The sequence below is a fragment of the Lathyrus oleraceus genome, chromosome 5 (assembly GCF_024323335.1).
Source record: "Lathyrus oleraceus cultivar Zhongwan6 chromosome 5, CAAS_Psat_ZW6_1.0, whole genome shotgun sequence".
In the NCBI taxonomy this organism is placed as follows: domain Eukaryota; kingdom Viridiplantae; phylum Streptophyta; class Magnoliopsida; order Fabales; family Fabaceae; genus Lathyrus; species Lathyrus oleraceus.
Window position 1 is genome coordinate 430,331,852 of NC_066583.1, and position 144,179 is coordinate 430,476,030.

The window sequence follows — 144,179 nt, forward strand, 5'->3', positions numbered from 1 at the left end:
TGCGCCGGTATCACTCATCCCCACCACCACGAACCTCTTCATCTTCCGCCACCGTCAAATCCACTGCGGATTCCATAAAGCTCCCTTTGCCGTTGCGTTTCACCGATAACTCAAAACCGCCTCCGATTTCAACTCGCCGTGGAACAACATCCTCAAACTTGTAAAACTCAAAATCTACTCCTAACTGTAGCCGGCGAAAATACCATCACCGTAAACACCTTAAATCGCTCCTTTGCCCCCGTTTCATCGTCGGACCGCCATATACCCTCCGATCTGCAATTTCTCCGACCTCCCTTTACAAAGATTCATTCACAGATACACACGACAACCTCCGCGTTACGTTGACTTTTGTTCGTGCATTAGTCGGTCTGAGGTCAACAAGTTCAAATCTGGAGTCGGTAAATTTTCGATCTTAAGTTCAATTGCGTTAAAGTTGTGGAATATAAATTTCAATTAAATTGGACTGTGATTGTTTTATCATGTTTTAGCCGGTACTCTGTAGATAATTTGTAAATAGTCATAATATTAGTTTGCTTAGATTTATTTTAGTTTAATGGAGTTTGATTTAGTGTGGTTATTCATTTTATATGCTTTAACATGCAGATAATTATGAGTTTCTAGTGTTTATGTTATGATCATTGCATTCTGTTGTGAAAATTGGATTAAATATGTGGACCGACTCTCCGTAAAATATTTACAACACATACTTTTTATGCATGTTTGATTTGTTTGACTCTAATATTCAATGTCTAGTGAAACCTATTAATGATTACATAATTGGGACTTTATATGTTTGAATTGATTTCTATTGTTTTGACTGATAATGATAATGATAACTCTTATTAAAGTATTGTACGTTCCGATATCATTGAGTTATGAGATATGATATATAATGTTGTTGTGGGTATTATGAATTGAAATTTTGCAGCTCACTTCGTATGATGTTGTTGTGAATATTATGAATAAATAGTATATAATAATTATGTGGTTTGCTCATACATCATTTTAGCTTTTTAATTAGCATATCATAGTTTATGAGAACTTTATATTTTGTTCAACAGTTTAATAAGGACTCCATCCGGCTTTTAGTTGGCTTCTGAGTCTCTCCGTATTTAGTAAATAATTTTATACTGTTGTAAATAATGCAGAGTTGCTTTTCTGCAATAAAATCAAAGTTTTATTCTCGGATTCGACAATTTCATGTCGTTATGCCACCAAAGTCTCAATAAATTAATAGAATATTTTACCGTGTTATGATATTACGAATGACATTAATCGTGTTGTCATTTCGTACAAATCGGTTTTGAGCACATATTCCATTAAAAAATCGACAATGGTCACTTATATTCTTTAATTATAATTGAAATTAATTATTAAACTTTGACTAGTTAAGTTGTTTTGGATTTATTAATTTTAATTAACTTAGTTATTTGATTTAATTTAATAATTAATTTTAATTAGTTTAATTAATCAATTTAACCAAATTTTAATCGATTAATTTTGTCAATTATGCATTGATCGGTTTCTTCCACTAGTACTTCACATCATTTCAAAACCATTTCATCATTGAGTCAAAACTATTTTAAAACCACCAAAATCACACAATTCTTGATTTAATATCAAGCCCACTCTCAAAACAAACCCTTTGTAAGTCGATCGCTTTTAAAGCATCGCCATCAACCTCACATAGCTTACTCTTGGGCTTTCTTACAATGAGACCTATTCGATTTTTATTGAGTAGAAGAACAATACACTAAAATAAAATTCACTTCATTCAAAACACAAATTTAAAACCTCGATCCAATGTCGAGTATTTTCATTCAAAATTAAAATTAATGTACCCAATCACAATCAAATATCATTTCATTTGGGAAATAAAAAGGGAGATGGTTTTGAGTTTTCAACTCCTCTCCTCGATTATTTGAATACGAGTTCTCTTACTCGGTTAGTCAAATAGTCGTTATTTCTATCCACCTAAGTATGATCAAATCAAAACACTTTCATAATAACGAAATGAAAAAGGAGGACTTTGAGTTTTCAACTTCTCTCCTCAATTGGTTGAATACGAGTTCTCTTACTCGGTCAGTCGAACAATTGTCATTTTTACAAACATACAACTTAATCAAATCATTTCCATAACAAACTGTACGAAAAGGGAGATGGTCTTGAGTTTTCAATTCCTCTTCTCAAATGTTTGGATATGAGTTGTTTTACTCAGTCATTCGAGCACTTGTCGTTTATTCTAAAAATACATCGACCATACATAAACTTATTTTTATAATCACTTAGATGAAAGAAAAAGTGGTCTAGAGTTTTCTATTCCTTTTCCCGATTATTAGGATACGAGTTGTCTTACTCGGTTATCCGAATATTCGTCATCCATTCAAAATACATTAATCATCATGAAAATCCTTTTACAATTAAGGATGAAAAAGAAAGCGGTCTAGAGTCTTCTATTCCCTTTTCCCGATTATTAGGATACGAGTTGTCTTACTCGACTATCCGAGTAATCCTCATCCAACCAAAATATCTCAACACACCAGATTTATCTGTCCTCGCCCTCGTGCGATCGAAACCAGTTAAACAAAACATACAACATATTAATCTAACTTGTCACCCCCGTGTGACTGAAACTCTTTTAAAAAAGAACACTATTTAATCCTTTCTAATGCGCACAACAAACTAGCGCTTAAGCCTCCGCCGAGAGTAGACAAGCCAACGTTTAGCCTTTAGGATACGATCTAAACAGTTTGTTCATTAAAAAACACCAACCAACCGTAGTTCCCCGAACTACGAATGCTCTGATTTCCTTATTATACCATAAGGATACGTAGGCAGGAGATTGTTGTATCTTCGCGAGCACACTAATAAAAAACCTCCCCTTTCTCCTTTCTGAGGTTCTCATCCATTTCTATTTTAATAATTTTATAACTTAAAGATAACAAACAAACATAAATTAACACTAGAAACACACATTAGAACTAAAAGGTTCCCGTTGAGTACAACGGACGTAAGGGGTGCTAATACCTTCCCCTTACGTAATCCACTCCCGAACCCGAATATGGTTGCGACGACCATTTTTCTATTATTCATAAGGTTTTATCGATATTTTCCTATCCCTTTATTGGGATAAATAAAGTTCGGTGGCGACTCTGTTCGAACATTAATTTTTTTTTTCGCGACCATCGCGAGGAATCGTATTTTTCGAGATGCGACAGATGGCGACTCTGCTGGGGAAAGCTCCAAGCAAAAGAGAGTGAAGCCTAATTTAGTTCAGTTTCTGTATTGTGTGTTAATCTTGTTTGTTTGATTATTATTTTTGTTCTGTTATTATTATTCTGTCATAATTTGACTATGTCTTATTTAGGGCTCTCTGTTAGGGGTGCTTTGTGAGATAGGCTCTCCACCCGAGTCTGAGAAAAACCATAAGATTAAGTTGGTGGTTGCGTAGTGGGCGCCCACAAGGAGTCTTCCTTGTTGGGAAGATACGAAGACCCCGCCTAGAGGAGATTCTCTTGAGATATTATTGTCTGACGAGTTTTCATCACGACGATAGTATTCTCAAGTTGGATCAATGACTCTAGGGACCTTTTAACCCATTATATCCGGCGGTTATGTAGTATTAACCTACAAAGTTTCAGACTCGTTGGGTTAATACGAAAGCCCCAATCAGATGAGATCCCTTGGACGTATTACTATCTTACAGTAATATTTCCAACCTCGATCTATGACTCTGAGAACCTTGTTAGAACCCTGGACTCGAGAGTCGTGTAGTAAAATCCTCATGGAGTTTTCCTTGTTTGGATAATACAAAGACCTCACCTAGACGAGATCTTCTTAAGGATATTATTGTCCGACGAGTCTTCGTCACGGCAGTGACGTCCTCAAGAAATATCCATGACTCTAGGAACCTACCAACTGTAGAGCCTACCCATGGGGTTCCATTATTCAGAGATACCCGTCATTCACCCGTTATTCTGATCCATCTGAGAACGCTTTGAACCTGTGATCCTAAACATGTCACTACATTCATACACATATCATTGCATTTGCATTCATCATAATACATTTTATATCATTTTTCACCAAAAATAAATACAAAAAAAAAACTCATCCATCCTTCGTCCATAACCTACAGTTGATTTCCCGATACTCATATCAGACTTGAAGTAGCTCTTGAAAGATCATGGATCCGTTGGAGAAAAGTCATATCGCATCGAGAGGAGATGTGGACTCGATGAAAAAATCAGCTAGACCAACTTGTGGAAGCTATGATAGTTCTAGCAAAGAAGGAAGACAACATTCAGTAGACTGCAGTTGTTGAGAATGTTATGCTAGCTACAGTTAATGGTCTTACCCAACCTCAGCTTGTGCAAACCCCAGTTGATAACTCTACTATACTCTACTGTTCAGACAGAAAGACATCCTCAACACTGGCAATCATTGGACTAATTTGTTTTTATTTTTTGCATTTGTAGTTTCTTTGTTGTTAAAAGCTGCTTGTATTTAAACGTTGTTGCTTTTAATGGTAATATTGATGAAGTAATGATGCATGTTTTGAATTAATCATCTCGCATTCGCTCATTTTTCTTCTCTTATATCAAAAACAAAAAAAATACATCATTGTTTCTCCCATTCACTTTTCTTTATCATAACTTTTGTTTTAGCAAAGATTTGAGGGAGGATGACGAAAACAAGTTACCTATAATTGTTGACTGTATGCTTTCGGATAAAATCCTGCTGATGATGTACAGGCATTGTTTCAAATCCCCAAACACTGGAGAGATAAGGAGTTAATCCCTAGTCAACCACTTCGAGCCTAAAAGGAGGAGTTTCTTTCGGATCTAAAAAACCTTACATTAAACCTGGGGAAGGGTAGTGTTCAGTTAATCTAACTACACATTCGGATTACAAGACGAAATATCCTGTTTGAGGATCAACCACATGATATTCTTCGCACACATCCTGAAGTGTCGAAGGAACCTTGCAAAATCCAAAAGTTATATTGGTTGTTCTCCGAATGACCACTGACTTGGCAGTCACAAATTTTCAAAAAAAAAAAGAATCAAAGAAAAGCCTGCTAAGTCGATACCCCAAAAGGAGACTTAGGCAAAAACCGGGGCAATCCCGATGGACTAAAACTTCAAAAAGCGGTCCATGCAAAAGTTAGTGATCGCTCGACTGTGTGAGTCGAGAATGGGATACAAACTGCAAGTGCACAGTTCTATCGCGTAGTTTTAAAAGATATCAATCCCACAGGGACTTATGAATCGATATACCGTTATCTAAGGTTACTACGTAAATCTAAGGTGAAAATGTTTGATTGTTTGGGGAAAAACTAAGAGCTAAACTAATATCTAGATTAAATATTAATAAAACGGATATCGGTATGTAGTTCGTCAAAACTAGGGAATCGAGTCTTTGTCGGTTTCTTGGTTTTAAAATGAATCGTTTCGGTTAACTTTATTGGTTAAAGGTTTTATCTCAAACTCTCGCTCTGTTGAATAAACCATGATCTTATATTAATGTAGCTGTCACTTATAATTAAGTCAAAAACCATATTTTGAAAACAATAAAGTTGCAGAAACTCCTTTTAAGAAAATACTGACCGTTTTAAACACCCTTATCTCAAACTCTCGCTCTGTTGACTTAGGTTATATAATCAAATCCAAATGCTTAACTCTCGTCCTCACATTCAATCTTTAAAAATACTTTTTGGAAAAGGTCAGAATTTAATTAACTCTAAAACTTGCTCTCGCCCTGATCTAGAATTAATGCCTAACTTACACTGTCCAGTTAAAATCTCAAACTCTCGCTCTATTGATTTTAACTTCTTTATGTCTTTTACTTTTGTAAAAAATCTTGTTATTAAACCTGTAAGTTGAGACCGTAAAAAGATTGATTTTGATTTTAAGTTTAGATAGACCGACTCAGTCTTGATCCCTTATTCTGCTTACTTTACATACTGATACCTAGGCGAATTAGCCAGACATGCTAAATAAACAAGAATACATATCATGCATAAACAGACTCATTCCAGGCAGATAATATAGATAAATAATAAAACAAAATATTAAATAATGATTAAAGAACCTGAATGCGTAATACAATAGTCTTGAACACTCCACCACAAGCCGGTAGGATTTGTTCTTGGATTCTTCAATTAAACAGTAAATTAAATCAAGGAAATAAAACTGGAATATAACGTAAGGTTAAATCCGGTATAAAGTTGCACAATAGTTTCCGGTGTAGAAACTATTATGCAAAAAATATCTAAAAGCTAAAACGGGAAAGGTAAATTTGCAAGGGAAAAAGAATGTAAAGCTTGCAAAAGAAATAAATAAAATAAAGAATGCTGGAAAAGAAAAATAAGCAAAAGCTAAAACAGAAGGTTTGAAAAGCTTCGGCAGAGTAGACGGCAAAAGAGGGGAGAGGAAGCGGAACCCTTTTAGGTTTCTAATGCAGCTATTTATAGTAGTGCTTCTAACTGCTTTTTTTGTTTCCCACGAGTCTTTAGCATGGCTAAATACACGGCGTGGGCATAGGACACGAACTCTCTCAACGTCTCTTCAATTCTTCTGAGGGCGTGACTTGCGCCAAAAAGCTAGTGGAATGGTGTGACGCTCGTCACACCATGTGTGACGCTCGTCACAGGGGTGCTTTTAGTGTGACGCTCGTCACAACCCTTGTGACGCCCGTCACAGGCACAGCGTGCGCTTTCTTTGGGCTGGGCTTGGTCTTTGATATTTGTTTCCTTTTTACTCCTTTCTACACCTCCTTTTCTTCCCTTTTTCACTTTTGCTTCAAAATGGATACCTGACATAAATAGCAAGGAAATACTGCATAATATCTGATAAAATGAGATAAACTAAAGTAAATGATAATATAATCTAATTGAATTAAGTCTTAAAATGTGATATAATTTCGTGTTATCAAACTCCCCCATACTTAAATCTTTGCTTGTCCTCAAGCAAAATTCAGTATAGAACTTGTTAAAAGTTTTAGCCAGATGAAATTTCAAAGCACACATCAATTCGTACTAGGTTGCAAATGGATTTTTGTTTAGGAGGACTTGAGTTTAATCTTGACATCAACAACTACCGTTACAACTTAGATAACCCTACCTTATGCAAATCAGTTCAAGTACCCTATGATAGCTATCATGGTTCCTTTAGTCTTATTTTACCCGTTTTCATTCTAGCGAAATCACATTAAGCCCTTTATCTTTTCGCGCACATAGTGGAGTAACCGGTTAGTGATTATGATCCGCTTTTAGCTAGAAGTTCTGGTACATAAGTCGGATAACTTCATTATTCAGTCCATTGCAAATTGCGGGGGATCGAACCGTAGTCCGCCCTACCAAGTTCAGTACCAGATTCCTACTGAACCAACTCATAATGGATCTTTCGTATTGTGCTTTTGCATGATCTGCAACCTTTAGATTAAATGATCTGGTAAGGATCACCTAATTTAATTAGTGCATTTCTTGATATATTTATATATCTTATGTTACTTTGGGAGTCATTCACTTATATTCATCGGTTCTCCACGTAGTTTGCTATTAAGATGGTGCTGACTTCTCGTATAAACTACTCGGGGGTTACTCTAAAGCTAAAAGTTCGAGGGATTTGTATAATAGATACTTATCTTGATCTAACATGGTGAGGTTCTCAGAGCGTTGTTATGGTAATGATTTTTTTGTCTTGATTTCACTCAAGTTTTATAAAGTAAGCAACCTTTATACTTATTGGGTGTGTTAAAAATTTATTTATTTATTTATTTATTTATTTATTTATTTATTTATTTATTTATTTATTTTTTTATTTTTTTTTTTAATAAGAAAGGGAAATAACAATGAAAGGGAAGGTAACATACTTGAAAAATGGAAATAGGAAGAATATTGTTTCCCCCCCATACTTAAATTAAACATTGTCCCCAATGTTTTAAGGAAATGAAATACAAGATGGAAAGGAAAAAGAAACTACAACTAAGGTTGTCTTCCGCCTCTGGTTCTTGGACTTGGTGATCTCTGACGTAAGTCTAAGTTGTCGAACCTGCTGAACAACTCAGTAAACCGCTGGTCGGTTATGGCATTCCTAGCGTCGTGTTGCTGTTGCATTTGATGCATCATCTGCAGCATCTCGACATTCTGTGCCTGCATTCCATCGATAGCATCCATAATGTCGTCGTTGGTTGCAGGCCTTCTTCGTCGACGATGTTGGGAGGATGGGCCAGTTGCATTACCGGAAGGGTTGAGCGGGACTGAATGTTGTGTAGGAGGATGATCACCTTGCTCCATTGCTTCAAACTCGTCTGTGGGCGGGTTTGTTTGTGAAGGCTCGGTGGCTTCGGGAGCGTTTAGATCATAGAGGTGGCGGTCGGGGTTTGTGACATCAGTTAGGGCGATATTTGGTAGAACAACGCTTGGGACTGCCTGGTTGTTCACCATAAGATAATATCCTCCGCCTACTCTGTTCTTAATCAGGCGGCTGGATCGACAGTAGCTGATATCCATAGATAGGGGAGGTAGAGATTCTAAAGTTTGGAGTTTATCCCCTAGGTTTAGGCCAAGTGCTATGGTGGTGATTAATCCACCAATTATAAAAGGTTGCCGGCCTCTAGCACATAAGGTGCGGATATGATGAAATAGAAAGGAGGCGGCGTTTACCTTAGTATCCGGTTCGAAGACGCATTGGAGGAAAAATAGCTCCTTTGAGTTGACCTTGCTGTTGTTTGGTCTTCCAAAAACTGTGTTTTGCAAGATGCGGATAAAGTACCGGATAGTTGGGTTATGTATATGGGAAAGAAGGAGCTCTTCCCAGTTGTAGGCATCTATACCGGAAATTTTCTTGAAAAGGTCGAAAACGTCAACTGTGTTCCAGTTTGAGTTTGGAGGGATTCTGGGGTGTACCTGACCTTCTATGGGAAATTGTAACATGGTACTCAATTGGTTTTGGGTTAAGGAGTACTCGGTGTTGAACATACGGAAGGTTGCGGTACCGGTTAGAAATTCGTCTTCACCGGCGGGAGTGGTGTAGTCGTATGAACTTAAGAATTCTAAGGTTAGGGATGGGTAGGTGGGTTGATTATGAGTGCAAAGGAAGGTTAAGTCGGCTAGGCGGAGCATCCATTCGATACCTTGGAGTAGGCCTAATTGTTGTAAACAAGGTAAATCGGGGTACCTGGTGGAAACGACGCCTCGCTGTTGGAAACGCTCGAATTGCTCCCTCTGATAATTGTCATCTCCGGATCGGAAGATGATATTTCCGAAATTTTGATTTCCCGCCATTGTGATGAATTTTGAAGGAGTGATTTGGAGTGGAAAAGAATTGTATATTTGATATGAGAGAATTGTTTGTGGTGAATGAAGGAGGTTTTGGTAGGTATTTATAGGAGAAGGATTGGAAGATAGAAAGAAAAAGTGGTTGAAGAGTAATTAAGTGTGGTTAAATGAAAAGTGAATGGGGAAAGTAAAAAGGTAAGGGGTGTAACGTTCGTCTCCAACGGCTCCCTAACGTTCACATGTCTGAGGGGCGTTACGCTCGTCACAAGGGTGTGACGTTCGTAACAGGAGTTATGCGTGCCGTTCGTCATGGAGTGTGTGACGCTCGTCACACAGTTCTTTTTGGCAGGGCATTCAGCAGCGCTTCACATAATTAATCTGGAGATGAATTTATTTTGATTATTTTGTTTTATTTGGTTTTTAGATTGTTCTATTTAATTTAGCTAATTAATTTGTGTTGCATGCTATTCTATTTCACATAATAATAATTCATTCTGAGTAACAGTAGAACAGTAGAGAACATAGCCATTGCATAAATTAAATAAAAGCTTTAATAAAATTAACATAATGTAATACAGGAAGGGAAAACAATGAAATGAAAGGAAAATAAATGCGAACATGAATTCAAATAACATTAATGAAAAATCTAGCCTAAAACTAAATAACTTAGAAAGAAATAACTAAATTCCATCTATCTTCGGATCTCTGGCCGGAGGAGCAAAAGAGTTAACACGATGCCGCAACATACGTAACTGACTTGCCGTGCTGCTCATGTATTCTAGGACTTCATGCCTCAAGTTGTGGAAATCTTCCCTGAGGGCGTGATGCTCTGACATCAAGGCTTCAATGACGGTTTTAATATCTGTTCCTGGCATATGATGTCGGAGATCAGGCATGGCTGATTCTTCGGTCAGGACAGGCTGAGGAGGAGGATCAATATCATAGTAGCCGGAAGGTGTCTGAGGGTCAGATTCAACATGAGAGATATGGTCAACATAGTGCTCATAGTCATCACAAATCTCATAGTCCTGGATGGATTCAGTGGATCTAGCAGGAGTAGGGGTTTCGTTCAGGTTGTAAAGCCAGTTACTGCTGTTATGAACGCTAGTCCTAGGATCGGGCATGGTGAATAAGCAAAGAACCTGGTTATCAATCATAAGCTCAAACTCATCAGACCCTAGGTTTGCTATAAACATAGTGTTGAAGAGGAAAGGTATACTCATAGTAGTAATGCCGCAAAAAGGGTTAAGGTCAAGCATAGGCTGGCGTAATCCAATAGCATTACCTATCATGGTTATCAAACCGCCTATTCTAATGGGTGCTCGCTCATCCTGGATAAGGTGGTCCAAATTAGCTAACATAAAAGTAGCACCGTTTACTGGACGGTTCTGGGAAGCACAAAATATGATGAAGAGTTCATCACGTGAAACTGAAGTATTATTTGGCTTCTTCCCAAATAAAGTGTGGGTCAGGATCTTATGGAAATAGCGAAAAGCCGGGTTGTGTATGTTTCCAGAGAGAAACTCATGTTCTTCGGGCTCATCATTTCCAGTCAGCTTACCCCAAAAGTGTTCAAGCTCTCTATATTCAAAAAGTTCTTCCTGGCTTACAGTGAATGTATCAAGGGAGGTAGGAAAACCCAAAAGGTTGGTAAAGTCTCTAATATTAAATTGGTACTCCATGTTGAACATTCTGAACTGAATAAAACCTCTGCTAATTCCTTTTCCACGGCTAGGTAGATAGATTAATGAACTAAGGAATTCTAGTGTGAGCCTCCGGTAGGTGGTGAAATGTCTTAGGATAGGGGATGTCTCCCATCCTATCTGATTCAGCAGATACAGGACACTCTGTCTCAATCCAAGGGCAGTCATCGCCCAATCATCAGCATAAAGACTAGGTAGCATCTCCCTAGTGGCTAGTTCTTCAAACTTTTGTTTCTGAGCCATTCCTCTGAACTTGATACCCATACGATCAATATGTCCCATCTGGTTAGTGCTAGCTAGAGAAAAAGAAGACATGAGTTTAAGTCAGGATTTGGCCAAATGCCGAAAGAAAGAAAAATTATTATTATTATATTTTTTTATATTTTTGAATAAATAAAGAATGAATACTAAACAAAAAATTAAAAAAATAATTAAGAGAAAAATAGGGAAATGATAATAATAGAATAATAAAATAACAAATTAATTTGTGGGTTGTCTCCCACTAAGCGCTTTGTTTAAATGTCGCAAGCTCGACAAAGAAACTGTCAAATATAATCTATAGGTCCTGGGGGCGTTTCGTCTAAGTGTAGAATTTGCGAATCCTCGTTGGTTTCCGCATAGTGATAATGTTTCAGACGTTGCCCGTTTACGGTGAACGGTTCTGTAGATTGTCCTTTTATTTCTACCGCTCCACTGGGAAAGATTTTAGTGATATGAAAAGGTCCTGACCATCTGGATCGCAGTTTTCCCGGGAATAACTTTAGTCTAGAGTTAAATAAAAGTACTGCGTCGCCTTGCTTGAAGATTTTCCTTGATATACGCTTGTCATGCCATTGTTTTGTTCTTTCTTTATAGATTTTGGCATTTTCATAGGCGTCTCTTCTGAGTTCCTCTAATTCGTTTATGTCAAGGATTCTCTTTTCACCGGCGGCTTTATAATTCAAATTTAAATTTCTAATAGCCCAATAGGCTTTATGTTCTAATTCTACCGGGAGGTGACAGGATTTTCCATAAATGAGCTTAAATGGGGTCGTCCCTATGGGGGTTTTATAAGCAGTTCGGTATGCCCACAAAGCTTCTGGTAATTTCGATGACCAATCTTTCCTTGAAGTGGCTACCGTTTTTTCTAATATTTGCTTTATTTCTCTGTTAGATACTTCCACTTGTCCACTGGTTTGAGGGTGGTAAGGTGTTGCTATCCTATGTCTCACTCCATATTTAAGTAGTAGTTTTTCGAGTACCTTGGATATAAAGTGTGATCCACCATCACTGACTACTATTCTTGGGATGCCAAATCTCGGAAATATTATATTTTTAAAGAGTCTAGTTACTACTCGGGTGTCATTTGTTGGAGAAGCTATAGCTTCGATCCACTTTGATACGTAGTCAACTGCCACAAGTATGTATTTGTTACCGAAAGAGGATGGGAAAGGTCCCATGAAGTCTATCCCCCACACGTCGAAAATCTCTACTTCCAAAATACCTTTTTGTGGCATCTAGTCACGTCTAGATATGTTTCTCGTGCGTTGACATCTGTCACACTCCTTAATAGCCGCATGTACGTCCTTCCATATAGTTGGCCAATAAAAGCCAGCTTGTAGGATTTTAGAGCAGGTCTTGGATGTACTTGTGTGTCCACCATAAGGAGCGGAGTGACAGTGTTGGATTATATTTTCTACCTCTTCTTCGGGTATACATCGACGGAAAATACCATCGGGGCCTCTTTTGAAAAGTAAGGGATCATCCCAGTAATAGTGTTTTATGTCGTGGAAGAATCGTTTCTTCTGCTGGTAAGATAAAGTAGGTGGAACTATTCCGGCAGCTAAATAATTGACTAGATCAGCGTACCATGGTGTGACAGATATAGCTAAGGTGGTTTCTACTTGCATGTCGGAGTTGTTCTCTTCCAAAGTAGCTATGAGTTTGTCATACGAGAAATCATCATTAATGGATGTTCTTTCCGGTTCAAGGTTCTCAAGTCTAGAGAGGTGGTCTGCTACTACGTTTTCAGTTCCTTTCTTGTCCTTGATTTCTAAGTCGAATTCTTGTAGTAACAAGATCCATCTTAGGAGTCTAGGTTTAGCATCTTTTTTTGTTAAAAGGTACCTGATAGCAGCGTGATCGGTGTAAACTATTATTTTGGCTCCTACCAAGTAAGAACGAAATTTATCTAGCGCAAATACCACTGCTAGGAGTTCTTTCTCGGTTGTGGCATAATTCATCTGTGCTTCATCCAGGGTTCTGCTAGCGTAATATATAACGTGAAGCTTTTTATCCTTTCTTTGTCCTAGAACAACACCTACAACATAATCACTGGCATCGCACATTATTTCGAATGGTTCATTCCAGTCTGGTGTCTGCATAATGGGTGCTGAGATCAATGCTTGTTTAAGAGTTTGAAATGCTTTTAAACAGTTATCGTCGAATATGAATTCAGCATCTTTCATCAACAGTCCGGTTAAGGGTTTAGTTATCTTAGAGAAGTCTTTGATGAATCGTCGGTAAAAATCGGCGTGTCCTAAAAAGCTTCGTACTTCTCTCACGGTTCTTGGGGGTTGAAGATTTTCGATTACCTCTATTTTGGCTTTGTCTACTTCAATTCCTCTGTTCGAGATGATGTGTCCTAAAACAATTCCTTCTTGTACCATAAAGTGGCACTTTTCCCAATTAAGTACTAAGTTTACTTTTACACATCGCTCAAGAACTCTTTCCAGGTTTTCAAGGCATTCTTCGAAACTTTGTCCGTATACAGAAAAGTCATCCATAAATACTTCCATGATGTTTTCGAGAAAGTCGGCGAATATTGCCATCATGCATCTTTGAAAAGTTGCAGGGGCATTACATAGACCAAACGGCATTCGTCTATAAGCGAAGGTACCAAAAGGGCATGTGAATGTTGTCTTTTCTTGGTCATCAGGGTGAATTGGTATTTGAAAGAAGCCTGAATAACCGTCTAGATAACAGAAATGTGAATGTTTAGCTAATCGTTCTAACATTTGGTCAATGAATGGTAAAGGGAAATGATCTTTTCGGGTTGCTTTGTTTAGTTTCCTATAATCAATGCACATTCTCCATCCCGATTCGATTCGTTTAGTTATAGTTTCTCCTTTTTCGTTTTCAATAACGGTTATGCCTCCTTTCTTTGGTACAACGTGTACAGGACTAACCCATTTGCTATCAGATATAGGATATATAATACCTGCTTCTAATAACTTGGTTATTTCTTTCTTTACTACCTCACTTAGGATCGGATTTAGTCTTCTCTGGTGTTCCCTAGAGGTTTTACAGTCTTCTTCTAACATGATGCGGTGCATACAAATAGAAGGGCTTATTCCTTTAAGATCGGTTATGTGGTATCCTAGTGCGGTTGGGTATTTTCTTAAGATATGTAGGAGTTTTTCTGTTTCGAGTCTTCCTAGATCGGCATTAACTATCACAGGTCGTTCAAGTTCTAAGTCTAGGAATTCATATCTCAGATTTTTGGGAAGTGTTTTCAAATCAGGGGTTGGTTTGTTAAGACACTGCGTAGGATCCGGTGTTATTGCTAGGCATTGTTTAGATTTGTCCTCTAAAAGATAGTCTGATGATTTGTCTTCTCCTGACTCTGCTTCTTTTATGCATTCATCGATGATATCCATGAAGTAACATGTATCTTCTATTGCAGGTGCTTTCAAGAATTGGGAAAGAATGAATTCAATTTTCTCTTCACCTACTTCGAAGGTGAGTCGTCCTCGTTTTACGTCTATGATTGCACCGGCAGTTGCTAAGAATGGTCTTCCTAGTATAATAGGTGTAGTATCATCTTCTCTAATGTCCATAATTGTGAAGTCAGTGGGAATGTAAAACTGACCTATGCGTACGGGAACGTTTTCAAGGATTCCTACAGGATATATGATGGAACGATCTGCTAATTGCATAGACATTTTGGTCGATCTTAATTCTCCCATTTCCAGTTTCTTACATATGGATAAAGGCATAACGCTAATTCCGGCTCCTAAATCGCATAAGGCTTTGTCGATGACAAATTTTCCTATGTGACAGGGTATAGAGAAACTACCCGGATCCTTGAGTTTAGGGGGCATGTTTTGGATTATAGCGCTACATTCGGCAGGGAGTGTAACGGTTTCGCTATCCTCAAGTTTCCTCTTATTAGAAAGAATTTCTTTTAAGAATTTAGCATATGAGGGCATCTGCGTAATAGCTTCGGTAAACGGAATTGTAACGTTTAATTGCTTAAGGAGATCAACAAATTTTCTAAATTGGCCTACATCTTTGGTTTTAACAAGCCTTTGAGGGTAAGGTATAGGTGGTTTGTAAGGTGGTGGAGGTACATAAGGTTCCTTCTTTTCTAGGGTTTCCTTATTACTCTCTTCCTTTTCCTTAGGTTCACTTTCCTCAGTTGATTTCTTAGGGTTTTGGTTTTCTATCCTTGGGTCAGACGGTCCTTCCACTTCCGTTCCACTTCTTAATATAATTGCATGAGCTTGGCTTCTCGGATTAGGTTGGGGCTGTCCAGGGAATGTACCAGTTGGTGCAGCAGTAGGTGCTTGTTGTTGAGCTACTTGAGATATTTGCGTTTCCAGCATTTTGTTATGGGTAGCCAAGGCATCTACTTTGCTTGCTAGTTGTTTAAGTTGTTCGCCAGTGTGTATGTTCTGGTTTAAGAAATCTTTATTGGTTTGTTGTTGGGAAGCTATAAAGTTTTCCATCATGATTTCCAAGTTGGATTTTCTAGGGGTATTTTTGTTAGGATTCTGTTTCTGATATCCCGGAGGTATAGATGGGGCTTGATTTGGAGACTGTCCAGGTGCGTATAAAGCATTATTACTCTTATATGAAAAGTTTGGATGGTTCTTCCAATTTGGGTTATAGGTATTCGAATAGGGGCTTCCTTGAGCATAGTTTACTTGCTCTGCTTGGATTCCAGTCAAGAGTTGACATTCCGCAGGAGTGTGGCCTTGGATTCCACAGACCTCGCAATTCTGAGTTATAGCAACCACGGCGGCCGGAGGTGATACATTTAAACTTTCAATTTTCTGGACCAAAGCCTCCACTTTTGCATTGACGTGATCAAGGTTACTTATCTCGTACATGCCAGTTTTCGGTTGAGGTTTTTCCACCGTTGTTCGTTCGGTTCCCCACTGATAGTGGTTTTGGGCCATGCTCTCGATAAGCTGGTAAGCATCAGCATAGGGTTTGTTCATTAGTGCACCACCTGCAGCGGCGTCTATTGTTAACCTTGTATTGTATAAGAGACCATTATAAAATGTGTGAATTACTAACCAGTCTTCCAAACCATGGTGTGGGCAAAGTCTCATCATGTCTTTGTATCTTTCCCATGCTTCGAAAAGAGATTCGTTGTCTTTCTGTTTAAATCCGTTTATCTGGGCTCTTAACATAGCTGTTTTGCTTGGCGGAAAATATCGGGCAAGAAAAACTTTCTTCAACTCGTTCCATGTGGTGACTGAGTTGGAAGGAAGTGATTGAAGCCATCTTCTAGCGCTATCTCTTAATGAGAAAGGAAAAAGACGAAGTCGAATTGCCTCTGAAGTGACACCATTAGCTTTAACAGTATCAGCGTATTGGACAAATACGGATAAATGAAGGTTTGGATCTTCGGTAAGATTTCCAGAGAATTGGTTCTGTTGCACAGCCTGCAACAGCGAAGGTTTAAGTTCAAAGTTGTTTGCTTCGATTGCGGGCGGAGCAATACTTGAATGCGGTTCATCTTGCGATGGAGCGGCGTAATCTCTAAGAGCACGAGCTGGTTCTGCCATCTCGGGTATCGAAGGAAAAATGTTTTTGAAATCAGGAAGGTCTACAGGAGGGAGATTGTTTTCAGCACGATATTCCCGAATTCGTCGTAAGACTCGGAGATATAGTTCGATATCGTTGATTCGTAAATAGAGCGGTTCGCCTTGTGAGCGAGTGCGTGGCATACAAATCAACGAAAGAAAGAAAATAGAAGAAAAAGAAACCTTAGTCTCTACAGCGTAACGGAAGAGTTACGATATCGATTGAATAAAAGTCCCCGGCAACGGCGCCAAAAACTTGATCGCTCGACTGTGTGAGTCGAGAATGGGATACAAACTGCAAGTGCACAGTTCTATCGCGTAGTTTTAAAAGATATCGATCCCACAGGGACTTATGAATCGATATACCGTTATCTAAGGTTACTACGTAAATCTAAGGTGAAAATGTTTGATTGTTTGGGGAAAAACTAAGAGCTAAACTAATATCTAGATTAAATATTAATAAAACGGATATCGGTATGTAGTTCGTCAAAACTAGGGAATCGAGTCTTTGTCGGTTTCTTGGTTTTAAAATGAATCGTTTCGGTTAACTTTATTGGTTAAAGGTTTTATCTCAAACTCTCGCTCTGTTGAATAAACCATGATCTTATATTAATGTAGCTGTCACTTATAATTAAGTCAAAAACCATATTTTGAAAACAATAAAGTTGCAGAAACTCCTTTTAAGAAAATACTGACCGTTTTAAACACCCTTATCTCAAACTCTCGCTCTGTTGACTTAGGTTATATAATCAAATCCAAATGCTTAACTCTCGTCCTCACATTCAATCTTTAAAAATACTTTTTGGAAAAGGTCAGAATTTAATTAACTCTAAAACTTGCTCTCGCCCTGATCTAGAATTAATGCCTAACTTACACTGTCCAGTTAAAATCTCAAACTCTCGCTCTATTGATTTTAACTTCTTTATGTCTTTTACTTTTGTAAAAAATCTTGTTATTAAACCTGTAAGTTGAGACCGTAAAAAGATTGATTTTGATTTTAAGTTTAGATAGACCGACTCAGTCTTGATCCCTTATTCTGCTTACTTTACATACTGATACCTAGGCGAATTAGCCAGACATGCTAAATAAACAAGAATACATATCATGCATAAACAGACTCATTCCAGGCAGATAATATAGATAAATAATAAAACAAAATATTAAATAATGATTAAAGAACCTGAATGCGTAATACAATAGTCTTGAACACTCCACCACAAGCCGGTAGGATTTGTTCTTGGATTCTTCAATTAAACAGTAAATTAAATCAAGGAAATAAAACTGGAATATAACGTAAGGTTAAATCCGGTATAAAGTTGCACAATAGTTTCCGGTGTAGAAACTATTATGCAAAAAATATCTAAAAGCTAAAACGGGAAAGGTAAATTTGCAAGGGAAAAAGAATGTAAAGCTTGCAAAAGAAATAAATAAAATAAACAATGCTGGAAAAGAAAAATAAGCAAAAGCTAAAACAGAAGGTTTGAAAAGCTTCGGCAGAGTAGACGGCAAAAGAGGGGAGAGGAAGCGGAACCCTTTTAGGTTTCTAATGCAGCTATTTATAGTAGTGCTTCTAACTGCTTTTTTTGTTTCCCACGAGTCTTCAGCATGGCTAAATACACGGCGTGGGCATAGGACACGAACTCTCTCAACGTCTCTTCAATTCTTCTGAGGGCGTGACTTGCGCCAAAAAGCTAGTGGAATGGTGTGACGCTCGTCACACCATGTGTGACGCTCGTCACAACCCTTGTGACGCCCGTCACAGGCACAGCGTGCGCTTTCTTTGGGCTGGGCTTGGTCTTTGATATTTGTTTCCTTTTTACTCCTTTCTACACCTCCTTTTCTTCCCTTTTTCACTTTTGCTTCAAAATGGATACCTGACATAAATAGCAAGGAAATACTGCATAATATCTGATAAAATGAGATAAACTAAAGTAAATGATAATATAATCTAATTGAATTAAGTCTTAAAATGTGATATAATTTCGTGTTATCAGTTAGGGATCAAAACAAAAATCAAAGGAGGTCACAAAAACCTTCAACAAAATAAAAACAAGATTTAGTGACCACCATATCCAAATCAAAAGGTCACCAACATCCATAAAAAGAAAAATAAGTGACTATCATTTCAAAAAGATCTTACACTGCTGAAGTCTCGTAAGAGTAAGTGTGTGTCGAATTAATTGAACGTAGGATTGGAGATCATCATGAAGAAGGGGTGGGTTAAAATAAACTTTGAGCCTTACATCCTTTGTTTCAAAAACCATGAACCAAGCCACGTTACAACCCTTAAAAGACCTAATTGAGGTAGGGTTATTTTCGAAAGCATATTACAGCAAAGTTGCGTAAACTGACTCCTAAAGATTTGCTAATATTCAACATCAATGTCATTATTCCCGCTGTATCTTTCACACTTTAAATCGCTAAATCAGCATTACATTTGGACTCTTGGTCCACTCGTCACACACTATCACATCATTTCAATTATAATTCTTTTCAAAACCTGCATGAGTATCGCATTAAAATTACCATTTCTGAATAAACAATTTTAACTGCAAGTCAGTACTTGACGTCAGGGAAATTTCAACAAAGAGCAATCAGAGAAGCTTGACCATTTATCAGAATCAAGACTACCTCCGGACCTATGAATATGGGGCATGCCACCTAAGCATCAGTTGATCATAGGAAGATTACTCCAAGAATTTGTCAGTCTTAAACAATCTCCAAACATCTGTTAATCAGGGGCAAGTCATTTCAAGAATCATTTGAACCAGAGTAAGTCATCTCAGAATTCTATTAACTGGGGAAGATCATCTAGAGGTTCTGGTGGCCAGGGGCAAACCCCTTCAATGTTCAGTTAGGGTGAGTTAGATCGCTTCAACGCTCATACCGGGGCAAGCTACCTCAAGAGCACAAAAAAGTCAACCACTCTAAGAGACGGTTAACCAAGGATAAATCTTTTCATGGATCAAAATTCTAAGGCAATCCATCTCCAAATTATGGTACAATTGCTTTCAAAATCCTTTTGAGGTAAACATTTTGCATAGACCCATCACATTGGGGCAAGATGAGCCATACATGAGCGAATCCTCTCCATGTTTTCAAGAAGTTCAAGCAAAAGCTTTTTTGCAAGTCCGCAAACGCAGAGTTCAAGATGAGTGTCGGGGAATCATGCTATCATCCCATAAAACAGTCATCTGGCAGACAAAAGCCTTTCTGCAAAAAAAAAAAACTTATCTTCCAATACCCACGCAGGGGCATTTTGAAAACCTGCAAATCATTACATAAATCATCATCATGCATTAGTCATGTCGCTTTGCTCTAGCATAAAGCCATGCATATCATATCATTTATCAGGCATAACCCCCCATAACATGAACCTGGCATTAAAAAGCCTTGAAACACAAAATCTGACACCAAAGCCCCTCCTTCTAGCGCCATTTCAAAGTCCAGTTCTCATCTAGAAATTTATTCAAAGTCCAGTTCCCATCTAACAACCTTTTTCAAAAGCCCAGTTCCCGTCTGGCAATTTATTTCAAAACCCAGTTCCTGTCTGGCAATTTATTTCAAAGCCCAGTTCCCGTCTGGAAATTCATTTCAAAGCCCAGTTCCCGTCTGGAAATTTATTTCCAAAGTCCAGTTCTCGTCTGGCGATTTATTTCCAAAGTCCAGTTCTCGTCTGGCGAACTATATCAAAAATCAGTTCTTGCATGACAAATCATTTGCCAAATACCAGTTCTCGTCTAGTAAATTATCTCTTAATACAAGTTCTCTTTTGGTAGGTCACCTACTTCAATACCAGTTCTCGTTTGGTAGTCAATTATTTTCACCAGTTCTCGTCTGGTAGCCTACTTTAAATATTAGTTCCTGTCTGACAAACAAAAACAAATTTAGTCTCGTCTGACATTTCAATTATTTTCACCAATTCGCGTCTGGTAACATATCCTTCAAGTGTTGTCCTCATCTGGAAGTTCAGTCTCCTTCACCAGTTCTCATCTGGCAGTTCCCATATAAAGTCCAACCTCATTGGCAATCAAGAATAAAACCCTACAAAAGCATCAAATTACCCAGTTGCATTCCCACATGCATCACATGCATCATTTCCTGCATAATTTCCTGCCAAACAGGAAGATTCATCGAAACCAGTCATATCAATCATCAACATACTCATGCATAACACTCCCACAAAAGGGGAATTTCAACAAAATAAAAATCATTTGCATTACTACATGCACAACCAAATACCCCCAGCAGTTGCATACTTGCATGCATCTCATGCACCATCCCCTGCATGGTATTCCCACCTAAAGTGGGACATCATACAAAAATCAAAAGTAAAATGTCAGGACCTAAGGTCATTCATGTATACCTTGGACATCCCTCATTTCCAAATGAAGTTATTACCCTACATATGCTCGCGGGATCATTTCTCAGCAAATCATTTTTTAAACTTTATGATTAATAATGATATTCCCAGCATTTTTCTTTACAGTCATTGCTCCCCAAGCAGAGGTTACCCTAAAAAGTCTCTTATGAGCTTTTCCCCTGCAGAGCATTCCTAATAGATCTCCCTCCAAAGGAGTCTTTTCAAAAATTCCCCCAACAGATGAATATTCGAGATACTGCTTCATTTATCTGAAGAATCTCATTTATCTGTTCGAGATACTGCTTCATTTATTTGGAGAGTCTCGTTTATCAGTTTGAGGCGCTGCTTCATCAATATGAAGAGTCTCATTTTATTCGAGATACTGCTTCATTTATCTGAAGAGTCTCATTTCAAATTTTTTAGAGATACTGCTCTAACTATCCTCGGAAAGTCTTAGATTCAATTAAGGTATTTTTCCCTTGCTGGAATATCTTAATTCTATCATATAAGATGCTGTTTCGACTTGATACAGAGAATCTCATTTTTACTGTTTGAGATGCTGCTTCATCAATATGAAGAGTCTCATTTCAGGTATTTTTTGAGATACTGCTCTAAGTATCCTCGGAGAGTCTTAGGTTCAATTAAAGTATTTTTCCCTTGCTGGAATATTTTAATTCTATCATATAAGATGCTGCTTCGACTCGATACAGAGAATCTCATTTTTACTGTTTGAGATACTGCTTCATCAATATGAAGAGTCTCATTTCAAATTTCTTTTAGAGATACTGCTCAAATATCATCGGAGAATCTTAGATTCAATTAAGGTATTTTTCCCTTGCTGGAATATCCTAATTCTATCATATAAGATGCTGCTTCGACTCGATACAAAGAATCTCACTTTTACTTTTTGAGATGCTGCTTCATCAATATGAAGAGTCTCATTTCATATTTTTTAGAGGTACTGCTCTAAGTATCCTCGGAGAGTCTTAGATTCAATTAAGGTATCTTTCCCTTGTTGGAATATCTTAATTCTATCATATAAGATGCTGCTTCGACTCGATACAAAGAATCCCACTTTTACTGTTTGAGATGCTGCTTCATCAATATGAAGAGTCTCATTTCAGATTTTTTAGAGGTACTGCTCTAAGTATCCTCGGAGAGTCTTAGATTCAATTAAGGTATCTTTCCCTTGTTGGAATATCTTAATTCTATCATATAAGATGCTGCTTCGACTCGATACAGAGAATCTCACTTTTACTGTTTGAGATGCTGCTTCATCAATATGAAGAGTCTCATTTCAGATTTTTTAGAGGTACTGCTCTAAGTATCCTCGGAGAGTCTTAGATTCAATTAAGGTATCATTCCCTTGTTCGGAATATCTTAATTCTATCATATAAGATGCTGCTTCGACTTGATACAGAGAATCTCATTTTTACTGTTTGAGATACTGCTTCATCAATATAAAGAGTCTCATTTCAAATTTCTTTTAGAGATACTGCTCTAATATCATCGAAGAATCTTAGATTCAATTAAGGTATTTTTCCCTTGCTGGAATATCCTAATTCTATCATATAAGATGCTGCTTCGACTTGATACAGAGAATCTCATTTTTTACTGTTTGAGATACTGCTTCATCAATATGAAGAGTCTCATTTCAAATTTCTTTTAGAGATACTGCTCTAATATCATCGGAGAATCTTAGATTCAATTAAGGTATTTTTCCCTTGCTGGAATATCTTAATTCTATCATATAAGATGTTATTTCGACCCGATACAGAGAAACTCACTTTTACTGTTTGAGATACTGCTTCATCAATATGAAGAGTCTCATTTCAGATTGTTTTAGAGATACTGCTCTAATATCCTCGGAGAGTCTTAGATTCAATTAAGGTATCTTTCCCTTGCTGGAACATCTTAATTCTATCATATAAGATGCTGCTTCGACTCGATACAGAGAATCTCACTTTTACTGTTGAGATGCTGCTTCATCAATATGAAGAGTCTCATGCCAGACCTTTTAGAGATACTGCTCTAGCATCCTGGAAAAGTCTTGAGATTTAGTTGAGGTATTATTCCATTACCGGAATATCTCGATTATGACATCCAAGATACTATTCTGACGATTCCCAGAGAGTCTCGACTGTTTCATTTTATCTTTTTGGTAATTTTTCTTACTGTATGTCTCACTGCTTTTTTTTTTTTTTTTTTCATTTCTTCCTTGCATTTCAAAGGACAAAATTTGGGTCTTTTCGTATTCAATTACCTTCCACTATGAATGTATGAAGACTGTTGTCATTCTTACCTTCTAGTTCAAGTTAATTAAATAGGGGCAACTGTCATACCCCAATTTTGTCCGGCCATATTTAAATTTTCGTAAATCTGATTTCATTTTTAATTTCCATCATATGCACAGCATGACATGTATTTCATCATGAATAAAACCAAAAATATCGTTCAGAATAAATTTATTGAAAATACAGACAAATTGGTTAAATCGTTTCTCAAGAACATGCACAAAACAGCGGGTAAAAAGTTTCAAAATTAAAATTACAGACACTAGTATTATTAATCTACCGTTCATGTAGTTTAACCTGGTGTCCTCGTTGTAATTTTCAGAAGCTGTTTCAGTTGCGTTTTGACCCGCCTGAGCCTTTTAACCGGTGCAAACTTATTTCAGAATTTGAAGAAACGTTGTATTTTTCCAATAAGTATATTTTGTGCTGATCATTTTAGTGTGTCTGATTTAATTTTTTGAGCAAATTTTCGTCCAACTTCTATTTATAATCGGTCCTTTTATTTCTTTGATCTAGTATCCAAATTAGAGACTGTTTTATTATTATTATTACTTAAATAAAATTATTGTTTAGGAATTTTTAATAAATATTTTTTAAATAATATATAATAAAAATTATTAATAAAAAGGAAAAGAAAAATGAGATTAGAATACTTCACATTATCTCTCTCCCTCACGTTTGCTCTTAACCACATCCACACTCTACCTCACCTTTCCACGTTACCCCTCTCTCTCTGTACATTAAAAAGAAAAACAAAAAGAACAAGGCACACACAGATTCACACGTCCTCTCTTCTTTCCCACCCAATCTCTCCTCCTTAACCAAAAGCTACCTATTCTTTGAAAATCTCACAAACAAAAATACAAAGAAAACAGACCTTAAAAACCAAACACCATCCTCTCTCCATCCGCCACCAATTCCGGCGAAAAGCTTGCTCAAACCCTCTCCGTGTTCCGGCGACCACCGACCAAACTCCATCCATTGCCGGTGAAATCGTCCGCCGCCGCGACACACATACCTCCGTCGCCGCCGACTCGTCGATTGCGCCGGTATCACTCATCCCCACCACCACGAACCTCTTCATCTTCCGCCACCGTCAAATCCACTGCGGATTCCATAAAGCTCCCTTTGCCGTTGCGTTTCGCCGATAACTCAAAACCGCCTCCGATTTCAACTCGCCGTGGAACAACATCCTCAAACTTGTAAAACTCAAAATCTACTCCTAACTGTAGCCGGCGAAAATACCATCACCGTAAACACCTTAAATCTCTCCTTTGCCCCCGTTTCATCGTCGGACCGCCATATACCCTCCGATCTGCAATTTCTTCGACCTCCCTTTACAAAGATTCATTCACAGATACACACGACAACCTCCGCGTTACGTTGACTTTTGTTCGTGCATTAGTCGGTCTGAGGTCAACAAGTTCAAATCTGGAGTCGGTAAATTTTCGATCTTAAGTTCAATTGCGTTAAAGTTGTGGAATATAAATTTCAATTAAATTGGACTGTGATTGTTTTATCATGTTTTAGCCAGTACTCTATAGATAATTTGTAAATAGTCATAATATTAGTTTGCTTAGATTTATTTTAGTTTAATGGAGTTTGATTTAGTGTGGTTATTCATTTTATATGCTTTAACATGCAGATAATTATGAGTTTCTAGTGTTTATGTTATGATCATTGCATTCTGTTGTGAAAATTGGATTAAATATGTGGACCGACTCTCCGTAAAATATTTACAACACATACTTTTTATGCATGTTTGATTTGTTTGACTCTAATATTCAATGTCTAGTGAAACCTATTAATGATTACATAATTGGGACTTTATGTAGATATATATGGATCTAGTGTTCCTTAGTTTTATATGTTTGAATTGGTTTCTATTGTTTTGACTGATAATGATAATGATAACTCTTATTAAAGTATTGTACGTTCCGATATCATTGAGTTATGAGATATGATATATAATGTTGTTGTGGGTATTATGAATTGAAATTTTGCAGCTCACTTCGTATGATGTTGTTGTGAATATTATGAATAAATAGTATATAATAATTATGTGGTTTGCTCATACATCATTTTAGCTTTTTAATTAGCATATCATAGTTTATGAGAACTTTATATTTTGTTCAACAGTTTAATAAGGACTCCATCCGGCTTTTAGTTGGCTTCAGAGTCTCTCCGCATTTAGTAAATAATTTTATACTGTTGTAAATAATGCAGAGTTGCTTTTCTGCAATAAAATCAAAGTTTTATTCTCGGATTCGACAATTTCATGTCGTTATGCCACCAAAGTCTCAATAAATTAATAGAATATTTCACCGTGTTATGATATTACGAATGACATTAATCGTGTTGTCATTTCGTACAAACCGGTTTTGAGCATATATTCCATTAAAAAATCGACAATGGTCACTTATATTCTTTAATTATAATTGAAATTAATTATTAAACTTTGACTAGTTAAGTTGTTTTGGATTTATTAATTTTAATTAACTTAGTTATTTGATTTAATTCAATAATTTTGATAATTAATTTTAATTAGTTTAATTAATCAATTTAACCAAATTTTAATCGATTAATTTTGTCAATTATGCATTGATCGGTTTCTTCCACTAGTACTTCACATCATTTCAAAACCATTTCATCATTGAGTCAAAACTATTTTAAAACCACCAAAATCACACAATTCTTGATTTAATATCAAGCCCACTCTCAAAACAAACCCTTTGTAAGTCGATCGCTTTTAAAGCATCGCCATCAACCTCACATAGCTTACTCTTGGGCTTTCTTACAATGAGACCTATTCGATTTTTATTGAGTAGAAGAACAATACACTAAAATAAAATTCACTTCATTCAAAACACAAATTTAAAACCTCGATCCAATGTCGAGTATTTTCATTCAAAATTAAAATTAATGTACCCAATCACAATCAAATATCATTTCGTTTGGGAAATAAAAAGGGAGATGGTTTTGAGTTTTCAACTCCTCTCCTCGATTATTTGAATACGAGTTCTCTTACTCGGTTAGTCAAATAGTCGTTATTTCTATCCACCTAAGTATGATCAAATCAAAACACTTTCATAATAACGAAATGAAAAAGGAGGACTTTGAGTTTTCAACTTCTCTCCTCAATTGGTTGAATACGAGTTCTCTTACTCGGTTAGTCGAACAATTGTCATTTTTACAAACATACAACTTAATCAAATCATTTCCATAACAAACTGTACGAAAAGGGAGATGGTCTTGAGTTTTCAATTCCTCTTCTCAAATGCTTGGATATGAGTTGTTTTACTCAGTCATTCGAGCACTTGTCGTTTATTCTAAAAATACATCGACCATACATAAACTTATTTTTATAATCACTTAGATGAAAGAAAAAGTGGTCTAGAGTTTTCTATTCCTTTTTCCGATTATTAGGATACGAGTTGTCTTACTCGGTTATCCGAATATTCGTCATCCATTCAAAATACATTAATCATCATGAAAATCCTTTTACAATTAAGGATGAAAAAGAAAGCGGTCTAGAGTCTTCTATTCCCTTTTCCCGATTATTAGGATACGAGTTGTCTTACTCGACTATCCGAGTAATCCTCATCCAACCAAAATATCTCAACACACCAGATTTATCTGTCCTCGCCCTCGTGCGATCGAAACCAGTTAAACAAAACATACAACATATTAATCTAACTTGTCACCCCCGTGTGACTGAAACTCTTTTAAAAAAGAACACTATTTAATCCTTTCTAATGCGCACAACAAACTAGCGCTTAAGCCTCCGCCGAGAGTAGACAAGCCAACGTTTAGCCTTTAGGATACGATCTAAACAGTTTGTTCATTAAAAAACACCAACCAACCGTAGTTCCCCGAACTACGAATGCTCTGATTTCCTTATTATACCATAAGGATACGTAGGCAGGAGATTGTTGTATCTTCGCGAGCACACTAATAAAAAACCTCCCCTTTCTCCTTTCTGAGGTTCTCATCCATTTCTATTTTAATAATTTTATAACTTAAAGATAACAAACAAACATAAATTAACACTAGAAACACACATTAGAACTAAAAGGTTCCCGTTGAGTACAACGGACGTAAGGGGTGCTAATACCTTCCCCTTACGTAATCCACTCCCGAACCCGAATATGGTTGCGACGACCATTTTTCTATTATTCATAAGGTTTTATCGATATTTCCCTATCCCTTTATTGGGATAAATAAAGTTCGGTGGCGACTCTGTTCGAACATTAATTTTTTTTTCGCGACCATCGCGAGGAATCTTATTTTTTGAGATGCGACACATCCTTGTTTGACATTTCCCACAGGCTTGGCTTTCATTACTCTTGAGGGTTCTTCTAGCAGTTGTACTTATCTTCATCCCTTCCTTTTTGTCATAGGTACATTTGAGGAATGATCCAATTTAGAGATCCACATGTAACAATTGTCTTTGGTCCCGATTCCTTTCATAATCACTTCACTATCTTTGTTAGAAATTAGGCATTCAGTTTTGGTGAAGTTGACATTCAGACCCTGATCACATAGTTGACTGATGCTTATTAGATTTGCAGTCAAGCCCTTGACAAGTAGAACCTTGTCAAGTTCAGGAATTCCAGGACAATCAAGCTTGCCTATCCCCTTTATTTCGCCCTTTGTTCCATCACCAAAAGTTACATGGCTTATGATATGAGGGTGAAGATCAGTTATCAGGTCTACGTTTCCAGTCATGTGTCTAGAACATCCACTATCAAGATACCACTCTTCTTTGGCTAAGATTCCAAAGGGAATGTGAGCTATTAGACTTGCAATCTTTGTCTTAGGAACCCATTACTTTTTGTTGACAGTCTTGTGATGCTTGGACCTTGATTGGTATTGAGACTGAACAGGGCCAGGATAACCATATAGCTTATAGCAGAAGGGCTTCAGGTGGCCAAATTTTCCACAGTATTGGCATTTCCATCTTTGATGTTTCCATTTCTGCTGTTGTGACATCTGAGGTGACATCTCAGGTTTGCTTTTAACATGGCTGCCCTTAGGTTTGGATTTTGGTTTGCAACCATTGTAACTGATATCAGCCTTGGATTTTTTATATCCTATTCCAGATTTGTCTCCTGTGATTAATTCAGTTTGGAGAATCTTGTCTAGGGAGTCAGGTCCATCATTTAACATCCTTAGATACTTGGTCATCTCTTCTAGTTTTGAGTTTAAGAACAAAGCTTCTGTTTTTAACTTGGAGATGGTTTCCACATGTTCAGCCTTTTCTTTCTCAAGCTGTACTATCTTCTGGCTTTCAACTTGTTGACTTTCATCTAGCTTGACCTTCAGAGCCACTGCTTCTGTTTTTAATTTGGAGATGGTTTCCAAATGTTCTACCTTCTCTTTCTCTAGTTGAGTTATCCCCTTCTTCTGGTTTTCCACCTATTTACACAGCTCTACACTTTTGTGGCACAACTTTCTGTAGGTAGAGCCCAACTCTTCAAGGGTTACTTCTTCATCACTTGAGTCTCCATCAGAACCCCATTTTCCTGTCAGTGCAATCACCAGATTTGCAACCTCCTCTGTATCACTCTCATCAGACCAAGTGGCAGCAAGACTCATCTTCTGCTTCTTGAGATATGTTCCATATTCAGTTCTAATGTGACCATACCCATCACATTCATAGCACTTTACTTCTTTTCCTTCTTTGGGCTTTTCATCTGACCTTGCTCTTCTTTCATTGCTGATGTCAGATGTGATGTTCTTGACATTTGCCTTGGATCTTACATCCATCTTTTTTAACAATCTGTTGAACTGTCTTCCCAGCATTGCAACTTCATTGGTCAAATCTTCATCAACACCCTGACTATTTTCCTCTTCTGTGTTTGATATGAAGGCAATGCTTTTGGTTTTCCTCTCAGAACCATCATTTAATCCCATCTCAAATGTTTGGAGGGAACCAATTAGCTCATCAACCCTCATGTTGGAAATGTCTTGAGATTCTTCTATGGCAGTCACCTTCATAGCAAATCTCTTAGGGAGTGACCTGAGTATTTTTCTTACCAGTTTTTCATCTGTCATCTTTTCTCCCAGGGCTCCTGAGGCATTAGCAATTTCAAGAATACTCATGTGAAATTCATGAATGTTTTCATCTTCTTTCATCCTTAAATTTTCAAACTTGGAGGTGAGCAGCTGAAGTCTGGATATTTTTACCCTAGAGGCGCCTTCATGAGTGGTCTTGAGAATGTCCCAAGCATCTTTGGCTACTTCACAATTATTTACCAACCTGAAAATATTCTTGTCTACCCCATTGAATATTACATTCAATGCTTTAGAATTTCCAAGGGCTAGATCATCCTCCTCCTTGGACCATTGTTCTTCAGGCTTTTTGTCAGTTGTGGCTGCTCCTTCCTTAGTAATTACTGGATGAACCTATCCTGTTAACACAACCTTCCAAGCCTTATTATCCAGAGATTTTAAGAAGGCTACCATTTGAGGTTTCCAATAGTCATAGTTAGATCCATCCAAAATTGGTGGCCTGTGAACAGATCCTCCATCTCTCTCCATTGTACCAGAAAGTATTGCCCCTAGATCTCACCCAGAACCAGAGCAGGATGCCTGCTCTGATACCAATTGAAATTCTGGTATCCGATATGAGATGTCGAAGGTAATGTCACGACACTAATATCTGAGTAATGCAAACAAAATAAAGATAGAGAATAGTAATGCAAGATACACAAGCAATTGTTAACCCAGTTTGGTCCAACTCACCTACATCTGGGGGCTACCAAGCCAGGAAGGAAATTCACTAAAATAGAATCAGTTCAAAGACTCTCCGTACACTTCAATAAGTTACAGTCTTTCTCACCTAATCTCTATCCGTGCAATTTCTACCTAAGCACTCTTAGATATGAGAACCGACTCACTTCCCTACAATCACACCTGTGATCTTAAACAACAATCCCTTGAGAAAAGAAAACACTTTTCAATAACATACTCTTGATTTTACTTCACAGTTTCAATCAAGAAGACACACTCTTGATCTTGCTTCACAACTTTGATCAAGAAGACACACACTTGATCTTGCTTCACAACTTTGATCAAGTAGACACACACTCTTACTTAACAACTTTAGAGTGACAAATTACAACCACAAATCAGTCCAATTCAATCATCAAAAGATGACTTGAATGGCTTACAAGTCTTACGATTAAACAGACACAAACCCTAGCTCTCTCTCTATATTTCGCTCAGTATTGGTTGTGTTGTAAATCAGGTTTTCTAAGTCCCTTTTTATAGAAGTTTTCAGCTGGGCTTAGACATCTTGAAAACCCTAAATCTATTTTCCAATCAAATCTTTTTATAACAGCTGGTTAGATCTCCTTGGAAAATAAGTAAATCAGGTTGTAATCCATGATTGAATGCGCCAGCTAATCAGATCTTCAATCATACATAGATTGCCATTAATTGTGCAATCACAAAACACCATACATTCACACTGAATATTCTGTGTACAGGATGTCATGACACCAGGTCTGACATCCTGGAAAAATCCTGCATAATCCAATAATTCCTTTTATGACTTCCAGCAGGTACAACCATATCAGATGCCATAGCCTTGTGTATGACATCTTGAAACAATCCTGCAGGAGCATGTCTTTCATTTAAGCTCTAGCAGGTACATCTAATATCAGAAGCCATGGCATTGTATGTGGCATTCTAAAACAATCCTGCATGAACATGTTCTTGAACTCCAGCAGGTACATAGGATATCTCATGTTAAGACATCACACATAACATCTTGTGAACACTCTTTGTTTTACCAAAATTGCTGCCAACACTTAGAATCAACATTAGAGAAGTGAATTGTGACCAAATATTATGCAGATGGATAATTATTTATTTATTTATTTATGTTTTTTGTGATTACCATTTTCAGAAAAGCAAAAAGTAAAAATAAAACATCATAGATGTGGATGAATAGAATTACATTTTATTGATGATAATTTGAAAAATGCCCAACAATGTTCACTTCTCCCTTAGGCATAGGAGAAGGATTTTTCTTAAAATAATGAAAAAAGCAAATTACTTAGAACGATGGATAATGACATGAACATCAACAGCAACCCAATTGTTGCAAGTCTTGCCATGCGTCACAAAATTGGCGCAATCTTCATCTTCATCAGCTTCAATCACAACAGCTGAGTGTTGTTCATTACCATGGATGGACCCTCCACTACAGAAACTTGGTTGCATTTCTTCAGCTTTGACATTGAACGACCCTCGGTGGAATCCCAATCCGGCTCTGTTCTTGTTCTTGCAAACTTCTACCATACAACCCCACTGATCTGTACTGCCTGCCTTAATAGCTTTCTGAGCATCTTTGAAAGAAGACATGGGTGCCCCAGTTTTCTTTACCTCAGCAATAGATAAGGTTTGGAATGGAGTTCCAACCTCCTCCTCAGCTTCATTGTATGAAAAAGACGACAAATGGCTCACCAAGAGCGCTTTCTCTCCACCAACAATGACAAGCTTGCCATTCTTCACAAATTTCAATTTCTGGTGCAGAGTAGCTGTTACAGCTCCAGCTTCATGGATCCATGGCCTTCCCAACAAACAACTATAGACCGGGTGGATATCCATTACTTGAAAAGTAATTTGAAAATCACTCGGACCTATCTTCACTAGAAGGTCCACTTAACCAATGACAGTTTTGCGAGAACCATCAAACGCTTTGACGATCACGCCACTATACCTCATCGAGGCGCCTTGACAGGATAATCTAGACATAGTTGATTTCGGGAGTACATTCAGAGAAGAACTGGTATCAACTAGCATATTTGACAATGCATCCTCCTTGCAGTTCATCGATATATGCAGTGCCAGATTATGATTTCTGCCTTCCTCAGGAAGCTCTTCATCATAAAAACTCAGATTGTTACAAGAAGTAATGTTAGCCATAATATGGTCAAATTGATCCACAGTTACATCATGTTCAACGTAGGCTTGCTCCAATAATCTCTGCAATGCTTCTCTGTGCGCTTCAGAATTCATCAACAGAGACAACACTGAAATCTTCGAAAGAGTTTGGAGCAGCTGCTCCACCATATTAAATTCACTTTTCTTGATTAATCTCAGTACCTCATCATCATCATTAGTCTTCAGTTTGCTGGATTCACCAATCTGGCACACTGGAGCACTAACTGGGTTCACTGCAGGCACATCAACCTTCTTACCAACCGACACATCTTCTATCACTCCTTTCGGGAAAACGGGACCGAAAACACGACCTCTATGAGTCACCTTTGCAATATCTGCAATATTCACAATAGAATTGGTTGTAGGCAACGGAACCTCTTGACCATTCTCCACCATGGTAGCATTATACTGATATAGAATAACTTTATCAGATGCATATGGGACGGGGCCCGCTAACCGTATCACTAATGGCGATACCGATTTGTTGACGCTATTACTAATGCCGCTATCAAACTGAATCACTACCGCTCCAGGGTCTTAAATACTGGAACAATCACATTGACATCGTCACCCAAGTGATCTGAATTATACCCTCATCCACCAACCTTTGAATATCTCTCTTGACGATGACGTACCCTCGAGGGTTTACACTACAAATTGCATAACCATCATGGTCATGCTCGCACTCACTAACTAGGCAATGTCCTTATGCATCGTTACCAAGGACCTTATGATAAAGCGGATGTTATAGACCTTGAATTCTCCAGGACAACCATCTACCATATTGACAGAGGAATTACCATGAGCGGGAAACATATTGACTTTTACATTCGGCGCACCATCCTCAAAGGACACCATCCCACTCTTCACAAGCTTCTGTACCTCATACTTCAATGGGTAACAGTTCTCGATATCATGGCCGGGAGCTCCTTGATGAAAGGCACAACAGAGTTCAGGCTTATACCACCACGGAAGTGGTTCTGGAATTTGAGGCGGATTTCTTGGCTGGAGTAGGTTATTGAGAACCAAAGACGGGTAGAGCTCGACATATGACATAAGAATAGGGTCAAAAGAGACCTTATTCCTCTCGAAGTTTTGTTGTTGATTATTGTTGTTGTTGTTGTTGTTGTAGTTGTTGGTTCTTTGTTGCGGCTGCTGTTGACGTTGTTGTTGTACTGGTACTGATTGATTGTTAGAAAATATTGGAATAATTGATGAAACTTGATGTTGATGTTGACGCAGTTGCAAATTTCTTTTGATATGAGGCCTCCTCTGCCTCCCTACTGATATTGCATTGGTTTCCCCTTCCTTCTTCTTGGCAAAACCACTTCCATACTTTCTACTTGATGACACCTCTTCTTTAGACAAACGTCTCTCTCAGACTCCTTCCTCTAACCTCATCCCCATGTTTACCATTTTTCTAAAGTCACTGGGAGCGCTAACAATCATTCGTTCGTAATAAAACAAACTCATGGTCTTTAGGAAAATCTTCGTCATCTCCTTGTCTTCCAACGGAGGATTAATCTAAGTGGAAAGCTCTCTCCACCTTTGGGCATACTCTTTAAATGTCTCTTTGTCCTTCTGAGACATAGACCTCAACTGGTCTCTATCAGGCGCCATGTCCACATTATACTTATACTGCTTCACAAAAGCTTCACCCAAATCATTGAACGTGCGAATACTTGCACTGTCTAGCCCCATGTACCATCTCAAAGCGGCACCAATCAGACTATCTTGGAAGTAGTGAACCAATAACTGATCATTATCAGTTTGAGTTGACATTTTTATGGCATAAATGACAAGGTGGCTAAGTGGACAAGTATTTCCCTTTTACTTTTCAAAGTCAGGGACTTTAAACTTCATCGGGATCTTAACATTTGGTGCCAAGCAGAGTTCAACAACACTCTTACCGAATAGATCTTTTCCTCTCAACATTTTAAACTCCTTGCACAGCTCAAGGAACTGATCCTTCATCTCATCCATCTTCTCATAAGTATTAGGGCCCTCAGACGGCTCAGAATGGTAGGTGGTGTCCTCAACACGAGGTAGAGTATGAACAACTGGAGGCGGCATAAACATGACTGGGCTAGATGCCGCCATAGAAGCAAAGGTGGGTGCAAACCCTTCAGGCATAAAATTTGGTGGCCTTCCCCACGGGAATCCAACAGGCATAGTCGGACCAGATTGAGTAGCAGCAACAGGAATAGTTGACGTAACAACCTCTGAGATAATAGTCCTCTGAGGAGGAGGAGGAGTTGTAGAAGTTGGAGAGGATTGGTTCTGAGCAGCTAGAATAGACTCCATCATAACAATCTCATCTTTTAGTTCTCGGTTCTCTTGCTCTAAGTGCTCCACGATTCTCGGTTGATTGGCGCGAGTGTTGTATCGATGAGTCAGCTTGGCTGAGGCAAAAAAGAATAACCGATAAGAGATCTGGCGAAAGAAAACCTGTTATGCAAATGATGCATGACATGCAATGCTTTGTTTATTTTTATTTTCAAGGAACATACTGTTTTATTTGCAAATATATAATAACAATAGTAACAATTTTATTGACCATAAAATCTCTTTTATTCATATAATTTGGAAGGATTACACTGAGTACAATTTGAGAAACCAAAATACAAACACAAGAGAAGAGGAAACTAATCATCCTAAGGATCCCCTAACAACGGTGTTAGATGATTTGGCTGCAGACGCGTACTTCCTTCGGATGCTTCGGATCTCGGACTTAAAAGATGTCTTCATCTGAGCCTTCTCGAGGACAAGCTGATCAACAATCTTTTTCCAAGCGCCGAAAGACTGAGGCATACTAGAGGAAGATGGACCCTCTGGCTCTCTCTGTCTTTTCACTGCTCGGTCTTCAAGAAGTTCAATAAGTGCATCCTTATCTTTTGACTCAAGCTGCAACTCCTCATGCTTTCGGCTCAAAGCATGGAACCGCTCTTCCCACATATCCTTCTCTTGCTTCATCTTGGCGAGTACGTCTTACAACTCCTCTACATCTTGGTTAGGGAGAGTTAATGGCTCAACCACAACCATAAACATAGGTCTCTCACAAGCATATGGCATCTTCAATTCCAAAGCTCTCTTCTTCACCCAAGTAGTGTAAACTTCCAAAGTTACACAGTTGCGCGGACCAAGCTCAGATCTTCCTTTCCTATGCACGTTATACCAAACATGTATCATCTCTTGCTTCAAATGTTGGGGATCTTTACCCTCTTGATAGAAAAGACCTTCTAACTGAGTGTTATTAGGTTTGTCTCTCAAGGGGAACCCAAGTTGATGACGAGCCAAAACGGGGTTGTAGTTGATTCCTCCTTGTGTACCAATAAGGGGCACATTAGAGAATTCACCACAACTATCAATAATATCCAAGCTACTCAATGCGGAGTCATACTAAACTATATCATCATTAGTGAGGGACATAAGTCTCTGAGACCACCGTAGACATTGCTTGTTCTCCATAAAAGTAGGCGTCTGAGGCAAGTGCAAAATAAACCACTTGTACAGAAGAGGAACACAACACACAATAGTTCCACCACCTTTAGAATTCCTCATATGCAAAGAGAAGTATATATCACCTAACAGAGTAGGTACATGATTCCCAATCAAGAAAATTCTAATGGCGTTAACATCAACAAAACCGTCAATGTTAGGGAATAAAGCCAAACCATATATGAGCAATACAAAGATAGCTTCAAAAGCATCCACACTACTGGCTTGAGCAAAGGCAATAGCTTTCCCTATGAGAAATTCAAAAGTCAACCCAAATATTCCTCCTTTCTTCACCCAATGAGCCTCATTCTCAGACTTCTTCAGATGAAGAGCTTCAACTATAATATGATATATGGGAACCTCCTCCAATCCACTAAAAGACACCTTGTCAGAAACAGGTATTCCCAAGAGATGGGCATACTCCTCTAATGTAGGCATAAGCTGATAATCGGGAAAAGTGAAGCAACGATAGAGTGGGTCATAAAACTAGACCAATACACTCAAGAGTCCTCCAACTACATCAGCAGATAACACATACAAAAGCTTCCCATCACGTTGCTTGAAGTCTAAGGGATCTAATACAAAAGATGACTTCCTTAGCTCTTTCAAGTCGGGACATCTGAAACTATACTTCTTAGTGTTCCTTCATCCACAATCCATGGTCTGAATTTTTTCGCAAATAAAACCTCGTTTCCTTGAAGTTATTTTTTGTGTGATGAATGTTGTGATGCACATGGATGCACGAATGCAACAATCACAAATAAGGGATCACACATAAGGGAAACAAACAAAGGTCAAGGGATGAATTGAGTCATTGTCAAGATCAATCATCCATTTTGGTGGATTATGGTTTTCACCTTACAACATCCAAGTTCCATTGATATTGATAAGACTTGATTGAATCAACCAAGAATCAAGGGTTTGTTGTGAGTCACGAGCATGGAGTCAGGTTAAGAACCATCCCAAAGGAGTGTACTAAGGATAAAAACCTGTAGATCATGTTCTAAAAAGTTCCCAGAGTCTTAATTTCATCTATCAAATATTACAGGTTAGGATGACTGACTCATAAACCCATAATATTCTCAAGAGAAACTCGTTTGAGTGTAGTATCACTTAACAACCGTTATCAAGTCTACACTTGAACAATCTCTGCACTACGTCCTAAATAGGACAAGTTGGGTTAAATGTTCTATGGTCCTTAGCTTCTCAGACCCCAAATCAAAGAAAGTAATGCCTAACCACAAATAACTTGTGTGACATCAATAACTCTAAAAGGGTCTCCACTAAGCAGATGGGTCTCAAGCCAACTTGTTAAGCACTACTCCACACAAGTCAGACATGACTATACCATCCTCCTATCTTAATTGCACTCAAGTTCGGGTTAGAACTTATCTCACCACTCAGAGATCACCAAGCATAACTAGCAGATTATATCACACATACAAATATACAAACATCAAATATACAATTATTTACACATAAAAAGTAGGCTAAACCCACCAATGACTACTCCCCAGCAGAGTCGCCACTTTATTTTTGTAGCGGTAAATTCATGACCATCAAGCTATGGATAAGTTTAAACTCAAATAATACCAGAGTCGCCACCGCGCTTTTATTGTTTCCAAAGGAAAAGGGAAAAGTACGAACAAAACCCAAAGATAAGAAGTTTTCAAATCAAAACTAATAAAATACCATAGATTACAGGTAAGGGGGTTGGTTACACAAAGGGAAGGTGTTAGCACCCAAAGTGTCCTAGGTACCCCTAAGGAGCCCTTTTTTAGGTGTGTATGTGTTTTTGGTATAAAAGACGTTTGCAATAAATAGAGTGTGGGGATGAGAAGTGAATTTATTAATTATATTTTTGTATTTGACAAGACCTTGGGACTTGTGCCTATGTACCAATATAAAAATGAGGGATCAAAACCTTGTAGTTCGTGGTATCAATTTCAAAATGAGTGGATTGCTTTTAATAAAAAATTAAGTTTAAAAGAGGCACAAAGGGCCTAAAAGTTTGAATGAGTGTTAGTTCTTTTTGTCTTTTGAAATTTTAAGTCAATATGATTAGATTTATTTACATGTTTGATTTAAGAAAAGAGTTTAAAAATTCATTGACATAAGGCCAAAGTTTCTATTTTGAAATAAAGTCTAAGTTTAGAAATCACAAGCAAAGAATATTTTTAAAAGGGGGAGAGATTTTGAAATTTAAGAGAATGAGAGGAGATGAAGAGACTAATCCTAAGCAAAAATTTAAAAGTTAAGAGTTGAAAAGATCTGACCAATGGGATGCAATCCAATAGACAAGAATGTCATAGAAACCCATTTTTCCTTTGGACTTTCAAGCAATATCAATAAGCAAGTAGTAATATGAAGAGAAATGCATCAAATAAAGATATCCACATCCAAGCAAACAACTTCAATGTCTTTTTCTTAATCTTCCTATGTATCAGATGAAATACTCCTTGATTCGCTCAAAATAAGGCATTAGATACAGGTTCAAAGTAACATTTGCATCAAGACCGTGTAGCAGATGAATTCATGTGGAACCCAATACTTGCATCAGATGGAAGCTCAAATCATAATAACTTGGTCTCAGAAATGTTGGCATTGGCCAAGTCCTTTTGCATAGGGAATGTTGCCTAATTCTAAGTCCAAAAGCTCAGATCAAATCCAATAGTCCACACAAACATTTTTTTAGGGTTTTTGTTGTTTATTAAGTATTTTAAGGTCCTAAGACCACAAACACAAACAAAATATACAAACAAATATATACAATCACAATATATGGCTCAAGTGAGCAAAGTGAAAATGACATAAACATAAACAAGTTAAATGATATGTAAATGGCAAATGAAATGGTAAATGACTTGAATTTAAATTGCATAAAGTAAATGACTTGAAAATAAAAGCAAGATTAATAGAAGTTAGTCAAATGTTAGTGGTGTTTTACTTTTCAATTGTTTAAGTCATTCTTTGGAGAACACTCAATCCTTTATTCACAAGCATGAATCCTTGAACCAAGACATCTTCCAAAGGAAGGAAAAAATGCCAAGTTTCCATACAATACCATGAAAGGGGGGAGACTTACAATCTCACTTACTAGAATGTTATGCCTTTGGGTCAAAATTTAGCGCTATGTTAAGCAATCGTAATTGGACTTATGTAGAAGTCACAACTAACTGAGGCTGAGCAATAGAAATTTTGGTGTTAATGCATGTTAGAGATATGGTATGATGAATCATACTCCTAAAACATACCACACTCAAAAAGAAAATGATCAAATGATGGACCTAATCTCATCCATACTTGTATTGGTTCATCTAACACAAAGCTATTGATGAACCAATTAGCCTTAGGATATTGAGACTTCATTGGTCAATGAAAGGGATGGGATAAAATGTGATTGAAGATGAAGAGTGAGGGGAGATGAGAGAAACACAAATTGGTCATGGGAGGAATTTTATCAAATTAAAATCATTCATTCATTTTGGGAGATGAAATGTACATTTCATCAATCCCCTAAATCCAATGATTTTAATCTAACAAAAGTCAAATCAACCTTGACCAAGGCCCAAACACATAGTCAAACTTCACAAGTCAATAAAAATGGCTCAACATAATTTCTACACAAGTAATCAATTAAAAATCAAATTAAAATGCATTTAAATTAGATTATGTTTGATCAAAAACCTAAAATCTCTTCAAAACACCAAGTAAATGGCCAAGAGAATGATCCTAGGTCAAACAAGTTCAAAAAACCTTAGACAAAAAAATTCATAATTTTTGAAAAGTCAAAAGTATTTTTGAACAATTAAAAATATGCACAAAAACAATTAAATCATGAAAAATATCAAATTTAATCCAAAAAATAATTTTAATTCATAAAATGAAAGAGGAAAATATTTGATTTTTTTTGGAGAAAGTCCTATACTTTTTGGATTAAAAATGAAATTAATATGAATTAATCAAAATAAAAGGATTAAATGGAAAATCAGAAAAATAAAAAAAACAAGGGCCATCTGATCTCCCTCATTAATTGATGTGGCAGATCAGATGGCAAGGAGCGCGCATTCCATATATACACGAGTCAACTACGTTGCAGGCATGATAATCACAATGGACGCGTGAGATTAGAACCTAAGACTCAGATCAGATGGTCCTAGACAAGCCAGCACACCACCAGAGCCCTAGCTCCGGTCATCTTCTCCGGTGAGCACCACCGGTCTGGTCCAAGCTCAACTCAATGGAAAATGAAGATTGAATACACTATTTTGAAGCAAAAATGCTCAGGAGCACGAATCTGGCCTCAATTTTCTCCAATTCCAAGTATATAAAAAGATACAAGGATTTGAATTTTGAGGACCATGAACTGAGTTTCTTCAATTTTACCTCAAAGCAACTCAATCTTCTTGCCTATATTGATAGGACTCCAGGCAACTAAAAATCAACAAGAATGGTGAAGAATTGAGGGAGAATCGAAGATATGAAAAATCTAAAAATTCACCTTCAATGGAGCTCCAGATTGGCACGATCTTGCTTTCAATTATGTCTGGCCTTGCTTCATATGCTTGCTGGAAGTGATTAGGATCAATGAAAGGTATGGATTCTTGGAGTTTCAATCTCAAAATAGTTGAAGATTTGAAACTTGATTTTCAAAGAAAATCTTCAAGCTTATCCTTCAATGGTGAATGTTTGGGGTTGCAGGTTCAAAGCTTGGGCATGAGATCCTCAATTCTGAGCAATGAGGGTCTTATTTATAGGCCATGAGATTGATTTCCACACACTTCCAATTTTGGCAAAATTTGAAAATTCTCTTTGCATGCTTGCATGGGGGTGTGATAGGCCCATCAAGTGATGCAATTAGGTCCATAATTGAATGTGAATCATGCTGAAACCATGTTACAAAGCCATGCAATTGTGTATGAAAAGTGGAAGTGGAAATTATCCAAATGGTTCTTCAATTTGCACCCATGCGCAAGTCCTTCATTCTTTGGCCAAATGATAATCTTGGACTTTTTGGAAAGGTGAGATCAAAGGGAACAACTTTCATGTTGAACATTTTTTCATTTGAAGCTTGGATCATGATGAATTTTGATGTGGAAGTTTGGGAAATCAAACATATTTAAAAAAATTCTAAGTCCCAAGTCAAATATTCACTTCTTCCATCTTGAATTACCTTTTTTATGGACCTCAAATGAGAAACGTTCCTTCATAAAAGTTGTAGCTCTTTCAAACCTCTTAAATATGGTCAAAAATATCATCTCATTTGGATTTGGAATGAAGGAGTTATGCATTTTAGAAGTTGAGGAAAATCACTTGTTCAATGGTATTGACCCAAAATGACCTATAATCTTTCCTCTTGGCACATGCATTTTCAAGTTGAATTTGAACTTCCTCCAAACATCAAAGTTTAAGTATACATCTCGAATTCAATCATGGAGTTTAAATGGAGTTCATATCATGAACAATGAGCAAGTTATGATCTTGGGAAGTTGACCTCCAAACTAATGTTAAGACAAAATGACCTATAATCTTTCACCATAAAAAATGACTTTCCAAGAAAACTTAGCTCTTGACTCCAACATTAAAGTTTTTTGGAGTGCCATTTTTAGTAACTTTTCTCTTGGAATCATTTTCATATGACAAAAATTGTAGGAGATAGGGTCTAGGGAACCCCAGTTTTGACCAGTTGACTTTCTCTGGTCAACCACCATGAACCATCTTGCTAGTTTGACATTATCTTGATCTTTGGGACTCATGAAGGATCATATATGTGTAATATTAAGTAATGTGAAGTATCCCTTGAAATATTTGATCAATGTTTGAAGAAACTTGTTGAAGAAGTCACACAAGATACCCATATGAATTAGGGTTTCCAAGGCAAACAAACTCCAAACTCTTGATGATTTCTTGATCAAAATGATACGTGAAGATCATGGGGGTCCATATATGATTCTTAGAGCTAATGTGAACCATTTCTTGATTGCACTCCTTCCATTGAGGGTCTTAAATCCTAGATATGAGCTTGATGGAGCATAGGTGAGCATGCACACTACCTACAAAAGCAACAAATTATACATTGACATATTTTTGGTATTTTGGTTAGTAAATAATAAAAAATGAAGTATGATACAATCAAATGTGCTTGGTGATCTCTCCCAATGCAAACCTAATGAATGAGGGGTAAGGAGGATGCCAAGGTGTGATCCCAATGCCAATGCATATGATGAGATAACATGAGGGATCTTAGGGTCAAAATTGGGGTCTTACACTTTCTTCCTGTCATGTGTCGTGAGCATCCAGAGTCCAGGTACCATGATTGGTGTTTTAACTCTGCTGCATAGGATATCTGCAACATATACTATTTTATCTTTTGGTACCCATAATCTTTTGGGTCCTGTATGATTAGTTCTCCCAAAGTTTCTGATAACTTTGTGTTTTCTTGCATTATTGAATTTTTTGTGTTTTTCATATGTGTAATGATAAGAAAAAAGAGATTTAGGTTTGTCTTCTTCAAAAGGTTTTAAATCATCTTCATCAGAGTCATATCCAATTCCTCTTTCAAGTCCATTATTCAGAAATTTCTGAAAAGCTTTTTCATATTTGTATATGATGGTTTCATAAGTGGTGGAGATTTAGAAAGAGTTTCTTCATGTTTTAAACAATTTTTAGTTGAAAATTCATTTTCCTTTTCAAGAATAAAGTTGTTTTTTTTAAGTTCAGAAACTTCTTTCTCAAGCTTATCACACTCTTCAACAGTTTCTTCATGAACCCTTTTTAGGATCTTGAATTTTTGTCGAAACTTATGATAAGAGCTTAGAGATTCTGATAATCAGGCTTCCAGATTAGAGCGAGAAAAGTCAGAGAATACCTCTTCAGAGTCATATTCCTTTTCGGACGAGTTTCCAGATGTGGTAGCCATAAATGCGACATTTACCTGTTCCTCTTTAGAATCAGATTCTGAAGCGTCAAATTCAGAGTCATCCCATGTTGCCATGAGTCCATTCTTCTTAGCTTTGAAGGAGTTTTTCTTGAATCCTTATTTTCTAGAGCTGTCTTTCTTGAGCTTTAGACATTCATTTCTGTAGTGTCCAAGTTCTTTGCATTCATAGCAGGTTACCTCTTTGTTGGGTCTGCCTCTGAAGGTTGACTTCGGATGATCTCCCCTCTGTCTGGGTCTTCTGAAGTTATTGTTTCTTTTTCTCCAAAGTTGTTTGATTCTTCTGGATAGAAGAGATAACTCTTCTTCATCATCAGAATCTTCCTTTTCAGAGTCATCGTCGTCTTCTTCATCTTGAAAGGCTTTGTTCCTTTTTGGATTTCTTCTTTCTGATATGGACTTTAAAGCCATTGATTTGCTTTTCTTTTGAGGTTCATCTTCCTCTAGCTCTATCTCATGACTCCTGAGGGAGCTGATGAGTTCTTCAAGGCTTATGTTATTCAGATCCTTGAATAACTTTAAAGCAGTAATCATAGGTCTCCACCTATTTGGAAGACTTATGATTATCTTTTTGACATGATCTTTTGTTGTGTATCCTTTGTCCAGAACCTTGAGTCCTGCAACTAAAGTTTGGAATCTAGAAAACATTACCTCAACAACTTCATCATCTTCCATTCTGAAGGTTTCATATTTTTGGATTAAGGCCAGAGCCTTAGTCTCTTTGACTTGATTATTGCCTTCGTGAGTCATCTTTAAGGAATAAAAAATTTCTTTACCTGTTTCCCTGTTGGTGATCTTTTCGTACTCATTGTAAGATATAACATTTAACATAATAGTTCTGGATTTATGGTGATTCTTGAAATCACGCTTTTGATCATCACTCATTATGCTTCTTGGTATAACAATACTAAGGGAAGAGATGGGTGGTTCATAGCCATTTGTAACAATGTCCCATAGATCAGCATCGTAGCCTAAGAAGAAGCTTTCAATTCTGTCTTTCAAGTAATCCAATTTTTCTCCATCAAAAACTGGAGGTTTAACGTTGTAGCAATCTCTTTCGTTTGTGTTAGCCATGATGTTTTTCTCACATTGGATCTCTCTACACTATTAAGTGTTTGATTCGAAAATTAATAACAGAGCCTAAGCTTTGATACCAATTGAAGGTATAGAAAAACAAGAAAGGGGGGTTTAAATTGTTTTCACTGAAAATAAAAACTTTTAGCAAAGCCACACACACAAAGGTAATAATAAACAACACATAAGTTTATCCTGGTTCGCTTGAAAACCAAAGCTACTCCAGTCCACCCGGCCAAGGTGATTTAACCTTCAATAAGGACTTAATCCAATAATCTAGAAGGATTACATCAAACATCTAAGAATTCAACAATCTCTTAGTCCTCTCAAGTCTACAGACTTCACAAGTCACTTGAGGAATTACAACAACTATTGAGAATTACAAGAGTGTGTTTGATGCTTCTAGATAAGCAAGATAAACACAATTACAAACAAATGATCAATGATCACATTATGAGCAACAACTCGTGTGTGATAACTGAATTATACAATGACAAGAATTTTGTATATGATTCAATGTGTATAGTAGAATTCTTGTGTGATCACTTTGTATCTTGGTATGATGATAGTGAGGCCTTTTTATAGTGCTTGGAGATGATACCGTTGGAGAGAATGTTGATGGTGATATCTGCCCAATAATGGGACTTCATGACATTAATTTTCTTGTCCTTTCCATAGCAGTCTTGGAGTGTATTCAATATTATCCATATAGATATTCATACCATACTAATAATACTTCTTTATTAAGTTTCTGATTTTGATTGGTCAGATAATCTGTTGGGCGTGAATCAGAGTGAGCGGAAATCAGAGTCTTTTCGTAGATCTTGTATTCTTCAGATAGTTGTTTTGTTGAGCCTTCTTCAGATAGTTCTTTGACTGATCTTCAGATAGAGTATCTTCAGAGTCTATAAATGTACATTCTTTGGAGTCTTTGGATTTTACAGTCTTCATAATCTTCAGATTCTGTATGTGATTCTCTTGAACATGCTTGTGTTCAACATCAGATATGATTCATTCATTTCTTGATTAGCTGTTATGGACTTTGCTTGATGTTAGATATTGTTTTATCGGATTCAATTTACCTTAGAGTCCTACACACTTAGAAAATTTATTAGGGTGTCAAATTGTTTCATTCTTTCTTATCATCAAAACTTAGACATAAACTGCAGAACCAAAATCTTGTTCTAACATTGTGGCGGATTATTTTGCAGGCCTAGGAGCCAATTCTCGCTCATAAAATGAAGGCTACTCATGCTAATTTGACTGTAATGTATTGGAGGAACTTGGTCATGAAGAATTGGTGGATGAATATGGATGTTAATGCTTAGGAACTTAGATTAGAACTTAGGTCTCATGTGTTAGTTTAGGTTAATTTGGATGGTTCATTTGTAATGTGATGCATTGCCATGGATTCATGTTAATGAAATTGGATTGTGAATGTAAAAAATGACCCCTTTGGTATGTATTGTTATGTATTTATGAATGAAGAGTATGAATGGCACATGTTCATGAATGAATGTTGAATGAAATTTGTAAAGTGAGAAACTTTTATGGAAAGTATATGATAGAAGTTTTTCATGTATTGAATGATTATTGCAAAACATGTTTGAAAATTACATTTGAATGCAATGTACCAAAGAATGGAAAAAAGATGAATTTGAATATTTTGCTAAACAAGAATGTGAATTGAAACCAATGAAAATGATCAATGATGTAACGATCAAATGGATCTTTGAATGGATGATTAACTTTGGTCAACTTGTTTGATCAAAAATTTAATAGTTGACAAAAGTCAACTGTGGATCTTGAATTAGGGTTTTCATGTGTAATGCAAAAAAAATATGATTCATATGGACCAATAACTAATATTTAAACCAATGGAACCAATACTTGAATGAAATCAGTCATCCCTGACCATATGCACATATGGATGCTTGAGCCAAGATTTAAACCAAATGAAATATCCACCATGTAATCATGTGAGCAATGGATGATGCATGGTATGATAGTTAGACATCACTTCCCTGTAGGGTTTCCAATAACACAAGATGAAAAGTCAAGCCACAAGGCACACTAGGATCACATCCTCCTTAATTAGGGTTTCAATGAGGCATGCCCTTCAACTAAGGCCTTTGAATGAATCAAGATACTTCACAGACAAATCTTCCACGTGTGAACCCCCAATCAGGGTTTTGATAGCCAACACAAGGCCCAAAGAACATCTATATGGCCCCATAACCATATAATCAAGAAACTAGGGTTTGCATGCCCTAGGGGGTGTCATGATGAAGTCTCCTTGAATCCATACTTCAAAGATTAGGCAATTAGCGCTTCACATCCCCTATTCTCAGATGAATAGTCAACATGCCTTTGAGAGTTTGACACACATCCAAACTCTAGCTTGCAATCTAAGAGATTTAAATCTATAGTGATCAACTTATTGGATGAATGATGTATATGAATGAGATATGAATGTATATAGATGATTCCTAAGTCAAGGATTGAATGAAAAGATGAAAAGGATAGGGCAAATTTTGGGGTACGAAAAAAACTATGGCTATTGGAAAGCTTTTATGCGTAGCCATATCAACTCGATTGATAAGGGTGTATAGGACGTCATCACCAATGGTCCTAATCAAATTACAATGACCAATAGTAAAGGTGTCGTTGTACCAAATTCGGAAGCACAATGGAATGATAATGAGAGGAAATTATGGTCACATGATTGGAAACCACAACATATTCTTATATCTGCACCTGGTGTTGATGATTATTATCGTGTTTCCAATTGTGAAACTGCCAAAGCTATGTGGGATACATTAGAAGTTACCCATGAGGGAACTGATGAAGTCAAACTATCTAGGATCAATACCTTAACTCAAGAGTTTGAATTATTTCGCATGAAGCATGGTGAAACCATTGCCAACATGTAAAAGAGGTTCACACATCTTATAAATCGTTTGAATGCTCTAGGTAGGCCTATTTCCAATGATATTGCTACTAATAAAGTTTTGAGGTGTCTTAATAAGGAATTGCAACCTATGGTCACAACAATTAAAGAAGCGAATGATCTTAGAACACTTGATCTCACAACTTTATTTGGAAAGCTATAAGAACATGAGCAAGAACTCACTTGCTTGGAAAAACATGAGAAAAACCATGAGAAAAAGATAAAGAAGGAGAAAGGTAAGGACAAGAGGGTAGAAAAGAATTATATTGCTCTAAAGGCTTCAAATTCAAATTCCTCAACAAATGAGCAAAGTAACTGTGAAATAAGTGATGACGAGAATTACAATGATGAAGAAATGGGGTTATTTGTCAAAAGGTACCATAGGTACATAAGGAAAAATGGAGTCAAGCACTCAGACAAGAACCTAATAAACTTTAGAAGGCTATCAAACTCCTCAAAGGAAGATGAGAATAAGAAGGGTAAACATAGAGGTTTATGCTAAAATTGTGGAAAAGTAGGTTATTATAGGCCGGATTGTCCATTGATCAAGAAATACAAAGAGAAAGGCCATCACAAGAAATCTAAAAAGTCTAGAAGAGCCTATATTTATTGGGAGAGTGAAAGTGATTCTTCAAGGGGTGAAAGCTCAAGTTCAAGTCATGAATTGGCCAAGCTTTAGTTCATGACTAAAAAAAATAAGAAAAAGAATGTAAGTCATTCTAAACTTGAACCTATTAATGAATTGTCTTATTCCCAATTACACAAGGCTTTTGAAAATCTACATAAAGAAGCCGCAAACACTTTTAAAAAGTTAGCTTCAAACAAAATAATCTTTTCACATTTAGAAGCTAAAGTGTTAGAAACCAAAAAGAATATGGAAGATCTTAAGAAATCTATGGTAGATATTCAAAAAGATAAGAGTGAGGATGAAGAACCTTCTTGGTTCGGTTGTGTAACTTGTCACATATGAAAAGAGGAGGTAAATACTCTTAAAGCTAAATTGGACAAGGCATTACAACCAAATGTTACATTTTCTATAGATCCATTAAAGTTTAAACGGTCTTTGAACCCTTCATATAAAAAGTATAAATATGTTCAAAAGAATTTAAATAGCAAAAGTACATCTCATCACAACTTATCTTATAACTATTGTTGTAAGAAAGGTTATACTATTGAAAATGAAAGTTTAGGAGACTCTTTATTCCTAAAGGTATTTTTCAATGGTTGCCCAAATGCAACCTTGATTTCGCTCACTCTCAAGGACCCAATGAAAATTTGGTACCTATTACTCTTGTTTGATTCTATAAGTGTCATGGCTCTATGGAGAAAATGTGGTTTCTCGATAGTGGATGCTCAAGACATATGACAGGTGACATATCTCTATTCATTGACTTTGTACCAAAGAATAAGGGTTTTATTACCTATGGAGACAACAACAAGGGAGAAATACTTGGAAAAGTTAGTGTAGGTAATCCTCGTCTACTACTATCTCCGATGTTATGTTAGTTGAAAGTCTTAAACATAATCTTCTTAGCATTAGTCAACTATGTGATAATGGATTTAAAGTAACTTTTACAAATACTTGTTGCATGTTTGAACATAATTAAAAGAAATAATATATGTTTAATGGCTCGAGGGTTAATAACTTCTATATGCTTAACTTAGATGACGTATCCTCGACAGGAACTAAGCGTCTAGTGACCATGAGTGAAGACTCTTGGTTATGGCATAGACGCCTAGCACATGTCAACTTTGATTTACTAAACAAAGTGATTTCAAAAGATTTAGTAATCAGTCTACCAAAAATAAAGTTTTCAAAAGACCATCTTTGCGATGCATGCCAAATGGGTATGCAAATAAGAGTCTCATTTAAACCGAAAAACATTGTTTCAAGTTCGAGACCTCTTGAGCTTCTCCATATGGATCTCTTTGGTCCCTCAAGGACTAAAATCATAGGTGGTAATTACTATGTTTTTTTTATAGTATACGATTATTCAATATGTTTTGGGGTCATATTTTTTCATAGTAAAGATGAGACTTTTTCAGCTTTCACATAATTTGCAAGGTTATCCCAAAATAAGATGAATTTAAAAATAATTGTTATCCGAAGCTATCATGGAGGTGTATTTGAAAACCACCTCTTTGATAATTACTATGATAAACATGAAATTAAGCATAGTTTTTCCGCTCCAAGAAATGCACAACAAAATGGTGTTGTGGTACACAAAAATCGTGTTTTATAGGAGTTGGCTAGAACTATGCTCAATAAGGGTAATTTACCTAAGTGTTTCTGGGCCGATGCCATTAGCACGACTTGTTATATCTTAAATAGGATACTAATACATCCTATTTTAGACAAAAGTCCTATGAGGTGTGTACGAGGATGCAAAAATCCTTAAAGAGGAGTTTTCGAAAATTGAGAAACAAAGTAAATGGCAATGAGAAATTTGTTGGATTTTCCACTGATTACAACATTGGTTGTTATTCATTGTAGCACTGAGCTCTAACACTATGATTTGGTTGACGATGATTGGATTGATCTGATACTGTCCGAGGTCAAGCTTATGGTGAGATAGGCTCAAAAGATATAGTCAAATGCCTTTATCCCTAACTTTTGAATGAATTTTTTTATTTTTTTATCCACCAGGATACCCATTTTTGCCTACGTCTCCCTTTCAGGTTTTCAACTTAGCGGACTTGTATATTTTTTGTTTTATCCCTAACTTTTGTGTGCATATTTCTTTTTTTTTGGGTCCACCGGGATAGCCATATTTGCCTAGATTGGTTCCTGCAAATGTCAATCTATCGGGCTTTGTATTCATCATTTTTTTCTAGGCATAATATTTTTTAACTGTATCTAAATTCACCGACATCGAAAAGTCATCCCCATCCATTGTGGTGAGAATGAGAGCCCCTTCTGAGAAGGCCTTTTTGACAATGAAGGGTCCTTCATAGTTGGGAGTCCACTTGTCTCGAGGATCCGAGTGAATAAGAGAGTATCTCTTAAGCACGCGTTCACCTTCTTGGTACATGCAAGGGAGTACCTTCTTATCAAAAGCTATCTTGAGGTGTCTTTGGTACATTTGACCATGGTAGAAGGCCGCCAAACGCTTCTCTTCAACGAGGTTAAATTGATCATATATGGATTGTACCCATTCAGCTTGATCGAGATCTTCTTCCATGATGACTCTTAGAGAGATAATTTCAACTTCAATAGGAAAAATAACCTCCATTCCATATACAAGCGAATAAGGAGTTACCCCGATAGAAGTGTGCACTGAAGTTCTATAGTCATGCAAAGAAAAATGAATCATCTCATGCCAATCCTTATACGTCCTGCAAATCTTCTGGTTAATTCTCTTGATATTCTTGTTAGCTGCTTCGATGACGCCATTCATCTTAAGCCAATATGGTGAAGAGTTGTGATGCTCGATCTTGAATTCTTGGCATAACTCACTCATCATTTTATTGTTGAGGTTACTGGGATTGTCAGTAATAATCTTGCTAGGAACACTGTAGCGACATATTATTTCTTTCTTTATGAATCGTGTAACCACTTCTCTTGTAACATTCACATACGAAGAAACTTAAACCCACTTTGTGAAGTAGTCAATGACAACAAGGATGAAATGATGACCATTAGAAGCTTTCGGTTCGATCATACCAATCATGTCAATATACCACATGGAGAAAGGCCAAGGAGAAGTCAGAATATTCAATGGAGTCGGAGGAACATGGATCTTGTCACCAAATATCTGATATTTATGACATCTCTTGAAGAAGTTGTAACAATCGACCTCCATGGTTGTTCAATAATAACCAGCCCGAAAGATATTCTTAGATATGGCGGGCCCTTTAGCATGTACACCTTCACAACCCTCGTGGATTGAATTTATGACCGTACTTGCTTCGTGTGTATCCACGCATCAGAGCAACACGAAATATAAATTCATCTTGTATAGCACATCCCCTTTCAGGAAGAACTTAGCACAAAATATTTTTAAAGCCTTTTTATCAGTCATGGATGCCTTCTCGGGATACTCTTGTTTTTCCAAATATCTATTAATGTCATAAAACCAAGACTTATCGTCAGATTCGGCCTCCATTGCTAGACAATGCGCTGGTTCACCCAAGTGATCAATATGGATGGCAGGTGCTTCATTCTTCCACTTGACTTTAAACATGGTTGCCATAGTAGCTAGAGCATTAGTTAAATAATTCTCTTCCCTTGGGATATAATGAAAAGTGATTTCATTAAAACATGGAGTCCGTTTCACCACGTGTTCTCTGTACAAAACCAACTTCTTACCCCGAGTTTCCCAGTCTCCTCGAACTTGACTGATCACCAAAGTATAGTTCCAATACACTTCAAGAATCTTGATTCTTAAGTCAATAGCTAATTCAGTATCATAGATGCATGCCTCATATTCTGCCATGTTGTTGGTGCAGTCAAAGCATAATCTAGAGGTGAATGAAATGTGAAAACTAGTCGGAGATGTGATGATTTCTCCTATCCCATGACCTTTTGCATTAGAGGCACCATCGAACATGAGCGTCCACCGCGATCCTGGTTCTGGTCCTTCGGCAGGGCCTGAGATATTGCAATCTCGAATGAACATGATGTCCTCATCAGGAAAGTCAAACTTCTTTGGTTGATGAGCTTCCATGGGTTGATGGGAAAGGTAGTCAGACAAGACGCTCCCTTGGATAGCTTTCTGTGTTACATATTGGATGTCGTACTCGGTTAACAACATTTTCCACTGGGAAATTCTTCCACTGACAACAGGCTTTTTAAAAATGTACTTTATTGGATCCATTTTGGATATCAACAAAGTGGTATGGAAAATCATATACTATCTTAGGCGTCGAGCTACCTAAGCTAAAGCACAACAAATCTTATCCAATAGTGAGTATCTGGTCTCGTACTCAGGGAACTTCTTGCTTAAGTAATAGATTGCATGCTCTTTTTGACATGTGGCATCATGTTGACCCAATACACAGCCCATTGATTCATCTAACACGGTGAGATACATGATTAGTGGCCTACCAGGAACCGGTGGTTTCAAGATCGGTGGTTCTTGCAAGTACTGTTTTATCTTATCCAATGCCTCTTGACAATCATTGTTCCATATCATCACTTGATTCTTTCTTAACAACTTGAAAATTGGTTCACAGGTAGCCGTCAAATGAGAGATGGACCTTGAAATGTAGTTCAGTCATCCAAGGAAACCCTCAGACCTCTTGGGAGATGGCATGTCTTGAATTGCTCTGACTTTATCAGGATTAACCTCAATATCTTTCTGACTCACGATGAACCCCAACAGCTTGCCGATTCGGACCCCAAAGGTGCACTTTGTAGGATTCAACCTTAGCTTGAATTTTCGGAGTCTGGAAAATAGCTTTCTCAAGTGGTCTAAGTGACCGTCTTTAATATTAGATTTGGAAATCATATCGTCTACATAAACTTCAATCTCTTTGTGGATAATGTCGTGAAAGAGAGTCATCATAGCATGTGAAGCTAGCGGAAATATACCTGAACGTATCGCATGCTCGAACATACAACAAAGTCGCCATCAAACTTTATTTATCCCCAGAGGGAAGGGAAAACATCGATAAAACCCGGGGGAAAGAGATATACTGGGTAAGAAAGTCGGTTATGCAAGGGGAAGGTATTAGCACGCCAAACATCCATGGTACTCCATGGGAAACGTTTTGATTGTTCTTGCTCGAATATGTGTTATCTAAAGATTACTCGCAAAAGAATAGGAAAAGGAAAGAAAATAGATAAAGTGCTCGGTAAGGATTGGGGCCCTCATGCCTACATATCCTCATAGTGCAATGAGAAATTCAGAGCTCCGTAGTTCAGAGAACTAATGGCAGGAGATGAAAAGAAGGGTGATCAAAGGTATGGTTTGAACCAAAGGATAATATGCTTTGAACTCCAACAAGGGGTGAAAATGTGAACCCAAGAGTAAAACTGGTATGAACCAACACGTGAGGGCCTACAACATCGTGTTGGAATAACCGAAAAGAAGGGTTTCCTAAATGCGGCTGCAAAGTAAGTAAGGAGATGTTTGTCTAAGCTACAAGGTCTGACAAGACAAATAAAACAGCTCTTGGTTCACAAGAAGGGATACAAGATGGAGCACAAAGGTATAGTGTATTTGGCTCAAAGAATAGGTATATCACATGAAGTGAATGAAGGTGGAGTATGGATGTATCGTGGAAATGAATGGAGTGAAGTGACCAAAGCCACAGAATAGAGTATTTGGTGATAAGTGACTGAAGAGGTATAGTTTGAAATCGAAAGTCAAAGTATCTTGGAATCCATATGAGAAATAGAATTTGTACCATAGAGGGAAACAACGTTAACCAATACGTGGACTAGCGGACCGCCACTGTAGGGTTTTAGCTAAAAAAAGAAGGAATTAAATGTCCGATTGCATAGCACGAACAACCCTTGGTGCAGAAGCGAACTATTCATTAGGCGTCCTAAAAGGGTATATATGGAATTCCAAAGAAAGTGTATCTCGATGTCAAAGAGACAAGTATGTCACTGGGTCAACGATTTATGATTGAAGATAGATAATGGATAGTGAAAGATATGAATGATGCCCTAAGGCGAAGGAGGAATAATTAGAAGTGTGCTCGCCAAGGATTCGCATCGTCGTGCCTACGTATTCTCATTCTGCAATGAGAAAATCAGAGAAATCGTAGTTCAGAACTACGAAAAGAGAGAAAGGGAGATATACAGTGATGAAGATTATAACTTGCACCAACAGAATGGTATCGAGGGAGCTCACGAAGATAACTGGCTTCGAACTCAAGAGTTAAACTGGTATGAATCAACACGTGAGGGCCTACAACATCATGTTGGAACAACCGAAAAAAGAATGAATTAAGTGTTCGACTGCATAGTGCGAACAACTCTTAATTCACAAGGCAACCTTTTCATTAAGCATCCTAAAAGGATGAGTATGAGACCCACAAGAGAGTATTGTTGGATGCAAGGGAGAATGTATCACTTGCTGGGGAACAAACAGTTTGAGATCAGAGAGAAGAAGTATCTCGAATCCATGAAGGGATAAACTTTAAACTGAAGAGTAAAGGTAAACCTACAAGTGAGGGGCCCAAGGCATCATATCACTGTAGTGGAATAGCCAAAAACAAAGGAATTAAGTGTTTGTTACATAGTACAAACAACTCTTGGTTCACAAAGATGGACTGTTCATTAAGCGTCCTAAAAGGATGTGAATGGAATCCAAGGAACAATGATATTTTATCTCAAAAGGATGGTATTGATTGAATGAATGAAGAATGATTGATTAATAAATAAGGTAGCTCGCGAAGAAACTAGGTTCTCCCGCCTACGTATCCTCAATTGCAAATGAGGAAATCAGAGCTTTCGTAGTTCAGCCCACTGGGCTGAAAAGAAATTGATAGGAGGCAAGAGGAAATGGATGATTGAGAATTGAATAGAATGGAGAGAGACTTGATAGTTACTGGATGATGAGAATCACACTAACTTTCAAGTGGAGAGAGAAGAGTCTTTGTAGTTGTTTCTTGAATTGGAAGATGAAGACCTTATCAATCGTTAGGTTCGAATTGCACTAAAGTCTATGAATGAAGGTGAATACGATAAGCTCTGGGTCATACGTCCCATACCCAAAGATACTCAGAATGGGGGTAGGAATACTCCAGTCCCACTCCTTCTCCATTACTTAAGGCTCGTATCGTACAACTTGATTCATGATTGATAAGTTGTTGATTGTAGTCTTTGCTTTTGTTGCATTTGATTTTGTGGTGAGAGACTTGTCAATTTTATGATTAGAATCGTGCTAAAGTCCATGAATAGAGGTGAATACGATGAGCGTTGGGTCATAAGCCCCATGCCCAAAGATACTCAGAATGGGGGTAGGAATACTCCAGTCCCACTCTTTCTCTATTGCTTAAGGCTCGTGCCACACTCTTCTAACTTTGAGTTAACAAGTGTTGAAGACACCACCTTTGATGTGCTTGAGAGTTGAAGATGCCACCTTTGATGTGCTTGAATAATCCGCTGCTTGATATAACTGAGGATGCCTTGATTGAAGATCTTGACTTGAGGCCTTGAGCTCCACAGCGTGAAAGAAAAGTCCTACTAAGTGACCAAGGGTCTTTTGGTCACTCAATTAAACTAGGGGATTATACAAGTTCAAAGGATTTAATTAATCAAAATTGCTTTTGATTAATTTAATCGGGGGTTTGGTTTTAGTTTTGAAGGGAACTAATTTTTGGATCTAATTGAAGTTAGTAATTGTTAGAACTAACCTAAGGGATAATGCATTAGAAGTTGGTTGAATATTCTAAGTTAGATTAGAAATCCTAAGGGAGCATGTCAAAATATTGATTAAAATCATGATTAAAATTCTATGTTAAGTCCTACAAATGATTGCATTCTAATCCTAAGGGGAGCATACAATTGTCAACACAAAATACCAAAATTAGGCCCATAAGGGCAAAATGGTCATTTATAAAATATATTAAATTCTAAACATGGCTCAAAATTGATTAAACCCTAAAGATGAATTCTAATCCTAATTTTGAAAATGGGATGATTCTAACTCTTATCAAACCTAATTGTTTCTAATTAGAAAATTCTAACTAAAACCCTAATTAAAATCCTAATTAAAAGTCCTAATCACTTCTAATGAAAATTCTAATATCCTAAAATCAAGATTTAATTCCTAATTATCAATTATCAACCTAATTAATCTAATATGGACCTAATTAATCTAATTACAAATTGTAAAAGCAAATTAAGAAAAATAAAAGAATGAAATTAAATGGGAGGTGTAAACTAGGAAATGGGGTGTAAACTGAGTTCAGGGTAATGGGCTGCCAGTTGAGCCCATCAATGATTTTTTTGTCCATCAAGAGAATTCAACAACAACAAAACAGGGGGTGCACTAGTGAAAAAGGGAATGGGTCATCTGGGCCCAAACAAAATCCAAACGCTAAACACAGGGGGTGGGACTAATGGGCTTGACAAAGCCCAATATTCACCTTCTCACTAAACCTGGGGGTGTATCAGTAATGACTAGTGGGTAGAGAGTAAATTGCCATGGGCCTTGCTGACTAAGCCCAAACACTCATCTCTGTTGACTTGTCCAAGTCAAGAGAGTCAAATTATCCTTCATGCGCGCGCAACCTAGCCAAACTATCTCACCGTCTCTCCTCCTTGGTCCATCGCACTGGCGGCCGTCGCCGGTGCCGGTGTCATCTTTCACCTAATCAGCACCACCAATTCAAGCCTAATAACATGCTAGATACGCTTATGGTAATTGTAAGACCCCAATTTTGTCCCTAAGATCCCTCATGGCATCATATCATATCATTGCATTGCCTCAAGGATCATTGGACACCTTGCTTCCTTCCCTGTTGGTGGGTTATCTTTTGAGAGTGATTCTTGATCACCAAGCATTCCTTGCATTTATATGTCATTGCTTTTCTTTTAATTACTAACCAAAAGTACAAAAATATGTCATTTAACCTTTGTCTTGCAGATGAAGCAATAACAGGTCAAAACACATCAAAGGCATTCATTGAGCAATAAATGGTGGTTGTTCTTGAGATTTAGGCCCCATGATCATTCACAAGAGTTCATATGAGTTATGATGACATTTTGAAGCAAAACCCCAAGTGGTAGAGGCTTGAATCTCATCAGAACACTTCCAAGTCATTTGAAGACCTAGAAGGTCAACTGCAAAGTCAACTGCGGATTTGGAGGTGGGAAGTGATTGGAAATACTTCATTCATGTTCAAACAAGTCTCAATTGACATTTCAAACACTCACATTGAAGAATTTGAGGTCCAGTCAAAAATTTCCCAAAATAGAAAGTGACCCATAATTTGAACTTTCCAAAAATGGAAGGGTTTTGGACCAACTTCAACTCAATCTTACATCATCAAAATGAAATTTTGTTGAACATGAAAGTTGTAAATCTTTCTCTCCCATTTCCAAAATGTCCAAGATCATGGATTTATGATGTGTGGTTGAGGAGATATGATCAAATCATTGCCAAGTATGCATGGGACTTCAAATGACCATATCTTTTGATTCAAAGCTCCAAAATGAGTGGTTCTTTTTGCAATATTCTCCTTTTGACCTCTAATTTCAAAATCATGCATCACATTACATGAATTATCATCACATAATCGCTTGTTAATCCATGCCTTTTTTGGAGGGAAATTGCAAAATTCAAAAATGGTTCATTGTATGGACTTTTTACCATTGCCATTGAGTTTAAAAAATGATTTTTAGTAAAAATGATGAAGCAATTGGTACTGTTCACGTGTAAATGCTACATGCACCATGCATTTTCAAAAATTTGCAAAACACCTTATTTCACTTAACCAAATTAATTATGGATTAGCAAGTTGATTAAGAAGGCATATAAATACCTAAACCCTAACAGAATTGAGGAGGTTAATCATTTTTCACATTTCTAGATCAAAAACTCTCTCTCACTTCAAATTTTTCTCTCATTCATAATTCAATTTTTTTTCAAATATCATTGCATTTTAACTTCATATTCTTGTTCCTGAGCTTGGATTTAGTATAGATCAATTGCTGTTTTGTTGAATTCGTGTAAGAATGGTGCATAGCAAGCTCATGAAGTTGAAAATGGAAAGTCAAGATTAAGCTAGATCTACACGTGTGCAAGCTTCCTTTTCTTCACCAAACATCATTTGTGGATTTGGATACTTACAAGCCGTGGATCGTGCAAAATCAAGAACTCCTCTTCAAGAGGTTCAGTTTTCGAATCTCTTAATTCTCAAATTCATGTATATATTCTAGTAGATCTTGTTCTCCTGGTGATTCTGATCTAAAAATCGTGTGAAATGATGCACTATAACATGAGATATGTGTGTTTAAAGTTTTACATCCAAAATGTTTCTCATTGATTCTCTTAGATCTTGATGATTTGTGCTTAAATGATTGTTGATCTTCGCTCTCCATTGCAAGAGCTTCATGTTGATGTATTTGTTTTTGAGTTCTGAAAAATTCTGGAAAAAAATGTTGAAGCTCGTGCACTGTTCATCTTCTTCTTCATGAAGAAGATGAAGATCTTCAGCCATGCGTCGACCATTCAGCAATGTTGCGTCGACCGCTCGACAGTTTTGCGTCGACCGTAGCTGGCCTTGCGTCGACTCCTGGTTCTGTTAGGGTTTTGTGAACTGGCGTCGTTTCATGTGCTGGTGCGCTCAATTTGAATTTGTACAGGGTTCGATCCCTGCTGAGCGCTGATTTTCAAAATGCTTTCATATTTTCATCTTTTCCCTCCACTTTGCCATGCTTTGATTTTAATTTTTCTTCCAACTTAGAAAAATCATAATAAATTGAAAAATCATCCAATTTCATTCCAATTTTTCGCAAAATGTTCCTTGAGATGTCTAGTTTTTTATAATCATGAGTTTGCAAATTGTGCACAGCTAGATTTTATTTGGTGCTAGGTTGATTGATCATATGTCTAATTGTGACCTTGCATTGCTTATCTCATTGTGAAATGCTTGTTTTTATACCAATGAATGTAAAATTTTGCATGCTGATTCTAGACACATTGCTGGACATTTTGGTTTTGGTTTGATATTTTTCTCAATTACCATTTCTGTTTTATGCTTGTGTTAACTTGGTGTGACAATTTGTGTCACACCTTTGATTGTCCAATTTGTGCAATTCAATTTCCATGCCAAATGATCTCTGATTCTTCTGATAGTTTGTATGTTGATCATGTTGGATGTCTTGAATGTTCATGATTTTTTCCAGATTTATTTGAATCATTTCTGTTTTGATTTGAATTTTTCATTCATGATGATCACATATGAGCTTTGAAATTGCCTTGAACTTCTTTTGATCATGAAATGCATTTGATGATTGATTTTGATGTGAGCCTTTTTAGGATATGTCAATATGTGTTTGAAGTTGCGATGTGTTGAATTTCAGCTCCTGTTTTGAATTATTTCTCCATCTTTGACCCTAGGCTTTGACCTAGTGGTTTGTTGCTTACATGTGAGTTTTGATTTCAGGTTTGAGCATCCAAGTTCCATGATTGATGATGCTTCATCATGTGAATATTGATATTTGCTTTTGATCACTAACATTGTGTGTCTTGTAGGTTGATGCTAACTCATTTGAGTTTGCCTTATGGCTTACACATTTTGTACATTGGGATTGTCTGTTGCTTATTGACTGTTCTCTGTTTGTCTGAGCATTGTACTGATTTGTTTAGTGTTTCCACAGGTACCTAAGTTGCTTTAAGTTCATTTGAACTTTGCTTTTGCTTGGTTGCTTAACCACTTAGGTATAATCCCTAATCTTCATGTAGTCTGGAAGACCTACTGTTATTGGTAGGCACTTGTCTGAAGCCCTCCTTAAGAGGCAATGTTTGTGGTTGTTTAATTTTGTGCCAAGCAGGTAAAGTCCTCTTATGAGGCAATTGGCAGATAAAAGAGATGCGTAATCCATCTCCTACTACTCAGTGTGTCATTCACCTTGCTCACACCATGTGTTGATGCATTGTGAATAAGAACCCAAGATCTTATAGAGTCAATCATTTGTGGAGAAGAGTTCCTACTTTCTGAACTCCCACACTTTCTATTGTTTAAAGCTCTCCCTGACCAGGGATAAGAGCTATGAGGCACACCCCTCATCTCCTTTTCATCTGCTTCACCCTAACTCTCAATGTTAGGGTGAAGAGCTCAAAACACCCCATGCCAGTTGGTTGTAAAGCCTAACCTTGCTTGAGCCTAATTGATTGTGTATAGTGTGTGCTAATTGACTTGTATGTTTGCTTACTTGATTCATCTGTGCATATTTGCTTGAGTGTGCCTTGGTGCGTGTATCTTCATTACTTGTATATCATTTCATAAACATTGTTCATCACTTTGTAACATTTTGTTTTGTCCATGGGGGAGTCAAGCATAAGTCCATTGATTGGAAGTTGGTTCCTGTGATATTGTAGGAGACTCGTATAAGTCCATTGATTGGCATCTGGTATCCTTGTTTCTTTGTTTTATGAGACTAGTATAAGTCCATTGATTGGCATATGGTATCCATGTTTCTCTTTGTTTTAGGAGATTGGAATAAGTCCATTGATTGGCGTCCGGTATCCATTTTGTTTTGTGAGATTGGAATAAGTCCATTGATTGGCATCCGGTATCCATTTACTTTGCTCATCTGTTATCTGCTTGTTGCCTTTTCTAAAGGAATCACTTGAATCATCTACATATGATCTCAAGAGGTGAACATCTAAGAAGTTTTACTTCCTCACCCTCCCACCTTTTGTTGCTTTAAACCTCCATTTGCATGTTAACCCAAAACTTGAAAACTATTGTGCAAACATTTTCATCTGTTTTTTCAAATTAGAAACCTAGGCCTTAAGCCTTTGATTTTCAAACTTCATTTTCATAATACTTCTTTTGAATTGAATTCTAATCATACTTTGACTTCATATTTTGTGAATACTCCAAACTGGTTAATTTCAGTCACTCAATTGCTTTTGTGGCCCAAGTCCACTTCTTAATCAAGTTTTCATACATTAGCCATAGGTTTCAATTATCTTAGTGGTTGATGTTAATCTCGCCTTTTGTCGTTAGTGATCGAACTGTAAGACTTCCATATTGAAAACAGGGTTAACCCCCCTAGTATGTCGAAGCTATTCTCACATGGTGGACTCGTTGTTTGTATAAGGTTGAGTTTTCTCCCGTGGATAATGAAAGACCTAAGGGCTTTTGTTTAAAACCAATCCACTCACTTATTTTTGGAATCCTTTTATCCGAACTACGACATTTTGATCCTTACCTTCCATGGAAAGGTACGTAGGCAACGGGTTCATCCGTTCAAACACAAAAATAATAAATTGTATATTCTTTTCTCATCCCTTCAATCCACGTTTGCACAATAAATGTTTCATAAACAAATAATATTTCATACAACAAGTTGTGAAAAGGGTTCCCTAGGAGTACCTAGGACGTTTTGGGTGCCTAGCACCTTCGCATTGCGTAATTAACCCCTTACCCAGATCTCTGACCTTTTCATTAGTTTTCTATGTGTAAAACTTCTTAGGCTTTTGTTCGCTTTTTAGCCATTCCTTTGGATAAATAAAAGTGCGGTGGCGACTCTATCTTTGTATGCTTTGCTTTTGGTTTAATCAATAAATCATAAAGTGACGAATACACCGCTACAGTAATGAAATTGAGCAACGGACAATGGATTGATGGAATCGACCCTACCAAAGGAAGAACACTAGCCTACTCAAAGTCCAATTAAATGACACTCACTGAAGATTAATGCCTAACACCATGGGGGTTTCACTCCTCAACCTAAATGCTATGTTATGGTACAATCAGAGAAAGAAAACGATAACAAAATGTAAATGACATACCAGAGAAGATGATTGGGGAATTCGCCGGTAAGTTTTCTGACCTTGATTCTTCCTTCTTCTTCTTCTTATGAAACTTGATAACAGAGCGTGAAATGGCTTAGCTCAAGCTGAATTGAAGCTTCAATGTGAAGCTTCAATGGCTTTTCTGTGAGAGAGAATGAGAGAGCTTTGGTGAGGGTGAGAGAGGTTGCAGAGAGATTGCTCAAAATTCGCAGGGTTCAAAGTGTTGAAACTGAGAGTGATCCACTGTTTATATAGAGTCTAGGTTTGGAATTGTTTTTGGATTAGAGTTAGGATTGGAAACAGTTATTTCAGGCTTGGAGTTAGTTGCATTCAACTCACTGAGTTCATGGTGAAACTTAGTTAGTTAGAATCAACTCAGTTGGTTAAATGACCTTTTGACTGGATGTTTAGGTTAGTGTTTAAATGGAAATGAACTAAAAAGCTTTTGTAATGACTGGTTGAACAAGTTGCACTTAAGTGGGATTGGTTTATTGATTTAAATGATGACTGGTTGGTGACTTGTAGAACAGGTTCCCACTTGGTTAGTGAATTGGATTAGGCAAGTGTTATGCTATTAGTTTGGCTGGTATAGGTTCAGGTCTCCACTGTTTTTCAAATGCTTGCTCTTGTTTCCTTTGAACTGCATTGGCTTGTTGTGACTTGCTTAGACATTGCGTTTTGTGGTGCAGGATTTGTGTTCAGTTTGGTGTAACATCATGACCAATGTACATTGTTGCAACACAAGCAAATTCATTGCAAGTCCACTGTGTTGGTTTGTGAAATTGTGGCTGGCATTGCTTGATGACAGGTTTTGATGGCTTGATGCAAGCTTCAAATCGTTGCAGGAAGGTTCAAAATTGGGTTTATGTGATTACTGCCTTGTATATATTCGTGTTGACCATGTTTTGAACCACAATATGCATTGTAGATTTGTTTATGTATTTCTATTCTGACTTGTAGAGTGGCTGCAGATTTTTGTTTGCTTTGAATTGATGTTTGTTAAGAAATGAATTATGGTTTGTAGAATTGATTGCTTTGCTTACCTTGTCCTCATTGGCTTTGTTGCTGCATACTTGAATGGGCTTTGAGTTGCATTGACCAAGTTAGGTATGTGACAACTATGTATTTTTTATGGTCTTGTTTTGCAACAGGTCTACAACTCTGATGTTCAGGGTCATGATGCCACTGACTTATAACTGGCTTCACTGCAGGATGGTCTTGGTTTTCCTCATGTCTGATGTTGTGCATAGCTAGTTCCACTCATGGGTTGACATGCTTCATGTTGTATGACTGCCTTGTTTGGCTTGTGGTGAGCTTTCAGTTAATTGCTGGTTGGCTTTTGCATTGCAAGATGTTTTCAGTGTTAACTTTTGGATGACTTGGCATGTATGACCTTGTTTCTCTCACAGGTCTGCTATGTCAAGACTTGTGCACCTGTAGCATGATGAAGCTAGCTCCAGCTATGGCTTTGCAACATGTATTTCCCCTTTATCCTATACCATTATGGCTCTGTTTCCTGCTTATGTTAGGCATGGCTCCAAGTATGTCGGCTGCAGGTTCATGATGGTTCTTGGCTGACAGGATTTAGGGACCATACTAAGTAGTGTCAGGTCTGGTGTTGTGAACTGGTACAGGCCAAGAAGGACCATTGTAGCAGGCTGGTTTTGGCTTTGGGCAAAGGACAACTACACTAGGTTTGTGGTTGGATGCTTAGTTGATTGTGTAAAGCTCATGGTGATTTGATAGTTTGTGATGTTGCTGCTTTGACTATTGCAGGATGCAGGATCAGTGTATTTCCAATTGCACCTTGCTATACTAGTTTGCAGGATAATGCTCATAAATTACTTCCAAATTCCTGCATCATAGTCTTGCCACCCTATTATGATTTTGGCTTGGTTGTCGGCAGGTTTATGGCCAATGTATTGGATGCTCAACATGGTAGCAAGTCTTGCAAACTCACTGCTTTGATGTGGTCTCATTTGGATTATTGCAGCATGATGTGGTGCTGCAAAGAGTACAAGACACTAATGCTTTGATGGCCATTTTGGTAACAGGTGAGCTGGTTCATAGGCACATTGGTGTATTTATGCAGCAGGCTGCTACTCAGGTTTTGGCTCAGCTTATGCTTGATGATGCTTGGTGCTAATGTCCATTGCAGGGTCCTTTGCAAGTTCCTCATGACCTTGTTCCGTGGCAACAGAGTAAGGTAGTGGTGTGCTGCAAGATGTTGAATGGCTTGCTGCAGTAGCAAGGCCAGAACTACTATGCCATGGATTCTCAAGTAGTGAAATCATGCACTCCATTGGATTTTCCTGTGGTCTTTGGCTTGAACAATGAATGGTGGATCACAAGGGATAATGTTGCACTGTGTTAGAGCTCTTTGGATTGATTTGGGGCAGACCAAGGACAAGGGTTAGTGAGTCAAAATGTCAAATAAGCATGGTATACACAATGTCATTTACTTGGAAATGAAGCAATCAAGAGAAAGCACAACCAAGCATGAAGATTGGGTGACACATCAAAGTAAAAGGCTAGGTCAAGTTTGGATAGTCAAGAGCAAGTGAGGGTTGACTTTGGTCAAAGTTGACCAAAAATTCAATTGTTGACCAAAGTCAACAAATGGTCAAAATGTATTTTCTTTGTGATTTCTTTGTAAATGGATATTTAATGGACAATTATGGGTGAATTTAGGGTTTAATGGATTTGGGTTGACTTTGGTCAAAGTTAACCAAAGTCAACAGTTTGGTCAAAATGTCAAATTTGTATTTTCTTGTATTTTCTTATGTAATGACATGAAATGACATGAAATGGATGGAAATGGTTTGAAAAATGACTGAAATTGGTTTCTAAACTGTCTGGTTTTATGACTTGGAGGTTGGACTTTTGAAAAATAACTTGACTAATAATGTATATGAACAAAGCTATCAAATGAGACCACCAAACTAAGGTTTTGACAAAGTGTCCATGAACCCATGCCATGACCAACAAGTGGCTTGAAACACAGGGGTTTGATTGTTCAGATGACCAGGATCAAAGATGTGTCCACAACCAAATGAATAACACCAAAGATTTCGAACAAAGACCAAGGCTCCAAGCTAGGTCAAGCAACTTGACAATGAATACACAATCAAGCCACCAAGTTCCTCTGATTACCATCTCCTGACTAGGGCTTTGGAGACCAAGATGAGGCCTAGGGGAGCTCCAAGAGATCCTTCCTTGAGAAATTAGGGTTTTGAATGCCCCAGGTTGTCTAGTCACAACTTTGTTGAAGTCAAACCTTCACTACCATCATTAGGGTTTCACATGCTATGCTGATGATGTGACCAACCCATGCCTTTGGATCTTGATACCTGTGTGAGCCCTAGCTTCTTGGGACCAAGTTTCTTTTGAATTCATGAGGAATGATACATGTGGATGAGTTATGGATGTATGTAAGTCATCTCTTGATCAAGTGATTAGATACATAGGTGAGAAAGAGGAGGGCAAATTTAGGGGTACAACAGCTGCCCCTATTTAATCATTTGGAGCCATCTTTATTTGATTGTACCTTGAGAACCCATCCATGAAGGAAAAGATTAAGTGTTGTCTACCAGGACATCAATATGAGGCAAAGGAAAGTCATCCTTCATACTCCCTTTGTTAAGATCTCGGTAATCCACACACATTCTGACCTTTCCATCTTTCTTAGGAACCAGAACAATATTAGCAACACACTGAGGATATTCAACAATAGCTAAGAAACCCGTATCAAACTTATTTTTAACCTCTTCTCGAATCTTCAGTGCCATGTCAGGTCTGGTTCTGCGAAGCTTCTGTTTAACCGGAGGACATTCAGGCTTGAGCGGTAACTGATGTTCAACAATTTTGGTATCTAGCCAAGGCATATCTTGATAAGACCAAGCGAAGAAATCAACATATTCACGAAGTAGCTTGATCAACTCATTATGTATATGCTCGGCGAGGGATGCCCCTATCTTGACTTCTCTTCTGACTTCATCGAAACCCAGATTGATCACTTATATTAGCTCTTTGTGTGACTGGGTCTATTTTTCCTCGTGCTCAAGAAGCCTTACAAGTTTAGCCGATACTTCACAATCTTCCTCATCATCGTCTTGCGCTAAGTTAATTGGAAACCCTGTCTTACAGCGAACTTCAGCCAAGTTATTTTCAGTGGAATTATTTGCTCTACATGCATATGAGCTTATTTTAGAATGATCTTTTGAAAAAGTGTAAAAGAAAAAAAAACTTTTGCCATTTTATTTTAGTGAAAGAAAGTAAAAATAAAAGGAATAAAAGGGATCTTGATTTTGAATGTAAAAATATGCCTTTCATTTATTTCATAATGTGTTCAACACAATGGAAAGCCCTTACAAAATATCCACATGCCTCAGGCAAGGGAAAGGGATGAGAAAAACAAAATGCATTACATTTCTTTTGAAAAGACTATAGGGACTACATTAGAGGTCCAACTGTCTAGCTTGAGTCCAGGAGGACATTTGCGGACGAAATCAGAGACTGTTGGCTTGCTGGAGCTTGCACCATCCACCATTGCTATGGAGAGATCATACTGGTAGCCTATGTAGCTGAAACGAACTTAATTGAACTTCTTGCGCCCCCTTGCACTTGGATAACAGGAATCTGGAAGGTAACCAAGACCAAAGCGGTCGTGCTTCTCATCTACTTTCACAATTTGGCCCCTGCCGGAGAGAGGGCTCTTCTCAAGAGTCTTCTTAGCACTTTTTTATGATGATAACACTATAGCTGCTGACTGGCTTTGATTAATAGAAATAGAACTGACATCCTCGAAATCCAAACAGTGGAAAGGGACCTCAGCTATTCCTTCCTCTATCTCCACATATCAAAAGAATGAAAACTCACTGATCACAAAATCCTCTTCACCACAGACAATCATATGCTTGTCTCCAACTGTGAACTTCAATTTCTGATGTAAAATAGATGTGACTACACCAACAACATGAATCCACGGCCTCCCCAACAGGAATATGTAAGCAGGATAAATGTCCATAACTTGAAAGGTAACAGTGAATTGGTGAGTACCCACAAGGATTGGCAAATCCACCTCTCTAACGACTTCCCTCCTTGATCCACCAAAAGCTCGTACAATCAATACACTAGCCCATATCTTTGGCCCTTCAAATTGCAATTGACTCAACTTGCTCTTTGGCAACACATTGAGTGAAGAGCATGTATCAACCAGGACCCTAGAGATTAAAGTATCTACATAAGTAATAGAGATGTGAAAAGCCTTGTTGTGGTTGTGACCCTCGGATGTTAATTATGCTTCATTAAAACCCAATTACCGACTCGTAGTGATGTTAGCCACAACATCATCAAATTCGGCATAAACACACGACTGCTTTTGGTCATCCCACATGTACCTGCTATGTTGACAATTTCAGCCTCGGAAAACTGGATCTCTTTTCCACCAACAGAGATAGTTACATCATATTTCCAGGGCACCGCCTTGGAATGTTGGTAAGGAAAAAGAGCGGGAACACGAATGTTGATGGGCTGTATTTTCTTCGTTGGAGCCTCAATCTTCTTCTTGTAGTACACAATCTCAATTGGATCAATGACAGAGACCTCTTCCATGACTCTGGCTCTTGCAAATGATAAGACCCCCTGATTCATCAATTCTTGGACACGGACCTTAAGTTCTTCACACTTATCTGACTCAGTCTTGCATATGCCACAATTGTCATGAACACCAACCAAAACCTCATGCTTTTGCAAATTTGCTGAGATAACTGATAATAAAGTCTTCAAGTCACCCACTAAACTGACCATTTCGGTTTCCTCTTCTTCAAGAACTGTGTTAACTGTCGGACCACCATGATTGGGCAACGAATTGTTCTTCACATTTAGCTTCTCCTCAGAGAAGGACATAATATCTTGATCAATAAGTTCTTACATTTTATTCTTGAACCCAATATAATCTTCAGTTGAATACTCAATATATCTTGCATGGAAAGCACAATACACATTGGGGTTGTGTTTTGGATTATAAGGAAATATTGCCGGTGGGATCTCTTTAGGAACAATGGACCCTTCATGCACCAACTAGGGTAATAGCTGAGTGTACGACACAAGGATCTTTGTATACTGAGGACGCCTTTGATTCTGATTCTGACCTTAATTACAATGATTATGATTCTGATTCCTATTGTTCTGATATTGTTTTTGTGGAGCTTGTCCCGGAGGAGGTTGTTGTTGTTGTGGAGCCTAGGGAGGCTACTGAAACTACAGTTGATACTGGAAAGTTGGTTGTTGGAACTGTGCAACGACCATATATGGATAAGGAAAGTACGATGTAGGGGCCATATAAGCTTGGTTTTAAGGAACACTTGATGTCACATCAATTGTTTTTCCTTTCTTCTTATTTTCATAACCACTCGGAGGCTTCCTGGCTATAGATTATTGATTATTTTTACCACTGGTGATCTTTCCTGACTTAAGTCCACTCTCTATTCTTTCTCCAATCACAACTATATCACCAGAGTTGGAAGACGAACTACCAACCATCTTTTAATATTACAAACCTTAGATATTTCTCATAAAGATGTCCACCAATTCAGTGTCAGATAAAGAAGGTATGACTCTTGAAGGCATCTCGCGCCACTTTTGCATGTACTCTTTTAACGTCTCATGAGAGTGATTCTTGATCACCAAGAATTCCTTGCATTTATATGTCATTGCTTTTCTTTTAATCACTAACCAAAAGTACAAAAATATGTCATCTAACCTTTGTCTTGCAGATGAAGCAATAACAGGTCAAAACCCATCAAAGGCATTCATTGAGCAATAGATGGTGGTTGTTCTTGAGATTTAGGCCCCATGATCATTCACAAGAGTTCATATGAGTTATGATGACATTTTGAAGCAAAACCCCAAGTGGTAGAGGCTTGAATCTCATCAGAACACTTCCAAGTCATTTGAAGACCTAGAAGGTCAACTGCAAAGTCAACTGCGGATTTGGAGGTGGGAAGTGATTAGAAATACTTTATTCATGTTCAAACAAGTCTCATTTGACATTTCAAACACTCACATTGAAGAATTTGAGGTCCAGTCAAAAATTTCCCAAAATAGAAAGTGACCCATAATTTGAACTTTCCAAAAATGGAAGGGTTTTGGACCAACTTCAACTCAATCTTACATCATCAAAAAAGCTTCAAATGAAATTTTGTTGAACATGAAAGTTGTAGATCTTTCTCTCCCATTTCCAAAATGTCCAAGATCATGGATTTATGATGTATGGTTGAGGAGATATGATCAAATCATTGCCAAGTATGCATGGGACTTTAAATGACCATATCTTTTGATTCAAAGCTCCAAAATGAGTGGTTCTTTTTGCAATATTCTCCTTTTGACCTCTAATTTCAAAATCATGCATCGCATTACATGAATTATCATCACATAATCGCTTGTTAATCCATGCCTTTTTTGGAGGGAAATTGCAAAATTCAAATATGGTGCATTGTATGGACTTTTTACCATTGCCATTGAGTTTAAAAAATGATTTTTAGTAAAAATGATGAAGCAATTGGTATTGTTCACGTGTAAATGCTACATGCACCATGCATTTTCAAAAATTTGCAAAACACCTTATTTCACTTAACCAAATTAATTATGGATTAGCAAGTTGATTAAGAAGGCATATAAATACCTAAACCCTAACAGAATTGAGGAGGTTAATCATTTTTCACATTTCTAGATCAAAAACTCTCTCTCACTTCAAATTTTTCTCTCATTCATAATTCAATTTTTTTTCAAATATCATTGCATTTTAACTTCATATTCTTGTTCCTGAGCTTGGATTTAGTATAGATCAATTGCTGTTTTGTTGAATTCGTGTAAGAATGGTGCATAGCAAGCTCATGAAGTTGAAAATGGAAAGTCAAGATTAAGCTAGATCTACACGTGTGCAAGCTTCCTTTTCTTCACCAGACATCATTTCAAGCATTGTATAGTGGATTTGGATACTTACAAGCTGTGGATCGTGCAAAATCAAGAACTGCTCTTCAAGAGGTTCAGTTTTCGAATCTCTTAATTCTCAAATTCATGTATATATTCTGGTAGATCTTGTTCTCCTGGTGATTCTGATCTAAAAATCGTGTGAAATGATGCACTATAACATGAGATATGTGTGTTTAAAGTTTTACATCCAAAATGTTTCTCATTGATTCTCTTAGATCTTGATGATTTGTGCTTAAATGATTGTTGATCTTCGCTCTCCATTGCAAGAGCTTCATGTTGATGTATTTGTTTTTGAGTTCTGAAAAATTCTGGAAAAAACTGTTGAAGCTCGTGCACTGTTCATCTTCTTCTTCATGAAGAAGATGAAGATCTTCAGCCATGTGTCGACGATACAGTAATGTTGCGTCGACCACTCGACAGTTTTGCGTCGACCGTAGCTGGCCTTGCGTCGACTCCTGGTTCTGTTAGGGTTTTGTGAAACGGTGTCGTTTCATGTGCTGGCGCGCTCAATTTGAATTTGTACAGGGTTCGATCCCTGCTGAGCGCTGATTTTCAAAATGCTTTCATATTTTCATCTTTTCCCTCCACTTTGCCATGCTTTGATTTTAATTTTTCTTCCAACTTAGAAAAATCATAATAAATTGAAAAATCATCCAATTTCATTCCAATTTTTTGCAAAATGTTCCTTGAGATGTCTAGTTTTTTATAATCATGAGTTTGCAAATTGTGCACGGCTGGATTTTATTTGGTGCTAGGTTGATTGATCATATGTCTAATTGTGACCTTGCCTTGCTTATCTCGTTGTGAAATGCTTGTTTTTAATCCAATGAATGTGAAATTTTGCATGCTGATTCTAGACACATTGCTGGACATTTTGGTTTTGGTTTGATATTTTTCTCAATTACCATTTCTGTTTTATGCTTGTGTTAACTTGGTGTGACAATTTGTGTCACACCTTTGATTGTCCAATTTGTGCAATTCAATTTCCATGCCAAATGATCTCTGATTCTTCTGATAGTTTGTATGTTGATCATGTTGGATGTCTTGAATGTTCATGATTTTTTCCAGATTTATTTGAATCATTTCTGTTTTGATTTGAATTTTTCATTCATGATGATCACATATGAGCTTTGAAATTGCCTTGAACTTCTTTTGATCTTGAAATGCATTTGATGATTGATTTTGATGTGAGCCTTTTTAGGATATGTCAGTATGTGTTTGAAGTTACAATGTGTTGAATTTCAGCTCCTGTTTTGAATTATTTCTCCATCTTTGACCCTAGGCTTTGACCTAGTGGTTTGTTGCTTACATGTGAGTTTTGATTTCAGGTTTGAGCATCCAAGTTCCATGATTGATGATGCTTCATCATGTGAATATTGATATTTTCTTTTGATCACTAACATTGTGTGTCTTGTAGGTTGATGCTAACTCATTTGAGTTTGCCTTATGGCTTACACATTTTGTACATTGGGATTGTCTGTTGCTTATTGACTGTTGTCTGTTTGTCTGAGCATTGTACTGATTTGTTTAGTGTTTCCACAGGTACCTAAGTTGCTTTAAGTTCATTTGAACTTTGCTTTTGCTTGGTTGCTTAACCACTTAGGTATAATCCCTAATCTTCATGTAGTCTGGAAGACCTACTGTTATTGGTAGGCACCTTTCTGAAGCCCTCCTTAAGAGGCAATGTTTGTGGTTGTTTAATTTTGTGCCAAGCAGGTAAAGTCCTCTTATGAGGCAATTGGCAGATAAAAGAGATGCGTAATCCAGCTCCTGCTACTCAGTGTGTCATTCACCTTGCTCACACCATGTGTTGATGCATTGTGAATAAGAACCCAAGATCTTATAGAGTCAATCATTTGTGGAGAAGAGTTCCTACTCTCTGAACTCCCACACTTTCTATTGTTTAAAGCTCTCCCTGACCAGGGATAAGAGCTATGAGGCACACCCCTCATCTCCTTTTCATCTGCTTCACCCTAACTCTCAATGTTAGGGTTAAGAGCTCAAAACACCCCATGCCAGTTGGCTGTAAAGCCTAACCTTGCTTGAGCCTAATTGATTGTGTATAGTGTGTGCTAATTGACTTGTGTGTTTGCTTACTTGATTCATCTGTGCATATTTGCTTGAGTGTGCCTTGGTGCGTGTATCTTCATTACTTGTATATCATTTCATAAACATTGTCCATCACTTTGTAACATTTTGTTTTGTCCATGGAGGAGTCAAGCATAAGTCCATTGATTGGCAGTTGGTTCCTGTGATATGGTAGGAGACTAGTATAAGTCCATTGATTGGCAACTGGTATCCTTGTTTCTTTGTATTGTGAGACTAGTATAAGTCCATTGATTGGCATCTGGTATCCATGTTTCTCTTTGTTTTAGGAGATTGGAATAAGTCCATTGATTGGCGTCCGGTATCCATTTTGTTTTGTGAGATTGGAATAAGTCCATTGATTGGCATCCGGTATCCATTTACTTTGCTCATCTGTTATCTGCTTGTTGCCTTTTCCAAAGGAATCACTTGAATCATCTACATATGATCTCAAGAGGTGAACATCTAAGAAGTTTTACTTCCTCACCCTCCCACCTTTTGTTGCTTTAAACTTCCATTTGCATGTTAACCCAAAACTTGAAAACTATTGTGCAAACATTTTCATCTGTTTTTTCAAATTAGAAACCTAGGCCTTAAGCCTTTGATTTTCAAACTTCATTTTCACAATACTTCTTTTGAATTGAATTCTAATCATACTTTGACTTCATATTTTGTGAATACTCCAAACTGGTTAATTTCACTCACTCAATTGCTTTTGTGGCCCAAGTCCACTTCTTAATCAAGTTTTCATACATTAGCCATAGGTTTCAATTATCTTAGTGGTTGATGTTAATCTCGCCTTTTGTCCTTAGTGATCGAACTGTAAGACTTCCATACTGAAAACAGGGTTAACCCCTCTAGTATGTCGAAGCTATTCTCACATGGTGGACTCGTTGTTTGTATAAGGTTGAGTTTTCTCCCGTGGATAATGAAAGACCTTACGGCTTTTGTTTAAAACCAATCCACTCACTTATTTTTGGAAACCTTTTAGCCGAACTACGGCATTTTAATCCTTACCTTCCATGGAAAGGTACGTAGGCAACGGGTTCATCCGTTCAAACACAAAAATAATAAATTGTATATTCTTTTCTCATCCCTTCAATCCATGTTTGCACAATAAATGTTTCATAAACAAATAATATTTCATATAACAAGTTGTGAAAAGGGCTCCCTAGGAGTACCTAGGACGTTTTGGGTGCCTAACACCTTCCCATTGCGTAATTAACCCCTTACCCAGATCTCTGACCTTTTCATTAGTTTTCTATGTGTAAAACTTCTTAGGCTTTTGTTCGCTTTTTAGCCATTCCTTTGGATAAAAAAAAGTGCGGTGGCGACTCTATCTTTGTATGCTTTGCTTTTGGTTTAATCAATAAATCATAAAGTGATGAATACACCGCTACAGAAAAGTGGCGACTCTGCTGGGGACAATTTTCCTTGGTGGGTTTTCCTACTTTTCACCCTTGTTGTATGATATTTGTTTATCTGTTATATGACATATTTTTGTATAATTTGGGATTACTGTATTGATTGTAATGTTTGAATTGCTTGATATACAATTGCTTGTTTGCTTGGTGATCCCTGTGAGATGAGTTCTATACCCGAACTCGAGTGCACTTTAGGATATGAGAATGGCATAGTCTCGTCGACTTGTGTGGAGTATTCCTTAGCAAGTTGACTTGCGAGTCCATTCACTTGGTGGAGGTCATGTTGGATTAATAATGTCACACAAGTTATTTGTGGTTAGGCATTATTCTTCTAACATGCGCCTTAGAAGCCAAGGACCTTAGTTTACCAAGCCCATCTTGGCCTATTTTTAGGACGTAGTGCGGAAGTCGTTCAGATGTAAGATCTGATGCGATTGTTACGCGATACTACACCAATAAGAGTCTCTCTTGAGAATATTTTTGGAATACGAGTATTCGTTCCTCCGATAATATTCGAAAGATGGGATGATGACTATGGGAACCTCTTGTAGAACATGTTTGGCAGGTTTAAACCCTAGTACACTCCCTTTGGGTGGTTCTTAACCGAGACTCCATGCTCGTGACTCTCAACAAACCCGTGATTCATGGTTGAGTCGTTCAGACATCTTTAATATCAATGGAACTTGGGTGTCGATAAGGTGAAAACCATAATCTATTAAAATGGATGATTGATATTAAGGATGATTGAGCCGGTTCATGTATCGTTAATATCAATGGAACTTGGGTGTCGATAAGGTGTAAACCATAATCCACCAAAATGGATGATTGATATTAAGGATACTACGAGCTTTCCCATGACCTTTGTCTGGTGTGCTTTGCTTGATCCTTGAGTGTGATTGTTGCATTCATGCATTCATGCATTCATCTGCATTCATGTCATCAGAAAAAAATCAAGAAAATTTTCAAGGAACTTAAAGGGTTTATTTGCAAAATTTTCAGACATGGAAAGACCAAAAAGGCATACAAAGAAGTACAGCTTTAGACAGCCTGATCTGAAAGAGTTAAGGAATCTGACATCTTATGTATTAGATCCCTTGGGTTTCAAAGCTCGTTATGGGAAGCTTCTGCCTCTGTTGACTACTCAGGTTGACGAAGGGTTGATGAGTACTTTGGCACAGTTCTATGATCCTCTGTATCACTGCTTCTCTTTTCCGGACTTTCAGCTGTTGCCTACACTCGGGGAGTATGCTCATCTTGTGGGTATTCCTATTCTAGATCAGGTGCCGTTCAGTGGCTTAGAGAGTATTCCGACTTCTCGAGAGATCGCAGACTTGTTGCACATAGATGTATCCCTGATTGAAGCGCATATGACCACCAAAGGTGGAATTCAGGGTCTTCCTTCTGATTTCCTCATCGCTCAAGCTACCGCTTATGGGAAGGCCATGAGTGAGGATGCCTTTGAGGCCATATTCGTGCTGCTCATCTATGGATTGGTATTGTTCCCCAACATCGACAAATTTGTGGATGTGAACGCCATTAGGATCTTTTCTGTTCTTAATCCCGTTCCTACTCTGTTGGGTGATACCTATTTCTCTTTGCATCTGAGGAATGCAAAGGGTGGAGGAGCTATTGTGTGCTGTTTGCCTCTGTTGTATAAGTGGTTTATTTCTCACTTACCGCAGACAGTCGCTTTCAAGGAGAACAAGGGATGTCTACGGTGGTCTACGAGACTTATGTCTCTCACTAATGACGATATCTCTTGGTATGATCGCGTGTATGATACAGTTCAGATTATTGATTATTGTGGTGAATTCCCTAATGTGCCACTTCTTGGTACATGTGGTGGGATCAGCTACAACCCTATTTTAGCACGTCGTCAGCTTGGGTTCCCCTTAAAGGATAAACCTCATAACATTCTGTTAGAAGGTGTGTTCTTTCAGGAGGGTAAAGATCCCCAAGGCCTGAAAGCCAGGATGGTCCGCGCTTGGTGCAAGATTCACAAGAAGGGTAGAAGTGAGTTGGGTCCGAAGAACTGCATAGCTTTGGAGCCGTATACTTCTTGGGTCAGACAGAGAGCATCAGAGTATCTCATGCCTTATGATTATCCAAGACCTACACCTTTGGATGTGGCTGGGCCTTCAACCCTCCCTAACCAAGGCGTAGAGGAGTTGAGAGAAGAAGACCTTTCACGTGCCTGGATCCGTGAAAGAGAAGAGTTGCTTCAACAGTTTAAGGAAAAGGATGCTCTGATCGAATTCATTGAGCATCAGGTGATAGATGATCCGAATGATACCTGAACTTCTCTGCTTCCTCAGTCTTCCAAATTCTGGAAGAGGAAGTATGATCGACTTGCTAAGGAGAAAGCGGATATGGAAGCAGCATATGAGAGAGAGATCAAGAGGCTTTGTGCATCTCGTCTTCCAGCATCTCGAGCTTCTAGGGATCCATAGGATGTTTATTTTCCTTTTCCCTTGTAATATGATCAACAATGCTGTACTCCTTTGTCTCAAATATATTTGATGAGATATTTTCCATATGCTTTAAATTTCAAAATTTGCAAATAATACCCTAAAAGTTCCTTGAAATATAAAAACAAAGCATATGCACGAGCATTGCATGCATCATTTGCATAAGCAGGTGTTGTTCTGGTCTTCTTGTCTGTGGCCTAACTATGTGATCTTCATTTATTTTGAAGACAAGCTGACTAATCGGTACTACACCCGAGCTAATTCTGCAAGAGTGATGGATCAACTCGAACAAGAGAACCGTGAGCTGAAGGAAGAGGTCGCTAGACTGAGTGCTCTGATGGAGCAATTCTTGGCTGCTCAGAATCAACCGTCTCCGACTCCTGCAACTTCTCCCCAGAGGACTGTGGTTTCTGAGGTTGCTTCGTCAACAGTGCCAGCTGCTAGTGCCCATTTTGTGCCGAATGCCATGCCGCCCGGGTTTCCTTGGGGTATGCCTCCTGGTTTTATGCCTGATATTCCAGCTCCTACCTTTGCTTCCATGCTGGCATCTAGCCCGGTCCTTGCAATGCCTCCTCCTGTCGTGCATACCGTTCCCAGGGTAGACGACACCATCTATCATTCTGAGCCGTCTGAGGGCCCAGATGTTAATGAAAAGATGGATGCAATGAATGACCAATTTCTTGAACTCCGCAAGGAATTGAAGACCCTTCGAGGGAAGGACTTGTTCGGTAAGTCTGCAGCCGAGCTCTGTTTGGTTCCCGGTGTGAAGATACCTGTCAAATTCAAAGTCCCTGACTTTGAGAAGTATAAGGGGAACACCTGCCCGCTCAGTCACCTGGTTATGTATGCCAGGAAAATGTCTACTCAAACAGATAATGATCAACTGCCGATTCATTACTTCCAGGATAGTTTGTCCGGTGCAGCTCTTCGGTGGTATATGAGCCTTGATAGCACAAACATCCGTTCCTTCAACGATCTTGGCGAAGCCTTCGTCAAGCAGTACAAATATAATGTTGATATGGCTCCTGACCGCGATCAACTCAAAGCCATGTCTCAGAAGGACAAAGAGACATTTAAGGAGTACGCCCAGAGGTGGCGAGAGCTGGCAGCTCAGATTACTCCTCCGCTGGAAGAGAAGGAAATGACTAAGATCTTTCTGAAAACTCTTAGTTCATTTTATTATGAGCGGATGATTGCAAGTGCTCCCTCTGATTTCACTGAAATGGTGAACATGGGGATGCGATTGGAGGAAGGAGTCCGGGAAGGACGTTTGTCTAAGGATGAAGGCTCTTCTAAACGATATGGGGCGTTTAAGAAGAAATATGGGGAGGCACATGCTGTGCAATCCCATGTTAAACCCAGAAGACCCTCTGATAAGAGGAGGCCTGTGCGTCATCAGCACCAAGTGGCTAGTGTAGCACCTGTTTTCAGGGATAATCAGCAACCTCAGCATTATCAACATCAACAACACAATTATCAACAATCTCCTCAACCTTATCATCAACAACAGCATCACCCTCAGCAGCAGGCTTATCAGCCTCGCAGTAGTAATCCAGCTGGTCAGAATTATGAGAGGAAGAAGATCACTTTCGATCCGATTCCTGTATCGTATGCAAAGCTGTATCCCTCTTTAATAGAGCGGAAGCTAATTACTCCAAGGGATCCTCCGGCTATACCGGTCAACCCGCAGTGGTGGTATAAGCCCGATTTGCACTGTGTCTATCATTTTGGCGCTCCGGGCCACGATGTAGAGAACTGCTTTCAGTTGAAGACTAAGGTTCAGGACCTTATGAGATGCGGCATTCTGAGCTTTGAGGACTCAGGCCCCAATGTTAAGAAGAACCCATTGCCCGAGCATGGGAAGTCAGTCAACATGGTCCAGGGTTGCCCTTGGAAATACAAGGTCAAATATGTAAGCCACATTCGACAGTCATTGGTCGAGTTGCATCGCCTGTTGTGTGATTACAGTCATTTGGAGCACGACCATGACAGATGTCGTATCTGTTATGTCAATAGATTGGGTTATCGCCAAGTGCGAAAGGATCTTCAAGAGTTGCTAGATGAGGGGACTATTGAGATTCTGCAGAACAGAAACGTTGATGAAGATGAACCTGAGATGAATGTGATTTCTCCTGTGTTCAAGATCCCAGAGCCTGTTGTCATCCGATATGATGGTAGCAAACATAAGGTTTCTCCTTCTCTGGTCATCAAGCCTGCAGGCCCTGTGCCTTATTCTTCCGAGAAAGCGATTCCCTTTCGTTACAGTGCTGTTGCTGTTGAAGAGGGGAAAGAAGTGCCGTTGCCTTCAACCTCTGTGGTAAATATTGCTGATGTGAGCGGGTTGACCCGTAGTGGTCGTGTATTTTCTGCACCCCTGAAGACTCATGTTGTTTCTGATTCTGCTGAGCATCCGGTTGGGATTGCAGTGAATGTTCCGAATCCGACACCTGTTGCCAAATCCTCCTCTGTACAAAAGACTTCTGCTTCTTCTGTTGGCCCTAGTGGCAGTGTGAATGAAGACTGTGATGAGATGCTGAAGCTCATCAAGAAGAGTGAGTACAATGTTGTAGATCAGCTTCTACAAATGCCGTCCAAGATCTCCGTGCTATCGTTGCTTCTGAATTCAAAACCTCATAGGGAGGCTCTACAGAAAGTGTTGGATCTGGCTTATGTCGATCACGACGTCACAATTGAGCAGTTTGATAGTATTGTTGCAAACATCACTGCTTGCAACACTTTGAGTTTCTGTGACGCTGATCTTCCTGAGGAGGGAAGAGACCACAACATGGCTTTACATATTTCTATGAACTGCAAGAACGACGCCATGTCCAACGTGCTAGTGGATACTGGGTCATCTCTAAATGTATTGCCGAAGACCACTCTTTCGAGATTGTCATATCAGGGGCCTCCCATGAGGCAGAGTGGTGTTGTTGTGAAAGCTTTCGATGGGTCGCGCAATACCGTGATTGGGGAAGTTGATCTCCCGATCAAGATTGGACCAAGCGATTTCCAGATCACCTTTCAGGTTATGGATATCCACCCATCTTATAGCTGTCTCCTTGGTAGACCATGGATTCACGAGGCTGGCGCCGTGACATCCACCCTACACCAGAAGTTGAAATTCGTCAAGAATAAGAAATTGGTTGTGGTAGGGGGAGAAAAAACTCTCCTGGTTAGCCACTTGTCTTCTTTCTCATATATTGATGCTGAGGATGAAGTTGGAACGCCTTTCCAAGCTTTGTCTATTGCTGAGCCGATTGAGAAGAAGTCCCCTTCATTTGCTTCCTATCGAGATGCGAAACTGACCATTGAATGTGGTGCAGTTGCTGGTTTGGGGAAGATGATTGAGCTTGAAGACAACAAGTCCCGTGCTGGCATTGGCTATTCTTCTTGGGCATTCAACGAGCAAGGGCTGTTCAAGAGTGGAGGTTTTATCCACGCCGATCAGACTGAAGAAGCTGTTGCTGTTCTGGAAGAGGATACAGAGGATTTGAGCAACTTTGTTATCCCTGACGGTGTCTGCCACAATTGGGTCGCTGTGGATGTTCCTACGGTCATCCATAAGTCAGCGTAATTTGTTCACTTTGTTCAAAAACCCTTCTCCCATGCCAAAAGGAGAAGTGATGACATTATTGGCATCATATACAATGATATTTCATTCAATTAATGCATTGTTAAACATTTGTTTTTCCATTTGTTTTCACTTTTTGCTTTTGCATGAAATCGGTGATCACAAAAAACCCTAAAAACAAGAATAAAAGCAATCTTTTCATCTGCATAATGATTTGCTTGTTTAAATTCTAAAGCTTTTTATTATCCAAAATCTTTATGCAGGTTGATTCTAGAACAGCCCTTGTGGAATCGAATGTCCATCCTATAAACAAGTTTGCTTTCGCTTTCTTCAGGATGATGAGTGTTTTGGAACACAAACCAATTCACGATTTCGGTTGATTTTATCCTTTAACAACCTACAACCCGGTTATGGATAATCTTCTATGCGAGTATATTATCTACGTTTTGACGGCTATAGATAATATATCTCATGCACTCTTTGGTTGAATCCTTTGTTTGTTTCCCCAACTGAGTAAGATTCACATTCTTTACAGAATCGAATATCCATCCTATAAACAAGTCTGCTTTTCTAGCTTTCTTCAGGATGATGAGTGTATTGGAACACACACCAATTCACGCCTTGGTCAGTCACCTGTTATATACCTGCAACCCGGTATCCTTGGTGTTCTTAGATATTCATTCTTCCCGAGCATGTTACTCACTAACCGGTAACATCTCACCCTTTGGCTTCCCCTGGAAAGTCTTTATTAGATTTCCCCAGCGGAGTTGTGGTTATATTCGTGTTGCTGTATTGGCGTTTTCCCCAATACACGCATTCTTTGAGTCAACTTGAGTCTTTCCAATGGATGTGTCTTCCTTTGGAACTCTTTCCTCCCCAGTTTGAGTCCTTTACTCCCCAGTAAGGTCTCCAGTCCAGTCGTGTCCTGCTCACGCAGCATCAGTTTCCCTAATTCAGAGTCGTGTCCTGCTCACACATTTTCTTCTTATCCCCATGAGAGTCCCGTCAGAGTCTCTGTTTCCTAGGAAATGTATCATTCCTATGGATGGTCTTTTCTCCCGATTTTTCTTTTCTTCTTTGTGGACTCATGTTCCCCACAGAGATAGTTTGTTTTGCATTCATACATTTGCATCATGAGGTCTCTCAGGGACCAAAATTTGTCTCATTATTGTTATTTAAGCCCATTCTACCGCGTCGAGATGAAGATTTTAACCTTCACTTCTCCGGCTAGAATGACCTTAAATAGGGGCATCTGTAAGACCCCAAATTTGTCCCTAAGATCCCTCATGGCATCATATCATATCATTGCATTGCCTCAAGGATCATTGGACACCTTGCTTCCTTCCCTGTGGGTGGGTTATCTTTTGAGAGTGATTCTTGATCACCAAGCATTCCTTGCATTTATATGTCATTGCTTTTCTTTTAATCACTAACCAAAAGTACAAAAATATGTCATCAAACCTTTGTCTTGCTGATGAAGCAATAACAGGTCAAAACACATCAAAGGCATTCATTGAGCAATAAATGGTGGTTGTTCTTGAGATTTGGGCCCCATGATCATTCACAAGAGTTCATATGAGTTATGATTACATTTTGAAGCAAAACCCCAAGTGGTAGAGGCTTGAATCTCATCAGAACACTTCCAAGTCATCTAAAGACCTAGAAGGTCAACTGCAAAGTCAACTGTGGATTTGGAGGTGGGAAGTGATTGGAAATACTTCATTCATGTTCAAACAAGTCTCATTTGACATTTCAAACACTCACATTGAAGAATTTGAGGTCAAGTCAAAACTTTCCCAAAATAGAAAGTGACCCATAATTTGAACTTTCCAAAAATGGAAGGGTTTTGGACCAACTTCAACTCAATCTTACATCATCAAAAAAGCTTCAAATGAAATTTTGTTGAATATGAAAGTTGTAAATCTTTCTCTCCCATTTCAAAAATGTCCAAGATCATGGATTTATGATGTGTGGTTGAGGAGATATGATCAAATCATTGCCAAGTATGCATGGGACTTCAAATGGCCATATCTTTTGATTCAAAGCTCCAAAATGAGTGGTTCTTTTTGCAATATTCTCCCTTTGAACTCTAATTTCCAAATCATGCATCACATTACATGAATTATCATCACATAATCGCTTGTTAATCCATGCCTTTTTTGGAGGGAAGTTGCAAAATTCAAAAATGGTGCATTGTATGGACTTTTTACCATTGCCATTGAGTTTAAAAAATGATTTTTAGTAAAAATGATGAAGCAATTGGTACTGTTCACGTGTAAATGCTACATGCACCATGCATTTTCAAAAATTTGCAAAACACCTTATTTCACTTAACCAAATTAATTATGGATTAGCAAGTTGATTAAGAAGGCATATAAATACCTAAACCCTAACAGAATTGAGGAGGTTAATCATTTTTCACATTTCTAGATCAAAAACTCTCTCTCACTTCAAATTTTTCTCTCATTCATAATTCATTTTTTTTTCAAATAGCATTGCATTTTAACTTCATATTCTTGTTCCTGAGCTTGGATTTAGTATAGATCAATTGCTGTTTTGTTGAATTCGTGTAAGAATGGTGCATAACAAGCTCATGAAGTTGAAAATGGAAAGTCAAGATTAAGCTAGATCTACACGTGTGCAAGCTTCCTTTTCTTCACCAAACATCATTTCAAGCATTGTAGAGTGGATTTGGATACTTACAAGCTGTGGATCGTGCAAAATCAAGAACTGCTTTTCAAGAGGTTCAGTTTTCGAATCTCTTAATTCTCAAATTCATGTATATATTCTGGTAGATCTTGTTCTCCTGGTGATTCTGATCTAAAAATCGTGTGAAATGATGCACTATAACATGAGATATGTGTGTTTAAAGTTTTACATCCAAAATGTTTCTCATTGATTCTCTTAGATCTTGATGATTTGTGCTTAAATGATTGTTGATCTTCGCTCTCCATTGCAAGAGCTTCATGTTGATGTATTTGTTTTTGAGTTCTGAAAAATTCTGGAAAAAACTGTTGAAGCTCGTGCACTGTTCATCTTCTTCTTCATGAAGAAGATGAAGATCTTCAGCCATGCGTCGACCATACAGCAATGTTGCGTCGACCGCTCGACAGTTTTGCGTCGACCGTAGCTGGCCTTGCGTCGACTCCTGGTTCTGTTAGGGTTTTGTGAAACGGTGTCGTTTCATGTGCTGGCGCGCTCAATTTGAATTTGTACAGGGTTTCTCATTCCTCTAATTGCTGTTACTTCGGATCTTTATCCGCGTGGTACTTTTACATTTTTCCCGCATTTTACTGCTTTCCTAGCTGGAAGACCTCGATAGGAGGCAATGTTTTTGTGTTTTTTTTTTTACAGGTTCCTTTGTCCAGGGTTAAGAGCTATGAGGTCTTATCCTCATTACCCTTTTGCATGCGCGTTCCTACAATGCAAACAAACCCTTCATTGATTTTTCTTCTCCATAACACACGTTTACTCCTTCTACTACAGGCGAGTAAGTCTCCAAAGGTCGAGCATCCGGTAGATTGCGTAGTGACGTCGTTCGTCCAAAACCCAATCCACAACCCCGTAGTTAGCCGAACTACGGCTTGCTCTGATTCTCATTCCAGATGAGATACGTAGGCATAAGACGCGATGTCTTAGCGAGTACACATCCCCTAACCCATAGGTCAACTGAGCTACGAAGACTCTGATTCTCATATTCATATGAGATACGTATGCAGTGGATGCGACATCCGCGCGAGTCATTTCTCTTAACCTTTTTAGTAAATAAACACATTAGGTAAACCCACACCCTTTAGACAAAAACCACAAAAGTGGATCCCGTAGAGTACTATGGATGCGTAGGGGTGCTAATACCTTCCCTTCGCATAACCGACTCCCGAACCCAAGATTTGGTTGCGAGACCCCGTCTTGTCCTTTCCTTTTTCAGGTTTACTTCGAGCGTTTCCTTTCCCTCCTTTGGGATGAATAACGCACGGTGGCGACTCTCATGTCTTTTTCTTTCGCCGGTTGTTTTTTCGCGCACTGTATTTTTCAGGTTGCGACAACCGACTCGTAGTGATGTTAGCCACAACATCATCAAATTCGGCATAAACACACGACTGCTTTTGGTCATCCCACATGTACCTGCTATGTTGACAATTTCAGCCTCGGAAAACTGGATCTCTTTTCCACCAACAGAGATAGTTACATCATATTTCCAGGGCACCGCCTTGGAATGTTGGTAAGGAAAAAGAGCGGGAACACGAATGTTGATGGGTTGTATTTTCTTCGTTGGAGCCTCAATCTTCTTCTTGTAGTACACAATCTCAATTGGATCAATGACAGAGACCTCTTCCACGACTCTGGCTCTTGCAAATGATAAGACCCCCTGATTCACCAACTCTTGGACACGGACCTTAAGTTCTTCACACTTATCTGACTCAGTCTTGCATATGCCACAATTGTCATGAACACCAACCAAAACCTCATGCTTTTGCAAATTTGTTGAGATAACTGATAATAAAGTCTTCAAGTCACCCACTAAACTGACCATTTCGGTTTCCTCTTCTTCAAGAACTGCGTTAACTGTCGGACCACCATGATTGGGCAACAAATTGTTCTTCACATTTAGCTTCTCCTCAGTGAAGGACATAATATCTTGATCAATAAGTTCTTACATTTTATTCTTGAACCCAATATAATCTTCAGTTGAATACTCAATATATCTTGCATGGAAAGCACAAGACACATTGGGGTTGTGTTTTGGATTATAAGGAAATATTGCCGGTGGGATCTCTTTAGGAACAATGGACCCTTCATGCACCAACTAGGGTAATAGCTGAGTGTACGACACAAGGATCTTTGTATACTGAGGACGCCTTTGATTCTGATTCTGACCTTAATTACAATGATTATGATTCTGATTCCCATTGTTCTGATATTGTTTTTGTGGAGCTTGTCCCGGAGGAGGTTGTTGTTGTTGTGGAGCCTGGGGAGGCTACTGAAACTATAGTTGATACTGGAAAGTTGGTTGTTGGAACTGTGCAACGACCATATATGGATAAGGAAAGTACGATGTAGGGTCCATATAAGCTTGGTTTTAAGGAACACTTGATGTCACATCAATTGTTTCTCCTTTCTTCCTATTTTCATAACCACTCGGAGGCTTCCTGGCTATAGATTATTGATTATTTTTACCACTGGTGATCTTTCCTGACTTAAGCCCACTCTCTATTCTTTCTCCAATCACAACTATATCACCAGAGTTGGAAGACGAACTACCAACCATCTTTTAATATTACAAACCTTAGATATTTCTCATAAAGATGTCCACCAATTCAGTGTCAGATAAAGAAGGTATGACTCTTGAAGGCATCTCGCGCCACTTTTGCATGTACTCTTTTAACGTCTCATTAGACCTTTGTGATTGATTCTGTAACTGCAATCTTGTTGGAGCCATATCTAGGTTATACTTGTATTGATTCAAGAATGCCTCAGACAAATCTTTCCATGTCCTTATCTTCCCCGGTTCCAAATTCATATATCAATCCAATGATGCCCCATATAGGCTATCTTGGAAGCAATGTATTAGTAACTCATCATTGTCAATATACGAAGCCATCTTCCCGCAGTACATGGTGAAGTGAGTGCGAGGACAACTCAAACCTTTGTACTTGGGCAAGTCAGGTGTCGCTACGCGAAAAATATAGAGTCACCATCGAATTTTATTTATTCCAAAGGAAATGGAAAATATCGAGAAAACCCTAAAACAATGGTCATCGCAACCTATGAGGATTAGGAAGTCGGTTATGCAAGGGGAAGGTATAAGTACTCCTCACATCCATTGTACTCAATGGGAACCATCTAGATTGTCTCTCTCTTGAAAGAGTGTCATTATCTAAAAGTCTACTTGCTAAAGGTTTACGGAGTGGAAGTGAGTTTTTTATTGGTGTGCTCGCCAAGGATTTGGGCCCTCGTGCCTACGTATCCTCATTCGTATAATAAGGAAGTTAGAGCCTCGTAGTTCGTGGTAAAAAATGATTATTGGTTGGTTGATTTTATATCTTGAAAAAGGATTTATGGAGTGATACCTGTCACATATGAGGTTTTAGTCGGATATAAGAAATCGGACCAACCATTTCTGAAAGAAATAGAAGAGTCACCACCGAGTTTTATTTATATTTCCTTGCAAGGAGACGAGAGAGAAAATAGTAGATAAAACCCTCAAGGAATGAGAATACACAAGAGAGTGTATATACATACATATATGGGTTGGTTTCGCAACCAAGATTGGGTTCAGAAGTCGATTACACAAGGAGAAGGTATTAACATCCCTCACGTCCATGGTACTCCATGGGAAACATTTAAGTTGTCTCTGTGTGTGGGTATTTATCTGTTTATTTCTCTTTATTATTTATTAGGAAAAAGTGTGAAAGAATGAGATTTTGGTTTTTTTTATTATTGTGCTCGCCAAGGATTGGGGCCCATGTGCCTACGTATCATTCATCGGGTGATGAAGAATCAGAGCTCCATAGTTCGGAATAGAAAATGTTTGTGGGTTAGTTGATTTTACCTTTGAAAAAGGGTTTTTTGTGTGATGCCCTAAGGCGCAAAAATGAGGTTTGATGAGTTGAGTTGTTTTTACCTTGAATAAGGGTTTATGAAAAGATTGTTTATGATTAGATTGCACCAAAGTCTATGGGTGGAGGCGAATATTCTAAACAAACAACCCAAGCATCTTGTGTCCAAAATAATTAGAGTAAGGGTAAGAGAGCTCCATCATTACTCATTCCCCACTACTTAAGGCTCGTGGTGTGTAATACTAATCATATTTTTATTGTTTTTTGAGTTTGATTATGAAAGTTCCACTTGATGTTGGATCAAGGGTTTATTGCTTTGATTTTGAAATTGTGACATACATGAATATTTACATGGTAAACACACAAGAAAGAAAGGGGTCTCATTGTAAGGTAGCCCAAGAGAAAGCCTTGTGTGTGCAAAAGTGACCTAAGCTAACACGTGGATAATGGTCTTACAGTCATGTCTCCCTAGGGTAGTGCAATGATGCCATTCTTACAATGAAAGATTGTAAGTTACAGATGAAATCCAAAGTTAAGGAAAAGTGTTATAAGATTAGGGTAAGGTCTCCAAGCAAGGGTCCTAAATGAAATCCTCTAAGTCCAATGATTGATTACAAGTGAAATGCATCCTTTGGTCTTATAATTTTATCATGTTTTTGTTTTTTTATTGTATGATGATAATAAGTAAATAACAATGATAAACATGCATGAGGGGTATATACAATGATGATGATTATGAGTACTTGAAAGTAAATGACAATGCAATATAGTTGACATAAAAGTAAACCACAAGATGATCAAAAAAGATAAACAATAGCAAAGGTAAATAATATCAAGGTTAATGATGTATAGTTAGTGGTTAGTTAAATGTACAAAGTAAACATTTGAGGATTATCTATCCATAAGTCAAAGGACTAAAAATATGGGGCGTCAAGGGATAAGATATTGTTGATACAAAGTATTGAAGATGATCCATGATCATCTAGATTTAAAACAATGAAAGTTATACAACCCCATATCCATCTATCAATGATTTGAAAAATATAAGATTATACCACTCAATGATTACAAGTTAACAGTTGACTAATGATTATTTTATGTACAGGTTAAACAATAAAACAATTGTTAGAGGGTTAGTAGTTGATGGGAACAAAACAAGTCAAATGGATCAACAAGTTAGAAACATAAGTTATGGCTTCATCTATGCATCAAATGACTTAAGTATGGTTAAATAGAGGCAACCTATCAATACCTCAAAGTATCAAGAATGATCCATTGATCATTCATTAATAGATTTGAAGTATCGAAGGTTTTATCAATCCTAAAAAGCCAAAGTCATGACTAAATAGATTTCATTAACCACCATTAACAAAGACGTGAAAAGTCAACAAAATAGGTCCAAATAAAATAAACCAAGCGTGAAATAAAATAAAAGAGGAAAAAAAATAAGAAAAGTGTGTTTGGAAAATATTTTGGTTAAAATAAAAATAAGAGGTGAAACAATTCAAATGAAAATGAAAAAAAAGGTTTAAAAATAAGAAAATGAGAAAAGAAAGAAAAGAGACTAAAAATAATATGAGGGGGCTAGGGGTTGAACCCCTGACCTTGGCCAAGCGCCTTATGGTGTTAGGAAATGCGCTTCAGAAAAAAAATATTAAAACATAACATTAAAAAAAATAAAACCCGCGCACATCATCCAATTAGAAGCAGACACGAAATATTTTCAAATTTGAATTCGTGCAAAGCAACAGTCAGAAGGGGTCATCTTCAACCTCTAACCTTCGAAAATCAGAATTCAACAACTCATATTTTTAGGAGGAATCAACCACGGATTCAACTCCAAAATGCCTCATCATTGTCATCTCCATACTCATGAGCCATTGATTGGCTCTGAGTATGGAGTATTTCTCAAGAACACAGAAATGAACTCAACCCTAAAAATTAAATTAAATGGTGAATATGAATTAATCAAGGTTTAGACCATATGGCTAAGCATTAGTGAGGAATTTCAAGCAAGAAGGTAACTTTTTTGAGTGAAAAAGATGAGTGCAACTACATGGTCGAAATCAATCTCATAGAGGGACTCCGATGAGTGTGGATATCTTAGGGAGGGTGGTTGCAGATGGTGTTAGTGTTTCAGAAAGTTTGAGGGAGGTGGTGTGAAGATTTCTGGGTGCTTAACTTAGGTTGAAATGGATTGAAACTCAGAAAGTGAATCTCTGTTTTGAGGGAGAACAATTGATTTCGAAGTAGATATTTTCTAGCTTGAAAAGCTTGGATAATTCATGGGATACCTTCCCTTATTTATAGGGAAGGTGTGTGAAGTGCTTGGAGGGAGAATGGGAGATGTTTGCTCAAAAAAGGGGTGAGGCTTGAAACATGACAAAGTGAGACTTGTAGAGAAAGTGTTGTTTGCTTTAGACCTGGTTCTTCCCTTCCACTCAATCTGTTTGCACCTTAGCATCAAATATGAGGGACACAAATGATTCAATTAGAGTTGTGGTGGCTTTTGCTTTTTTTCCATTTTGGGGAAAAATGGCTTTTGATTTTGGCTTCGATTTGACTTCATGTGTCCTTAATCCTTTTCATTTTGACTTGAAAATGTGTCTTGATGTGTTTTTACAATGTGTTTGGGATCAAATGGGATCATAATTCATGAGTTTAATGACTTGGTGTATCAAAATGAAAAAGTTGCCTAAGTGTGATTTGATGTTTGCAACATGGCAAGCCACCAACTTTGAACTTGGGACAAATAAACTTGGCTAGTGCATTTTACATGAAACCTGTGCCAATTGTTATTTTCCATGTCCTTGATCATTTTCAAAAAGAACCAGGTCAAAAGGAGTTGTGGTTTGGAAATGGCAATGAGGTAAAGTGGAGGTCATGGGCATGATTCTAGGTCTGGCTAGGCATCTTGACCAGCTTGTTCAATCCAAAACTTGTGGTCTTTTCTCAATGAATTAGGTCTTGGACCTTGAAACAAAGTTGAATATGGGTTCAACTAGGACATTTGGCTCCAAGAAGATCTTGAAAATATTAAAAGGGAAAAAAGTTATGGGGTTTGCACCAAATGGGGTGTGCACCAAAATGTGACCAACCAACATGCCCTAGAAATGCAATTTTGAGATTTCTTCATTTATAAGCCACCATGATAAATGTTTTGAGCCTAAATGATCATATAATTATGGGAAATGAGGCTTGGTTCTTGGTGGGATGGTTTTAGGTCAAGTCCATGGGTGAAAACATTGCATTGAAAGTGAAAAGTTCAAAGATCAAACCGAGGACTTGTACCATGGATGAAATGGATGTTTGCTTGATGAAATATGGTCGAATGTTTAATGATGAGATGATCAAGTGAGGAAATACATATCAAAGGATTGCACAAATTAGGGTTTCTTGGTCCACAAGTTTCATCAAGAGCCATAGTCAGAAAAATTAGGGTTTTGGGGTGCAAGAGGTGTATTGAGGTGATTCACAGGGTTGTGGTATGAACAAAGTTTGGATATTAGGGGTCCTAAATGGTATGGTCAAGGCTCAAGGTTGATCATGACTTGTACAATCCATTGAGGATAAAGAACTACGGTTGAGGTCCTTGGGTGACCAGATGAATCTTCATATATACTTAATGAGGGCTCACCATCCAATTAGGGTTTTAGAGGTGAGGGAGTTGTCTTGACTGATCCTCCAAGGTTCAAGAATTCTTGAGGATGAAAATTATGGTTAAGGTGGCTTGGGCTCACAGCAAGATCAAAGGGTCTTGATGTTTCCAGATGGACCCTATGCCTTGAGTTTGTGGGCCATTATGGTTTTAGATGCACATGAAATGATGTATGAGGGATGTATGCCCATGAATTAAGGATATGGAGAGTGATATGGTGGTAGGGTAAATTTGAGGGTATGACAATTTCCCCTATTTAATCTTCTCGGACCTGAATGTATGGATAACAACGACTTCCATACCTTCAAGGTAGGAGAGGATTAAATACCAAAAGAGTATCCAGAAATTTGCCCTACTGGGGATGGAAGTGATATGAGTTAATTTGCTTGGGATTAGGAATGTGATATTTTGTGCGCTTTATTGGGGGAATATGATTATGAGGACTATGTATGATATAATGCATGTTATGTTATGCAATATAAGTATCTCTTCAAAGAGGAAAGCTAGATGACAATACTCCAAGAAGAAAGGCAGGGGAAGAAACTCCACTGGGGATAAGTTCTTAAGCAAAAAATGGTGACAGTTCCCAACAACGGCTAGGGAGAGAGAAAGTTTAGTGACGATTCCTAGCAACAACTGAAATACCTGACTCTGTTAGGGAGATATAGATTCAATGATGATTCCTAGCAACATCTGGAATACCTGACCTCTAAAGATGACGATCCCTAGAAACTACTTTGGGAAAACTTGAATTTAGCGACGATTCCTAGCAACGGATGAAATACCTGACATTTGGATGAAAATCTCTAGCGACTGCTGGGGAAGAAAGAAGTTTAGTGAAGATTCCTAGCAACGACTAAAATACATGACTCTGTGAGGATAATCTTCAGGTTCACTGATGATTCCTAGCAACGGTTAGAATACCTGACTCAGCTGGAATGAAAAAAGTGGTGCAATGATGATTCTTAGTAATTACTAGAATACTTGACTCTGATGGGGAAAAAAAGTTCATCAATGATCCCCAGGAATGGCTGGAATACCTGACTTGTGCTGGGAAAAATCACTAGATTCAGTGATGACTCTTAAGAACGGCTAGGATACCTGACTCTAGGGGAGATCAAATAGTTCAGTGATGATTCCTAGCAACGGCTGGAATACCTGACTTTGGTTGGGGATGATTGAAATTACATTGATGATTCATAGCAACGAATGGAATATATGACTTTAACAGGAGAGTATTGAAGGTGACGATTCTTAGCAACGACTAGAATGTCTGACTCGTGAGGGAAAATGATTCAGTGACAATTCCTAGCAACAATTACAATTTATGATTCTATTGGGGAAAACCCCTAGCGATTCCTGGGAAGTTCTAAAATATGAAAAAGACAATTCCTACCATTGATTGGGAAGGTCGGAAGTTTGATGAACACAATCCCTAGCAATGGCTGGGAAGGAGGATTTGAATTTTATAATGGACATCCCTAGCAACGACTGGGGAGAAATGAGGAAGTGTTCTTGAGTAAGATCAAAGAGTATACTTATGATGCAATGTTATGTATGCGAAATGCCAATGTATGTTCAGGCTGCTGGGGAATATGCAAAATGCGAGGTTTATGAATCGTGCCAAGTATGATTGAGCATTGCAGGGGATAAGTTGTTAGGGGTTCCAAATGATGATTAGGATTTGATTTTTATTGTGGGGAGTGGAACTGACTTCCTAACATCGGAATTTGGACCTTCTGATGTTTCAAGCGGTGTCTGGTGCAATCGTTGCTAGTTGTTGATTATCCTGTTGGGGGAATTTTGGATTGGGCCAAGTCCAAGGGACTTTGTGGCTGTATGGTGTTTAGGTATACCAAGCATGTTGGAGTATGGTTACCCTTAGATACTTTGAAACAAACGTAACTTCAATGTTTTCCTTTGAAAGGTTTTCTTTAGTAAAAGTTGTTTACCCAAAATTTTCAATGCAATATTGATTAAAGAAAGTCATACTTCACAAAAAAAAGTAGGAAAAGTAAGAGTATTGATCACATATGATGGAATCGATTTTATTGATAAAAATGATCCCACAAACAGGTAATTTGTACAAGGAAGAAATTCCTAAAAGAGGCGATTTCGAAAAGAAATTGAAAACTATAATGGCAATGGAAATAGCTCGAATTTCCACCAAGTTTTGATTCTGCTATAGTCCTTATGTCCTTGAAGGTCCTCGAATCTTACTTTGGAAGAAAGTGATTGGATTGGATCGCTGGGGAGTTTTGAAAGATTCTTTGCGGAATGCAGCCTCTCACTTTTATGAATCCCTAACTTTTGTCTAGAACGCCCTTTTGGGTTTTCAGTCTATCGGAATAGCTATTTTTATAAAAGTCGCTTTTTCGTGTTTTCAACTTATCGGGTTATTTTGCTTTTCAAGCATAGTATTTTTTGACTGCATCTGCATTCACAAGGGATGGAAGATCTTAACCATCCATAGTTGCGAGTATTAAGGCTCCTCCATAGAAGAACTTTCTTACAACATATGGGCCTTCATAGTTCGCCGTCCATTTTCCCCTAGGGTCAGTGTGAATCGATAGAATCTTCTTCAACACGAGGTCTCCGACCTTGAGGCTTCGGGGAAAGACCTTCTTGTCATGTTCCCTCTTGATACACTTTTGGTATAGTTGGCCTTGGCAGATGGCTGCCAAGCGCTTCTCATCAATGAGGTTTAGCTGGTAAAATCTGGCTTACACACACTTAGCTTCGTCGAGCTTTACATAATTCAAAATCCTCAGGGAGGGAATCTCTATTTCAACCGGCAAGACCACATCCATATACATAAGAGAGAATGGGGTTGCCCTAGTGGAAGTGCGTACAGAAGTACGATAGCCGTGAAACATAAACATGAGCATCTAATTCCAATGCTTGTAGGTTTCTACCATCTTTTACACAATTTTCTTGATATTTTTATTGGCTGCCTCAATAGCACCGTTCATCTTTGGTCGATACGGTGATGAGTTGTGGTGTTAGATCTTGAAGCTCTGGCATAACTCTTTCATCATCTTGTTATTGAGATTATAACCATTACCAGTAATGATCTTATTTGGGACCCCATAACTGTAAGACCCCAATTTTGACCCTAAGATCCCTCATGGCATCATAACATTGCATTTGCAAAGCCTCAAGGATCATGAGCATCTTGGTTCTCCTTCCCTTTGGGTAGGGACATATTGTGAGTGGTTTGAGATCACCAAGCATGCTTGAATTGTATATCATTGCTTTTCTCATGTTACTTACTAACCAAAAGCACAAAAATATGTCACTAACATTTCTTGTTTGTAGCTTGAGCAATCACAAGGTCTAAAAGCTTCTAGGAGATCCTTTGTGTAACACCCTTCTAAAATACCCCAAATATTTAATTAAAATAACACATATCAATCAGAGTAAATATGCAATCAAGGGTGTCACACAACATTTCACACCATAATAACTGTCATGCTCTTTATTTAATCAAAACAACATATTTGCATAATTCGCAGCGGATAAAATCAACCAACCATTCAAAACATATAACATGTTACAGGTAAAAAGGTTCAACAACCAACAATAAACTAATTAAACATCCCGTCCCGATGTTACATCTATCAGAGCACGACCCACTAAGTAGACGACACTAGACTCCAGGCACTAGCTCCTACTCAATCACTGCTCGTTACCTGAAAATAGTTGTAAGGGTGAGTTCCTCAATCGATATAATAAGCATTATAAATCATCATGTAATGCTAAGTAAATTCACACATTTCATCACCCTAATCGTAACATACATCCAGTAACGGCACATCAACTCAAACATCATACTTAATATCAACACAATTCCACTCCTCAATTAAATTAAATATCCATACAGCAAGCCAACAAAATGCAACTCTAATGAGACTCGACTCGTCATGCATGTGGTACCATTCGGAGTAAAACTCCCAACTCAAAATCATTGCCATTTTATTGGGCATCAAGGCATAAGCCTTCAACTTTCAACTTAAAATTTGCCAATCCAGGCCAACGTGGTGTGAGCAAAGCTCCGACTTAATGCATATGAATGTACATGGCATACACGACTTTAAACTGTCAACAACATAATAATAATAGCAATACAACAATGTTTTCAACAAAATCAACTTATAATCAACTTTGGCTCACCAAGCCTACAACTCAGTATTTTCAACAACTTGAACACAACTTATCAACATATTTGTATCAACACTTCATAACATAAACTCAACAAAATTACTCATCAAAATTAACGATAATAGGTCAATCACCAATTATGTTCACAACATTAAAAATATCAATTTTTCCAATTTCCAACAGTGTTAACCGGTTAACGCCCTGGGTTAACCGGTTAACGCAGGACAAAATATACTTTCTGGCAAAACGCAACAGTGTTAACCGGTTAACGCCCTGGGTTAACCGGTTAACGCAGGCAAAACAGCACATTTCCACAAAATATAACAGTGTTAACCGGTTAATGTAACACCCTTCTAAATACCCCAAATTATTATAATTAAAATAACAATATATTCATCAGAGTAAATATGCCCCGAAGGGTGTCACACAATCATTTCACAAAATTATCAAAATATCCTGTCACGCTCATTTATTTAATCAAAATAAGGTTCTGTGCATAATTCGCAGCGGAATAAAATTCAACTCAATGTAAAACATGTAACACAATACATGTAAATCATCGACAACCAATATCAGATCAATTAAGACATCCCCTCCCGATGTTACATCTATCAGAGCATGACCCATACGAACTACTCTAGACTCCAAGCATTAGCTTCTACTCAACTCATTTCTCGTTACCTGAAAAATAGGCGTAAGGGTGAGTTCCTCAATCAATATAACAAGCATTATAGAACAATATGTAATGCCAAGTAATTAACACATTAATTCACCCTAATCAGACTACGCATTCAGCAACAGCAATATTCGTTCAAATATCATACTCAACAGTAGATTCTCAACCATATTCAACATCAATAACACCACACACAATACACATATAATACTGGAATACATCCATTCATATTATATGCCATACATTCATTATGCAATGAGACTCTATGCATGCGGTACCGACTATTTGTGAACATATAGTTCAACCTCACCGTCCAAACCCAGGCACGGCTACCAAGCTCACTAGTCCCACTCATTTGAGACATAGTGACTCACTCACTAATTCCTCACCATGGGAATTAGCTACCACCCCAAATGGGCCATGAAATGCACGCTAATCACCTAGCATGCAAACATCAACAACAACAATCAAGTGATATACTCACTAATTCCTCACCATGGGAATTAGCTACCACCCCAAATGGGCCACAACATGCATTCTAATCACCTAGCAATGCAACATCAACAATAATCAAGAATAGACACATGCTCACACTCTAAGCCATAATACAGTCTATTCACACATGTATACATTCACATCATCATGTATACCATCACACATTATCAACATAATTAATCACAAAAGCACATCAGATCATGCCACATAATCAACCACAGTATTAACCCGCTCTACTAATACCTATACCACTCAAAACAACGGGAAATGATCCCTACAACCTCATATCTCAGCTAAGTACATCACTCAGCCTAAACAACCAAAAACTGCACAACAACAGTTCAGGAAAATCCCAACTCTGCCCATACGCGTACTGTCCATGCCATACGCGTATTGCCCAAACCTGGCCAACTCCATACGCGTAATGCCTACTCTCTTACGCGTATTGCGCATTTCCTCGCCCAACTCATACGCGTACCACCTATCCCATACGCGTACGCTACGCGTAACAACTTCCCATTACGCGTACCAACAGAGACCAATTCACGTTCAAAATGCCATCTTTTCCACCCATACGCGTAAGGCTTCCCCCCATACGCGTACCAACATCTCATACGCGTATTGCCTAGTGCCATACGCGTATGACCAGAGATCAGAATTCTCAGATCTGCAATGGCTTTCTCTGCTACGAGATCTACCCAATTCAACCTTCTACAGTCCAAATTTCACACACAATTCATTCATATCATCTCACACGAATCATACACTTTCGATTTCACAAATTTCTAACCTTTCTACCTCTAATTCCTACGAATTTCGTCAATTATAATCCAAATTTTCGTTCATCTCAAAAGTTCACAAATTCAACATATATCATCCAATCAGAGGTAAAACAATGGTCTATTACTACCCAGTACATATCATCCCATAATACCCGTTAATCGATGATAAACCCCCCTTACCTGAGTTAATCCGGCAGCTTCCGAGCTCCAAGCTTCTCCTTCCTTCAACCTTCGTTCTCTGGCTTTTTGCCCTTTCTGCCTCTTTTCCCTTTTCACGTGAAAACCTTTTTCCCAAAAATTGGGACTTTTTATTATTCCAACTTATATATTCCAATAATATTATTCCACTAAATAATTATCCCAATAATTATTATTCCAAAATAATAATAATAATAATTCAAATATTCTAATTAAATTAATAAACATATTATTAATTTAATTTAAATAAATACATATTATTATCGGGGTGTTACAACTCTCCCCCACTAAAAGAGTTTTCGCCCTCGAAAACATACCTCAAGCGAACAACTCCGGATAAGACTCCTTCATCTGACTCTCGAGTTCCCAAGTCACATTGCCACCTGCTGGTCCTCCCCAAGCTACCTTCACCAAGGCAATCTCTTTACCCCGCAACTGCTTCAACTCTCGATCCTCAATCCTCATAGGTGATGTTTCAACAGTCAGGTTATCTCTCACCTGTACATCATCTACTTGGACAACATGCGACGGATCATGAATGTACCTCCTCAACTGAGACACATGAAAAACATCATGCAAATTCGCAAGCGACGGCGGTAAAGCGGTGCGATAGGCTACTTCCCCTATCCTCTCCAAAATCTGATAAGGACCAATAAATCGAGGTGTCAACTTCTTCGACTTCAAGGCTCGACCAACACCAGTTATCGGAGTAACACGAAGAAACACATGATCTCCCTCTTGGAACTCAAGTGACTTCCTCCTCTTATCATGATAACTCTTCTGACGACTCTGAGCAATTCTCATCTTCTCCTGAATCATCTTAATCCTTTCCGTAGTTTGTCGAACAATTTCCGGTCCAACCACAGCACCCTCACCGGACTCATACCAACATAAAGGCGTCCGACATCTCCTACCATACAAAGCTTCAAACGGTGCCATACCAATACTCGAATGAAAACTATTGTTGTAGGTGAACTCAATCAAAGGCAAATAACAATCCCAAGCACCTCCTTTTTCCAAAACACAAGCTCTCAAAAGATCTTCTAATGACTGAATCGTCCTCTCAGTCTGACCATCAGTCTGCGGATGATATGCAGAACTCAATCTCAGCTTAGTTCCCAAAGCCCTCTGCAAACCTTCCCAGAACTTCGATGTAAATCTAGGATCTCTGTCCGAAACAATACTCGACGGAATACCATGCAAACTTACAATCTTCTCAATATACAACTCGGCTAGCCTCTCTAACGGATAATCCATTCTGATCGGAATGAAATGAGCCGACTTTGTCAATCTGTCAACAATCACCCAAATAGCCTCGAAATTCTTACTTGTCCTCGGCAAACCAGAAACAAAATCCATACTGATACTATCCCACTTCCACTCTGGAATAGCCAACGGTTGCATTAGCCCAGACGACTTCTGATGCTCAATCTTTGACTTCTGACAAGTCAAACAGGAATAAACAAAACTCGCAATTTCTCTTTTCATTCCCGGCCACCAAAATAACTTCTTCAAATCATGGTACATCTTCGTAGCTCCAGGATGAATACTCAAGCCACTACGATGTCCTTCTTCAAGAATACTCTTCTTAAGTCCTGTAACATCTGGAATACACACCCGATTACCAAATCTCAAAACACCATTCTCATCAACTCGGAATTCACCACCTTGACCTTGATTTACTAAAGTCAACTTATCAACCAAAAGCATATCGGATTTCTGACCCTCTCTGATCTCATCCAGAATATTACTCGTCAACTTCAACATCCCCAATTTAACACTATTGTGAGTACTCTCACACACCAAACTCAAATCTCTAAACTGCTCAATTAAATCCAACTCTTTAGCCATTAACATAGACATATGTAAGGATTTCCGACTCAATGCATCAGCCACTACATTTGCTTTACCCGGATGGTAATTCAAACCAAAGTCATAATCCTTCAGAAATTCTAACCATCTTCTCTGTCTCATATTCAGCTCTCTCTGATCAAACAAATACTTCAAACTTTTATGGTCACTGAAAACCTCAAATCTTGACCCGTACAAATAATGCCTCCATAACTTCAGAACAAATACCACAGCTGCCAACTCCAAATCATGCGTCGGATAGTTCCTCTCATGAACCCTTAGTTGTCTCGAAGCATAAGCTATAACCTGCTTATTCTGCATCAACACACCACCTAAACCCAACAATGAAGCATCACAATAAACCTCAAATAATTCCGACGAACTCGGTAATATCAGAATAGGAGCAGTAGTCAACCTTCTCTTTAACTCTTGGAAACCTTCTTCACATTTTGAGTCCCAAACAAACGCTTGCCCCTTTCTAGTCAACATTGTCAACGGTAACGCCAACTTGGAAAATCCCTCAATGAACTTCCTATAGTAACCTGCCAGTCCAAGAAAACTTCTTATTTCAGAAACTGACTTCGGAGCTTCCCACTTAGATACCGCTTCTATCTTAGAAGGATCAACGGCAACACCACCTCTAGAAATCACGTGCCCAAGAAAACTAACCTCCTCTAACCAAAATTCACACTTTGACAGTTTAGCAAATAACTTATTTTCTCGTAAAACTCCTAAAACCACTCTCAAATGTTCAGCATGCTCTTCTTCAGATTTCGAATACACCAAAATGTCATCAATAAACACCACAACAAATTGATCTAGGTACGGATGGAAAATCCTATTCATATACTCCATAAATACTCCAGGTGCATTAGTCACACCGAAAGGCATTACAGAATACTCATAATGTCCATACCTCGTTCTGAAAGCAGTCTTCTGAATATCCTCAGTTTTCACACGTATCTGATGATACCCAGATCTCAAATCTATTTTGCTGAACACACTTGCACCAACCAACTGATCCATCAAATCATCAATCCTCGATAAAGGATACCGATTCTTGATCGTCACTTTATTCAGTTGCCGGTAGTCCACACACAATCTCATAGTACCTTCTTTCTTCTTAACCAATAACACTGGTGCACCCCACGGTGACACACTCGGACGAATAAATTTCTTATCCAACAGATCTTCCAATTGACTCTTCAATTCAGCTAGCTCAACAGCAGACATACGATATGGGGCCATCGATATCGGTCTAGTACCAGGTACTAAATCAATTGAGAACTCAACTTCACGCTCTGGCGGCAATTCGTTCACTTCTTCCGGAAACACATCAGGAAAATCACACACCACAGCTAGATCGCCAATCACCAGTTTATCTTTAGCCTCCAAAGTCGCTAACAGCATAAACAACTCTGCCCCATCTGCCACTGCCTCATTCACCTGCCTTGCTGATAGAAACAAACTCTTTCCTTCCTCAATCTCAGGGAATATCACTGTCTTATCAAAACAGTTGATAGAAACTCGGTTAAACACCAACCAGTTCATACCCAGAATAACATCAACCTGTACCAGTGGAAGACACACAAGGTCTATCCCAAAGTCTCTACCAAAAATACTCAAGGGACAACTTAGACAAACTGAAGTAGTAGTTACTGAACCCTTCGCAGGAGTATCAATCACCATACTTCCAAACATCTTAGATATCTCTAACTTAAGCTTCACAGCACAATCCAAAGATATAAAAGAATGAGTAGCACCGGTGTCAATAATAGCTACAAGAGGAAAGCCATTAATATAACACGTACCTCGGATCAAACGATCATCTGCAGAAGTCTCAGAACCCGATAAAGCAAAGACCTTGCCTCCTGACTGATTCTCTTTCTTCGGCTTAGGACACTGTGGACTGATATGACCCAACTCTCCACAGTTGAAACAAGTCACAGTCTTCAACCGGCAATCTGCAGCTAAATGACCACCTTTTCCACACTTGAGACACTTCTTCTCATTACTGGTACACTCATGGATACGATGTCCGGCCTGACCACATCTGTAACACTTGGCAGGAGCACTAGAGTCTCCCCCGCTAGGCCTCTTCGTCCCACTCTGCCTCTGAAAACCTTTGCCAGCTGCATACGGTTTTCCACGATCCATCTGATTCTTGCCCTTCCTATCAACCCTCTGCTGATAACTCTCAGCTCTAGCCTTGGAATCCTGCTCAAAAATCCTGCAACAGTCAACCAAATCAGAAAACACTCTAATCCTCTGATATCCAATCGCTTGCTTGATCTCGGGACGCAACCCGTTCTCAAACTTCACACACTTTGAAAATTCCCCAGCAGCCTCAGCATAGGGAGTATAATACTTAGACAACTCTGTGAACTTAGCAGCATACTCCGTAACAGACCGGTTACCCTGCTTCAATTCCAAGAACTCTATCTCTTTCTTTCCTCTGACATCTTCGGGAAAATACTTCCTCAGAAATCTCTCTCTGAATACAGCCCAAGTAATCTCAGCATCTCCAGCAGCTTCCAACTCAGTGCGGGTAGCAACCCACCAATCATCAGCTTCTTCTGACAGCATATGTGTACCGAACCTGACCTTCTGGTTATCAGCACACTCAGTTACTCTGAAGATCCTCTCTATCTCCTTCAACCACTTCTGAGCACCATCTGGATCGTATGCTCCCTTAAACATTGGAGGATTGTTCTTCTGGAACTCACTCAACTGACGAGCAGCTCCCATTCCCATAACATTCGGATTTCCTCCAAGTACTCCAGCTAGCATACCCAGAGCCTCAGCAATTGCAGCATCATCTCTACCTCTTCCAGCCATCTCTATTCTGAAAACCCAAACAAGCTAAAACAATAAGTACTGATAGGGTTACACAACACCTATCCCGTACAGGGGAAACAGAATAACTACGACTCGACACGACCGACTATGCTCTGATACCACTAATGTAACACCCTTCTAAATACCCCAAATTATTATAATTAAAATAACAATATATTCATCAGAGTAAATATGCCCCGAAGGGTGTCACACAATCATTTCACAAAATTATCAAAATATCCTGTCACGCTCATTTATTTAATCAAAATAAGGTTCTGTGCATAATTCGCAGCGGAATAAAATTCAACTCAATGTAAAACATGTAACACAATACATGTAAATCATCGACAACCAATATCAGATCAATTAAGACATCCCCTCCCGATGTTACATCTATCAGAGCATGACCCATACGAACTACTCTAGACTCCAAGCATTAGCTTCTACTCAACTCATTTCTCGTTACCTGAAAAATAGGCGTAAGGGTGAGTTCCTCAATCAATATAACAAGCATTATAGAACAATATGTAATGCCAAGTAATTAACACATTAATTCACCCTAATCAGACTACGCATTCAGCAACAGCAATATTCGTTCAAATATCATACTCAACAGTAGATTCTCAACCATATTCAACATCAATAACACCACACACAATACACATATAATACTGGAATACATCCATTCATATTATATGCCATACATTCATTATGCAATGAGACTCTATGCATGCGGTACCGACTATTTGTGAACATATAGTTCAACCTCACCGTCCAAACCCAGGCACGGCTACCAAGCTCACTAGTCCCACTCATTTGAGACATAGTGACTCACTCACTAATTCCTCACCATGGGAATTAGCTACCACCCCAAATGGGCCATGAAATGCACGCTAATCACCTAGCATGCAAACATCAACAACAACAATCAAGTGATATACTCACTAATTCCTCACCATGGGAATTAGCTACCACCCCAAATGGGCCACAACATGCATTCTAATCACCTAGCAATGCAACATCAACAATAATCAAGAATAGACACATGCTCACACTCTAAGCCATAATACAGTCTATTCACACATGTATACATTCACATCATCATGTATACCATCACACATTATCAACATAATTAATCACAAAAGCACATCAGATCATGCCACATAATCAACCACAGTATTAACCCGCTCTACTAATACCTATACCACTCAAAACAACGGGAAATGATCCCTACAACCTCATATCTCAGCTAAGTACATCACTCAGCCTAAACAACCAAAAACTGCACAACAACAGTTCAGGAAAATCCCAACTCTGCCCATACGCGTACTGTCCATGCCATACGCGTATTGCCCAAACCTGGCCAACTCCATACGCGTAATGCCTACTCTCTTACGCGTATTGCGCATTTCCTCGCCCAACTCATACGCGTACCACCTATCCCATACGCGTACGCTACGCGTAACAACTTCCCATTACGCGTACCAACAGAGACCAATTCACGTTCAAAATGCCATCTTTTCCACCCATACGCGTAAGGCTTCCCCCCATACGCGTACCAACATCTCATACGCGTATTGCCTAGTGCCATACGCGTATGACCAGAGATCAGAATTCTCAGATCTGCAATGGCTTTCTCTGCTACGAGATCTACCCAATTCAACCTTCTACAGTCCAAATTTCACACACAATTCATTCATATCATCTCACACGAATCATACACTTTCGATTTCACAAATTTCTAACCTTTCTACCTCTAATTCCTATGAATTTCGTCAATTATAATCCAAATTTTCGTTCATCTCAAAAGTTCACAAATTCAACATATATCATCCAATCAGAGGTAAAACAATGGTCTATTACTACCCAGTACATATCATCCCATAATACCCGTTAATCGATGATAAACCCCCCTTACCTGAGTTAATCCGGCAGCTTCCGAGCTCCAAGCTTCTCCTTCCTTCAACCTTCGTTCTCTGGCTTTTTGCCCTTTCTGCCTCTTTTCCCTTTTCACGTGAAAACCTTTTTCCCAAAAATTGGGACTTTTTATTATTCCAACTTATATATTCCAATAATATTATTCCACTAAATAATTATCCCAATAATTATTATTCCAAAATAATAATAATAATAATTCAAATATTCTAATTAAATTAATAAACATATTATTAATTTAATTTAAATAAATACATATTATTATCGGGGTGTTACAGTTAACGCCCTGGGTTAACCGGTTAACGCAGACAAAACAGCAGTTCCTGCGCTAACACAAGGCAGAATGCAGAGTTCTCCGCATTTTCCGCCGTTGGAGGACTTCCGGACCTCCGATTCAATTTCCATAAAAAGCTATACGTTCGGGGGAACACGACTCACACAATTACCGATTCAATTACAGCTTAAACACAGTTTACTCATCACAATTTTTCAGCATTCTACAATCCCAATTAGGGTCAATTCACGGTTTATCACTACCCATGACATGTTAATCTATAATACCCATTAAACGACGATAAACCCCCCTTACCTGAGATAATCCGGCAATCTCTAAGCTTCGAGCTTTTCCGTTCTTCAACCTTTGCTCTCTAGCTCTTCCTCTTTGCCTTTTCTCCACCTTTCACCTTTCAGCCGCTTCTCTGTTTCACGTGAAAACTCTTTACCAATACTGAAAACCCTTTTTCCTTATTCCAACTTATATATTTTCCAATAATTATTATTCCAAATAATAATAATAATAATAATCCAATAATTCAATTTATTTAATTAAATTAATAAATATGTTATTAACTTAAATAAAATAATTCTCTTATTTTATTCGGGGTGTTACAACTCTCCCCCACTAAAAGAGTTTTCGTCCTCGAAAACATACCTCAAGCAAATAACTCTGGATAAGACTCTTTCATCTGACTCTCCAGTTCCCAAGTCACATTGCCACCTGCTGGTCCTCCCCAAGCTACTTTCACTAAGGCAATCTCTTTACCCCGCAACTGCTTCAACTCTCGATCCTCAATCCTCATAGGCGATATTTCAACAGTCAGGTTATCTCTCACCTGTACATCATCTACTTGGATCACATGCGACGGATCATGAATGTACCTCCTCAACTGAGACACATGAAAAACCTCATGCAAATTCGTAAGTGACGGCGGTAAAGCGATACGATAGGCTACCTCTCCTATCCTCTCCAAAATCTGATAAGGACCAATAAATCGAGGTGTCAACTTCTTTGACTTCAGAGCTCGACCAACTCCAGTTATCGGAGTAACACGGAGAAACACATGATCTCCCTCTTGAAACTCAAGTGACTTCCTTCTCTTGTCATGATAACTCTTCTGACGACTCTGAGCAATTCTCATCTTCTCCTGAATCATCTTAATCTTTTCCGTAGTTTGTTGAACAATTTCCGGTCCAACCACAACACTCTCACCGGACTCATACCAACATAACGGTGTCCGACATCTCCTACCATACAAAGCTTCAAACGGCGCCATACCAATGCTCGAATGAAAACTATTGTTGTAGGTAAACTCAATCAAAGGTAAATAACAATCCCAAGCACCTCCCTTCTCCAAAACACAAGCCCTCAACAGATCCTCTAGTGACTGAATCGTCCTCTCAGTCTGACCATCAGTCTGCGGGTGATATGCAGAGCTCAATCTCAGTTTAGTTCCCAAAGCCTTCTGCAAACCTTCCCAGAATTTCGATGTAAATCTAGGATCTCTGTCCGAAACAATACTCGACGGAATACCATGCAAACTTACAATTTTCTCAATATACAACTCAGCTAATCTCTCTAACGGATAATCCATTCTGATCGGAATGAAATGAGCCGACTTTGTCAATCTGTCAACAATCACCCAAATAGCTTCAAAATTCTTAATTGTTCTCGGTAATCCAGAAACAAAATCCATACTGATACTATCCCACTTCCACTCTGGAATAGCCAACGGTTGCATTAGCCCAGACGGCTTCTGATGCTCAATCTTTGACTTCTGACAAGTCAAACAGGAATAAACAAAACTCGCAATTTCTCTTTTCATTCCCGACCACCAAAATAACTTTTTCAAATCATGATACATCTTTGTAGCTCCAGGATGAATACTCAACCCACTACGATGTCCTTCTTCAAGAATACTCTTCTTAAGTTCGGCAACATCCGGAATACACACCCGCTTACCAAATTTCAGAATACCATTTTCATCAACTCTGAATTCACCACCTTGACCCTGATTCACCAGAGTCAACTTATCAACCAAAAGCACATCGGATTTCTGACCCTCTCTGATCTCATCCAGAATACCACTTGTTAACTTCAACATTCCCAATTTAACACTATTGTGAGTACTCTCACACACCAAACTCAAGTCTCTAAACTGCTCAATTAAATCCAATTCCTTAACCATTAGCATAGACATATGTAATGATTTCCGACTCAATGCATCAGCCACTACGTTTGCTTTACCCGAATGGTAATTCAAACCAAAGTCATAATCCTTCAGAAACTCTAACCATCTTCTCTGTCTCATATTCAGCTCTTTCTGATCAAACAAATACTTTAAACTTTTATGGTCACTGAAAACCTCAAATCTTGACCCGTACAAGTAATGCCTCCATAACTTCAGAACAAACACCACAGCCGCCAACTCTAAATCGTGCGTCGGATAGTTCCTCTCATGAACCCTCAGCTGTCTTGAAGCATAAGCTATAACCTGCTTATTCTGCATCAACACGCCACCCAAACCCAAAAATGAAGCATCACAGTAAACTTCAAATGGTTCCGACGAACTCGGTAATATCAGAATAGGAGCAGTAGTTAACCTTCTCTTTAACTCTTGGAAACCTCCTTCACATTTTGAGTCCCAAACAAACGCTTGCCCCTTCCTAGTCAACATCGTCAATGGTAACGCCAACTTAGAAAATCCTTCGATGAACTTCCTATAATAACCAGCCAAGCCAAGAAAACTTCGAATCTCAGCAACAGACTTCGGAGCTTCCCACTTAGATACCGCTTCTATCTTAGAAGGATCAACAGCAACACCACCTCTTGAAATCACATGACCCAGAAAACTTACTTCTCCTAACCAAAATTCACACTTGGACAATTTGGCAAATAACTTCTTTTCTCGTAGAACTCCCAAAACCACTCTCAAATGTTCAGCATGCTCTTCTTCAGATTTCGAATACACCAAAATATCATCAATAAACACCACAACAAACTTGTCTAGGTACGGATGGAAAATCCTATTCATATACTCCATAAATACTCCAGGCGCATTAGTCACACCAAAAGGCATTACAGAATACTCATAATGTCCATACCTTGTTCTGAAAGCAGTCTTCTGAATATCCTCGGTTTTCACACGGATCTGATGATACCCAGATCTCAAATCTATTTTGCTGAACACACTTGCACCAACCAACTGATCCATCAAATCATCAATCCTCGGCAAAGGATACCGATTCTTGATCGTCACTTTATTCAGTTGCCTGTAGTCCACACACAACCTCATAGTACCTTCTTTCTTCTTAACCAATAGCACTGGTGCACCCCACGGTGACACACTCGGACGAATAAATTTCTTATCCAACAGATCTTCCAACTGACTCTTCAATTCAGTTAACTCAACAGCAGACATACGGTACGGAGCCATATATATCGGCCTAGTACCAGGCACCAAATCAATTGAGAACTCCACTTCGCGCTCTGGCGGTAATTCATTCACCTCTTCCGGAAACACATCAGGAAAATCACACACCACGGCTAGATCGCCAATCACCAGTTTATCTTTAGCCTCCAAAGTCGCTAACAGCATAAACAACTCTGCCCCATCAGCTACTTCTTCATTCACTTGCCTTGCTGATAGAAACAAACTCTTTCCCTCCTCAATCTCAGGAAAGACCACTGTCTTATCAAAACAATTGATAGAAACTCGGTTGAACACCAACCAGTTCATACCCAGAATAACATCAATCTGCACTAGTGGAAGACACACTAGGTCCATCCCAAAGTCTCTACCAAAAATACTCAAAGGACAATTTAAACAAACCGAAGTAGTAGTCACTGAACCCTTCGCAGGAGTATCAATTACCATACTACCAAACATCTCAGATATCTCTAACTTAAGTTTCACAGCACAATCCAAAGATATAAAGGAATGAGTCGCACCTGTGTCAATAATAGCTACAAGAGGAAAGCCATTAATATAACACGTACCTCGGATAAGTCTGTCCTCACTGGAGGTTTGAGTTCCGGTCAATGCGAACACCTTCCCAGTCTGAGATTTCTTTGGCTTCTGACACTGACTTCCAATATGCCCTTCTTCGCCACAATTAAAACAAATCATTTCCTTGTGCTTGCAATCAGCTATTGCATGACCAGTCTTACCACAACGAAAACATCTCTTTACTTCAGCAGTGCATATGTTACTCTTATGACCAGCCTGACCACATTTGAAGCAAACTATACCAGCAGGAACACCTCCCCTACTGGTCCTCTGAGCCGGAGCAGCTCCTTGTTTCCCTTTTCCCACTGGGGCATCATACGGCTTGCCACGATTTTGATGTTGCTTGCCCCTGCGGTCACTGACAATCTTGTAATGAGCATTATTGTCTTCTTCAAATATCCTGCAGCTATCAACCAATTCAGTAAAAATGCGTATCTTCTGATACCCAACAGCCTTCTTAATTTCAGAGCGCAGTCCATTTTCAAACTTGATGCACTTTGAAAATTCAGCACCAGCACCAGTGTAATGAGGATAAAATTTGGACAACTCCACAAATTTCGCAGCATAATCAGTGACAGACATGTTTCCTTGCTTCAGCTCAAGGAACTCAGTTTCCTTCTTACCACGGACATCTTCCGGATAATACTTTCTCATGAATTCCCTACGGAATACATCCCAAGTAATGACTTCGCCTGCCACGGTCAACCTCTCGTGAGTCTCTAGCCACCAGTCATCAGCTTCGACTGCTAGCATGTGAGTACCATACCGAACCTTCTGAGCTGGAGTGCAATCCATAACACGGAAGATTCTCTCAATCTCTTTCAACCATCCCAAGGCTGCATCTGGATCATGCTTCCCCTTAAACACCGGCGGATTCTCTCTCTGAAAAGTCGCCAAGCTACGTGATCCAGCATCACCACCAGCATTTGGCAAGTTCTGCACAGCTTGTGCCATCGCTTGCATTGCGGCAGCCATTGCAGCGTCATTCCTTCCAGCCATTTCAACTTATCAATACAACACAACTTAAAGTTAGATTGGTAACAATACACAATTGTTAGACAGTAACGACACGACAACTGGCCGGACAGACCAACCTGCTCTGATACCACTAATGTAACACCCTTCTAAAATACCCCAAATATTTAATTAAAATAACACATATCAATCAGAGTAAATATGCAATCAAGGGTGTCACACAACATTTCACACCATAATAACTGTCATGCTCTTTATTTAATCAAAACAACATTTTTGCATAATTCGCAGCGGATAGAATCAACCAACCATTCAAAACATATAACATGTTACAGGTAAAAAGGTTCAACAACCAACAATAAACTAATTAAACATCCCGTCCCGATGTTACATCTATCAGAGCACGACCCACTAAGTAGACGACACTAGACTCCAGGCACTAGCTCCTACTCAATCACTGCTCGTTACCTGAAAATAGTTGTAAGGGTGAGTTCCTCAATCGATATAATAAGCATTATAAATCATCATGTAATGCTAAGTAAATTCACACATTTCATCACCCTAATCGTAACATACATCCAGTAACGGCACATCAACTCAAACATCATACTTAATATCAACACAATTCCACTCCTCAATTAAATTAAATATCCATACAGCAAGCCAACAAAATGCAACTCTAATGAGACTCGACTCGTCATGCATGTGGTACCATTCGGAGTAAAACTCCCAACTCAAAATCATTGCCATTTTATTGGGCATCAAGGCATAAGCCTTCAACTTTCAACTTAAAATTTGCCAATCCAGGCCAACGTGGTGTGAGCAAAGCTCCGACTTAATGCATATGAATGTACATGGCATACACGACTTTAAACTGTCAACAACATAATAATAATAGCAATACAACAATGTTTTCAACAAAATCAACTTATAATCAACTTTGGCTCACCAAGCCTACAACTCAGTATTTTCAACAACTTGAACACAACTTATCAACATATTTGTATCAACACTTCATAACATAAACTCAACAAAATTACTCATCAAAATTAACGATAATAGGTCAATCACCAATTATGTTCACAATATTAAAAATATCAATTTTTCCAATTTCCAACAGTGTTAACCGGTTAACGCCCTGGGTTAACCGGTTAACGCAGGACAAAATATACTTTCTGGCAAAACGCAACAGTGTTAACCGGTTAACGCCCTGGGTTAACCGGTTAACGCAGGCAAAACAGCACATTTCCACAAAATATAACAGTGTTAACCGGTTAACGCCCTGGGTTAACCGGTTAACACAATCAAAATAGCAGTTCCTGCGCTAACACAAGGCAGAATGCAGAGTTCTCCGCATTTTCCGCCGTTGGAGGACTTCCGGACCTCCGATTCAATTTCTGTAAAAAGCTATACGTTCGGGGGAACACGACTCACACAATTACCGATTCAATTACAGCTTAAACACAGTTTACTCATCACAATTTTTCAGCATTCTACAATCCCAATTAGGGTCAATTCACGGTTTATCACTACCCATGACATGTTAATCTATAATACCCATTAAACGACGATAAACCCCCCTTACCTGAGATAATCCGGCAATCTCTAAGCTTCGAGCTTTTCCGTTCTTCAACCTTTGCTCTCTAGCTCTTCCTCTTTGCCTTTTCTCCACCTTTCACCTTTCAGCCGCTTCTCTGTTTCACGTGAAAACTCTTTACCAATACTGAAAACCCTTTTTCCTTATTCCAACTTATATATTTTCCAATAATTATTATTCCAAATAATAATAATAATAATAATCCAATAATTCAATTTATTTAATTAAATTAATAAATATGTTATTAACTTAAATAAAATAATTCTCTTATTTTATTCGGGGTGTTACACTTTGTGCAATGATAAAGTCAAGAGAAGATGAAAGAAAGCATGGCAATGGTTCCCAAAGCTCTCATTCCTAAAATATGCCCCCCTAGTATCTCAATTCATCATTTTGATCAAAGCAAGTCAAGGGGTTTGAGGTTTGTTTCCCAAGGAAACCCTAATTCACCTGTTCATCAACTGTGCCTTGCTCTTGAAGCAACCTCAACCCATGGTCAAATACAATCAAGGGAATTTCTTTAATTCATTATTCCATGCATATTTGAACTTATTTGAGTGCCCTCAATCATCAATTCATCAGGATATGAGTTGTGGACTTGAGAAGTTGATCAGTCAATTCATCTAACTATGTTGAAATACACTGAAACCTAACTTTTTATGTGTTGGTCAAATGGAGATGACCCCAAGATAAAACATGTTCTTAAGGACAATATGAACAACTTTCATGTTCGTCAAAATTGGATTTGAATCTTGGAAGGTCATCATCCATTCCAAGACATTATAGGTCATTTTGACTAAAACCCTAATTTTAGGTCAACTTCCCAAGAACATAACTCATTCATTTTTTATGATTTTAAGTTGGTATCAAATGAATTGGAAATCTTATTGTGTCTACTTCAAATGTTATGTTGAGAAAAATTTCAAAATCTCAAAATAAATACATGTGATAATGCAAAACATTATAGGTCACTTTGGGCCAAATGCATTGAAATGTAAAAAAGTCAAACTTCAAGTGCCAATAATGTCTTCACCAAAAATCCAAATGATGCAAAATTTAAGTCCAAATTGATTACCTTGAAAAGATCTACAATGTTCATTCTGAAGATTTTATCTTTTGGAGCTTGCATCATTGAGCCAGAAGGGCTTGAACATTGGCCAAATTTGGAAACTTCACTTATGCATGTTTTGCACCCTACACTTCAAGCTCAAATTTCTTTAATTTATAAGGCCCAATTGGAGTTTTGATCAACATAGCATTTGTTCCTTATGCAACAAGCTTTCTAACCATTACTCATAAGGTTGCATTTGGAGTTTAGAAGCACCATTTTCGAAGGCATGAAGAATTAAGTGCATTTTGTGAAATTCAATTCAATTGCCATGCATGAGCTGATTACACTTAATATACACGTCCATTTGCAATTCACATGAACTCAACAAGCCATTTCAGTCTTCATTGGGCCTTCCACATGATCACACAAGCCCATGCAATACAAAATCCATTTGCCATGCACACGAGTTAACTCATGCATTCAGCCCTCTCCAGCTATAAATACACGCGCTATGCTCTTCAATTCTCCAACCTGAAGGCGCCTGAAATGTTGCAAGACTGAATCTCTAACCATACCAAAGGAACCAAGTTCATTTTTCTTCAAAAATTCAGATCTAAAATTCAATTGCATTTGGTTGAATTTTCAGATCTAAAGTTCCTAGACCTTCATCATTTGATCTATTGAAGTTTCTGTTTGCAAAAGGAATCAAGGAGAGTGACTCAAATCTTCACAATCCAAAGGTTTTGATTAACTGTTTTTTTGCTTCGAATCTCCTTATACTTTGATCCATTGACCTTGATATTGTGTTGTCTGAAGCCCTCTCTATAGAGGCATCATTATTGTGTGTTTAATTGTTGGAATCGAGCAAGTTCAGTTGAACACCACCAAACTTCCATCTCTGATTTCTCTCTTAATAGGAATCTAGAGTGGAAGTGAGTGGCATAGGAGTGATGTACATCACTTCACCTTTCGAATGGTGCCTGGATCGTTCATTTTGATGCACGTTTGAATCTCTGCATTTTTTGACCTTCACCGGAGCTCACCGAAGAAGACGGTGGCGCTAGCCACCGTCTCATTGCCAGATCAATTGTGAGCCACACGATGCATTTTCCAGATCTAATCCTAGCGCTCCATTGTTATGACTTTTATTTAATATTCATGTGACTCATTGACTGGAGCGTTTGGTGCGCGGGCATGCCATGGCCGTTTGATGATCCAGCTCAATTAATGAGCTTAGATCCAAAGCGTGTAGATTTTCCATATTTTCTTATTTCTGATTTTATTTTCTTTATTTCTTTTAATTCCATTTTATTTCTAAAATCCATATCTCTTTTATTATTGGTCCAAAAAATATGGGACCAATTGCATTATTTCCCTTTGAATTTCTAATTTCTAAAAATGATTTTTAATATTTTTTATTTCATCATTTGCTTTTTTTTAATAATTTTCTCTTTCCTGGTCATTTTTAATTCATTTTAAATAGTTTCTGATATTCAAAAAATACAAAAATATTTTTCTAACTTCTTTGAATGATGATGGATCTATGAAAAATATTCTCATCAATTTATTAATTGATTTGAGATTTATTTGAGATTTTAGTTCAATTAAGTTATTTTTCTTCATTTTTAATTGATTAAAAATAGTTTCTGACTTAAAAAAATGCTGAAATTTTTTGTCAAACTTTGTTTGACCATGTTGAACTTGGGATAATTCACTTGGACTTTTTAAAGTTGATTTGAAGTGAATTTAAAGTTTGACCTTTCTTTAATATTTTAATTCAAGTTTATTTTCAAAACATTAAAAATGCCAAAAATATTTTGTTTGTTTCTTGACTTCCAATCTTCATCCCACTTCTGTGTTTATGGTTTGACCTTGATCTTCCCTATCTTTGGTCAACATTTATGGATTGGTACATTCCATTTCATTTAATGCACTTTGTTTTCTTCATTTCCATTAACCATCTTCTTCTTCTTCTCCTTTTCTTTTTGATCAATGAGTTAAAGGTTGATAAGTTAGCATTGATTAGGGAGGTTTAATCTTCCTTGATTCAAATCTAATTCATCTTGATCAAATGATCAAGTGAATGGCTTTGCATTAAGGATATATTGCTTCTTAAATCATGCAAAGGACTTAAACCAATACAAGACCATTTTTCATCTTCTTTTTTGGCATGGCAAGTTGTTGGAACTTGGTTCACTAATCAAGACTTCTAACTTGTGTTGTTGCATACATTATTATTGACCGGCCTCAGATAGTTGTGACTTCTATATAAGTCCAATTGCGATTGCTTAACATAGCGCTAAATTTGCCTTATGGCTCACTAACTACTAACACTAACCATTGACAATTAACATTTACTTTTTGCTCTTTACTTTTATGCAATTTACTATTCTTGTACATATTATTCATTTTCTTTTCCCTTTGCTCATTTGAGCACATGTTTATGTTAATGCAATTTGCCTTTTGCTCACTTGAGCACATAATGGTGTATATATTATTATGCTTGTGCTTTTGTTTTGATGGTTGTGGACCAAATGCAAAGAAAATGGACAAATGGACTTAGTTTCTAGGACTTTCCTTATGCAAATTGGAGTAAAAGGATCTTAATGTTGAAGATGGATTAGAAGGACCAAACCTCTAAACTCACTCTTGTCCATTCTTGATTTACTTCATGGAACTTTTGATGTGTGTGCTTTTGTGCTAGGGGATTCTATGAGAGCTCAAATTGAAGAACCATTGCCATGTTCATCCAAAGTGAAAGATACAAGATGCCTTGAGGATCTCTTAAGAGGCTTGTTTGATTGTTGCTTGAGCTTACTATTATTTTGCTTGCATATTCCAAAGGATGGGAGCTACTTGGATCATCAATATGATCTCAAGAGAGGAACTCCATTTGTGGTCTTGTTTCTTATCCCTTATCTCTTATATGATTAGGACTTTAGCCATTCTGCTTCTTCCCTCCACTCTAATCCAAGCCAAAACTTTTTGTGCAAACATTTAACACTTCCTCTCAAACATTAGAAACCTAAGCCTTATGCCTTTGATTTTCAAACTTTCTTTTCATAACACATATTTTGAATTGAACTTTTAAATCAACTTTGACCATATTTTGTAAATACTTTTCATTGGTAAATATCACTCATTCAAGTACCTTTTTGTGGTTTCAATGGCCACTCTCTTAATCAAAAACTTTTCATAACCTTTAGCTATTAGGTTTGAGTTATCCTTGAGGTAGATGTAATACTCACCTATATCCTTAGTGATGGACAATGAGTCTTCCATGCTTATTATAGGGTTAACCCCTCACTAGCATGTTGAAGCTATCCTCACATGGTGGATTTATGGTTTTAGGTTGAGTTTTCTCCCGTGGATAACAAAAGACCTTAAGGCTTTTGGGACCAATCAATTCACCAACTCATTTTGAGATTTTTATCCTGAACTACGAGGTTTTGATCCTAATCTTTTTAAGATGGTACGTAGGCAATGGGTTTATCCATCCAAACACAAAGTGTAAATAACTTGTATATTCTCTTCTCATCTCTTCAATCATGTTTGCACAAATAATTTTTTCACAAAATACCAACCTTACAACAAGTGTGAAAAGGGCTCCCTAGGAGTACCTAGGATGTTTTGGATGCTTAAAACCTTCCCATTGCATAACCAACCCCCTTACCCAGATCTCTGACATTTTTACTAGTTTTTGATTCGATAAAACTTTTAGGTTTTTGTTCGCTTTCTAACCATTCCTTTGGATAAATAGAAGTGCGGTGGCGACTCGACTTGTATGGTTTACCTTAGATTTAGTCAATATCTTTAAAGGTAACGAATACCCCGCTACAGAAAAGTGGCGACTCTGCTGGGGACTATGTCCTTAGTGGGTTTTACCTACTTTTCACATTTGTGTTGTATTGTATTGTATATTATTTTGTGACATATTTTTTATGCAATTTGGGATTACTGTATTGTATGTGATGATTGAATTGCTTGAATATTAATTCCTTGTATGCTTGGTGATCTTTGTGAGATGAGTTTTATACCCGAACTCGAGTGCACCTAGGATAGGAGAATGACATAGTCTTGTTGACTTGTGTGGAGTTATCTTAGCAAGTTGACTTGCAAGTCCATTCACTTGGTGAAGGTCATGTTGGGATCAATAATGTCACACAAGTAGTTGTGGTTAGACATTACTCTTTCCAATATAGACCTTAGAAGCCAAGGACCTTAGTTTACCAAGCCCATCTTGGCCTATTCTTAGGATGTAGTGCGAAAGTCGTTCAAGTGTAAGATTTGATACGATTATTACGCGATACTACACTCATAAGAGTCTCTCTTGAGAATATTTTTGGAATACGAGTAGTCGTTTATCCGATAATATCCGAAAGATGGGATGATGACTATGGGAACCTCTTGTAGAACATGTTTGGCAGGTTAAACCCTAGTACATTCCCTTTGGGTGGTTCTTAACCGAGACTCCACGCTCGTGACTTGCAACAAACCCTTGATTCATGGTTGATCCGTTCATGTATCCTTAATATCAATGGAACTTGGGTGTTGATAAGGTGTAAACCATAATCCACCAAAATGGATGATTGATATTAAGGATGATATGATCCATCCCATGACCTTTGTTTGGTGTGCTTTGCTTGATCCTTGAGTGTGGTTGTTGCATCCATGCATTCATGCACCCATTTGCATCCATATCATCAATAATAAGAAAATTTTCAAGGAACTTAAGAGGTCTATTTGCAAATTTTCAGACATGGAAAGACAAAGAAGGAATACAAAGAAGTACAGTTTCAGACAACCCGACTTGAAAGAGTTAAGGAATTTGACATCCTATGTACTAGATCCCTTGGGTTTCAAGGCTCGTTTTGGAAAGCTTCTTTCTCTTCTGACTACTCAAGTGGACGAAGGATTGATGAATGTATTGGTACAGTTTTATGATCCCTTGTACCGTTGCTTCACTTTTTCGAATTTCCAGCTTTTGCCTACGCTTGAGGAGTATGCCTACCTTGTGGGTATACCTATTCTAGACCAGTTGCCATTCAGTGGCTTAGAGAGAATTCCTACTTCTCAAGAGATAGCTGACATGTTGCATATAGATGAATCTCTGGTTGGTGCTCATATGACTACCAAAGGTGGAATTCAAGGTCTCCCTTATGAGTTCCTCATTGCTCAAGCTACTACGCATGGGAAGGCCATGAGTGAGGACGCCTTTGAGGCCATATTTGTACTTCTCATTTATGGGTTAGTGTTGTTCCCCAACATCGACAAGTTTGTGGATGTGAACGCTATTAGGATTTTCTCTACTCTTAATCCCGTTCCAACTCTGTTGGGTGACACTTACTTTTCTTTGCATATGAGGAATGCAAAGGGTGGTGGTACCATTGTATGCTGTTTGCCTCTGTTGTACAAGTGGTTTATTTCTCACTTGCCGCAGACGGTCGCCTTCAAGGAGAACAAAGGATGTCTACGGTGGTCCACAAGACTTATGTCTCTCACCAATGATGATATCTTTTGGTACAACCGTGCGTACGATGGTGTGCAGATTATCGACTCTTGTGGTGAATTCTCTAGTGTGCCTCTTCTTGGTACATGTGGTGGGATTAACTACAACCCTGTTTTGGCACGTCGACAACTTCGGTTCCCCCTAAAGGATAAACCCAATAACATTCTGTTAGAGGGTGTGTTATTTCAGGAGGGTAAAGATCCCCAAGGCTTGAAGGGCAGGATGGTCCGCGCTTGGCGCAAGATCCATAAGAAAGGAAGGAAGGAGTTGGGACCAAAGAATTGTATCGCCTTGGAACCTTATACTTCTTGGGTTAGGAGGAGAGCCTCAGAGTACCTCATGCCTTACGAGTATCCGAGACCTACACCTTTGGTTGTGGCTGGGCCTTCAACCCTCCCTGACCAAGGAGTATAGGAGTTGAGAGATGAAGACCGTTCACGTGCTTGGATCCGTGAACGAGAGGAGTTACTTCAGCAGATCAAGGAGAAGGATACTTTGATAGAGTTCCTCGAACATCAGGTTATTGATGATCCTAATGATGCATGGACTTCTCTACTTCCTCAGTCTTCCAAATTTTGGAAGATGAAGTATGATCGACTCGCCAAAGAGAAGCAAGATATGGAGGCAGCCTACGAGGAGGAGGTGAAGAGGCTTCGTGCATCTTATCTTCTAGTCTCTCGAGCTTTAGATGATTGTTTCTAGGGATCCATAGGATGATCATTTTCTTTCTCTTTTGTATTATATTTGGTTACCAATGTTGTACTTCTTTGGTATAAAAACATTGATATTATATGCGATAAATGTTTAATATTTCCAACATTTGCAAATAGAACTCTAAAGTTCCTCTGATACCAAAACAAATCATATGCACAAGCATTGCATGCATCATGCGCATAAGCAGGTTTTGCTCCAGGCTTCTTGTCCTATGGTCTAACTCTGTGTTCTTCATTTATTTTGAAGACAAGCTGACTCACCGGTACTACACCAGAGCCAACTCATCGAAACTGATGGATCATTTGGAACAAGAGAACCGCGAGCTGAAGGAGGAAGTAGCCAGATTGACTGCCCTGATGGAGTCATTCATGGCTTCCCAGAGCCAGTCTTCTCCAACACCCTTAACTCCTCCCCAGAGGACGGTCATTTCTGAGATCGTGACTTCTATTGTGCCTGCTGCAACAACCCACTTTGCGCCATCTATGCCGGCCGGGTTCCCGTGGGGAATGCCCGCCAATTTTGTACCAGAGGGTTTTGCTCCTACTCTTGATTCTTTGCTGGCATCTAGCCCGGTCCTTTCAGTGCCACCTCCCGTTGTGCACACATTACCAAGAGTTGAAGATACCATCTACCATTCTGAACCATCTGAAGGTCCAGATGTTTATGAGAAGATGGATGACATGAAAGACCAATTCCTTGAGCTTCGCAAGGAGCTTCTGAGGGGGAAGGACCTCTTTCGTAAAAGTGTTGCTGAGTTGTGTCTTGTGCCCAACGTGAAGATCCCTATTAAATTCAAAGTATCTGACTTTGAGAAGTATAAGGGAAACGCATGCCCTCTCAGCCATCTTGTGATGTATGCTCGCAAGATGTCGACGTAAGTTGATAACGACCAATTGCTCATCCACTATTTCCAGGACAGTCTGTCCGGTGCCGCTCTCCGGTGGTACATGGGTCTGGAAAGTTCAAACATCCGCTTGTAATACCCCAAAATTTACCCTTCATTTTTCCTGGAAGCATACGCTTTACACCTCATGCATGCATTCATTTGTAGGTCATTTAGCATTTGCATTTCATCATGGCAATCGGAATCAGATCCAAGAAGCTTGAACATCATCCAGGACACTTTGTGGGTCCTATTTAGATGATCAGTCAACACAAGGGAAAGACTTGAGTTACTTCCAACAGGGGTCTATTCGTCAGTCAAAACGTTAATCTTGAAGGAGCAAAGGTTTGTTCATGAGCTGTCATACTCGCTAGGCGAAGCCCACGTGTTTTGAAAGAAAAAAAAAAGAAAAAAAAAGAAAAGAAAAAAAATACGAAAAAAAAATACGAAAAACGAAAAATAAAAATAAAAAATAAAAATAAAAAAATAAATAAATCTTGGATTTGGACCTCTCTCATTTGAGTCCACAGGTCCACAAAAATCAGGTTATAAATTCAGAGTTTCAGTGAAACAAAAGGCAATTCTATTCCTATTACCCTCGCTGGAAAAAGATAGTGAGAGAAGAGCTAACAGAGTTCAGAGCAGCCTCCAAACCCTGAAGGGAACTCAACTGCACAGAATCACCTCTGCCTCACATAAACCCTAAAGATTGTTTTGTAAACCTCACGGGTGCAACTCAATTTCAATCAAGCTCTCCAATCAGGTTTGCCCTTATTCCCATTACCTTTAAGCTTTGAATTTGAATACTCTAAATGTATGAGGTATTATGGGTGAATTTGATACCCTTTTGATGCATGTCTTTTTTGTGAATTTTAATGGCATGATTCATGTGGTTACATTTTGATTTGGGGGCAACTCTTGGTTACCCTATTTTGTTTCTCTAACATGTTTGTTGAGTTTTGTTTTGTGAGGGCTCATATGACTCTTGCAGAGATGGTTTGCCTGGTGTTCCACTTTATTTGTTGTTGCTCTAATTGTTGGAAGGATCCCTGGGTTTCCCATTCCTCTAATTGTTGTTGCTTCGGATCTTTATCCGCGTGGTTCCTTCGTCAAGGACTGCCTTTTTGCATGAGTTTACCAAACCCTAACCCTTCATTGATTTTTCTTCTCCTAAACACACGTTTACTCCTTCTACTACAGGCGAGTAAGTCTCTAAAGGTCGAGCATCCGGTAGATTGCGTAGTAACGTCGTTCATCCAAAACCCAATCCATAACCCCGTAGTTAGCCAAACTACGGCTTGCTCTGATTCTCATTCTAGATGAGATACGTAGGCATAAGACGCGATGTCTTAGCGAGCACAATTGCCCTTAACCCCTAGGTAGCCGAGCTACGAAGACTCTGATTCTCATATTCAGATGAGATACGTATGCAGTGGATGCGACATCCGCGCGAGTCATTTGCTTTTGACCCTCTTTTTTAGTAAACAGCACAAGATAAACTCACGCCCTTTAGACAAGAACTACAAAAGTGGATCCCGTAGAGTACTACGGATGCGTAGGGGTGCTAATACCTTCCCTTCGCATAACCGACTCCCGAACCCAATATTTGGTTGCGAGACCTTGTCTTTTCCTTTCCTCTTTTCAGGTTTACTTCGAGCGTTTCCTTTCCCTCCTCTGGGATAAATAACACACGGTGGAGACTCTTCTGTCATTTTCTTAAGCGAGTCTGCTGGGGATCCGGTTTCTCTAAGCGAGTCCCTCCTAGCTTTTGTAGTTTGTTTGTTTATTGGGTGTTCATGCTTTTGTACAATTATTTATTTACCTGCTTTACCTTATTGCATTGTGTACATAGCGTTGCTGTATCTGTTGGCTGGCTATGGCTGCTTGGTGATCTTTGTGAGATGAGTTCTATACCCGAACTCGAGTGCACTTAGGATAGGAAAATGGCATAGTCTTGTCGACTTGTGTGGAGTTATTCCTTAGCAAGTTGACTTGCAAGCCCATCCACTTGGTGGAGGTCATGTTGAGATCAATAATGTCACACAAGTAAGTTGTGGTTAGACATTACTTTTTCCAATATAGACCTTAGAAGCCGAGGGCCTTAGTTTACCAAACCCATCTTGGCCTATTCGTAGGACGTAGTGCAAAAGTCGTTCAAGTGTAATATTTGATACGATTGTTACGCGATACTACACTCGTAAGAGTCTCTCTTGAGAATATTTTTGGAATACGAGTAGTCGTTCCTCCGATAATATCCGAAAGATGGGATTATGACTATGGGAGCCTTTTGTAGAACATGTTTGGTAGGTTTAAACCTTAGTACACTCCTTTTGGGTGGTTCTTAACCTAAACTCCATGCTCGTGACTTGCAACAAACCCTTGATTCATGGTTGATCCGATCAGCTATCCTTAATATCAATGAAACTTGGGTGTTGATAAGGTGTAAACCATAATCCACCAAAATGGGTGGTTGATATTAAGGATCACATGATCCATCCCATGACCTTTGTTTGGTGTGCTCTTAATTTCTCTCCAGACAGTGCAACCTGAGAGATGTTCAAGCAGATACAGCGATCCTGATTCCCATGCCACTGCACTGCATTCACATCATTTTGCATCACATCATTTTGCATTCATAATCATTCATACACGTTTATCCATTTCTGTGGGGTTTATATCTTCTACTTGATTATAGTCGGAATTTTCTTGGTTCTCATCAACGGCTTAGTCTTTTTTTTACATCGTTTATCTATTGAGAGACTGGAATCAAGGGGGTAGAATACCTTTGGAATTGATGAACATGTCATTGCATTTACATATTCATTAGCATGTCTTGCATAACAGGTACCGCCACAGTGTTCTCAGTTTGTTTGGTGTTCAATCAGCAGGATAGTTGACCCAGGCATTCACCGGTACGGTACCCGCAGAAACCAACAGAGAGTAATGGAAAGCCTACAGGCAGAGTTCGCCGAGATGAAAATCCGCATGAATCAATTCATGGATGTGGTTCAAGGGGTGGCTCAGGGACAGCAAGAGCTCAGGCAGATGATACAGAGGAATCCCCCTGCTCAACCAGAGACGGTGACTGATCCTCCAGCTGGGGAGGCTAATGGACCCAATGGACCGGGGCCTATCCCAATCCTACATGTCACCTCCGGTCAATAGCCCGTTCATGATGATCAGGACGATCAGTTCCCCCTGCTGCACAAAGACTTTGGTATGGGTCATGGTGTGGACCCCATGTTTAGAAGATTGGAAGAGAGGTTGAAGGCAGTGGAAGGACAGAATCCTCTGGGAGTAGATGTTGCTGACTAGGGGCTGGTCCCAGGTGTGAGAGTGCCACCGAAATTCAAGGTCCCGATATTTGACAAATACAATGGCAACTCTTGCCCGAAGACCCATGTGCAAGCCTATTTCCGTAAAATGGTTGCATACTCCGATGACGAAAAGTTGCTTATGTACTTTTTCCAGGACAGCCTAGCTGGGGAATCGCTGGAATGGTATATGAGGCTGGACAGAGCCCACATTCGTTGCTGGAGGGATTTGGCTGAGGCTTTCGTGAAGCAGTATCAGTATAATGCAGACATGGCTCCGGACAGAACTCAACTTCAAAATTTGTCTCTTAAAAGCAATGAGTGCTTCAGAGAATACGCTCAACGCTGGAGAGAAACAACTTCCCGTGTTCAACCTCCTATGTTGGAGAAGGAAATGGCTAACATGTTCATGAACACTCTGCCAGGACCTTATTTGGAGCGCCTGGTGGGTTACAATGCCTCCAATTTTGCTGATGTAGTCTCTACCGAAGAGAGGGTGGAGAATTACCTGAGGACATACAAGACCTAGAGTGGAGGTGGATCCTCATCAGGGGTGAAGAAGCCGTTCATTCAGGGATAGAAGAGGAGAGAAGGGGATGCAAGTGCCATATCTTCTTATCAGAACAGGGATGACCGGAGGAATAACTTTCAATACTATCATCAGCAACCGTATGTTGCGGCTGTGACCATTCCAGTTGCAGCACCACTACAACAACAACAACCACAGCGTCAACCAGCTCATTACCAACCACAACAACCGGGTAACAGACCCGCCTATCAACCGAGGCCAAGGACGATGGACCGGCGTTTCGACACTCTTCCAATGTCGTACGCTCAGTTGCTTTCTAGTCTTCAACAACTACAACTTGTGCAGTTGCGCACTCTGGCTCCTCCTGTTGGTAGGCTTCCGGTGGGTTATGACGCCAACGCTAGGTGTAGCTTCCACTCTGGGGCACCTGGCCACAATATTGAGAACTGCAAAGCTTTTAAGCACGTAGTTCAGGACCTCATCGATTCAAAGGCCATTAACTTTGCACCAGCTCCTAATGTCGTCAACAATCCCATGCCCCAGGATGGTGGAGCCAACGTTAACATGGTTGAAGGAGAAGTCAAATTAGTCTCTGCGGTCAACAATGAAGATGGGGATAGTGATTGCGACATCGATAACTGGGTGCGTTCGAGGATCCCGGGTGAAGTTCTCAACAATTGGTCTTCTGAGGAGATTGTCCATGCCACTTGTCTGGAGGAGTAATTTTCTTTGTTTATTCATGCATATCCAAGTCTTACGTTCCGCCAGGGCATAATGACTCATTGTAGGGCTCATCTATGTGACACTTGCATTTTTTATCATAAATAAAGGACGTCTTTTTGCATTCAAATATTTCGTTCCCTGTCTTTCTAGTTTTGCAGTTTTTCAAAAAAAAATGTCAATGTTTTGTTTAGTTTCCACTTTTTTTTTCTTTCACACTCATAAGCACATACCATCACTCATGCAGATGCACATCACCGGATCCTATTGATAACGGTTCTGCTATGGCTCGCTTCGACTTTGAAAATCCAATCTTTCAAGCTGAAGAAGAGGGTGATGAAGACTGTGAACTCCCTGAAGAACTTACTAGGTTATTGAAACAGGAGGAAAGGGTCATTCAACCGCATCAAGAGTCTGTTGAAGTGATTAATCTCGGCACCGAGGACGCCAAGAGAGAAATCAAGATAGTGGCTGCTTTGGAAGACAATATGAAGAAGGGGTTGATTGAATTGCTGCAAGAGTATGTTGACATCTTCGCTTGGTCTTATCAGGACCTGCCAGGGCTTGACACAGACATCGTGCTACATCGCTTGCCGCTCAAAGAAGGTTGTCCTCCGGTCAAGCAGAAGCTCAGAAGAACAAGACCAGAGATGGCTGTCAAGATAAAGGAAGAAGTGCAAAAACAGTTGGATGCAGGGTTTCTAGCAGTCACAAATTATCCGCCATGGGTTGCAAATATCGTTCCGGTACCTAAGAAGGATGGAAAGGTACGGATGTGTGTTGACTACCGGGATCTGAACAAGGCTAGTCCTAAAGATGATTTCCCCTTACCTCACATTGACGTTTTGGTGGATAACACGGCTCAGTTCTCGGTATTCTCCTTCATGGATGGCTTTTCTGGCTATAATCAAATTAAGATGGCACCAGAAGACATGGAGAAGACAACATTCATAACCCCATGGGGTGTAACACCCTTCTAAATACCCCAAAATATTTAATTAAACATAATAACACATTAATCAGAGTAATTATGCCCCGAAGGGTGTCACACAATTATTTCACAACATTCATCAAAATAACCTGTCATGCTCATTCATTTAATCCAAATAAGGTTCTTTGCATAATTCGCAGCGGATACTAAAAATCAACATTTAAATCATGTACCACTTTACATGTAAAGTTGATCAACAACAAAATCAAACATATTCAAACATCCCATCCCGATGTTACATCTATCAGAGCATGACCCCTTAGGAGACTACTCTAGACTCCGAGCATTAACTTCTATTCACTCATAGCTGGTTACCTGAAAAATAGTGTAAGGGTGAGTTTCTCAATCAATATAACAAGCATTATACAACAACATGTGATGTTAAGTAAATAACGCCTCAAATCACCCTAACCAGACTACCCACTCCATAACGGCAGTATCAACGCAACCTCATAATCAACAATAACAAATAGCATATGTATATATCAAAACATGCTCAACACCAACAACACAACACAACGATTTACTCACTAATTCCTCACAATGGGAATTAGCTACAGCCCCACAGGCTATGCCATGCATTCATTATGCAATGAGACTCTACACATGCGGTACCGACTCTTCTTGAACATATAGTCCAAGCTCACCGATCCCTCTGGATGCGGCTACTGAGCTCACTAGTCCCACTCATTGAGATCTAATGACTCACTCACTAATTCCTCACCATGGGAATTAGCTACAGCCCCAAAGGCTAGACTATGCACGCTACTCATTTAGTATGCAAGCATCCACAACAATCCACAACTCACTAATTCCTCACAATGGGAATTAGCTACAGCCCCAAAGCCTAGACTATGCATGCTAATCACCTAGCAATGCAACAACAACAACAACAACTCAAGAATAGACCTATGACAGTCTATTCACAGATGCATACATAACTGATACATTTACAGTATAATGCATACCAACCAACACACATTGTCAATACATTTATCACATAAGCATATCACAACATGCTACAAATCAAATACAGTATTAGCACCCTCTACTAATAACTATACTACTCCAAACAACGGGAATTGATCCCTATTACATCATACCTCAGCTAAGTCTCACTACTCAGCCTAAACAGTCAAAAACTGCACGACAACAGCACAGGAAATCACAATCCTGCCCATACGCGTATTGCCTATGCTCATACGCGTATTGCCCAAATCCTGACCAAGCCATACGCGTATTGCCCAATTCCATACGCGTATGCTACGCGTATCACTTCCCCATACGCGTACCACCAGAGACCATTTTACGTTCAAAATTTCATCTTCCTCATCCATACGCGTATTGCCTAGCGCCATACGCGTACCAGCCATCCCATACGCGTATTGCCTAGTGCCATACGCGTATGACCAGAAACCAGCATTCTCAGATCTGCAATGGCTTTTCTGCTACGAGTTCTATTCGATCTAACCTTCCACAGTCCACATCTACACCGAAATCACTCGTATCATCTAACCCGAACCATTCCCCAATTCGATTTCACCACTCATAACATTATCACATACAATTCTTACGAATTTCTTTCGATTATCACCCAATTTCGTTCATCAATTATTTCCACAAATTTATCATAATCATCCAATTCAAAGGTAAATTAAAGGTCTATCACTACCCATGACATATTATCATATAATACCCGTCAATCAACGATAAACCCCCCTTACCTGAGTTAATCCGGCAAATTCTGCAGCTTCAAGCTTTTCCTCCCTTCAATCCCTTGTTCTCTGGTTCTCTTTTTGCCCTTTTTCCACGTTCTGTCTCTTTTTCCTTTTCACGTGAAAACAATAACCTTCTTACTAAATGGGACCTTTTTACTGATTTCCACTTTATTCCAATAATAAAAATAATAATCCAATAATAATAATCCCAATAATTATTATTCCAAAATAATAATATTATTAATCCAAACTTCCAATTATTCAATTAAATTAATAAATAAAATATTAATTTAAATTAAATAATTAGCTTATTTTAATTGGGGTGTTACAACTCTCCCCCACTAAAAGAGTTTTCGTCCTCGAAAACATACCTCAAGCGAACAACTCCGGATAAGACTCCTTCATCTGACTCTCAAGTTCCCAAGTCACATTGCCACCTGCTGGTCCTCCCCAAGCTACCTTCACCAAGGCAATCTCTTTACCCCGCAACTGCTTCAACTCTCGATCCTCGATCCTCATAGGTGATGTTTCAACAGTCAGGTTATCTCTCACCTGTACATCATCTATTTGGACTACATGCGACGGATCATGAATGTATCTCCTCAACTGAGACACATGAAAGACATCATGCAAATTCGCAAGCGACGGCGGTAAAGCGATACGATAGGCTACCTCTCCTATCCTCTCCAAAATCTGATAAGGACCAATAAATCGAGGTGTCAACTTCTTCGACTTCAAAGCTCGACCAACACCAGTTATCGGAGTAACACGAAGAAACACGTGATCTCCCTCTTGGAATTCAAGTGACTTCCTCCTCTTATCATGATAACTCTTCTGACGACTCTGAGCAATTCTCATCTTCTCCTGAATCATCCTAATCTTTTCCGTAGTTTGTTGAACAATCTCCGGTCCAACCACAGCACTCTCACCGGACTCATACCAACACAAAGGTGTCCGACATCTCCTACCATACAAAGCTTCAAACGGTGCCATACCAATGCTCGAATGAAAACTATTGTTGTAGGTAAATTCAATCAAAGGCAAATAACAATCCCAAGCACCTCCTTTTTCCAAAACACAAGCTCTCAAAAGATCTTCTAATGACTGAATCGTCCTCTCCGTCTGACCATCAGTCTGCGGGTGATATGCAGAACTCAATCTCAGCTTAGTTCCCAAAGCTCTCTGCAACCCATCCCAAAACTTTGATGTAAATCTAGGATCTCTGTCCGAAACAATACTCGACGGAATACCATGCAAACTTACAATCTTCTCGATATACAACTCAGCTAATCTCTCTAACGGATAATCCATTCTGATCGGAATGAAATGAGCCGACTTCGTCAATCTATCAACAATCACCCAAATAGCCTCAAAATTCTTACTTGTCTTCGGCAAACCAGAAACAAAATCCATACTGATACTATCCCACTTCCACTCTGGAATAGCCAACGGTTGCATTAGCCCAGACGGCTTCTGATGCTCAATCTTTGACTTCTGACAAGTCAAACAGGAATAAACAAAACTCGCAATTTCTCTTTTCATTCCCGGCCACCAAAATAATCTTTTCAAATCATGGTACATCTTCGTAGCTCCAGGATGAATACTCAACCCACTACGATGTCCTTCTTCAAGAATACTCTTCTTAAGCTCAGTAACATCCGGAATACACACCCGATCACCAAATCTCAAAACACCATTCTCATCAACTCTGAATTCACCCCCTTGACCTTGATTCACTACAGTCATCTTATCAACCAAAAGCATATCGGATTTCTGACCCTCTCTAACCTCGTTCAGAATACCACTTGTTAATTTCAACATTCCCAATTTAACACTATTGTGAGTACTCTCACACACCAAACTCAAGTCTCTAAACTGCTCAATTAAATCCAACTCTTTAACCATTAACATAGACATATGTAAGGATTTCCGACTCAACGCATCAGCCACTACATTTGCTTTACCCGGATGATAATTCAAACCAAAATCATAATCCTTCAGAAATTCTAACCATCTCCTCTGTCTCATATTCAGCTCTTTCTGATCAAACAAATACTTCAAACTTTTATGGTCACTGAAAACTTCAAATCTTGATCCATACAAATAATGCCTCCACAACTTCAGAACAAATACCACAGCTGCCAACTCTAAATCATGTGTCGGATAGTTCCTCTCATGAACCCTTAGTTGTCTCGAAGCATAAGCTATAACCTGTTTATTCTGCATCAACACACCACCTAAACCCAACAATGAAGCATCACAGTAAACTTCAAATAATTCCGACGAACTCGGTAATATCAGAATAGGAGCAGTAGTCAACCTTCTCTTTAACTCTTGGAAACCTTCTTCACATTTTGAATCCCAAACAAACGCTTGCCCCTTTCTAGTCAACATTGTCAACGGTAACGCCAACTTGGAAAATCCCTCAATAAACTTCCTATAGTAACCTGCAAGTCCAAGAAAACTCCTTATCTCAGAAACTGACTTCGGAGCTTCCCACTTAGACACCGCTTCTATCTTAGAAGGATCAACAGCAACACCACCTCTTGAAATCACATGCCCAAGAAAACTAACTTCTTCTAACCAAAATTCACACTTAGACAGTTTAGCAAATAACTGCTTTTCTCGCAGCACTCCTAAAACCACTCTCAAATGCTCAGCATGCTCTTCTTCAGATTTCGAATACACCAAAATGTCATCGATAAACACCACAACAAACTGATCCAAGTACGGATGGAAAATCCTATTCATGTACTCCATAAATACTCCAGGCGCATTAGTCACACCAAAAGGCATTACAGAATACTCATAATGTCCATACCTCGTTCTGAAAGCAGTCTTCTGAATATCCTCAGTTTTCACACGTATCTGATGATACCCAGATCTCAAATCTATCTTGCTGAACACACTCGCACCAACCAACTGATCCATCAAATCATCAATCCTCGGCAAAGGATACCGATTCTTGATCGTCACTTTATTCAGTTGCCTGTAGTCCACACACAACCTCATAGTACCTTCTTTCTTCTTAACCAACAACACTGGTGCACCCCACGGTGACACACTTGGACGAATAAACTTCTTATCCAACAAATCTTCCAACTGACTTTTCAATTCAGCTAACTCAACAGCAGACATACGGTACGGAGCCATCGATATCGGTCTAGTACCAGGTACCAATTCAATCGAGAACTCAACTTCACGCTCTGGCGGTAATTCATTCACTTCTTCCGGAAATACATCAGGAAAATCACACACCACTGCTAGATCATGAATCACCAGTTTATCTTTAGCTTCCAAAGTCGCTAACAGCATAAACAACTCTGCCCCATCTGCCACTTCCTCATTCACCTGTCTGGCTGATAGAAACAAACTCTTTCCTTCTTCAATCTCGGGAAATATCACTGTCTTATCAAAACAGTTGATAGAAACTCGGTTAAACACCAACCAGTTCATGCCCAGAATAACGTCAATCTGCACTAATGGAAGACACACAAGATCTATCCCAAAGGCTCTACCAAAAATACTCAAAGGACAATTCAAACAAACAGAAGTAGTAGTCACTGAACCCTTCGCAGGAGTATCAATCACCATACTACCAAGCATCTCAGATATCTCTAACTTAAGTTTCACAGCACAATCCAAAGATATAAAAGAATGAGTAGCACCTGTGTCAATAATAGCTACAAGAGGAAAGCCATTAATATAACACGTACCTCGGATCAAACGATCATCTGCAGAAGTCTCAGAACCCGATAAAGCAAAAACCTTGCCTCCTGACTGATTCTCTTTCTTTGGCTTTGGACACTGTGGACTGATATGACCCAACTCTCCACAGTTGAAACAAGTCACAGTCTTCAACCGGCACTCTGCAGCCAAATGACCACCTTTTCCACACTTGAAACATTTCATCTCAGCACTGGTACACTCATGAACACGATGTCCAGCCCGACCACATCTGTAACACTTAACAGGAGCACTAGAATCTCCTCCACTAGGCCTCTTCATCCCACTCTGCTTCTGAAAACCTTTGCCAGCTGCATACGGTTTTCCACGATCAACCTGATTCTTACCCTTCCTATCAACCCTCTGCTGATAGCTCTCTGCTCTGGCTTTGGAATCCTGTTCAAAAATCCTGCAACAGTCAACCAAATCAGAAAACACTCGAATCCTCTGATATCCAATAGCTTGTTTGATCTCAGGACGCAACCCGTTCTCAAACTTCACACACTTCGAAAATTCTCCAGCAGCCTCATTATAGGGAGTATAGTACTTTGACAGCTCTGTGAACTTCGCAGCATACTCAGTAACAGACCTGTTACCCTGCTTCAATTCCAAGAATTCTATTTCTTTCTTTCCTCTGACATCCTCGGGAAAATACTTCCTCAGAAATCTCTCTCTGAACACAGCCCAAGAAATATCAGCATTTCCAGCAGTTTCCAGCTCAGTGCGGGTAGCAACCCACCAATCATCAGCTTCTTCTGACAGCATATGTGTACCGAACCTGACTTTCTGGTTATCAGCACACTCAGTTACTCGGAAGATTCTCTCGATCTCCTTCAACCACTTCTGAGCACCATCTGGATCGTATGCTCCCTTAAACATTGGAGGATTGTTCTTCTGGAACTCACTCAACTGACGAGCAGCTCCCATTCCCACAACATTTGGATTTCCTCCAAGTACTCCAGCTAGCATACCCAGAGCCTCAGCAATCGTAGCATCGTCTCTACCTCTTCCAGCCATCTCTATTCTGAGTTAATCCAACAACTAAAACAAATAAGTACTGATAGGGTTACACAACACCTATCCCGTACAGGGGAAACAGAATAACTACGACTCGACACGACCGACTATGCTCTGATACCACTAATGTAACACCCTTCTAAATACCCCAAAATATTTAATTAAACATAATAACACATTAATCAGAGTAATTATGCCCCGAAGGGTGTCACACAATTATTTCACAACATTCATCAAAATAACCTGTCATGCTCATTCATTTAATCCAAATAAGGTTCTTTGCATAATTCGCAGCGGATACTAAAAATCAACATTTAAATCATGTACCACTTTACATGTAAAGTTGATCAACAACAAAATCAAACATATTCAAACATCCCATCCCGATGTTACATCTATCAGAGCATGACCCCTTAGGAGACTACTCTAGACTCCGAGCATTAACTTCTATTCACTCATAGCTGGTTACCTGAAAAATAGTGTAAGGGTGAGTTTCTCAATCAATATAACAAGCATTATACAACAACATGTGATGTTAAGTAAATAACGCCTCAAATCACCCTAACCAGACTACCCACTCCATAACGGCAGTATCAACGCAACCTCATAATCAACAATAACAAATAGCATATGTATATATCAAAACATGCTCAACACCAACAACACAACACAACGATTTACTCACTAATTCCTCACAATGGGAATTAGCTACAGCCCCACAGGCTATGCCATGCATTCATTATGCAATGAGACTCTACACATGCGGTACCGACTCTTCTTGAACATATAGTCCAAGCTCACCGATCCCTCTGGATGCGGCTACTGAGCTCACTAGTCCCACTCATTGAGATCTAATGACTCACTCACTAATTCCTCACCATGGGAATTAGCTACAGCCCCAAAGGCTAGACTATGCACGCTACTCATTTAGTATGCAAGCATCCACAACAATCCACAACTCACTAATTCCTCACAATGGGAATTAGCTACAGCCCCAAAGCCTAGACTATGCATGCTAATCACCTAGCAATGCAACAACAACAACAACAACTCAAGAATAGACCTATGACAGTCTATTCACAGATGCATACATAACTGATACATTTACAGTATAATGCATACCAACCAACACACATTGTCAATACATTTATCACATAAGCATATCACAACATGCTACAAATCAAATACAGTATTAGCACCCTCTACTAATAACTATACTACTCCAAACAACGGGAATTGATCCCTATTACATCATACCTCAGCTAAGTCTCACTACTCAGCCTAAACAGTCAAAAACTGCACGACAACAGCACAGGAAATCACAATCCTGCCCATACGCGTATTGCCTATGCTCATACGCGTATTGCCCAAATCCTGACCAAGCCATACGCGTATTGCCCAATTCCATACGCGTATGCTACGCGTATCACTTCCCCATACGCGTACCACCAGAGACCATTTTACGTTCAAAATTTCATCTTCCTCATCCATACGCGTATTGCCTAGCGCCATACGCGTACCAGCCATCCCATACGCGTATTGCCTAGTGCCATACGCGTATGACCAGAAACCAGCATTCTCAGATCTGCAATGGCTTTTCTGCTACGAGTTCTATTCGATCTAACCTTCCACAGTCCACATCTACACCGAAATCACTCGTATCATCTAACCCGAACCATTCCCCAATTCGATTTCACCACTCATAACATTATCACATACAATTCTTACGAATTTCTTTCGATTATCACCCAATTTCGTTCATCAATTATTTCCACAAATTCATCATAATCATCCAATTCAAAGGTAAATTAAAGGTCTATCACTACCCATGACATATTATCATATAATACCCGTCAATCAACGATAAACCCCCCTTACCTGAGTTAATCCGGCAAATTCTGCAGCTTCAAGCTTTTCCTCCCTTCAATCCCTTGTTCTCTGGTTCTCTTTTTGCCCTTTTTCCACGTTCTGTCTCTTTTTCCTTTTCACGTGAAAACAATAACCTTCTTACTAAATGGGACCTTTTTACTGATTTCCACTTTATTCCAATAATAAAAATAATAATCCAATAATAATAATCCCAATAATTATTATTCCAAAATAATAATATTATTAATCCAAACTTCCAATTATTCAATTAAATTAATAAATAAAATATTAATTTAAATTAAATAATTAGCTTATTTTAATTGGGGTGTTACATGGGGCACCTTCTGCTACAAGGTGATGCCGTTTGGTCTGAAAAATGCCGGAGCAACATATCAGCGAGTGATGGTGACTATGTTCCATGATATGATTCATCATGAAATTGAGGTTTATGTTGATGATATGATTGCCAAATCTCAGACAGAAGAAGAACATTTGGTGAATTTGCAGAAACTGTTTGAGCGTTTGAGGAAATTCAAGCTGAGGCTTAATCCGAACAAGTGTACTTTTGGGGTGAGATCTGGAAAACTATTGGGTTTTGTTGTTAGCGGAAAAGGGATTAAGGTGGATCCGGCCAAAGTGAAGGCGATACAGGAAGTGCCTGAGCCAAGAACAGAGAAACAGGTCTGTGGTTTCTTAGGGAGGTTGAAGTACATTGCAAGGTTTATCTCTCACCTAACAGCCACGTGTGAGCCAATATTCAAATTGTTGAGAAAAGATCAGGCTATCAGGTGGAATGATGATTGTCAAAGGGCGTTCGAGAAGATAAAAGAGTATTTGCAGAATCCTCCTATCCTTGTGCCTCCGGTCCCAGGGAGACCGCTGATTATGTATTTGACAGTACTAGACAATTCCATGGGTTGTGTTCTCGGTCAACACGACGAGACAGGTAGGAAAGAGCATTCCATCTACCACCTGAGTAAGAAATTCACAGATTGCGAGTCGAGATACTCAATGCTTGAAAAAACATGTTGTGCACTTGCATGGGCTGCTAAGCGATTGAGACAATACATGTTGTCTCACACAACCTTACTGATCTCCAAAATGGATCCAGTCAAGTATATATTTGAGAAGCCAACTCTCACCGGAAGAGTTGCTCATTGGTAAATGGTACTGACAGAGTACGACATCCAGTATACTTCCTAGAAAGCCATCAAAGGGAGTATTCTGTCAGACTATCTTGCTCAACAGCCGGTTGAAGATTATGAGCCGATGAAGTTCGATTTTCCAGATGAAGACATCATGTTCCTCAAGATGAAAGACTGTGAAGAGCCAGTTGTTAAAGAGGGACCTGATCCAGACGAAAACTGGACTTTAATGTTTGATGGGGCCGTCAACGCCAGAGGAAGTGGAATTGGTGCTGTCATTACAACTCCGAAAGGTGCCCACATGCCTTTCACCGCTCGTCTGACTTTCGAGTGCACCAATAATGAAGTTGAGTATGAAGCCTGTATCTTGGGTATTGAGCAAGCCATTGATTTGAGAATCAAGACTTTGTACATCTTTGGAGATTCAGCTCTGGTAATCAATCAAGTGAATGGTGATTGGAACACTCTCCAGCCTACTCTGGTCCCCTACAGAGATTACACGAGAAGACTTGAAATTCTGGTGTGGTCAAAGTTCAGATGTTCTACACGAAGTCATGACATCTGATCCAACAATGTTACTAATACAACAAGACATTTATACAAATTAAATTCCAGTACTGATATGCACACATTCACAGATGTCACGACATCTGCTACTATATCACCATAGTATGGAAGAACACCCAGTTCTATCCATCTGGTACAAAGACACAGCAGAGGTCAACCATAGCACTTACTTCTATTGAACCTGCATAATTATCAGCATGATGTCTCAACATTGATTTGAACATCACCTGTTACAGCATTACAGGTTTACCTTATTTTATAACAGACAAAATTATAACGTGCAGAAGGTAAAAACACAGGTAATTGTTAACCCAGTTCGGTGCAACATCACCTACTCTGGGGGCATACCAAGCCAGGAAGAAGATCCACTATCAGCAGTATTAATTCAGAGTTAAACTCTCCCGTTTACAACTCTTCACTTAATCCCTACCCAATGCAATCTATACCTAGGAACTCCTAGATAGAAACCTCCAGTTTCCATTCCTATCACTACAATTACAATGTAATGCTAAACCACTTGAACTTGCTTCACAGCTTCATTCAAGATCACAACAAACTCTTGCCTACAGGCTTTGAGTCACAAATACTCTCAGTTTTGGAACACTGAGAAACACATGGTAACCTTCCCACAGGTTGGGAGGTTTACCTTACACATAACCCTAATTTTTCATTCTAAGAGGCTTACAAAAACTAGGTTACAATATGCTATTTATAACCTAATCACCCAACTGGATTTGGGCCTTCAGAAATCGCAACAAACTTCTTCTTTGCTGTTACAGAGCCAGCAGATAACTTCTGCTACAATCAAGGTCTTCCTAAAATTAAGGTTAAGCAAGTTAACCTAATTTCCACATATTAGGGTGCTAACAAATAGGCTATTTGTTAGGTTCATTAATTGTAGCTCAGTTGTTAGTTTCCTGGATTTTAGCTCAGCTGTTGACTTCCTGAAGAATAGCCTGAGAAAGCTGCTGAAACAGAAAAACTAAACAACCTACAATTTAGCATACGCTGTCAGGAATGAATGTCACAACATTCAGTTTGACGTCCGAAACATAGACCATATGCTATGTCTGTTTTTCCTGGAAACAGACTGTATAAATTTGCTATACTGTACAGAACCAATTTGTCCATACTTCAGTATCAGCGTACATTAATAAATGTCAAACATCCAATTTTGACATTCACACATAGAGCCTTACATCAGGTCTGTTATCCTCTTGATAAGCAGACTTAGCTGCATACTGAAATGTAGCAGAAAACCAATCTGCCTATTGTTCAGTATCTGCTGTCAATGATGAATGTCATAACATCCAGTTTGACATTCAAACAGTAGGCCTTATGCCAGGTCTGTTATTTCCTTGATAAACAGACTGAAAATAAATACTGAGTTATAGCAGAACACCAACTGTTCTATTCCTCAGTATCTGCTGACAGGGATGAATGATATAACATCCAGTTTGACATTCAATAAATCCTGTATTAGCTAAACCTGCAGTATACTACTCAGAATGTCATGACATCAGCCAAGACATCAGAGTACAGCTAGATATTCTAACATACAATGCAGTCAAACAAACATCTCCACAGCATGTCATGACATCAGTCAAGACATTAAAATCCAGCTAGTGTTTTCCCATACAATGCAGCCAATTAAACATCTACAAACTCCCCCTTTGGGAAATTTTTGGCTAAAACACTTTGGTCTCACAACAGAGTCCATAGCAGCGGAAATGTCACATCTAGCAGGAAATTAACCTAGCTAATACACTCAGAGTAGCAGCACACTCACACACATGGAAGTTAAATAAAAACTTCACATATCAGCACACATACAGAAGTTAAATAAAACTTCTAATTGCAACACACATAAACAGACTCACACTCATGGAAGTGGAACATCAGCTGCAGCACAACCTCTGGAGTAGAGGATCTTGAATTTCTGTCTTGAATATCTGTTTAACAAAACAATCTGTGTTGTCCTGGGGCATCACAGGTGTTACTCCCCCTTTTTGTCAAAAATGTTGCCAAAGCAACACTTTAAATTACAAACCAACATAACATAAACAGAATTACACACACAAATGACAGAATTACAAACTTGATTTTACTTCACAGTTTCAACCAAGACAACACCCACTTTTGCTTTAGAGTGACGGATTTCAGCCACAAATCAGATCTTCAATCAAACACAAATTGCCATTAAGTGTGCAATCACAAAACACCATACATTCACACTGAATGTTCTGTGTACAGGGTGTCATGACATCAGGCTTGACATCCTGGAAAATTCCTGCATAATTCCATAATTCCTTTTATAACTTCCAGCAGGTACATAGGATATCTTATGTTAAGACATCACACATAACATCTTGTGAACACTCTTTATTTTACCAAAATTGCTCCCCCTTTGGCAAATTTTGGCTGAAACATATATCTTTCCTTTTTGTTCACAAGGTAAACTATCAGCAGTTAAACGACATAAGAGTAGTTTAAACAGCAACAGAAGCAACACAATTACTAGCTTTCTGGTTACTAGTAATACACACATGCACAAGGGTACTTTTCCTCCCTCTAAATCTGTGCAACAAAAACAGAATTACTAGTTAAGGATGCAACTAGTAAGACACACAAATGCACAAGGGTACTCCTCCTCCCCCTAAATCTGTGCATACATCAAATAACAGTAACTCCAGCACCTGTATCACACCACATCCATATTTCCTTATGATTGTAAGTTTCAGAAGGAAATAACAATATTATCCAAGGCAATGTCATGACATCCGGTCAGACATTCTTCTGCTCACTCAGCCTTGACACACACCACATCATCCCAATAACTAACAAGGTACCATACCTTGTTATCTGAGAACTCATAGACCACAAGCTTGATGATTACTTGCAGCGCAAAGACAAAACTCCCTCTATCATGAACAACCAACTCTCCTCTTGAAACATGGAGATCACATGTGAACATATCCAACACCCCAAAGTTGGACCTTTACCAACATCCTGATTCAATGAGAACCCAAACCACTTGATGAATGGAAAACATAAGACGCATCTTCATGTCTTCAAGAGCACACCCTCTGTTCAATCCTCTTGGCTGAACACATCCATACTCTGTGTCATTCTCTCTTCTAACCAGAATAGAAAACCACTTCACAAAATGTTCTAACATGAGTTAGGACATCCTTCACAACATAACACCATTTGATAATCTTTAGATATCGCTGAGTCATTAGCTTGATCCACAAGAAACCAGACACACATTGGGACATATACATTCTCATCCCATTACAAGAGATAATCTCCCATAGATAGCTCAGAACTCCTACCACAAGCTCCAAGAGATGAATAGAAAACACCTCCTTTTGTCTTCAACTTACTACTTTTCTGCTCAAAAGTAATTTGTCTCAGACTTTCCTCAAGAGTAATCAGCTGCCATATGTTTATTATCTTGATTCTTCGAACTCACTTCTAAGATAGACCAAATGCCACTGGTTGATTACCTCCTTCATGAATCCTCATATGAAAAAGTCAAATGCCACTTTTTGACCTCTCCACGTTTATCATACTTCTCCCAAAGATATTTTGACCGTCCAAGTGAGACTTGAACTTCAAGCTACAAGTTGAACAAAACTTAGATTCTCTAAGACATGAACATGTAACATCCTCTCCATCCAGCAACTCCAAAGAACTGCAATGAGAACGATCTTTTTGAAGTACCCAATCTACAACTCTGTAGACCCTTCTATCTTAAGTTGATGTGCCACTTCACCAACTAAGATTCTGATGTTGAACCAAATGTCACAACATTGTGTTTTAACATCTAGCTGTTGAATTCAACTCCTTCTTCTGCCACTTGAAAGAACTTCCTCCCTACACAGATTAAAGAGTTCAACGCTCTCATAGACTTGATTGTGGAACCAAGTTTGAGTAAACAACCTCCATCCTGCAGGTTTGCAGTTAAGTCATCCAAGCTCACACCTTGAAGAATCCCTGCTTCTTCTCCAAAGACATCAGACACTCTGATGCATGAGTCTTCAGAAGGACCAGTTAGAAACTATCCCTTCAGCTATACCAAGGATTCCACTTCCTAAAGCAAAGTTGTTTCCATGATGTCAAGACTGCTGCCACTTGTTCTTGACTCCATAGTGTGCATTAGCTAATGCACTTCCTTACCTAGATCAGAAGTAAACTGATCCAAGTAACCGCCATCAGGACTATGATGTTTTCTTCTTCTTGTATACACCAAGGCTGAACATGTTTCTTGCCAGGAAACCTTTTCAGAGATCATATACTTTTGCTGCCACCAAAGTGATAGATCATAAACCAATGTACTATCCTTCCTGTGATTCTGCACATGATCTTGAAGATGAGATGTTCCAACATCTTTTAAAAACATCATTTATCTTAAGCTCCAAGGATAATCAATTAAATACTTGTACTTGGCACAAGTAGACATTGATCTTAAATCCTTTCCCAATATTCCTTTCAGATACTTCTACGATAAGAATACTTTGAAAATACTCTTCTAGTGTCACCATCTTCTGCTTGCAAGCACCTCAACAGTTTTGAAAACTCTTCCCAGATTCAATTCACCCTTAGGAATGAGAGAGATGAATTCTTCCTTGCAAATGTGTCACACAACCACCAGAACCCATGTGACACAGGTCAACAGCCAACCAGACCCTAGGCTGACCAAACGTGAGGAGGTTAACCAAAACTCCCCCTCAAACTAACAATCAGGGAAACTCCACACCAATATCCATGCATTGTACACAAATGTCTCAACATGACATGCAACATCCCTACCAGTGTCAACTAACTCTATGAGTTATACCTATACTTACTCCAATCACACCAATCAGACTCCAGCTGACCATAAGTACTAGGAAAAAAATAGTCAATAGTAGATATGCATTGCCAGAGCATACTACCTCAACCAATCTCTGAATCTTCATATTCTCACTTCTTGAAAGAACTGCCACTTCTGAGAGTGGTGTTTGAATAACAAGATTCATGGTCCTAATCCTCTTAAATGATATAGCAATCAGGTTACCCCATTATTGACTTCTAACATCCAGGGGACTTGTCTTCCAACACACCATAGTACATCCAAGAGCAACTATCCAATTCTGATCAATCTATGGGAATAAGACAGACAACATGAGGTTGCACAATGTCACATCTCAACCAGCTCCACTTCTAGAGATCAGACTTCTAAGAGTGACCTTCTTGAGCATACACATAGTTGACCCTACCCTTGTCAACTTAGCACCCACAGATGTCTCCTCTTCCAGGTCAGGAGTAGGTTCCAAACACAAGTATCCCTTTGTCTGACACCTAAAAACATCTGCTCTTCAACCAGTAGCTGCATACTTGTTGAACAACATGTTCTAACATCGCATAGAACATTAGTTCCACCTCCTTGGAACAAACCCTCCTTGAAAGCCTTCAAGGTCTTCATATACACTACCCAAGAGTGTAAAAGAATCAGTGATCAGGTGATTCTTACCATGATGAGTGGACTTGGGAAGACTCAAGTATCCTTGACATCTTCAGTAGATTATGATGAAATCTTGAATACATCAGCCTTTCATCCACATGAGGGGAAACTACATCAGAGTTTGAGTTTTGCCATGTATTATGCAGCGGAAATCATAATACAACTCAACCTATGAACACACACTTCACAAGATCAGCCTCCAAGAACATACCTAGTTTGAATATGATTCAATACTGGCACTGGTGTCCCACACAAAGGCCAATTGCCAACCTCCAGAGACAGGTACACACAGTTCCTGTCATGAATAGTCAATCCACCTACTTCAAGGGACCATTCAGGTAAATCACAGAACCTTCCATATGTTCCAACATCAGTACTAGCATAACTCCTTGCAAGATACTAGAAAGTATCACCCATGGATCTCATCCAGAAACAGAACAGGATGCCTGCTCTGATACCAATTGAAATTCTGGTGTGGTCAGAGTTCAGATGTTCTACACGAAGTCATGACATCTGATCCAACAATGTTACTAATACAGCAAGACATTTATACAAATTAAATTCCAGTACTGATATGCACACATTCACAGATGTCACGACATCTGCTACTATATCACCATAGTATGGAAGAACACCCAGTTCTGTCCATCGGGTACAAAGACACAACAGAGATCAACCATAGCACTTACTTCTATTGAACCTGCACAGTTATCAGCATGATGTCTCAACATTGATTTGAACATCACCTGTTACAGCATTACAGGTTTACCTTATTTTATAACAGACAAAATTATAACATGCAGAAGGTAAAAACACAGGTAATTGTTAACCCAGTTCGGTGCAACATCACCTACTCTGGGGGCATACCAAGCCAGGAAGAAGATCCACTATCAGTAGTATTAATTCAGAGTTAAACTCTCCCATTTACAACTCTTCACTTAATCCCTACCCAATGCAATCTATACCTAGGAACTCCTAGATAGAAACCTCCAGTTTCCATTCCTATCACTACAATTACAATGTAATGCTAAACCACTTGAACTTGCTTCACAGCTTCATTCAAGATCACAACAAACTCTTGCCTACAGGCTTTGAGTCACAAATACTCTCAGTTTTGGAACACTGAGAAACACATGGTAACCTTCCCACAGGTTGGGAGGTTTACCTTACACATAACCCTAATTTTTCATTCTAAGAGGCTTACAAAAACTAGGTTACAATATGCTATTTATAACCTAATCACCCAACTGGATTTGGGCCTTCAGAAATCGCAGCAAACTTCTTCTTTGCTGTTACAGAGCCAGCAGATAACTTCTGCTACAATCAAGGTCTTCCTAAAATTAAGGTTAAGCAAGTTAACCTAATTTCCACATATTAGGATGCTAACAAATAGGCTATTTGTTAGGTTCATTAATTGTAGCTCAATTGTTAGTTTCCTGGATTTTAGCTCAGCTGTTGACCTCCTGAAGAATAGCCTGAGAAAGCTGCTGAAACAGAAAAACTAAACAACCTACAATTTAGCATACGCTGTCAGGAATGAATGTCACAACATTCAGTTTGACGTCCAAAACATAGACCATATGCTAAGTCTGTTTTTCCTGGAAACAGACTGTACAAATTTGCTGTACTGTACAGAACCAATTTGTCCATACTTCAGTATCAGCGTACATTAATAAATGTCAAACATCCAATTTTGACATTCACACATAGAGCCTTACATCAGGTCTGTTATCCTCTTGATAAGCAGACTTAGCTGCATACTGAAATGTAGCAGAAAACCAATCTGCCTATTGTTCAGTATCTGCTGTCAATGCTGAATGTCATAACATCCAGTTTGACATTCAAACAGTAGGCCTTATGCCAGGTCTGTTATTTCCTTGATAAACAGACTGAAAATAAGTACTGAGTTATAGTAGAACACCAACTGTTCTATTCCTCAGTATCTGCTGACAGGGATGAATGACATAACATCCAGTTTGACATTCAATAAATCCTGTATTAGCTAAACCTGCAGTATACTACTCAGAATGTCATGACATCAGCCAAGACATCAGAGTACAGCTAGATATTCTAACATACAATGCAGTCAAACAAACATCTCCACAGCATGTCATGACATCAGTCAAGACATTAGAATCCAGCTAGTGTTTTCCCATACAATGCAGCCAATTAAACATCTACAAGACTGTTGACTTTCTTCACAACAGTAAAGTTGTACCATATACCTCGTGATGAGAACCAGATGGAAGATGCTCTTGCTACTTTATCCTCCATGATCATGGTGATCCGTTGGAACCATGCTCCCAAGATCGACGTGATGCGCCTTGATAGGGCCGCGTATGTGTTTGCTGCTGAACTGTTAGTTGATGACAAGCCCTGGTATCACGACATCAAGTGCTTTCTGAAGAATCAAGAGTATCGTGCAGGGGCATCCAACAATGACAGAAAGACTTTGAGAAGATTGGCAGGCAGTTTCTTCTTGAACAAAGACGATGTTCTGTATAAGAGGAACTTCGACATGGTTTTGCTCAGATGCGTGGACAGACACGAAACAGACATGTTAATGCAGGAAGTTCATGAAGGCTCCTTCGGTACTCATGCCGGCGGACATGCAATGGCTAAGAAATTGTTGAGAGCAGGTTATTACTGGATGATCATGGAATCTGATTGTTTCAAATATGCTCGGAAGTGCCCTAAATGCCAGATTTATGCTGATAAGGTGCATGTGCCGCCGAATCCTTTGAATGTGATGTCTTCGTCGTGGCCTTTCGCTATGTGGGGCATCGATATGATTGGAAGGATTAAGCCGACCGCTTCCAATGGGCATCGCTTCATCCTTGTTGCCATCGACTATTTCACCAAGTGGGTCGAAGCAGCGTCATTTGCGAAGGTCACCAGACATGTGGTTTCCCGATTCATCAAGAAAGAAATCATTTGTCGCTATGGGATTCCCGAAAGAATCATTACTGATAATGGTTCTAATCTCAACAACAAAATGATGAAGGAGTTGTGCCAGAACTTCAACATTCAGCATCACAATTCTTCCCCTTACCGCCCTAAGATGAACGGTGTTGTTGAAGCGGCAAATAAGAACATAAAGAAGATTGTGCAGAAGATGGTCGGTACGTACAGAGATTGGCATGAGATGCTACCCTTCGCCTTGCATGGGTACCGTACTTCAGTACGTACATCGACCGAGGCAACCCCTTACTCCCTTGTGTATGGTATGGAAGCAGTCCTACCTATTGAAGTGGAGATTCCTTCTCTAAGAGTCCTGTTGGATGTCAAGTTAGACGAAACTGAATGGATTCGGACAAGGTTCAATGAGTTGAGTCTTATCAAAGAGAAGCGAATGGCATCCATTTGTCATGGGCAGTTGTATCAAAGTCGGATGAAGAGAGCCTTTGATCAGAAAGTGCGTCCTCGATGCTTCCAGGTCGGAGATTTGGTGTTGAAAAGGATCCTTCCTCCTCAGAGAGATCACAGGGGCAAGTGGACTCCTAACTATGATGGACCGTATATTATCACCAAGGTTTTTGATGGTGGGGCCTTAATGCTTTCAACGATGGATGGTGAAAACTTCACTTCCCCGGTGAACTCAGACGGAGTTAAAAAATACTTCGCATGAAATAGACCCCCTGGATAATAAAAAGAGTAGTCCAGGCAAAAATGGGCATCCCGGCGAACCAAGAAAATGAAAAAGGTTCGGGAAAAAATTAGGGATTAAAAGTGAAAAGATTGTACACCCGGTAAGTTGAAAACCTGAAAAGGCAACTTAGGCAAAAATGGGTATCCCGGTGGATTGAAAACCCGAAAGGGCGATCAAGGCAAAAGTTAGGGATTAAGCGAATGACTGCGTTCTGAGTAGTTCTGAATCTCATCTCGTGTCAATGACTGGAAACTTTTGAAGGATAGGAAACAGTCCAATCACTCTTTCAGAAAGCTGATCATCTGGAGGATCTTGAAGACGAGCAAGTCATAGCAGAATTGGAACCCAATAGAAATCCATTTCACATTGCCATTAGATTAATGTCTGTTTTTATCTATTGTGCGATTACCTCTTTCTAGGGATTGCTTCTTGATGTAAATGCCTATTCAGAGGCCGTTCAATCAATAAAATCATGTTATTCAGTATATCTCTGTTTTCATTTTCATTTTTCTGTTTTGTTTGCAAAAATGACGTCCGAATTTTTTGATAAACATTGCATCATGACACATAAGAGCTTTACAGGTACATGCTTAATAAACATTTAAAATTGCTGTAAATTTTAAGTGCTTTGGATCGTCTATTCAGAACAGGTACCCTCGGGGCATTTCCTTAAAATCCCCTGCAGATGATCGTGAATGTTTTCCCCCAACAGTCGAAGTTGGTATCTTATCCCTGCAGAGCTGATCAGAGTGTTGGATTCTTCAATCCCCAGCAGGTTCTCACCAATGTACCTCCCCCCAAGCGGTGGTTTCAGATTATACACTCCCCAGTAGAGTTGATAGTGTCAGACTATATACCCCCAGCGGAGTTGACTGTGCCAGACTGTATCTTCCCAGCAGAAGCGGCTGCTCCTCAGAGTTCGAGGCCAGATCGATAATCCCAATGCCAGATCCATGGTTTCTTTCCTTGAAGCAGAACCTCGGTACCGTATCGGTGTTTTCTTCCCCTGCTGAGTCATCTCTCGCAGATCGTGGTTGCCAGAACCACTATCGCTTTCCCCAACAGCAGGTTTTCAGTGCCGTTCTCTCCCCAGTCAGAGTCTCTGTATTTCGTCATTGCTAGAACACCGTGTGGCGGGTCATTTCCTCACAGAGTTCTTTGCGTCGTGCATCTCTAACAGCCTTGTTAGGGTCCAGAAGATGGTGATCATTTCCCCAACAGATTCCCTTGCCTCGGCTTGGCATTCTACCCAGCATTTCGCATCCCTGCATGTAGAATCATAGTGCATTGCATCCTCCCAAATCGCGTAGCATTTCCACTTTCATGGAGCATTACGCCATTGAAAAATTCAAACATACGCATGTAAGCATAAAACATTCTCGGTATCCCAAGTGATAAGCCAGAAGTTGTTTCCAGTACTCAGACTGAAGATTGTTCATGACTTACCTTTGTTATCCCCAGCAAGTGTCATTGGCCCATGCGCCGCCTCTATTAGCGTTCCCTATTTCTGCCGATGCTGACAGGCATGAAGCTTCCGGTATTCAGACCGAAGTGGCATTCAGGCCAGTTTTCCGATGTTCAAATCGAAGAAGTTTCCGACATTCAGGTCGATGCAACTTGTGGCATTCAGGCCAGTTTTCCGATGTTCAGATCGAAGAAGTTTCCGACATTCAGGTCGATGCAACTTGTGGCGTTCAGGCCAGTTTTCCGATGTTCAGATCGAAGAAGTTTCCGACGTTCAGGTCGATGCAACTTATGGCGTTCAGGCCAGTTTTCTGATGTTCGGATCGAAGAAGTTTCCGACGTTCAGGTCAATGCAACTTGTGGCGTTCAGGCCAGTTTTCCGATGTTCAGATCGAAGAAGTTTCCGACGTTAAGATCGATGCAACTTGTGGCATTCAGGCCAATTTTCCAATGTTCAGATCGAAGAAGTTTCCGACGTTCAGGTCGACGCAACTTGTGGCATTCAGGCCAGCCCCTCGGTGTTCATACCGATATTAATAATCTCATACCTCCCGATGTTCAGATCGAAGTCATTTCAAGTATTCAGACTGATGAACGACATTCAGGCCATGGTTATTTTTGTGTTACCATTTATTTTGGTATCCAGGTTAACATTCTTTTTCGGTATTCAGACTGATGAGCGGCATTCAGGCCATGGTTATTTCTGTGTTACCATTTATTTTGGCATCCAGGTTAACATTCTTTTTCGGTATTCAGACTGATGAGCGGCCTTCAGGCCATGGTTATTTCTGTGTTACCATTTATTTTAGTATCTAGGTTAACATTCTTTTTCGGTATTCAGACTGAATCTCACCGTACCAGACAGATTCTTCTTTCAAGACCACCTCTTTGCCGATTCTGGCAGGCATTGTTACTTCACCTCACTTCAGTGCAAATTTTCGGGCTTTTATTGTATTCAATCCCTTGAT

At 38.8% G+C, this 144,179-nt stretch overlaps 2 protein-coding genes, 1 long non-coding RNA gene and 1 pseudogene across 3 annotated transcripts; 2 read left to right on the forward strand and 2 right to left on the reverse strand.

Annotated features, from left to right (window-relative positions):
- The first annotated feature begins 16,278 nt into the window (after window positions 1-16,278).
- LOC127088961 (uncharacterized) lies at window positions 16,279-16,378 on the forward strand (annotated as a pseudogene).
- Window positions 16,379-24,090: 7,712 nt separating this feature from the next.
- Window positions 24,091-26,122, forward strand: LOC127085247 (uncharacterized). The gene is made up of 2 exons (XR_007789044.1): window positions 24,091-24,878; window positions 25,578-26,122. It is a non-coding gene; the product is annotated as an uncharacterized LOC127085247 (long non-coding RNA).
- A 24,656-nt stretch (window positions 26,123-50,778) lies between these two features.
- On the reverse strand, window positions 50,779-51,669 carry LOC127081172 (uncharacterized). The gene has a single exon (XM_051021453.1). The coding sequence runs from the start codon at window positions 51,667-51,669 to the stop codon at window positions 50,779-50,781; it is 891 nt and encodes a 296-aa protein (XP_050877410.1).
- Window positions 51,670-64,856: 13,187 nt separating this feature from the next.
- Window positions 64,857-83,457, reverse strand: LOC127081173 (uncharacterized). The gene is made up of 4 exons (XM_051021455.1): window positions 82,950-83,457; window positions 66,681-67,193; window positions 66,160-66,519; window positions 64,857-65,272 (listed from the first exon to the last, which is right to left on the reverse strand). Exons 1-4 carry the CDS (start codon window positions 83,455-83,457, stop codon window positions 64,857-64,859), a joined length of 1,797 nt encoding a protein of 598 aa, XP_050877412.1.
- Window positions 83,458-144,179: the final 60,722 nt, after the last annotated feature.

Bases quoted from the DNA above. Each gene is read 5' to 3' on its own strand.
- LOC127081172 (XM_051021453.1), bottom strand. From the start codon at position 51,669: ATGGATCCAATAAAGTACATTTTTAAAAAGCCTGTTGTCAGTGGAAGA.
- LOC127081173 (XM_051021455.1), bottom strand. From the start codon at position 83,457: ATGTCCTTCACTGAGGAGAAGCTAAATGTGAAGAACAATTTGTTGCCC. The intron at 67,194-82,949 runs GTACATGTGGGA...TTATTGATCAAG, and splicing joins TGAAATTGTCAACATAGCAG to ATATTATGTCCTTCTCTGAG. The intron at 66,520-66,680 runs GTACATGTGGGA...TTACTTATGTAG, and splicing joins TGAAATTGTCAACATAGCAG to ATACTTTAATCTCTAGGGTC.